We start from the raw sequence: 143,911 nt of genomic DNA, 5'->3' as shown, positions 1-143,911 counted from the left end.
CACTCATACTCATCCACACACTTCTGTGCATATATACCGTTATTCACAATATTCACTGTCATTTATTCAATTCTTACCAATGGGTTTAAATCCCAAGCCGCAGCTCAGAGGCTTAAGAAATGTAAACTTTATTTTTCTAAAATTCAAAATAGATTCTAGTCTAAGCCCCTACTCTGCTAAGTGAATAGCCAGTTTGGAGGGTCTGTCCAGCCTCTTGATTGCATCTAGATGTGGTGGCAGAATGAGGGGGATGTATGTAATACCTTTGATATTGCCTGTCCGTGCTGTCTGTCCAGGAAAGAGACACTTTCCTTTCACCCTTGAGTTGCACAAGTCTATTTGGGACTTCTGTGGTCTTTCTCCCAGGAACACATCTAAAAGTTCAGAAGAGAAAGGACCTTTTTCTATAGGACTCAGCAGTAGCTGTGAATTTCCTCCTAACCCCTCCCTTTCCCTAGGAATCCTTTCTAATTTTAGAAGCTAGAAGTTTTCAGATGGCTTCATAGCCCAAGAGCTCAGTCCAGTCATAACAAGACACCAGACAGGTTGGTAATGAGAAACATTCAGCAAAACAACTGATCTTTGGCAATGTCAAGGTTGTGAAAGACAAGGAAAGACTGAATAACAATTGGGGCTGGTCATAGAACATGGAGAAATGATAACTAAATGCAATGTAGGATCCTGAATGGGACCCTGGAACAACAAAAAAAGGAACATTAATGGAAAAACTAGTGAAATTTAGAGTCCTGAATTTGGTTAATGATATTGTACCAGCATAAATTTCCTAGTTCTGATATTATACTATGTTTATTTATGATGTTAACAATTGGGAGCATGTATGTGAAGGATACATGGAAAGTCTGTACCATTTTGCAATTTTTCTGTAAGCTAAAAGTAGTTCAAAATAAAAAGTTCAGTAAAAAACTACTTATTTAAACTTCTAGAGCAGTAGTTCACAATATAAGTTGTTTTATAAATAATAAAATACATTATTTGAACAAAGTATTGATATTTTTAATTGAATTTTTAATTATGAAATAATTGTAAATTCACATGCAGTTGTAAGAAAGAATACAGAGATATCATGCACACTTTGACAATTTTCCTAATAGTAACATCTTGTAAAACTATAGTGTAATATCACAACTAGGATATTAGCATTGATACAGTCAAGATGCAGGACTTTACCATACCCAAGCATTCCTAATACTGCCCTTTTAGCCACACCTACATCCCTCTCACCCTTGACATCCTTAACCCCTGGCAACTACTAGTCTGTTCTCCATTCCTATAATCTTGTCATTTCATCTATGAAGTCATACAGCACGTAACCTTTTGGAATTGGCTCTTTTCACTCAGCATCATTCTCTGGAGATTCATCCAGGTCATCACATGTATCAGTCGTTCATCTTTTCTCGCCGTTGAATAGTATTCCATGGTGTGTATGTGCCACAGATTGTTTAGCCATTCACCTGTTGAAGGACAGCTGGATTGTTTCCAGTTTGGGCTATTACAAATAAAGCTGCTATAAATGTGTACAGGTTTTTGTGTGAACGTAAGTTTCATTCTCTAGGATAGAAGCCTAGTACAATGGCTAAATTGTATAGTAGATGTATGTTTCGTTTTTTTAAGAAACTGCCAAACCATTTTCCTGAGTAGTCTTTCTATTTTACATTCCCACCAGCAGTGTATGAGTGGTCTATTTGCTGTGCATTCTCATCAGCATTTAAGCCATTCTGATTAGTGCATAGTGATCTCAAGTGGTTCTAATTTGCATTTCCCTAATGGCTAATGATGAAATCTTTTTATGTGTTTATTTGCCTTTTCTATATTCTCTTTGGTGAAATCTCCATGTTGTTTCCCGTTTAATAATTGAGTTATTTGTTTGTTTTACTGTTGAGTTTTGAGCATTCTTTGTATATCCTAGATAGTAGTCCTTCATCAGATATGTGGTATATGAATATTTCTCCCAGTCTGTAGCTTGTCTTTTTTATCCTCTTCAAAGACAGGGTCTTTCACGAGCAAAAGTTTTCAGTTTTGATGAAGTTTAATTTGTTATTTTTTTTCCTTTTATGGATTGTGCTTTTGGTTCAAGTCTAAGAACTCTTTGCCTACCTCTAGATCAGAAGGTTTTCTCCTATTTTTTCTGTAAAAGCTCTACAACTTTGTTTTACTTCCATGATACACTTTGACTTTATTTTTATAGAAAGAATGAGACTTAGAGTGACATTCTCTTCTTTTCTCCCATAAATACCCAACTGTTCCAGTATCATTTGTTGAAAGGACTGCATTTCTTCCATTGAATTATTTTTGCACTTTTGTTAAAATTGACATATTTGTGTGCATCTATTTCTGGGTTCTCTATTCTGTTTCACTGATCTTTGTGGATATCCCTCTTCCAATATCACATACTCTTGATTACTATAGCTGTATAGCAAGCTTCACCGTGTAATTATCTTATGTATGGCTGAATTATATGTGCCATAATATATCATTATAATGAGGATTTTTGTGTCGCTAAGTTCATGAGGGACATTAGTCTGTAGGGTAGGGTTTTTTTGTATTGTTTTTGTCTAGTTTTGGTATTAGGGTAATACTAGCTTTATAAAGTGAAGTGGAAAGTCTTCTCTTCTTTTTCCTAGAAGAGACTGTGTAGAATTAATATTAATTCCTCTTTAAACATTTGGTAGAATTCTCCAGTGAAACCATTTGGGCCTGAAGATTTCCTTTCTGGGAGTTTTAAAATCATGAACTCAATTTCCTTAATAGTCATAATTAAAGCTTTTCTCATTGTCTATTTCATATTAGTTGTGAGTTGTGGTAATTTCTGTTTCTTTTAGAAATTGATCCATTTCATCTAAGTGGTCATATTTATGCAGAGTTGTTTGTAGTATTCCTTTATTATCCTTTTGATTTCTGAAAAGTCTGTAATAATAGCCCCTGTTCATTTCCAATATTGGTAATTTGTGTCCCTTCTCTTTTCTGTCAGGCTTACTAGAAATTTGTTTATTTCATTGATATTTTCTAAGAATTAGCTCTTTATTTCATTAATTTTTCTCTATCATTTTTCTGTTTCAAATTCACCAATTTCTGTTCTTAGAGAACAGATTTTTTTTTTCCCTTCTGCTTGTTTTGGATTTATTTTGATCTTCATTGTCTAGGTTCTTGAGATGAAAGCTTATATTATTGATTTGAGACCTTTCCCCCTTGCTAATGTAGACATTTGGTGCTATAAACTTCCCTGTCAGCAATACTTCTAAAATTTTGATACATTTTATTTCTATTCTTATTTTCATTCCATTTGATGTATTTCTTTTCCCTTTAAACTTCATCTGTGACTCATTGGTTATTTAGGTGTGCATTGTTTAGTTTTCAAGTGTTTGGAGATTTTCCTGTTATCTTTCAGTTACTGATTTCTAGTTGGATTCAATTGTCGGAGAACACAATGTATTATTTCAAATTCTTTTAAATTTTTTAAAATTTATTCTATGGCCCAAGATATGGTCTATCTTGGTACATATTCTGTGGACATTTGGAAAGAATGTGTATTCTGGAATTGTTTTGCGGCATGGTCTGTATATGTTGATTAGATCCTGTTTGTTGATGGTGGTGTTGAGTTCAGAGCTCTTCTATGTCCTTGATGACATTCTGTCTAGTGGCTTCAACAATTGTTGAGAAAGGGGTGTTGAAGTCTCCAACTATAATTGTGGATTTGTCTTATTATCCTTTTAGTTGTATCACTTTTTCCTTCACATAGTTTGTGGCTCTATTGTTTTTTGCATGCCTATTTAGGAGTGCTCTGTTTTTTTGGTGGATTGATCTTGTTATCATTATATAATGTCTCTCTGTCTCTGGAAATTTTCTTTGCTCTGAAGTCTATTTTACCTGAAATAATTCAACTACCTCCTTCTTTTGACTAATGTGTGTATGATATATCTTATTCCATCCTTTTACTTTCAATCTGCCTATATATATTTGAAATGAGTTTCTTGTAGATAACATATAGTTGGGTCAGTTTTTAATCCACTCTGCCAATTCTTGTCTTTTAATTAGTGTATTTAGATCATTTATATTTAATGTAATTATTGCTCTGTCAAAATTTAAGTTTGCCATTTTATTTTTTGTTTTCTGTTTGTTCTGCTTTTCACTTTTCTGTTTCTTTTCTCCTGCTTTCATGTGGGTTACTTGAACTTTTTAAAGAATTCCATTTTGGGGGTGCCTGGCAGGCTCAGTCAGTAGAGCATGCAACTCTTGATCTCAGGGTTGTGAGTTCAAGCCCCACATTGGGCATAGAGCTTACTTTGAAAAAAAGGAATTCCATTTTGATTTAGCCATAATGGTTTTTTTTTTTTTCCATTTCCAAACTGTAGAATTTTATTTCTTTTCTTGAGAATTTCATTGGCTAATATCCCCTGTATAATGTTGAATAGAGGGCAAATTAAATATACTTATCTTGTTCCTAAACATTCAGTCTTCACCATTAAGTGTGAAGTTAGTTATGGGTTTTTCATAGGTGCCCTTTAGTAGGTCTCAGAAATTTTTGTTTACTAAAAGCCTGTTTAGGTTTTTATCACAAATGGGTTTTGGATTTGACAAATGCTTTTCTGGGTCTATAGAAATGATATTTTTGTTCTTTATTCTATTGTGTATTGCACTGATTGATTTTAGATGTTAAGCAAACATTGCATTTATGAAATAATCCCAATTGGTCATAGTCTAATCATTTTTATATGTTGCTATATTCAGTTTGCTAATATATTTTGAGGATTTCTGTATCTATATTCATTAGTTATATTGGTTCATAATCTTGTGATTGTTTTCTCTGGCTTTGATATTAAGGTAATGCTGGCCAAATTGAATGAATTGGCAAATGTTTCCTTTTCTATTTTTTTCAAAGTGTCAGTGAAATTTGATATTAATTTCTCACTAGATATTTGGTAAAATTTACCGTTAAACTGTTGACTCAGGACTTATCTTTGCGGAAAGATTTTTTTTTTTATTAATGAAGTATAGTCACACACAATGTTACATTAGTTTCAGGTATACAAAATAGTGATTCAACAACTCTATACATTATGGTATGCTCACCACAAGTGTAGCTACCATCTGTCACCATACAACACTATTACAATGCTATTGACTATATTCCCTATGCTGTACCTTTCATTTTAGTGACTTGTACATTTCATACTGGAAGCTTGTACTTTCCACTATCCTTCATCCATTTTGCCTGTCCCTCACTTCCCTTCCCTCTGACAACTACCAGTTTATTCTCTGTATATAAGAATCTGTTTGGTTTTTGTTTGTTCATTTGTTTTGTTTTTTAGATTCTACATATAAGTGAAATGAAATGGTGTTTGTCTTTCTCTGTCTGACTTATTTCACTTAGCACAATACCCTCTAGATCCATCCATGTCATCACAAATGGCAAGATTACGTTCTTTTTATGGCCAAGTAATATTTTATTGCATATATAATATATATATGTCACATCTTCTTTATTCAGTCATCTGTTGGTGGACACTTGGGTTGCTTCCATATCTTGGCTATTATAAATAATACTGCAATAAACATAGGGGTGAGTATATCTTTTCATTTTGTTTGGGTAAATACCCACTAGTGGATTACTGGATCATGTGGTATACCTATTTTTAATTTTTTGAGGAACCTCCATACTGTTTTCCATAGTGGTTGCATCAATTTACATTCCTACCAACAGTACACAAGGGTTCCTTTTCCTCCACATCCTCACCAACATTTGTTATTTCTTGTCTTTATGATAATAGCCATTCTGACAGGTGTGAGGTGATATCTCATGGTGGTTTTGATTTGTATTTCCCTGATGATTTGTGATGTTGAGGATTTTTTCATGTGTCTGTTGACCATCTGTATGTCTTTGAAAAAATGTCTATTCAGGTCCTCTACCAATTTTTAATCAGATTATTTGTTTCTTTGGTGTTGAATTGTGTAAGTTCTTTATACATTTTGGATATTAACCTTTTATCAGATATATCATTTGCAAATATCTTCTCCCATTGAGTGGGTTGCTTTTTCATCTTGTTAATGGTTTCCTTCAATGTGCAATAGTTGGTTGTTGTTGTTGTTAATTTTGGTGTGGTTTATTTTTGCTTTTGTTTTCCTTGTGTAAGGAGACATATCTAGAAAAATGTTGCTATGGTTGATGTCAAAGAGATTATTGCCTATGTTTTCTTCTAGGAGTTTTATGTTTTCACATCTAGGTCTTTAGTCCATTTTGAGCTTATTTTTGTGTATGGAATAAGAAAATTGTCCACTTTCATTCTTTTGCATGTAACTATCCAGTTTTCCCAGCGCCATAATGAAGAGACTTTTTCCTCATTGTGTATTCCCACCTTCTTTGTCATAGATTAATTGACCAAATAAGCATGACTCTCTTTTCTGTTCCAACGATCTATGTGTCTATTTTTGTGCAAGTGTCATACTATTTTGATTACTATAGCTTTGTAGTAGATCTTGAAATCTGGGGGTGTGACACTTCTAGTTTTGTTCTTCTTTCTAAAGATTGCTATGGCTTCCGTTACGTTTCTAGTACATCTCCTTTTATAGCCTTTTTAGTGGTTAATCTAGGTGTTAATAAATAAATAATGTCATGATCTACTGATATCACTTTACCAGTTCAAGTGTAGAAACTTTATCTCCCTTTGCATATTTTTACCCTCTCTCACCTATGATATAATTGTCTTAAATATTTCCTCCATGTACATTTAGAACCATATCAGATAATGGTATAATTTTTGCTTTAATTATCAAACATAATATAGAAAACATAGGAGAAAAGGAAAGTCTATTTTGTTTACCCATATTTTTGCTTACCAAGCTTTTTTTTCCTTTCCTGATGTTTCACCTTTCCTTCTTTTATCATTTCCTTTCTGTTGTGAGAAATTCCTTTAGCCATTCTTTTAGAATAGGTCTGCTGGTGACAAATTTTCTTAATTTGCCTTCATCTGAGAAGTCTTGATTTTTCTCTTCAATCCTGAAGGTTATTTTTGCTGGATATAGGATTCTGGGTTGATAGTTCTTTCTTTCAGCATATGAAAAACATCCTGCTTTCATTGCCTCCATGGTATCTGATGAGAAATCTGTCATTCAAACTGTCTTTCCCCACAAGTGTCATTTCTCTCTTACTGCTTTCAAGATTTTTTCCTTTGTCTTTAATTTTCCAAAGTTTGACTATGATGTACTCTTGGTATGGATTTCTTTGGGTCTATCATGTTGGGAGTATCTCAAATCTGTTTATGGTTTATGTCTTTTGGCAAATTTGGGAAGTTTCCAGCCATTATTTCTTTGAATATTTTATCAACCTCATTCTGTTTGTCCTCTCCTTCCAGGACTCTGATGACGTGAATGTTCTTTTGTTTCTTTGTTGAGATTTTCTTTTTACTTTTCATTTGTTTCAAGCATATTCATAATTGCTCATGAAGCATTTTTATCATAGGTGCTTTAAACTCTTTGTCACATAATTATAACATTTCAGGCATCTTGGTATTGACATCTATTGTCTTTTTCCATTCACTTTGAAATGTTCCTGGTTCATGGTTTGATGAGTGATTTTCAATTAAAATCTGGGCATTTTGGGTATTATGTTGACTCTTGATCTTATTTGAAACTTCTGTTTTAGCTGACTTCCTCTGATGCTACCCTAGTGGCTGGGGGTCAGAGGGAGAAGGGACTCTAATTATTGCCAGATACAGGTGGAAGCCCAAATTCCCCACTTAGCCTCCACTGATATCTGAGAGCAGGGTGGGGGAAGCTCCTTGTTACTGTTAGGTAGTGGTAGAAGTTCTAGTTTGCCACTAGGCCTCTACTGATACCTCTCTAGCTGGGAGGGGCAGGAGTGTCTCATTGGTGTTCCCCACGTGGCCTCCAGTAATATCATGAGGGTGGAGGAGAGGGTGGCCTCCTTCATGACTAACTCTCCACCAGGCCTCCTCTGCTACCACCCCAGTGGGAAGCAGGGGTACCTCATTACTGACAGATTGAGGTGGAAGACCAGGCTCCCATATGGTCTCTGCTGACACTGTGGAGGGGTGGGCCTCCTTATCATCCAGTGAGGATAAAAGTTCCAGCTCTCTACTGACCTTCTCTGATACCACTGCAGCAAGAGGGTTGGGACATCTCATTGCAGCTTGATGAAGGTGGAAGTCTAGGCTCATTACTTAGTGTTTACTGACATGAGTGGGGGTGGAGGAGCAGTTTTTTTTCTGTAGTGTTTGGTTGGACTGAAGAGATTATCATCTAAAAGTTTTCTGCCTTTCTAGGATGCCCCTTTTCTGGCCTATTGGTTAGTGAGAACAGGCGTTTGTTTGTTTGTTTGTTTGTTTGTTTGTTTGTTTGTGTCCATTGGTGTTTCCAGGTTGCTGGCTTTTCAGTTCCAAATCTGGGATATAGAGTGCAAAAAGACAAGCCAAGGAACTCACTGTTGTGTCATTTATTTGGGTCCTGAGGTCCCTAGCTGGTCTGTTATACTTAGGGAGAGGAATAAGGAAAAGCACATCTACTTCATTTTCCTGGAAGTAGAGGTCAAGTACTAATGTTTACAAATTTTAAAACATCTTGAATTGTTGAATTCTCTAGTCTATGTCCTGAGTCCTTTCTTTTCTCACCCCTACCTACTCAGTGTCTAGAAGAGACTCCTTGTATATCTGTTTTCACCAGTACATCTCATCCCTAGGGTAGTAACTATAAAATAGTTGACCATGAATAAGGGTATTGGGGGTGGGGAAGTTGTAGCATGAAGGGTTAAAGGAAATATGAGGTGCAAAAAAAATGGATTAATATTTTTTAAAAGTTATCTTAACTTATGATATGTTTATAACTCTTATAGCAATCCCTGAATTAGATAATTAGATGCTATTTTCATTTTACATTAAAAGACTGAGGTTGTTAGAGGTGGTGAACTTCCCCAAATTAAGACAGGAAGAGTTGGAGTCCGCTCTGTCTTTCCCTTTATTAGGAAAGCAAAGCAGCACATGTCTACTTACATATCGCTGCTGCAATTACACGTCACAGGGCCATTCCTCACTGCAGGAAAAACTGGAAAAGTTTCTTAGTGTTTAAAGTGGATGGCATTAGCCATCAAAAGGAATGAGATCTTGCCATTTGCAACGATGTGGATGGAACTGGAGGGTGTTATGCTAAGCGAAATAAGTCAGTCAGAGAAAGACATGTATCATATGACCTCACTGATATGAGGAATTCTTAATCTCAGGAAACAAACTGAGGGTTGCTGGAGTGGGGGGTGGGGTGGCCGGGTGATAGACACTGGGGAGGGTATGTGTTATGGTGAGTGCTGTGAATTGTGCAAGACTGTTGAATCACAGATCTGTACCTCTGAAACAAATAATGCAATATATGCTAAGAAAAAAAAAAAAAAAGAGGGGCGCCTGGGTGGCTCAGTTGGTTAAGCGACTGCCTTCGGCTCAGGTCATGATCCTGGAGTCCCTGGATGGAGTCCCGCATCGGGCTCCCTGCTCGGCAGGGAGTCTGCTTCTCCCTCTGACCCTCCCCCCTCTCATGTACTCGCTCTCTCTCATTCTCTCTCTCTCAAATAAATAAATAAAATCTTTAAAAAAAAAAAAAAGAAGGGGGTGCCTGGGTGGCTCAGTAGTCAGGCGGCTGCCTTCGGCTCGGGTCATGATCCCAGGGTCCTGGGATCGAGCCTCGCGTCGGGCTTCCTGCTCTGCGGGAAGCCTGCTTCTCCCTCTCCCACTCCCCCTGCTTGTGTTCCCTCTCTCACTGTGTCTCTCTCTGTCAAATAAATAAAATCTTTAAAAAATAAAATAAAATAAAAAAGAAGAAGAAGAAGATAGCAGGAGGGGAAGAATGAAGGGGAGGAAATCGGAGGGGGAGACGAACTATGAGAGATGATGGACTCTGAAAAACAAACTGTAGGTTCTAGAGGGGAGGGGGTGGGAGGATGGGTTAGCCTGGTGATGGGTATTAAAGAGGGCACGTTCTGCATGGAGCACTGGGTGTTATGCACAAACAATGAATCATGGAACACTACATCAAAAACTAATGATGTAATGTATGGTGATTAACAAAACAAAAAAAAAATTTAAAAAAATAAAGTGGATGGCATTAAGAAGGTTGAGATAGCTGTTGGGCCCACCCATTATATTTGTCCTAATCCATGACTGTTAACCAGGTACTTCCTCCCCACAGAGGCTGACACAAATCTCTAGGGAATTTACTTCATTTTTAAAAGTCATGTTCAATATGTTTCCATCTTTGGAAACTTTAAAAATGAGTAAGTTTAAAGAAAATTAAACTTAGCATCTACTTGTGAAAGATGTAATGTTCAATATATGGGGTGAAAGAAATATTTTATATTTAACCAAAGGGAGTATACATTAATTTAAACAGCTTAAAAAGCATGGTATCAGGAATTGAGTGCCACAGGCACTGTTAAGAGATACTATCTGTATCCATTGAGGTTCTTTAGAGAAACAGAGCCAATAGGATATACATATAGGATAGATAGATAGATAGATAGATAGATAGATAGATAGATAGATAGATAGAGATATATCATATATATATGATATATATATATGATATATATATAGAGAGAGAGAGAGAAAGAGAGAGAGAGAGATTTATTATGGGGAATTGGCTCACTTGATTATGGAGGCTGAGAAGTCCCATGATCTGCCATCTGCAAACCAGAGACCCAAGAAAGCCAGTGGTGTAATTTAATCTGAGTCCAAAGGTCTAAGAACCAGGGGAGCTGATGGTATAAAGTCTCAGCCTGAGGGAGGAGAAGATGGATGTCTCTGTACAAGCAGTCAGGCAGAGAGCAAATTTTCTTTTCCTCCACTTTTTTGTTCTATTCAGACCCTCAACAGATTGGATGATGCCCGCTCATGTTAGGAAGGGAAATCTGTTTTACTTAGTCCCATTCAAATGCTAATCTTATAGGGAAACACCCTTGTCTGGAGACACCCCAGAGATAATGTTTAGCCAAATAGCTGGGCATCTGTGATCTCATCAAATTGACAAATAAAATTAATCATCACACTACCCAATACCCTGAAAGTTATTGGAATGCTAATGGCCACATACAGAGATGGGCTGACCATCCTCTTTGTCAGCTTCAACTCCTCTATGGAAAAAGTCCAGTTTGTTCTCTGCATCTGTCTAGAGTCAAGTTGCAAGGTGTCAGTAGTTTGGTGACAGTGTTATCTTTTTCTAAAGTGCAAGGGAGATCTATAAGAGTAGGGGAAAAGGGAGACAAATGCTGCCAACCATAGCCAGGGCTAGCTGACTTGTCTGGGCATGTTTTCCCTTGGGGTCACTTGGCATACAGAGTAGTCAAGCTCAGGTAATTTGAGGAAAAAGATCTTCCACTCCACATGATTGCTAATTGCCCAAGGAGCAAAACACAGTAGACATAACAGGGAGATATGAAACTCCAAATGTTGGTGATAACTGTTTTTAACCTTCCTAAAGGAACATTAAGGAGGCTTTCATACTCTGGTAGGGGAACATGAGTGTGTGAAAAACAAAACAGCAGTTGCTGACAGAGTCACTTTCCACCTGAAGGAGCTGTGCCAGAATCAATTTCTAATAGGAGGGAAGGGTAATGAGAGTGCATTGTGGATTACAGTCACATTCTACATCACATTCTACATCTCTAAAAGCTTCTCTGGACAGATTGTAAATTACACTGACCTTAAAGAAAATGTTCACACTAAGGTTTTGGTTTTTATGAACATTCCACCCGGACAGTCTGACCTGGCTTTGGATAAAATAAGAAATGAGCCAAGAAACCAACTGAGCCACATAGAGCCAAGGGTCAGGCCTGGTTTTATGATTGACTCTGGTTATTTTCTTGCCACCCATACATCTAGAGAGAAAGTATTATTTCCATAAGTGGTAACCTAACCCAAGGCCAATTGGGGATGGTTACTTGCTCTCCCAAACTTGCTTTCGCTCTTGTTTAAATCAGTGTGATTATTTGGGTCTTTCCTTCAGGTTTCAAAATTACTGTTGAGCCCATCATATCATCTTTTGTTTGTGAGCAGGCTATTGGACACCGCACTAAGCAGGGCTCTTGGTTGAAAAGAACAGACACCGATTCTAGCATGTATCAGAAGCACACTGCCTGGGGAAGAAGGCCTAACCCACCACAGAATCTGTTTGCTCATCACAGTACCATGGCCTCTGCAGGCACCATGGGTATCAGGCCTTTGCATCTTCTCCATGGGCTCTGCTGCATTGGTCATGCTCTCTATGCCACCAGACTTCACCATGAATTACCACCAGCTGACCAGCCTCTCAAGATTCAGCATAGATAGGAACACCTTATAAGTTGTATGGAAGCCACATGGCCATGCTTGAGCTCAAGCTGCCAGAGGATGGGGAATACAGGAAGGGTATACAGAGGAATAGGAAGGGTATACAGACAGCCAAAACAACAATGCCCACTGTACATGAGTTAGAAAAAAAATGAAAGTAACTACTCCCATGTGATATCCAAATTAAAAAAAAAATATATATATATATATATACACACACACACATTAATATATACTATATCATATAATACCATATGTAAGTATTTTTGGGAAATCAATCAACAAATATTTATATATAGTAGGTTTGGATGTCCCAGTGAAGATCTTATATTCAACTCCTCAGAAATTGAAGGCCAGCTGGAAATATTTTTTTTCAAATTTTCACTCCTTTTTATTGAGGTATAATTATCATACAACATTGTATTAGTTCAGGGGTAGAACATAGGGATTTGATATTTGTATATATTGTGAAATGATCACCACAGTAAGTCTAGTTAACATCCATTTCCATACATAGTTACAGAATTTTTGTTCTTGTGATGAGAACTTTTAAGATCTACTCTCTTAGCAACTTTCAAATATACAAGACAGTATTATTAACTATAGTCATGATGATGAACATTACATCCCCAGGACTTACTTATTTTATATTTGTAAGTTTGTACCTTTTGATCCCCTTCACCAATTCTACCCTCCACCCCATTCCCTGCCTGTGGCAACCACCAATCTGTTCTCTATCTATGAGGTGGAGCTTTTTTTTTTTTTTTTAAGATCCAACCTATAAGTGAGATCACATGGTATTTGTCTTTCTCAGTCTGGCTAATTTCACTTAGCATAATGCTCTCAAGGTGCATCCATGCATCCATGTTATTGTAAATGGCAAGATTTTATTCTTTTTTATGGCTGAATAATATTCCATTGTGTACACACACACACACACACACACGCCACCACCACCACAATCTCTTTATCCATTCATTTATTGTTGGAGACTTGGGTTGTTTCCATATCTTGGCTGTTGTAAATAATGCTGCAATGAACATGGGGATGCATACATCTTTTTGAGTTAGTGTTTTCATTTTCTTTGGTAAATACCAGTGGAATTGCTAGATCATATAGTAGATATATTTTTAATTTTTTGAGGAACCTTCATACTGTTTTCTATAGTGGTTGCACCAAACCACATTCCCACCAATAATGCACAAGGGTTTCTTTCTCTCCACATCCTCGCCAACACTTGATGATAGTTTAATAATAGCCACTCTAAGAGGTGTGAGGTTGCATCTCATTATAGTTTTGATTTGTGATGATTAGTGATGCTGAGCATCTTTTCATGTACCTGTTAGTCATCTGCATGTCATCTTTGGAAAAATGACTATTCAGATCCTCTGCCCATTTTTAATTGGATTGGTTTTTTGTTTGTTTTTTGTTTTTATTTTGCTATTAAGTTGTATGGCTTGTTTATGTATTTTGGATATTAACCTCTTATCAGATATATGATTTGCAAATATTTTCTCCCATTTGATAGGTTAACTTTTCAGTTTTTTGATGGTTTCCTTTGCTGTGCAGAAACTTTTTAGTATGATATAGTCCCACTTGTTTATTTTTGTTTTTGTTGCCTTTGCTTTGGGGGTCAAATCCAAAAAATTATCACCAAGACCAATGTCAAAAGGGTTACAAACTATGTTTTCTTCTAGAAGTTTCATGGTTTCAGGTCTTACATTCAAGTCTTGAATCCATTTTGAGTTACTTTTTTTTTTTAAAGATTTTTTATTTATTCATTTGAGACAGATACAGAGAGAGAGTGCACTCATGAGCAGGGGGAGAGGCAGAGGGAGAGGGAGAAGCAGGCTTCCTGCTGAGCAGGGAGCCCGATATGGGGCTCGATCCCAGGACCCTGGCATCATGACCTGAGCCGAAGGCAGACGCTTAACCATCTGAGCCACCCAGGCGCCCCTTGAGTTACTTTTTGTGTGTAGTGTAAAATAGTGGTCCAGTTTCATTCTTTTGCATGTGGCTGTCATGTTTGTTCAACAGCATTTATTAAAGAGATTGCCCTTTCTCCATGGTATGTTCTTGGCTCCTTTTTCATAAATTAATGTGTGGGTTTATTTTTGGCCTTTCTATTTTGTTCCATTGATCTATGGGTCTGTTTTTATGCCATTATCATACTATTTTGATTACTATAACTTTGTAATATAGTTTGAAATTAAGAAATGTGATGCCTCAGCTTTGTTCTTCTTTCTCAATATTGTTTTGGTTAGTCAAGGTCTTTTGTAGTTCCATGAAAATTCTGGGATTGTTTGTTCTATTTCTGTGAAAAATGCCACTGGAATTTTGGTAGGGATTACATCGAACCTGTAGTATGTTTTGGGTAGTATGGACATTTTGACAATATCAATTGTTCCAAACCATGAACACAGAATATCTTTCCATTTATTTGTGTCTTCTTCAGTTTCTTTCACCAATGTCTTAGAGTTTTCAGTGTGCAGGTCTTCCACCTTCTTGATTAAATTTAACCCTAGGTATTTTATTCTTGATGCAATTGTAAATGGGATTATTTTCTTAATTTCTCTTTTGATAATTTGTTATAAGTGTATAGAAATGCAACAGATTTCTGTATATTGATTTTATTATATCCTTAAAAATCTTTACATGGGATTTGCACGGAGTCCACTGACAAGCCCCAGTGATTTGTACCATTTTTCCTGCCCTACACAGCTCAACCCATCCTCCACCCCACTTTTTGGGGGGCCTTTTTATTAAACATTTGCTTCTGAGCTAGGTGCTATAGAGGGATACAATATAGGCAGAAGGGAAGATAGTTAATATTTACCGAGTGCTCATTTATTATTAAATGATCTAAGAACCTAGTTAACTTAACATCATCCTTATAACAGGCAGGAATGTTACCTTACAGTACACACCTGGTTTGAGGCCCAGCTCTACCACATATTGTGTGATCTTAAGCAAGTTATTTAACCTTTGTGTCCACCAGATTTTTCAACTTTAAAATGGAGATGCTTTCAGAGTTATTGGATGAAAAGCACCAAACTCTGTGACAGATGGTTAACTGTGAAATAATCTGGCTCATTCTTTTTTTTTTTTTTTTTTTTAAGATTTTATTTATTTATTCATGAGAGACAGAGAGAAGCAGAGGGAGAAGCAGGCTCCCAAGGAGCAGGGAGCCCGATGCGGGACTCGATCCCAGGACCCCGGGATCATGACCTGAGCCGAAGGCAGACGCTTAACCGTCTGAGCCACCCAGGCGCCCCAATCTGGCTCATTCTTAAGTGCCTCCTCCAAGAAGGTCTTTCAATCTACTAAGGCTGATGGTGTGCCACCCTCCTTCTTTTACCTTGAGTGCTCCTTTTGTCTTTGGTTTGCACCTTCTTCATGGTGCAAACTACCTTCAATACAGGTAGTGAAGATTATTGGACAGCAGGGATTTTCACTGTATCCGTAGCAGCACCTAATAGCCCAACACAGCCATTTTCCCCTTTGATCACTGCTTCCTGGGTTAGTTCTAGATAACAGATGGATCTCATTTAGAGGGGTGGGATAGGAAAATTACCTAGACTCTCCTTCACTGAGGGAACTGTTCTCATTGTGGGAGATACAGAGGAACTGAGGTGTTTTGAAGGAATAGCAGATTCACTTCTAGTTTGTGTTCATTCCAGGAGAAAGAGAGAGGTACTGCTAATATTATTTAAGCTCTCTTGATTTCTGAGCTCAAATAGCTGAATTTGCATAAATGAGAGTGTATGATGTAATGCCACTGTGTAGCCACAGGCTAAGGAACTTACCCCATCTTAGCTCACTAGTGACTCTCATTCAGGGTGGTACCATACACCCTAGCTTTTCAGTAAATTGCAAATGAGATCATTAGGGGATGAGACAGGGGGAACATATCCAATCTGTGGAAAATGTTCTAATGCTGCATTAAGATATTAAGAGCCCTATTCACAGAAATCTTGACTGTTGGAAGATGTAGTTACTTTTCTGCTGTTTTTGCCTACTTTCCTAATGCTGAAAGTAAAATTTATGTTCCGCCTTATCCAGGCAATGTGCCTGGTAGCAACGTGCAGTTTGCATTTCCCTTTGGTGTCCCATGGATGCTCTCTTACCACTGCCAGTGGTCCCTATGGGACCATGGCCTTCTTATGGGAACATGGCCTTCCGTGCCCAGGGTACAGAGAGAGGGGGCTCTGTGTAAGTGCTCCTGACACCTGCAGAGTGATCATTATATTGTGTGATTCATTCTTCACTTGTTTGACCATGTGCCTATAGGCCACTAAAACCTGTAGCTAGGCCCCTGCTCCTTTTACTGTAAATGGAATTTACAGTGCATCCAATCCCTGCTTTTTTTAAGCAGGCAAAATAATTTTTTTTAAAGATTTTATTTATTTGTCAGGGAGAGAGAGCACAAGAAGGGGGAGAAGGGGGCAGAGGGAGAAGCAGGCTCCCCGCTGAGCAAGGAGCCTGATGTGGGACTTGATCCCAGGACCCTGGGATCATGACCTGAGCCGAAGGCAGACACTTAACTGACTGAGCCACCCAGGCATCCCCAGGCAAAATAATTTTATAAAGTCCCTTTGAAGCGTAATCACCCTGGATATGTTTGTGAGGACAATGTTTTTAGTATTTTATCAAAATAAGCTCAAGCAGTTTTAGGATAGGGATGTTGTCTTTTTTATCTAGCTTTAGAACTCTTCATGATTTCTGGCATATAAGAGGTCGTCAGGAATGTTTGTTGAATTTAATTGCAATGTCTACATCATAGATAATGGAGGTTGGGTTTTTAACATGGATTCCATGAAGTGTTGAAATTATATGAAAAAGTATATATGTACGTACATTTTTTGCCCTTGAGGGAGGATCCTGCTCTAATCTGGGAATACTGGTGACCGCTGTGAACCTTTTTCTCATATTTTGATCCAGGTGAGGGAGGCGGCAGTGGTGGAGAGAATGGAGGGAGAATTTGAGACAGATGATTCAACAGAGGCTGTGGGAGAGTCAAAGCTGAGAGATGCTGAAAGAAAATAGGCATATGGAGAAATGTGGGGAAAATTCTTGCCAAATCTGTCAAAATGTTACCCTGCCACATCACCCATAGATGAGGTCAATTTTCAGGGGCACTGGGAAGGGCTCTGTCTCACCTCCTTTAAAAATGTAGCTTTGGGGGGCACTTGGGTGGCTCAGTCGTTTGAGCATCCGACTCTTGATTTCTGCTCGGGTCATGATCTCAGGATCATTGAGATTGAGCCCTGCAGTGGGCTCTGAGCTGAGCAGGGAGCCTACTTAGGATTCTCTCTCTCCTCTCCCTCTGCCCCAAACCCCTGCCCCACCACTCACACACGTGCTCTCTCTCTCTAAAAAATAAAAATAAAAATATAGCTTTGGTGTTACTGTTACACAGGTTTCAGGTAATAGTGAGCTAGGTTATTCAGATCAACACTCTTGCTGAAAACACGAACAAAAAATACTGCTCAAATGGATTTAAACAAACACTACTACTTTAAAATAACCAAAGACCTGAAAACACAATAAAGAATTTTCAAGTCAATATCTGGATGCTACCAAATGTTAAGAAGACTACTGGGTGATCAAAACCCCTAATGGTGTCTGTCAACACTGTTGTGACCACTAGGAGCTGGGTGGATACCAGGTAAGACCTGGGGCCCACAGAAACTGATGAGTATTATAGAACAACTTCCCCAAATTAATACACATGCAGATTAAGGATAAACCAGATCTCAATCTGCCTCCCCTGCCCCTCAACCTCAGGGGGCTGTGGAAAAGCTTGCCTTAGCAATTAGTAAAGCAGGAGAATTAAAAAGAAAAGGAATAAAAAGTCTTCGAGAAGTTGTAGCCACAGACCACCATCTTGTGGGCTTGTACAATGTGTACACTTAGGCTGGGTGAGCCAGAAACTTATAATCCATGAATTTGGTGTGAAGAGATCTCAATTGTTATTGCTCCCAGGTGCCTGGCAAAACCAAAATAAAGGCTCTGGGGGTAGAGGAGAGGCACACCCAAACTAGGTTTTGGACAACCCCCATAAATAATTTAAGGACAGTGACCATTTAATTCTTCAATCAAAGATAACCAAGCATCAAGGGAATAAGAACCAGCAAAACAAGAGAGAAGAAATAGACCCATACAGACTTCAGCTATTAGACCCAGGTTTAAAAACAATTATGCCTATATGTTTGTGGAAATAAATGACAATGTTGAAAATAACTAAAAGGAGGCTATAAAAAGTTATACCCCATATCTAAAAAAGAACCAAACTAAAAATAAAAAGACAGTAATTGAGATAAAAACTCGATGATCGTATCTGTGACATATTGACAATATAAGGGAGAAATAATGAACTGAAAGGTGGGGCAGAAGACCTTATACAGAATGCAGTACTGAGAGAATGAAAAAGAAATACACAAAAGTGTGTAGGAGATGTGGAGAATACAGTACAAAGTTCTAACGCTGCCATGCCAGGAAGAGATGAAAGAGATACTAGTACAGAGATTGAGAATTTCTCAGAACTGGTGTGAGATACCTATTCACAGATTTAAGAGACTCGCTGGATTCTAAGCAGAATAAAACGAAACCCATGCCTAGACAACTCATAATGAAACTGCAGAAAACTAAGACATAAAGAAAATCTAGGAAAGCAACCAGAGAAAAAAGTTATCTTCAAAGGACCAACTGATAATGAACTTTTAACAGCATATCAGACTGATAGAGATTTGATGTGCTCAAAGAAAATTAGTGCTAACCTGGAATTCTACACACATTCGAAAATGAATTTGATCCCTTTTCTTAGTCTATGGTCCCCTCGAAAATTCTGGACAATCTGAGAGAGGCGTGAAAAACCAGTGTTGATTGATTGCACTTTAAAGTGATGGACTAGGAGAGAAGTTCTTCAGACCAGTATTTGAGAAAGTTACAGAACAAGGTCTGTAGTGGCACACAGGGTTGGTGGGAAAGGATAGGGGTACTTGAGAGGTTGAAAGTGGCTGTCAAAGACCAACCAAGCCTGCCTTATAATTTGCCCTACCATGAATATAGCTTGTTGGTGGAAAACACCTGCTTTCTCCTTTCAGTGATTCCTCATTTATTGATGCATCAAGGACCAGTTCCTTATCCTTACCTTACAGGTAGGACTGATACTCAGAATATTTGACAGTACTCAAAAGCCCCAGCACTCATCAAACAGAAAAGATTCCCAGGATCAGACCAGATGCTGGCTGTTGCGTAAGACCGGGGTCCTGGGAGCCCTTGTATAAGTTGTTACCCCTTTAGTGGCTAGAATGTGGAGAAGCCCAGGGGAGGGACCAGAACAGCTAGGATGGTGGAGACATTCAAAGTAGCAGCTATCCAGCAACTCGTATTTCAACACATGTGTTGGCAGTACTAATACATACCAGCTGAATACAAGCTCTGCTTACAGCCCTTCCAATGGGTTACCTTAAGCAGCTCTCATCCTTCCTCCTTCTTGCTCCCTGCCTCAACCTTACCCTTTTGCATGTTTATTTGTTTTTAAAGATTTTATTTATTTTGAGAGAGAGCAAGAGCAGGGGAAGAACCGAGAGACAAGCAGACTCCCCTCTGAGTGGGGAGCCCAATGTGGGGTTCAATCCCAGGACCCCAAGATTATGATCCGAGCTGAAGTCAGACGCTTAACTGAGCCATGCAGCCCCCACCCCGCCCCTGCTGTTTAAATCTTCCAACACAGCTGCTTCCTTGTCTAGTTCTACCAGGAATACACCTTAACAAAAAATCCATAGGATAACATCCTTTTGCAAAACCTGGTTCATACTTCCCCTGGAACACTCAGGGATTGCGTATTCTCTTTTGGCAAACTGTTCATTCCTGATATGACTGTATCATTTTGTTGCCCTTAAATAGGCTTTATAAAATGAAAATCCAGGTTTATGCAGAAAACAAGAGGTATTTCTTTGCTTTATAGTCAGATTCAAAATAGGCTTCCCTCAAATGACAAGCTCCTTTGCTATATATTTGCATTAAAATTTTTATACACAGTATGTTTATAGTAGAAAAAAGTTAGAAAATACAAATAAAACCACCTGTAATATATGTGTGTGTGTAAATAAAATGTATATATGATCCAGTTAGCTAACATTCACTTTATATATAAACTTTTTCAAGATAAAGTTATATCTGCATTCTTTGTCAATGTAGATATGCCAAGATATAGCCATATTTAGCAAAAGAAACAATTTCTTCCTCCTAGTGACAGTACCTTTATTTGGATTTTAGTGATGGATCAAGCACTATCAATGTGAAGTTGTTTTGACATCAAATGAAAAGTCCTATAGGAGTGCAGCTCAATATGATTTGGATTATCATCTTCAGGTACAAAAGCATATCAGGAGCTCAGAGCCCAAGGACTTCATTTTTTTTAAAACTTGGGCTTGAACTACATTTGAATTCAAATTCAGTAATGCCCTTAGATCAACTTGAGCTGACAAATTCTTTAGAAGAAAGTGGAATAAGGCAATTTGATGGAAATTATACTGTGCAGTGCCTTGTCACTCCAGATATTTCACTTTTACGTTAAAATTTTTTTTCAATTAATTTAAAGGTAACTGCTACACACCAGATATCCAGGCTATTTGTCATTATTATTCATTTATTTATATGCAGCACTGTCACTTACAAGGACATAATTCTTAAGGAAACATAATTGCTCTAAACCTATCAACTTGCTTATGTAAAACTTTGTAAAATCTTTTCTCTGGAAAGAAAGTTAAGTATTGGTTGTCAGAAAATGTTCACCAAGGACCTCTGTATACCATGCACGCTTGGGCCTCTGCTCCTGGTCCCCTCACATCTGTCACGCTCCTTGCCCTAAACCCTAGGACCCTCAGGTTTGTATGGTATTGTTCAAAGAATAATGAACCCTCACCCAAAATTTGCTGATCAAAGGTGGCTTCCAGAGAAAAAGAGCGATGCGTGCTGTGAAATATGTGGGAAGAATTACTGCATTGATGCATGAAGTAAAAACACAAGTCTACTAATACATCCTGTATCCCTTTACCCTCTTTATTTGACAAGAACACAGAATCACACTCAAAAGTAGGAAGAAGCTTAGAGTAGGAAGGGATTTCAGAGTTCATTTTGCCCAACACTATTTCGCAGGTAATGTACCTGAGGCCAGGAAAGGTCACCTCACAAGACAACCCTGAGACAGAGAAGTCTCCAGAGCCTGTTGGTCAAGACTTAACATTGGTGGTCTTAGCGCTCCGACTGTGAAGAGTGGGGTATAGAATGTCCTGGCATGTGGAACACTGTGGAGGTCACTAAACAACAAATTCCCCAAATTCTACTACTATACTTACAATGTCTAGCAATTCCAATCTATGCAGTCACCTCCTCCATTTCATTCAAAGCTCATTTTAAACCCTGCCTCCTCTAAAAATTTTTATTAAACATGAAGTTAATGCATTCTTTTAAAAGGTAAAATTTATACCCACACCAAAAACAGGACTAAAAATTTAGATTTTTATGCTTTCAGGTAGACAAAAGTGAGCATTCCTTTATCCCCAAGCCCACATCACATGGAGTAAATTTGTTTTAACAACTTTTAAATTCTTAAAAGGTGATCATATGAAATGCATAGCACATTATAGTTAATCGATGCTTTTGTAATCAAAGCTTTTGCCTCTAGTGTCACGCATCCATAAGCTTCATTCTTGGAAGACAACTCAGTGGTTCTTGGACTCAATTTAGTTTGCTGATGGTTGGTATGTGATTATGTGGTCAAAACTCTTCTTATTCACTTCATGCAGAAATCCAGCTGATAACCTTAACATTTCCTTTAATAGGGAAAGTAACTGACATGCAATGATGAATCGGTAATGGAGCATGAAGATTACCCTACTTAACATTCTTCAGTGGTTCCCTAGAGCCTTCTCGATAAAGTCCAGATTCCTTAAACTGGCAATCATGGACCTTCAAGATCTGAGCTTCATCTATCTTCCCAGTACCATTTCTCAATCCTCCCCCTTCTTACTATCTGGCTCAGACATGCTAAACTACTTTTAGTTCTCTGGAAAAATTAAACTCTCTCTTCCCTCCACTTAAAATGCTCTGCATATGCCCTCTTGACATTTGTCTGGCTAGTTCCTACTCACACTGCAAAGGTCTGTTTACTTGCATACATCATTTGGAGTGTTATTATGAAGTAATGTCAACTACACCCTAGATACAAAAACAATCAATTCACTTTCAGTGAGACATCCACATTTGCCTTTTCATACTACTCTTTTGGTAAAATAGATAATATTCACTACTTCCACTTCCTTACCATCCAATCATATCTTAATCCCTTGCAAACCTGCTTCCCTTCACATTACTTAACTGAAAACACTTTTTTGAAGACTTCCAGTGTCCTCAATCATTTAATTCATTGGCAATAGTTTTTTTTTTTCCAAATACCAAACCTCCTTAAGTTTTCTAAAGCCATCTAGACTGCTGGTCACCCTATTATGTTCTCCCTCTCTTTTCCTTTCGTGGCATACAGTTTTCCTAGGTGTCTTATTCTATTTCTTCTCTGTGTCATTTACTGGCTCAATGCCCTCCTAAACAAATACCAAGAAAACTGGACTTTTTGTGGTTCTCAAACATACCACATACTCTTTACCTCAAAGTCCTGCTCAAATTATGCCTCCTTTAAGAAACTGATACCCCTGGCTAGGTATTTTATTCCCAGAGAACTTTATTGGTACTTCTTGGGGTACTCATATTTGGTATATTATTTCATTATTTGTACATAACTGACCTCCTTTTGAAGAGAGAAACTAGGTTATTATTCATGTGCCTACTCACCACTTTGCTAAGTGATCTCACACACACACATACATGCGTGTGCACAGAGGGAGAGGGAAGAAGAGGAAGAGAGAGAGAAGTTTATTTTTTCAAAATACCAAGTAGACTTTTCCTCAAGGAATTATTTTTCACTTCAACTTTTTATGAAGAGGGGAATAGAATGGGGAGAACAAGGTGTATACAGAGTACTGAGGCATTGCTGGCTGAACTTCCGTTTGGAATCCCCCCCCCCCCCCCAACTCCCAGCAGAAAAAAGGCAGGGTTGAAACAGTTATCCTAGAAATCGACCAGGTAAGACTTTAAGATATATTGATCAATTGCAACCAACCTCTTGGGAAACCCTTTATCAATTTGCTAAGCTTGTCCATATTTTTTTCCCCAGAGCTATTTTCCTAACTTTCCAGTCTCCTCTAAACCACAGAGTAAACAAGAAATTTAAACCCACAGTTGAAAACATAGGAATATACACATATATTTAATGTTATTTTATGTATTAGTTCATACGTGAGAATTTTATTTCTTTAAAATGGGATTTCTTTCAACCAAATCCAAGACTAAATTTTTATAAGTCTAATTTTCAGGCAGCACCTAGTATAGTGCTTTGGATATAATACAAATTCAGTACGTAATGGTTGAAAGAAAAATGAATTTATAGTATACAACCGCAGGACTTAATGTTGGTTAACTGCAGTGGGAAAAATGAGAAAAGATATAGTCAAAGTGAGTGTGACACTTGGGGGCTCAACTCTCATCAATACCAGCTAAATAAATCCTTGGGCGCCCAGTGGTACATAAGGATTTAAGTAATAGAGATGATGTCATTTTATTTTGGATTACTTGGCAATGTGCCAAGTCTGAAGATACTTTCTCAACTGCAAGAGTATCCAGGAAACAGAAATATTGGCAGCTCCACTATTCAAGTAAATTAGATATAGCTTGCATTTGTAAAATTTTCTACTAACTCTTGTGACCCTCAATCACTCCACAGAGTAAGCAAAGTATTCAATTATTAGTCTCAACTTACATTTCATAATATAAAACTCCTGGCATTAAAATCCAGTTCCAGACCCACTCTTCTACTATTAAATATCACAGAATAGTAGAAATGGAAAGATCTTTAGAAATTATTCAACCTAATTTTTTTTTTTTTTTTAAGATTTTATTTGACAGAGAGAGAGCAGAGCGGGAACAAAAGGGAAAAGCAGGCTTTCCGCTGAGCAGAGAGCCCACGGCCGGGCTGGATCCCAGCACCCTGGGATCATGACCTGAGCCACCCGGCGCCCCAACCTAATTTTTTTTTAATATGAGGAACTCTGAGGCCCATAAAGAGATCGCATTAGCAGCAAAGCTCCCACTAAAAGCCAAATTACCTGATGCAGAGTCCATGTCTCCCTCCGAATATCACTTTCTACACACATAGACCCAATTTTAGCTTTTCTGAAAATACAGAGGTCTAAAAAAGCCAAGGCTTCTCTCAAGCCAGAGGTACTGGTTCATATGTAACAACTTTTATTTGGCCCACGGGGTTTAAAGCAAAATAAAATAAAAGCAGGAGTGTAGGAGGATGGTGGCAGGCAAATGCTCTTGCAGCTTTTTTCAACCCCTGTGGCTCAGGTCCTCATTCCGGAGCTCAACTACCTTAACGAAGAGGTAGGTACTCTGATGTAGTAGAAAGAGCACGGGACTTTGAGGACGTAGGAATCTGAGATGAAATCCGGTCTCCAGCACTTACTACGCGGCCTTGGCCAAAGCACTTCTTTGAGCCTTAGTTTTCTCATTAGTAAAATGGAGATAATTCAGACTTGATGTGAGGATTTGAGAGGAAAGTACTCCTGGCACACAGCCGAAGATCGATAAATATTTGCTAAATAAATGAGTAACACTGGATGCTCGGTAAAGAGCGATCATGCGTGGTGGGTAGTCCCCATCTCCTGGGGGCTCCAGACTGAAGGCTCCTGGGCTCCTTCCAACCTCACAGGCCTGCAGCTCGGCCCCGAGTCAGGCCATCTCTTCCCAGCCTCACTCGGCGCTTGGTCCAGGGCTCGCAGAGAACTCGCTGGGTCTCGTTCTCTAGCCTTGAGGCCTTGGAGCCTTGCTTCCCTCTCTCCCCACCCCTCCCCTCAGAGTCGGAAGGAAGCCAAAGGCGCTCCTCAAGCCACAACTCCACGGAGGGGGAGCTCCCCCTGCCGTTAGCGTCCAAGGGGACTAAGCATTTCGTTTTTCTTATTTTTTTCTTTGTTTTCTAGCCCTCGTCTTCTTTCAGGAGCCCGAGGTCATTTCGCTCGGCGGTAAAGACCACACCCCACCTTCTCAAGCGGCCCCGGGTCGGCTAGGGACAGTTTAGGAGGCCGCGTTGCCTGGGAAACCGGAGAAGGCGTTGGAAGACGTCAGCCCTGCGTCGCGTTTGCGCAGGCGCTAGGACCCTGGCCTCCACTATCGCGAGAATTGCCTCCCGGAAGTTCCACGTCAGTCAGTCGGCTGGTCAGCGGGTCGGTGGGTCTCTGAGGGACTGCGTCGTCGGTGGCAAGTGAGGGCTCCCGGGCTCGGACCAACGGAGCGATGGTAGGTCCAGACCCTGCAGGAAGGAGCGGGGCCTCGTTGTCTGAGGCCAATTCTTGGGCTTCTGGACTGGGGGCTGCGGTAAGCAGCGGCCTGCGGTGCCGCTGCGGTAAGCAGCGGCCTGCGGTGCCGCTGCGGCCGCCGCCTCAGGCCTTGTGGGGTCCCGGTCCAGTTTGAGTTCTGTGATCGACAAGATCTCAGGTCTCTTAATTATTCTGCCTCCTGTGACCAGTGATCTGTTCTGGTCTGGAATCTGCTGTGCTCTCAGTAATGGACATTTTATAATGAAATATCCTTCATTCTTTAATGTGTTTAAAATTTTTTGTGTAAGATACAAAACGTGAATTTATTTATTCACTTTACCATAGAGTATTTATGTGCCCATGCACTTTGCTAAACATTAGCCTCCTAATTCTTATAGCAGCTGGGAGAATGAGTTATAAATAATGTTTATGGAGTGGTTATGATAGGCCAGGCACTATTCTAACTGCTTAACATTGAATTTAATTCTCATAACGCTAAGATGTAGATAAAAGTATTATTCCTCTTTTACTTATGTCAGACCTCAGAGAAGTTAAGTAAACTTGTCCAGTATTGAATATTTGAAATGAGTGGTGGAACAAAAATTTGAATTCAGCATAATTCTCTAGACCTTGATTATACCATCTGTCCTTAAATCCCCATATCCAAATATATAAGATGCTGTGGATATAGAGACATGAATAAGCAATGACTCCGCCCTAAAGAGCATCTACTCTATAAAGCAAAAAGAGATGTTTATACAAATATTAAAATTAGCCTCTTTAAGATCCCTTAGGAAAGGATAGTTCTGGCTAGGGTAATCCTAAAGATTATATTGGTGGCAGTTTAAGCTGAGTCTTAAATGCATCCAGCTTTTGGAAAATGGAGGGAGACATTTAGAATTAAGGGTACAGTATAAATATCTTTGTATTTCAGAATATCTACTTCATTCAGAGTAGTCACTTAAATGTTGGGAGAAATACAGCAAAAGATCTCGGCTGTGTTTTTTAAACTGGAATTTGTGAATTGGGGGTATTTGGAGGTATACTAGGGTTGCTTAGTCCCCCAGCCCACCTTTCCAGAGCATCACTTTTACTCAGTAATCATTAAACATCCATATGGTAAAATATACACAATTTATAAGTGATGAATTTCCTCATTTGCTAGAGGAAAAGTATGAGATGTGCTGGCCTACGTGAAAGCCCTGATTGTGGTTTCTGGCACACAAAAGACACTTCATGTTTGTTCACTCTAAATTAGAGACCAGTGGAAGGAGTTGAAATTTGTCATGCTAATTAATGAGGCAAAATTAAGAAAAGGATGAAGTAAAAGGTCCTGCTTCCCTGAATGGCCAAGGAATGTGAGGGTGGTGGTTTGAAAGTAGAAAGTTTGAGATGGAGAGGAGGGCATGGCAGTGGAAACACTTTTTTGGTGATTGTAGAGAAGAGCCAAAGAACTCTGATCTTTTCAAATAAAGAGATATAGGTTATTGCTAAAAGCGGAGGAGGCATGTATAGAAGTAGTAACAAGGTTGGAAGTAGTAGATGAATAAAAGCCTTGTGAGGTGTTTGCTATGTCTCAGGAAATTATCTCTGCTGAAATTATCTACTGATCTTCGTTTTGTGTTGAAAAGTAACCTTAAATTTCTCTTCCATTCATGATCATCGTGGAAGATCACAAAAATAAAGATTCAGTGGTAACTTGCCAAGTAAACTTTTAGGTTGTGTTTAAAACCTGTTGAAGCGGGGCGCCTGGGTGGCTCAGTCGTTAAGCGTCTGCCTTTGGCTCAGGTCATGATCCCAGAGTCCTGGGATCGAGCCCCGCATCGGGGTCCCTGCTCCGCGGGAAGCCTGCTTCTCCCTCTCCCATTTCCCCTGCTTGTATTCCCTCTCTCGCTGTGTCTCTCTCTGTCAAATAAATAAATAAAATCTTTAAAAAATAAAAATAAATAAAAATAAATAAAACCTGTTGAAGGGGAAACATACATTTTTTTAAAAGATTTTATTTATTTGACAGAGAGCGCACAAGCAGGGGGAGCAGCAGGCAGAGGGAGAAGCAGGCTCCCCGCTGAGCAGTTTGCCCAACACGGGACTCGATCCCAGGACCCTGAGGTCATGACCCGAGCCTAAGGCAGACTCTTAACCGACTGAGCCACCCAGGCGCCCAGGGAAACATATTTTAAATCAGTCTTCCCTGATCTGTGGCCAAGAGAGAATTAAGACTACTGACTTAGGCATCATTGTTTATAATGAATTCTTTTCTCTTAGAATGGTATCCTTGGGAGAATTGAGAAAATACTTATTCACATCATTTTCTTGTCTGTTCAGATGAATCTAGATTGAAAAAAAGCAAGTTTAAACTCTTAGCATTTTCTGACTTGAGAGTATTTTAATTTTTATTTAAAATTGTTCTAATTAAGTTAGAATTAGGTTCTTGTATTAGATTACTGAGTAACTCACTAGTTAGGTTCCCAATTAAGTTACATTAGGTTCTGGTAACTGAAATCCATTAAAATGCTATAAACATTCCTGTTTGTCTCCAAAGGCCTTCATGGACATGGATATAACCCATATTGATCACACATCACATTCACCTACCATTTACTAGTATTATTGCCAAAATACTTTTCTCCAAAGAAATCAATTTTTTTTTTAAAGATTTTTATTTATTTATTCATGAGAGAGAGAGAGTGGCAGAGGGAGGAGCAGGCTCCCAAGGAGCAGGGAGCCCGATGCGGGACTCGATCCCAGGACCCTGAGATCATGACCTGAGCCGAAGGCAGACGCTTAACCATCTGAGCCACCCAGGCGCCCAGAAATCAATTTTTTTATTGAGGTATAATTGACATAATGTTATATTAATTTCATGTGTACAACATAATGATTTAGTATTTGTATATATTGTGAAATGATCACAAGAGTAAGTAGTTAAGATCTATCACCATATGTGGTTACAGTATTTTTCTTCTTATGATAACTTTTAAGATCTACTCTTAGCAACTTTCAAATATGTGTCACAGTATTATTAACTATATATTATATCCCCATGACTTAATTATTTTATTACTGGAAGTTTGTACTCTTTCACCTCCTTCATCCATTTTGCCTCCCCACCCCCTGCTTCTGGCAACCACCAGTCTGTTCTCTACATGTATGAGCTTGAGCTGTTTTGTTTTAAGATTATACATATAAGTGAGAGGGCACCTGGGTGGCTCAGTCGTTAAGTGTCTGCCTTCGGCTCAGGTCATGATCCCAGGGTCCTGGGATCGAGCCCTGCATTGAGCTCCCTGCTCCGAGGAAAGCCTGCTTCTCCCTCTCCCACTCCCCCTGCTTGTGTTCCCTCTTTCGCTGTGTCTCTGTCAAATAAAAAAATAAAATCTTTAAAAAAAAAAAAAGATTATACATATAAGTGAGGTCATTTGGTATTTGTCTTTCTCCAAGTTATTTCACTAGCATAATACCCTCAAGTACTATCCATGTTGTCACAAATAGCAAGGTTTCATTCTTTTTTATGTCTGAATAATATTCTTGTGTGTGTGTGTGAGAGATAATATATTTGTGATCTTCCATGATGATCATGAATGGAATAGAAATTTAAGGTTACTTTTCAACACAAAATGAAGACCACTAGATAATTTCAGCAGAGATAATTTCCTGAGACAAAGCAAACACCTCACGAGGCTTTTATTCATCTACTTCCAGTGTATATATAATAATATGTATGCAAATAATATGTATTATTACATATATGCATAAAATATATACATATATACAATGAAATATTATGTATAATATGTATAATATACATTTTCTTTATTCATTTATCAGTGGACACTTAGGTTGTTTTGATGTCTTGGCTATTGTAACTATTGGTGCAGTGAACATGGGGGTGCACATATCTTTTCAAGTTGATGCTTTCGTTTTTTGGATAAATACCCACAAGTGGAATTGCTAGATCATATAGCCTGTTCTGTTTTTAATTTTGAGGGGAACCTCCATGCTGTTTTCCACAGTGGCTGCACAGATTTACATTCCAAACGATAGTGCATAGGGGTTTGCTTTTCTCCATGTCCTCACTGACATTTGTTATTTCTTGTCTTTTTGATAAAAGCCATTCTAACAGGTGTAAGGTGATATCTCATTGTAGTTTTGATTTGTGATGATTAGTCACATTGAACATTTTTCATGTACCTATTGGTCATCTGTAGTCTTCTTTGGGAAAACGTCTATTCAGAACCTCTGCCTATTTTTTACTTAATTTTTTTGCTATTAAGTTGTATGGGTTCTTTATATATTTTGAATATTAATCCCTTATCCAGATATATGTTTTGCAGGTATTTTCTCCCATTCAGTATGTTGCCTTCTCATTTTGTTGATAGTTTGCTCTGCAGAAGCTTTTTATATGATGTAGACCCACTTGGTAATTTTTGCTTTTATTGCCTTTGCTTTGGTGTCAAATCCAAAAAAATCATCAAGACCAATATCAAGGAGCTTATCGCCTATGTTTTCCTCTAGGAGTTTTATGGTTTCAGGTTTACATTCAGGTCTTTAATCCATTATGAATTAATTTCTGTAAAATTAACTATGATTTAAGATAATGGTCCAGTTTCATTCTCTCTTCTCTCTCTTTTTTTTTTTTTTTTTTAAGAGAGGGAGGGGGGTGCAGAGAAGGGCAGAGGGAGAGAGAGAATCTTAAGCAGGCTCCACACCCAGTGCAGAGCCCGACATGGGGCTCAGTCTCACAACCCTGAGATCATGACATGAGCTGAAATCAGGACTCAAGACACCCAACCGACTGAGCCACCCAGGCGCCCCCCCTGTTTCATTCATTTGCATATTGTCCATTTTGCCTAACACCATTTATTGAAGAGACCATCCTTTTCCCACTGTATATTCTTGGCTCCTTTTTTGTAGGCTAATTGACCATGTATGCATGGGTTTATTTCTGGGCTCTCTATTCTGTTCCATTGATCTTTGTGTTTTTATGCCAATACCATACTGTTTTGATTGATATTATAGTTTAGGATTACTAAGACTTCATGAATAACGCTTCTTCAGAATATTTTCTGATAGGACACTAATGACATGGGCACAACATTGTGATTTAGTAGATATTTTATATTTACTTACTAGATACTCTGTAAACCAGGGATTCTCAAAGTGTGATCTACAGTCTTCTAGGAGTCCCCCATACTCTTCCAGGAGGTTCACTATATTGATAATTTGCACTGTTGCTGTAAAACTAATAGAAGGTAAAACTGAACTGCTGGTGTAATGTCACCAAATTGAACTAATAGTATATTTATATTCTTCATTACCACACATTTTTTTTTTTTTAAATCCAGTTTCACTTAAGAATGTCATTGATGAAACAAGGAAAAAATATTAGTTTTATTACATCTTGATACTTCAGCATACTTCTTTTAAAGATTCTGTGTAATGACAGGAGAAGTATGCACAAGATACTTCTGTTGCATACTGTTAAATTGCAGGCTTACTTGAAATAGTGACCGACATACTGTGTTTGCTCAGACTTGATTATTTGGTACACATTTTCTAAAAACTGAAATAAGTTAGCTGGTCCCGGGCAGTATTTGTTCCCAATAATAAAATTGGTGCTTTCAAGTGAAAATTAGAATTTTAGAAAACTTCTATCATTGAACTGGGTAAATTCCTAATACTTGAAGATGTATCCATTGAGGTAGATGGTGATATTAATGAATGTGACTTTTTGTTACTATATAATGAAATGTGTCAGAATTTTGGAAGATCTGCATAATTCACTGAACCAAAATTTTCCAAATAACCAATGCATGATATTACAAAAGATGCATGGGTCAGAGATCCATTCAAAATACATAATAGGCCAAGAGATTTTTATGTAACAGTATAAAAAGTTCATTTATGTGGTTTCAGATTTCACATTGCAACTAACCTTTAGGTAACTACCACTTGTCAAGTCTGGGTCTGTATGAAAGAAGAATATTCACAACTATTTAAAAAAAGTTACTAGAGCGCCTGGGTGGTTAAGCGTCTGCCTTCAGCTCAGGTCATAATACCAGAGTCCTGGGATCAAGTTCCACATCGGGCTCCTTGCTCAGCAGGGAGCCTGCTTCTCCTTCTGCCTACTCCTCCCCTGCTTGTGCGTTCTCTCTCTCTCTGACAAATTAAAAAAAAAAAATCTTTAAAAAAATAAAATATTTCTCTTTCCAACGACATATCTTTGTGAGGCCGTTTTTTTCCCCATATACATCAACCAGAACAACATATCACAACATATCGAAGGCCAAAGCAGATATGAGAAACCAACTGTCTCTTATTAAGACAGAATGTTAAAGAGTTTGCAAAAATATAAAACATTGCCACTCTTCTCACTAAATTTCCTTTGAAAATATAGTTATTTTTCATAAAAATATGTTAAGTCAACATGTAATGGGCGTATTTTTGTTAATTGAAAATGAATTAATACATAAATATTTTTAAGTTGTTTCAGTTTTAATGTTTCACGTGATAAATATCAATAGATATAACCTACATAAGCAAAAGCTCTTTAGGAAATTTTTTTGAGTGGAAAGGGGTCCTGAGACCAAAAAGTTTGACAACCATTACTGTAAATTTAAAAAATTTAAATACTCTTATGTTAGTATGAGTGAAGAAGTAGGTGCTGGTAGAGTTGAAACTGTGTCTTCAGTTCAGCAGAGTAAAAACTGAATTGTTTTGAAGGCCTGTTAATGCACTGTTTTTAGTTAAGATCTCAAACATGTTTTATTTGGCATAGCAATTTAATGTTTTGAGGATTTTTTATGTTGTTTCTCCTTAGCCCCTGCGACTTGATATAAAGAGAAAGCTAACTGCTCGATCGGATCGAGTTAAGAGTGTGGATTTGCATCCTACAGAGCCATGGATGTTGGCAAGTCTTTACAATGGCAGTGTGTGCGTTTGGAATCATGAAACACAGGTAGGAATTTTTAAGGACTTTTTAGAAACAGTGTGTTAGACTGTGTTTATAATGCAAGAGAAGACATAGAGTCCAGTAGGTATACAGACTGCTTTCTCAAATAAATTAGTACAGAGTATTTTCAGGAAAGAGGAACTAACAGTTATGGGGGTATAGCTTGTGAGAGAAAATGTTTGGGTCTTGTTATATACAATACTTAAATGTTAAATTCTGATATAGGTTAGTATTTTCTTTGAAATGAAGGAAACTGCCACCAATATAAGGTCACTTGCTCTAGATAAAATATTGTATAGTACATAATTTTCTATTCAGTCAGTATTCTTAAGAATTGGATTTTTAATTTTATTTTTTTATTTAATTTTATTTTTTCCCAAATCCCAAATGATATGCAGATAACTTTCAATCAACCATTCAAATTATAGAGTATGTCAGAGAAATATTTGTAGTCAGCTTTTGATTACACATACGAGAATATGCATTATACAGATTATCTGCCTTAAATGCTTGTTTTGCTCTTTTTTTTTTTAAGATTTTTTATTTATTTATCTGAGAGAGAATGAGAGAGAGCATGAGAAGGGGGAGGGTCAGAGGGAGAAGCAGACTCCCTGCTGAGCAGGGAGCCCGACATGGGACTTGATCCTGGGACTCCAGGATTATGACCTGAGCCGAAGGCAGTTGCTTAACCAACTGAGCCACCCAGGCGCCCCATTGCTCTTTTTTATCTAAGTAAATCATTTATCCTTCAAATTGGTTTATCTCATATTTTCCAGTCTTTTTTGGTGGTTCTTAATCTTTTTCCTTCAAAATACAGAACATATAATCAGCACTACCCCATACAGTTTTGTGTCTACTTACACAATCATTATCTTCAACATCCAAGGTTAAGTACTTCATATCCAGACAAAATTCACGTTGAGTAATTTAAGATGGAAAAACAGGCTTGGGGGAACCAAGGTCAGGAATAAACCTAAAAACACCCTTACAGTCTTATGTCCCTATAATGGTACCGAATGACTGCACACTAAACCAGGACCCCATCAGTGACATTTTATAAACATTAACACTTTGTTCTCTGCTTTATGCCAGTGCAGACATTGTCTGACACATAGTAAGTACTCAATAATTATTTTTTGAGCTAATGAATAATATTCCATTTATCACTATTTCACTATCAGGATTTCTAACCTCTGCAATTTCAAATCTTGATCTTGTGAATCCATTTGTCTTAATGCAGATAGTATGCATGCTAAATGCTTTTTTTGATCTACTTCCGCTTTCACAGGTTTAATATCTTTGTGATTTTATGCTTATCAGATATGTTGGTGCCTCCGCCAACCCCCACCACACATCCTAATTCTTCCTAGGGATCCCTTCTGTCAACTGCATTTAGCCATTTCTCAGCTCTGTCATTTCACTGAAGTATGTTCTAAATCCCAGCTGTATTTCCCTTACCTTTCTCTGGGTTTTACTGTACCGTAACTCTATCCAGTTCATCCACTTTGCCTCTGTTTCCCTTTTGTGCTCTTCTGTGACCTCTGGCAGGGCCACCTACTTCCACTTTCAAAATTCATCTTGTTGGTAACTTCTAATTTCCTTCTTTCCTTCAAGAATGGAGGTCCTGGCATGGACAGTGATTATCCTAGTCCATAGTGCATATCTGACAGCCAGACTTATAGTAGATACTGAGTAAGTCTTTGTTCAGTGGTTGATCTATTTTTTTTTTTTTTAAAGATTTTATTTATTTATTTGACAGAGACACAGCGAGAGAGGGAACACAGGCAGGGGGAGTGGGAGAGGGAGAAGCAGTCTTCCTGCTGAGCAGGGAGCCCGATGCGGGGCTCGATCCCAGGACCCTGGGATCATGACCTGAGCCGAAGGCAGACGCTCAACGACTGAGCCACCCAGGCGCCCCGGTTGATCTATTTTTGGTTGTCCCTCTTTTTTTCCCTGTATTTATCACCAAAAGAAGTTACTTGCCACTCATGTATATTAAGAGCAAAATTCTTCAAAGAGGCAGAAAGTTTTTGGAAGTAATTCAAATGTACTTGAATTTCAATTAAGTCTTGGAGGTGGTGAGTGCAGTGGTTAAAAATCAGTATGTTCAGATTTGAAGCCATCCTGCTTAATTAAATGATGTGGGCAAGCCTCTTAACCATGTTAAGGCTCAGTTTACTTACTTAAAATGAAGATGATATTGTTGCCTTCCCTATATCACAGGATTGTCAAAAGGATTAAATCAAACTAGATAATATTGTGAGATTTATAAAGTCCCATACAAGTGTTAGTCATTATTTTCCTAATTTACATTAAGTGTATATTGAGTGTGTAGCATTTCCTCCTCTTTAGATTGTTTAGCTTCTAGAATGTGGAAACTATCTCTCGTGTCATTTTTATCAGCCACAGTACTTAACATGGACCTGAACTGTGACTGTTCTGCAGCTGCTTTATTTGTACTGCTCAGCAGATCCCTGGATTTGTTGGCTCCTTATGAGCTTTCGTGGATTTGTCTGTCATCTTACAGATTGTATGTTGTGTTTGCTCTCAGTGTCTGTATTGTAGTCAACTGGTAGTTGTACAGGTTGGAGCTGATGCCCCCATTTATTGTCTTTGTGTGAAGAATCTGTGAAGTCTGGCTTCAGAAGCCGGAGTAGGCTCAACAGTTCTTATGAACCAGTCTCTATTCTTTTTTTTTTCTCTTAAAACTTTTTTTTTAGTATAGTTGACATACAATATAACATTAGTTTCAGGTGTACTAGTTTCTATCCTTTTTATTTAGTGCACATGGTTCATCAGTAAGATTGTGCTGTTTTTCACTACTCTGGTATAAAAAGAGAGATTGCAAAATGATAGTTTGATTCTCAGAAATTTAAAAAATAAAGCATCGAAGTGGGAGGACAAAGAGATGCATTTATCCCTGTTCTTTCTAAGACGGTCTTTTAGTTTTCTGCTTTTATCCTGTATATATTATTCCATTTTGAGCAGCTTGACGAGACATTTAAATCACCGTGTTTTCATGCTTCACTAAAGAGAGGTAAATAGCATTTATATGGAAACATATTGCTAAAGTGTTCAAAGGAATTGTATCTTGTTTATGAGTTTATTTTGTGAGTTGATAGGTTTAATTTTAAAAAGAAAAAACTAAGAGCCAGTTCATTCAACAAATAGTTATTACACACTGGTTGTTTGCCAGCCACTGTTCTAGGCTCTGGGAATACAGTGTGAACAAGATTCTTGCCCTTGGGGAGCTTAGTAGGAAAGATTGACATTAAACACATAATTATGAAAGTGCTATGTTATGAAAGGGGAGTATAAGGTTCTGTGTGGGTTTTCAGGCAGAGGGAACAGGAGGAGCAAAGGTAAGGCTGGGAGTAGCCAAAGATGAGACTAGGGAGATAGGAAGGGCAGGCTGGAGCACAGAGGATCTGAAATTCCATCTTGTGGACATTTGCTTTCTTTTATCCTTTGTAAGTATTTTAATTTTGAAACTGTTAAAGAAAAGATGGTCTGTTTTTTTCATTTGATTGTTGAGCTTTTGTGTTTTAGCCTGAGAATATTTTTAAATTAAGAGTGATCTAAATAATTGGATGTTTTAAATGTAACACAGTAGTTTTTTCAGTTATTTTCTCATAACTCAAAGTGTATATTCTTATTAAATTTTAAAGACATTGGTGAAAACATTTGAAGTGTGTGATCTTCCTGTTCGAGCTGCAAAGTTTGTTGCAAGAAAGAATTGGGTTGTGACAGGAGCGGTAAGTAATTCTATGAATTTCTAATCCCTTCAATTTCTTAACTGGTCAGTGATTATGTGAATGATTTTGATTCTTGATTTGTTCATTAGTGTAATGTTTTGAAGCATGGACTTTATACCTTGAGCCTATAGTACACTTCTTTTTTTAAGATTTATTTATTTTTAGAGAAAGTGAGGGGCAAGGCAGAGGGAGAGGTAGAGGCATACTCCCTGCTGAGTGCAGAGGCCCATGTGGGGCTCCATACCAGGACCCTGAGGTCACCGCCTGAGCTGAAATCAAAAGTTGGACACCTGACTGACTGAGCCACCCAGGCGCCCCTACACTATTTTGCACAGTTTACTTTATAGCAACAGTGCTGATTTCTGAATTTCCATTTCTAGGATGACATGCAGATTAGAGTGTTCAATTACAATACTCTGGAGAGAGTTCATATGTTTGAAGCACATTCAGACTACATTCGCTGTATTGCTGTTCATCCAACCCAGCCTTTTATTCTGACTAGCAGCGGTAAGAGATGACTCCTTTTGGTCACGTGCATCCCTTTGAGTAATTCATTTTCATTCAGTGGGACTTGCAGTTCTTTCTCTGCTGTTACATGTAGGATTCTAATTCCAAGCAGCCTTTAAACTACGTACATCCATTATCGTGCTATCAATGCTGCTTGCTTTCGTATTTAATGAAATATCAACTGTACTTGGGATTTGTATAGCAGTTGTGCTCCGGTTCCTGCCAGGGAAGGCCTGAAGGTCTAGATGATTAAACATCTGCTGAACAGAAAGCTAATTTGCATGCTGGTGGGTGAGTTTTTGCCAGATTGCTGCATACCCTTGTCAGTTTTATCTTTACATTCAGGCTAGTTTGCTCCTTGGTATTATATCTAAAACAGTGGACTTTTGCTTTTGGAGGGTAATTAAAACAAGTTGCACTAATTTGGTAATAGCTCTTTGAAACATTTTTAAGTTAAAATTGAGAAGTAATTCAAAGCTTTTTTTTTTTTTTTTACCATTTTGATAAGAGGAATGCTTATTCCCTAGTCACTGCCATCATTATTCAGTCATACTTAGATTCTAATCAAACTTGTGTTACTCTTCTGTAATTCTGTAAAGCCCACTGAGTCTTTTTTAAAATTTTTCATGAAATTTTTGTATTTGCTAGTAGTAATTTTTCTATTTTATCTCCACTCTTCTGTAGAGAGTTAAGTTTATTCTTAGGATAAATAAGGATTTTGAAAATCTGTTCAGTTCTGATTCTATTTCTTTAAGTCATGGAATGTATGATTTCTCTCAGATTTGCTGCCTTTAGGCACAAAGACTGCATCTTAGTTCTGAATGAAAGAAATATAAATGACAACTAACTTGAGACTTTCTTTTCACCTAGATGACATGCTTATTAAGCTCTGGGACTGGGATAAAAAATGGTCCTGCTCACAAGTGTTTGAAGGCCACACCCATTATGTTATGCAGATTGTGATCAATCCTAAAGATAACAATCAGTTTGCCAGTGCATCTTTGGACAGGACCATCAAGGTAGGGTGTCTACTATTTGTATCTGTTTTAATGGTGAAGTATAGTTGTTTTAGATATTTTACTACTGGCTGCCCAGAAAGTTATTCTTGCTTAGAAGTTTCTCTTAGAAGCTCATATTGAAATCAAAATAGGACTTCTCACTTTGTTAGCCAATGTATAGTACATCATTAGATTTTGATGTAGTGTTCAACGATTCATTAGTTGCGTATAACACCCAGTGCTCATCATGACACGTGCCCTCCTTAATACCCATCACTTGGTTACCCCATCCCCCCACTCCCCTCCCTTCTGTAACCCTCAGTTTCCCGGAGTCCAGAGTCTCTCATGGTTTGTCTCCCTCTCTGATTTTTTTCCCATTCAGTTTTCCCTCCCTTCCCCTGTGGTCCTCCGTGCTATTCCTTATGTTCCAGATATGAGTGAAACCAAGGACTTCTCACTTTGGTCCAAAGGGACATACTCTGTTTAGAAAAATATTGTGGCAACTTGATGCTCTTAATGGGAGGAGTGTTTTTCCATGTCAAAGCAATATATTATAAGACTTTTAAACTACTGTAAACCCAGAATAAGAAAGATGCCAGTATGTCCTCTTACTTCTGTTTCCTCTCCTTTTTGTGTATTTCCTCTATTTCCTATTTCCTTTCAGTGTATTCATTGTTGACATCTGCTGATTATTAATGATTTACATTAAAATTTCCTCTACCTCCATTCTCTTTTCCTTACTGCATTTCTTTGTACTGCTGCTAGGTATCTTTCTAAAACATGGATTTCACCTTTCTTTTCCCAATCTAAGGATAAAGTTCCACTACCTTACTGTTAAATATGAGGGTTTCCAAGACTAGTCACAGCTAATATTATGAGATATCTCCTATAACCCTGGTCTATCCACCATTCTCTAGAGATGCCATGAATGCTCATAAAACCTCATTCAACTGTTAACTCTGCTTGCAATACTGTTTATTCTCCCTTTTTACTTTTTTCCCTCTGGAGAACTACTCACCTTTCAAGGCTTATTAGCACAATTACTTACTCTGAGAGGCTCTCTTCAGACATCCATTTCACCTCTAGACAGAGCCAGTCATGCTCATCCCATTCCTTCCATTCCTATGTGTCTCTATTCCCTTCGTTTTGAATGATAACTGATGTGTCTCCAGAAATGTTTTATCTCCCAAAATGTTGATGTTTGGGGCAGAAACTGGGTGTCACCCCCCACTTCCTCAAACAAATACTCGGTAGCAAGCAATACAATACCTTGCTTGTACTAAACACTTAATACATGTTGCGTGAGTGTAGTCATACTCCCTTTTCCATTACAATACTTAAAATGTCTCTGTATACATAGATTTAAAATGGTATATTGCATTAACGTTTGCTTACGTGTGTATGCTTACATCTTATAACATTCTTTTAATTAATATAAAATGTTATATGTTATTTGTCTGATAATTTAGTATTAAATGATATCTGTCTAAATCTGTTAGGGTTTTGACCGTACTTTTTTTCCATTTTGCTGGATTGTCCTTGCTTTTGACATAGGTTGGAAACTTTGAAATTAGTTTCCAACTTTCTTCACTAAAAGGTGTATCTTGAGACCATAAATTGTCTTATCTTTGGCTCTAGTAAAGTTTGTTGTATATAGTAGGTATTTACTGAAGTATTTACATTTGTTTATGCATCTTTATACTTCCCAGAGGGCCTCCTATGTAGGAGGTGCTCAATAATTATTTGTAAAGTTAAAGCTCAATACTAGTGCTGTGGTAATGTTTGACTGCTTTTCCATACTTTACATTTTTTAGTTACGTGGTCATTTTCTCTTTTTAATATACCTTACTAAACCCACTTTCATTATCTTTATATTAAAATTCTCATAAAATCATTTCTTACCCCTAAAGTATTGTTCTTTAGACTATAGCCTGTGGATCACTGGGGTGTCTATTAAAAATCTCTTTAAAAATTTTAAATATAAATTTTTTTAATTTTTTTATTTTTTATTCTTTTAAAAATAAAAATGTTAAAAATTTAAAAATAAAGAGAAATCTCTAGGGATAAAGCCTGGAAATTGGCATTTTCAGAGAACACCATAGTTATTCTGCCCCCTGGAAAGTCAAGTAAAGTGAGAAAGAACAGAAATAAATGGGTGAAAAAAAAAATGTACATTCTTTAGTTTTCCTCTCCTGGGCTTTGGCACTTTATATGTCAGAAGTGTGGTGGAGCTGCCTTCTGAAAAGCAAGGCGCCTTACTGATGGGCAGATGCTGTTGCTCTCTAAAGGTGTGGCAGTTGGGTTCTTCCTCACCAAACTTCACTCTGGAGGGACATGAGAAAGGCGTGAATTGCATCGATTACTACAGTGGTGGCGACAAACCATACCTCATTTCAGGTGCAGATGACCGTCTTGTTAAAATATGGGACTATCAGGTACAGTTTTTTCATAATGTTACTTTGTCATATGTTAGACATGGATTTCACTGTTTCTTACAGGACAGTTAAAACTTGGGTTATTGAACTCTGTTCAAAGCATAGTAACTTAAGGCTTCAGTATTTGCCTCTAAATAGTAGTCCCAGAGTTCTCCATAAAAATGAAAACAAATGCTTATCAAGATTTTAAAATAAAACGCCATTATGTTTATTTTTCACTCAATAGTAGAAATTAGAAATTTAAACATTTTGACTAAAATGAAGTATTATACCCTCTAGTATTCTCACTGGTAGACTTCTGTCTATATTTGAAAACTAGCAGATAAATGAATAATATCATGACACAGCCATGGTACAGACATTTTGGCACATAGGTTTTGTAAACCTAGTTATGACTTCTTGTTACTATGCTTTTTCTCTCTCAGAGACAGATTGAGTTTCTGTTTTCTGTTTCTCACATCAGAATTTCCATAAACAGTTAATAAAATGAGGCCTAGAAAACCAGTGTTACTTAGAGGCTTATTCAAATTTGTGTTTAAGTACAGAATAAAATTTTTAAAGATACTATCTTAGAAGTTTGGGAGAGAAAATATTCATATGAAAACCAGATCTTTTGAGGTGTGTGTGTTTTCTTCTTTAAATGTGATAGTTACAATTACATTTCCCTATATTATTAAAGAATTAGAGAAAATATGCAGTAAGATAATTGTGTTTCAAAAATTTCTGTATCGAAAATTATTTAGTTGCAATAATCACTCTCATTTATAATGTATCTGTGCACTGGAAAAATTAAGGATGAGTTACTTGTTTTTCACTAAAAAAAAATATATGTATTTTCTGTGTCTTGATTACAGAATAAAACATGTGTACAGACACTGGAGGGACATGCCCAAAATGTGTCTTGTGCCAGTTTTCATCCTGAGTTGCCAATCATCATCACAGGTTCAGAAGATGGTAAGTTCGAAATGTATGTTTATTCCTGTGCTTGTAATTACTAAGTGGATATTTAAGCCAGGTAGTGCCCTCCATTGTAATTGGAGGTTTCTGAGAATTTTGCTCTTTTTATTAGAGTAGAATACTTGAGCTGTAAGAGAGCGAAGGGGCATTGTTATCTTCATCATCATCATCATCCTAATGTGTTTTGACTATTAAATAAGAGGACACCCAGAAGTCCTAGAGAAAAACTGTGAAAAAGCCTGTCGGTGCTTTGGAGTCTAAAAACCTGGGGTCATATTCAGGTGCTTCCACTTCATGCATATGTGGTTTAGGCAGATTATGAAATGGGAACAGACATATATCCACCTCATAGGATTATAGTGAAAAGAAAAGATCGTGTGTAAAGCATCTGCAGGTACCTAGTAGGTGCTGTGCTGAGGAAATTCATTATTTTACATGGAAAATCACATTTCTTAGTTTCTTATAGTTTTCTATTAATTTATTTATGTTGCTTTATAAAATCACCTATAGATCAAAAAGTTAAGCTGCCAGGAAGCTAATAAAAAAAGACTTCCCTATGGCCGGTTCACCTGACACAGTTCATTGTTAGATGTTCAAATTAAAAGGGAGTGTTCACATTGTTCTTTTTAGGAACCGTGCGTATTTGGCATTCAAGCACGTACCGCCTTGAGAGCACGTTGAATTATGGAATGGAGAGGGTGTGGTGTGTGGCCAGTCTGAGAGGGTCCAACAATGTCGCTTTGGGCTACGACGAAGGGAGCATCATTGTTAAGGTAATCTCTAATTATACTCTCTGAATAAATGAACATAGTGGAAGCAGTTTTCCTTGTATCTTAGTACAGTCATCTTCTAAGTCGCCAATTTTATTACACTGGCTCTTCTTTCATTAAGCACAAGAGATTAAGCACTAGAGATTTAAAGTGGAAGAAAGGAGCCTTCTGTTAAATGAAAATAGAAAATGTTTATTTTGCGGTTTTGTTTTCTTTTATTGCTAAAAGCCATTTGTCATTCTTCCAGCTTGGTCGGGAGGAACCTGCCATGTCCATGGATGCCAATGGAAAGATAATTTGGGCCAAGCATTCAGAAGTCCAGCAAGCCAACCTGAAAGCAATGGGAGATGCTGAAATTAAAGATGGAGAAAGACTGCCACTAGCCGTCAAGGATATGGGCAGTTGTGAAATATACCCCCAGACTATTCAGCACAATCCTAACGGGCGGTAAGCCAACGCCAGAATCTCTCCTGAGCTTCTTTGTATGTTAGAGCAGGGTTTGCATATCCACAGTGTATACCACTTTTATTCTGTGGTGGGCTTCCCTCATGAGCTTTTGCCCTGGAATCCTCAACACAGCTGCAGGCAGCATGCCAGTTGATCGAGTTGGCATGCAAGGTGAAAGCATATTTGCCTTTCTGGTTTTGTCCCACCACACAATTTTGAACAGTTAAATAGTTTTGTATTTATTCATTTTAAATGTACTGGGTTTGTGTTCTCCTTTGAGGGCAGGTATCATATCTTACCCTGAGACTCAGTAGGTGCTCTAAATACTTGCTAACTTAAGACGAAAAGGTGACTCTGAAGTAAGTAAATGTCCTTTGAAAAAACTGGGAGATTGGTAATAATTCTGCTTCTTATTTGTAATTTGAACCATCATTTTTGTTTCTTAAGATTTAGAAAGCACCAAACATCTTGAGTTTCAAGCATGAGTTTAAACCCGTGCACCTTTAAAAGTTACTTTACAGTAGATGTGGGCATCTTATTAATTCTGTGCTGAGTATTGAAAAAGACAGGCTGTGTAAACCAAATGTACTATTTGTTCAGTAAATGATATCCATAGTTACTTGTAATATAATTTTCTTAGGAAGATTAAGAATGCATTATATATTTTTTCACTTAATGTCATAAAACATATTTTTTGCTGCAAGTTTTGCATTTTACCATTGGCAATCTAATAGCAGCCAATACAATATATAAAAAATTAAAAGATTTTAATTATTTATCAGAGAGAGAGAGCACAAGCAGGGGGAGAGGCAGGCAGAGGGAGAGGGAGAAGCAGGCTCCCCACTGAGCAGGGAGCCCAATGCAGGACCCCAGGACCCTGGATCATGACCTGAGCCGAAGGCAGACACTTAACTGACTGAGCCACCAGGCACCCCAAAGCAGCACCCTCTTATGGTGTAAATGTAATGAGCAAAGTGCTAGGCATCTTGGTGCTCAACAAATACCAGTCAAGGGGTGCCTGGGTGGCACAGTCAGTTAAGTGTCTGACTCTTGATTTTGACACAGGTCATGATCTCAGGGTTATGAGCCTGAGCCCCACATCGGGCTCCATGCTAGGTGTGGAGTCTGCTTAAGATTCTCTCTCTGCCCCTCCCCCTTAAAAATTAGTTGGATTATTAGAATCTTTTTTTTTTTTTTTTTTTTTTTTAGATTTTTTATTTATTTTCTGACAGAGAGACACAGTGAGAGAGGGAACACAAGCAGGGGGAGTGGGAGAGGGAGAAGCAGGCTTCCCACGGAGCCAGGAGTCTGATGCGGGGCTTGTTCCCAGGACCTGAGATCATGACCTGAGCCAAAGGCAGATGCTTAATGACTGAGCCACCCAGGTGCCCCTGGATTATTAGAATCTTGGCCCCTGTGCATCTCCAGCCATTCTTATCTTCCTGCCCCAAGTCTCCTTTGTTTATAAGAGAAAGCCACTGCAATAAGATTTTCAGCAAAACCCCATCTTTATGTTTTTGGAATTGTTGGGTAGAATATTTATGTCTTGCTCTGTGTTTGAAGAATTGTGTAACTTTAAAAGATACTAGATTCAATTGTAACAGTCAACTGAAGTAGCATTTGTTATTAGAAGTATTTTATTATGAAGATGAAGCATTATTTCATAACTTCCACATTTCATTGGTCCTACTTCTCTCCCTGGCTTCCATAATTTCCAGGTTTGTTGTGGTGTGTGGTGATGGTGAGTATATCATCTACACAGCAATGGCATTGAGAAACAAGAGCTTTGGGTCTGCTCAGGAGTTTGCATGGGCCCACGATTCTTCAGAGTAAGTTTTGGCTTGTGCTATCCAGCTGGCCCTGATTGCAGATGGGTGATCTATGTGCAGCTGTATGAAACATGTTCCGAAGGCTCAGTGTTGGCTGTGCTTCTTCGTGTTCAAGGACAGTTCTCACCAGCGCTACCTTTGCCCTCTCTGTATTCCGTATTCAGCAAATTCACTCCAGCTCATCTAATAATCCCATTAAACTGGGGGCCCAGCACCCATTTCCTTGCTGGAGCCTGTGGCAGGGCCTGGTGCTTATGGATGGGCTCAAGACAAAGTAGGCTCTCCCTGTGACCTGTGTCCTGAGGTGCTGCCAAGTCCTAAGCCAACTGGGAGAGAGTGCGGTCTGATGTCTTTTTTTTTTTTTTAAGATTTTATTTATTTACTTGAGAGAGAGAGAACATGAGAGGGAAGAGGGTCAGAGGGAGAAGCAGACTCCCTGCTGAGCAGGGAGCCCGATGCGGAACTCAGTCCTGGGACTCCGGGATCATGACCTGAGCCGAAGGCAGTTGCTTAACCAACTGAGCCACCCAGGCACCCGGTCTGATGTCATCTTGATGAGAATTTCATTGAATCTTTTTTAAAACTCATTTTCTGTGATATTACCCAACCCCCATTCTTAAAACAAATTCTGTCTGAATTTAAGAGTATTCATAAAATACTCTCATTAAAAAGAGGAAAAATCATTTAACTCTGAATTATCATACTAGGTGCTAATTCTTTATAATTCTTTATAGTAGGTACTGGTTACCGAGTGGTTCCTTCTTGATTCCTTTTTGGTGCGTGTAATATAAAATATTGGGGCTTTGGTTTTTTGTGACCGCACAAATGAATTACATCTTCATTTTTCTTAGTTTTGTTTCCTCCATATTTTGTACTGCCCCTGCCTTCAATAGTAAGTAACCTGAGCCTCAGTTTTGCATATAAGGTGCATGTTTTTAAATTTTTTAACAAGATATACTGAGAGATAAGAATTTGTTTCGATCTTTTCATAAATTTCCTAAATACATTCATACATGCAGTTCCAAATACTAAAATGTACTTTGATATCTTTTTAAAAAAAAAATTATAGTTCATGGATTGCCTTATCACTCTTAACATACCTCTGTTTTGATAATTTGCTTCTTTTTTTTTTTTTTTAGCTTTATCCAGCTAAGGCCCTATTCAGCATCTTTCCTATCTTGATAGGAATGCTCATCAGATCACCTCCTTAAATACTCTTGATTATCCAGCAACAGCCACAGTCCCTCTTTTCAGGAGGCCTGAATATACACAATGTTCTAAATTGTTGCCAAAAATGGCTGAGCCACATATAAAAGTTTTTATTTTTAAGTCACCTTTATTGAGTTGTAATTTATACAAAATTAAATGCACTATTTTAAATGTACATTTCAGTGAATTTAGGCAAATATATACAATCTGTAACTACTAGCACAGTCAAGACAACATTTCTGTCATCCTCAGAAAATCCCTTTGTTTTCCCTTAACAGTCATTTCCTTGGCTGCAAACACTGATTTGCTTTTTGTCACCATGTGGATTAGATTTGTCTTAGAGTTTAATATAAATGGAGTCCTACAGTATCCACTCTTGTGTCCGGCTTCTTTTGCTCAGCATAATGTTTCTGAGATTCATCCTTATTGTTGCGTGAATCAGTAGTTGGTCCCGTTTTGCAGAGTAGTGTTCCACTGTATGAATATACCATAGTTGATTTAATCACTCACCTTTTGAGGGATGGTGGGTCTTTCTCAGTTTCTAAGATGTTTGTAAACCCTAATAATGTGTGTAATAGTGTAAAACCCATAATTCATTACTCAGATACATTTGAAAATATTTCTAACATTTGATGCAAGTATGGTTTGGTATATAATATGCTATGTTTTCCCTTCCTTTCCCCCCAGATACGCAATTAGAGAGAGCAACAGTGTTGTAAAGATATTTAAGAACTTTAAGGAAAAAAAATCATTTAAACCAGATTTTGGAGCTGAAAGTGAGTGCTATTTATTTATGACACAATTTTAGAAGTTTTGCAGTGGCTCAGAAACATCTCAGCCAAAATCTTTTTTCTTTTTAGGTATTTATGGAGGCTTCTTACTGGGAGTCAGATCTGTAAATGGCTTAGCTTTCTATGACTGGGACAATACAGAACTCATACGCAGAATTGAAATTCAGCCCAAACACGTGAGTTTTCCCTCCATTGTTACTTTTGGAATGTGCACCTTTGTGAGGAGCTCTGGGTCCCTGAGGCAGAGAAATGTCCTTGTACCCAGCTGTCCCGGTTCCACTGTGTTGGACACAATACCATTTACTTCAAGATTGCTTAGAAAATCAGAATTGTAGTATATGAGTGAGGCAGTAGACATTGGGTATTTTGAAAAGCATCAGAAGCTATACAAATGCGAAGTGCTATTCATGTTTTAAATGGTGTTTGACAGAATATAAAAAGTATGCTTTGAAGACAGGAAGTCAGGGAGCTCTTAACTTGGAAAGGCCTAGGAGCTCCCATACCATTCAGAAAGCCTTCTCATACTTTACCAGACGATGGCTGTTTAAACTTCAGGTAAATGTCTCCAGTGACAGAGTTTTCTCCCTTTGGAACTACCTGCTTCTTTGACCGTTTTCATTGTAACAAAATTCTTTGGAGACAAATCCACCTCCCTAGGGTCCTGGTTGTGTCTTTTACAACGTGCAGTCTGAGTGGGCACTAGTGCCCCAATGGGGCAAAAATTGGTTACTGAGGGTGAGGAAAATTCACTCTTTATCTATAAAGCATATCTATATGTATATATACATATATACCATATGTGTATGTATATGTGTTACATATGTATAAGCATATGTACATACGTATATATATATATAGTATCCATAGTATTAAAGTTTTATAGGAGAGGTGAGGAAAAAAATGTCTGAAATGGTTCCTGGGTGGGCGTGATAATGAAAAAAAAAAAGGCTGAAAAACACTTTTCTAGAGCAATAGGGACTAGGCTGCTGCTCCTAAATTACAGCACGTACTGACAGCTTTCCTTCCTGTCTATCTCCCTTGGGTCTTTCCATTTCTAGGCTAAATAGTGAGGCACTGCCCTGTCCACCCTCCAAATACATACATACACATACGTACATATGTGTGTGTGTGTGTGTATCTACATATACACACTATGCGCTACATAAAATTGTTAAATGCATACTTATTATCCTAACATAAGAAGACAAATGTTAGAAACAAAGTGTATGCAGTTTGTCATACCACTCAGAAATCCGACATTGTTTGTGTTTTGTTTGCCATGTTGTAGATTTTCTGGTCTGACTCTGGAGAGCTGGTCTGTATTGCCACTGAGGAGTCATTTTTTATCTTGAAATACCTGTCGGAAAAAGTCTTGGCTGCACAGGAAACACATGAGGGAGTTACTGAAGATGGCATTGAAGATGCCTTTGAGGTAATTGACCAACACAACTTCAGCTTTGTTTTTAAATGATTTGTATTCGTATAACAGAACTTCACTGATTTTAATAAGTTAAGTTTAGGGAAAGTAAACATTTAAGGAATTCCAGTGAAATCTAAAAATTAAAGTCTTGACTGAAAGATCAGAGTTTGAAAGTATGTATGTTTAAAAGAAATTTGTACTTTTGATTTTAGGAAGTCTTTAGATTCATTTTGATATCTTTCAATAAGGAAATTAGAAGGTGTTTGGTCTTCAGACAGTTTACCCAGAGTGATTTACACGCTTTCAGATGGTAAAGTTAAATCATCTATTGTGGAGATGGTCCTGGAAGATTTTATGAAATACCTCCTTTTCCAGTTTCACGTGTGTGAGTTTAGATCACCACTTTTTAGATCACAGCTCTGATGCAGCAGTGAGATTCTGCATTACAGATATACTCAGCCAGGAATCTGTTTTTAAATAGAGAAAGAAGATAGAAATTCCAAGGAAATATTTTCTTTCTTTTTTTATTGTTATGTTAATCACCATACATTACATCTTTAGTTTTTGATGTCGTGTTCCATGATTCATTGTTTGTGCATAACACCCAGTGCTCCATGCAGAACGTGCCCTCTTTAATACCCATCACCAGGCTTACCCATCCTCACACCCTCCTCCCCTCTAGAACCCTCAGTTTGTTTTTCAGAGTCCATCGTCTCTCATGGTTCGTCTCCCCCTCCGATGTCCCCCCCTTCATTTTTCCCCTCCTGCTATCTTCTTTTTTTTTTCTTAACATATATTGAATTATTTGTTTCAGAGGTACAGGTCTGTGATTCAACAGTCTTGCACAATTCACAGCGTTCACCATAGCACATACCCTCCCCAGTGTCTATCACCCAGCCACCCCATCCCTCCCACCCCGCCCCACTCCAGCAGCCCTCAATTTGTTTCCTGAGATTAAGAATTCCTCGTATCAGTGAGGTCATATGATACATGTCTTTCTCTGATTGACTTATTTCACTTAGCATAACACCCTCCAGTTCCATCCACGTCGTTGCAAATGGCAAGATCTCATTCCTTTTTATGGCTGCATAATATTCCATTGTATATATATGGAAATATTTTCTTTCTTGAAGTAGGATTTTACTTTGCATTCCTTATTCTACCTTATCACCCCCAATCATACTCAGTTTTTGTTTTTGACAGGATTTCTAATACTTAATAAGGTAATAATAGACTATTTTCTCTCTGCAGGTTCTTGGTGAGATTCAGGAAATTGTGAAAACAGGGCTGTGGGTAGGCGATTGCTTCATTTACACAAGTTCTGTGAACAGATTAAATTATTATGTTGGAGGAGAAATAGTCACCATTGCCCACTTGGATAGGTAACTGAGTATTGTTTTGCTTTTGTCTCAGGCATCCTAAATTTAGAATTATGCTTTTTAAACAAAACCTCTTGCTGGCTTGTAGCACTGATAGGCTTGATTTTTCAGTGTATAGTTTTAGTAGGTTGGCTATTGTTGATCAAAATTGCATCAAAGTGGAAAGATTTTGAGCAAGAGGCAGGTGTGGTGATTTGGGCCTACTCCTAAATTAGTTTCTATTTGAGCACGAGACAGGGTGGGTGTGTGTGTGTGTGTGTGTGTGTGCACGAGGCAGGGTGTGTGTGTGTGTGTGTGTGTGTGTTTACCTACTGATTTGGGCCTACTCCTAAATTAGTTTCTATTTCTGTTATAGGACAATGTATCTCCTGGGCTATATTCCTAAAGACAACAGGCTTTATCTGGGGGATAAAGAACTGAACATCGTTAGCTATTCTCTGCTGGTTTCAGTGCTGGAATACCAGACAGCTGTCATGAGAAGGGACTTCAGCATGGCTGATAAGGTTCTTCCTACCATTCCAAAAGAACAGAGGACCAGAGTTGCACACTTTCTAGAAAAGCAGGTAAGTTTTTTGGTCTGTTTTTTTATTTGTTTGCTTCTTTTCTTTTTGGGTTTTTTTTTTTTTAACCAATTTAAAAGAATGTTAGTATAGATTGGAAAACTATTTCTTTATTGCCGCTTAATGGCAATGGAATTTCTCCTGTAAACTTAAGTCACTTATTAGACTCTTCCTTGTCCTTTCTTAATGCCCCAGTACCTTCTTTTTTTTTTTTTTTTTTTTAAAGATTTTATTTATTTGACAGAGAGAATGCGCGCACATAGGGAGAGGGAGGAGAGAGAGAATCCTAAGCAGACTCCACGCTTAGCCAGATCCTCATGCAGGGCTCAGTCCCACAGTCCTGAGACCATGATCTGAGCCAAAAGCAAGAGCCAGATGGCCAACTGATTGAGCCACCCAGGGGCTGCAACTCTTAGTACTTTCTTTAAATGTTTGAAGCAATTATCAGTCTCTTCTTTCTGTAGACTTCTTTTCCATTCTGTCAGTATTTTCATTTCTTTTTATTTTTTAAGATTTTATTTATTTATTTGACAAAGAGAGACACAGAGAGAGAGGGAACACAAGCAGTGGGAGAGGGAGAAGCAGGCTTCCCACTGAGCAGGGAGCCCGATGCGGGGCTCGATCCCAGGACCCTGGGATCATGACCTGAGCTGAAGGCAGAAGCTTAATGACTGAGCCACCCAGGAGCCCTGGACTTAATTTTCTTTGAGGGACTAGACTAGATGATCTCTAAGCCCAGCTTAGTGAGTAGACTATGAACAGCTAGGTCTAGACCACTGTGCCTTTCTTTTGAAATGGCTTTTATTCACTCAACTTTCCAAAATCCTTTTCTTTTTGACATTGGTTTGCTTTTGCATTTCTGATTTTACTAGTTTTACATGAGTTTGTGTAGCACCAGTTATCTCCTACTGCTTAGAAAACAGCATTGTGGGACTGAATTTTGTCTGCTGGTTTGTTCTTACCAATTAATTTAATGAATGACTCCTTTAATTTTTCTGTCTTCACATACAGACTGCACATACACTGTTACATCTCTTCTCTGTTTAGGGCTTCAAGCAGCAAGCTCTTACAGTATCCACAGATCCAGAGCATCGCTTTGAACTTGCTCTTCAGCTTGGAGAACTGCACATTGCATACCAGTTAGCAGTAGAAGCAGAGGTATGTACTAAGTCATGATTTTTCATAACTGATGCAAAGATTAGAAGGTACTTCTTTGTGTTTAGTGTAAGTTCTCATATTAAAGTTTTCTGAAATGCAAATCAGTAACTCTTTGGTGAGATTATTGCCTTTGATCATTTAAAAATGCATTTTGTTAGTCTTTACGTAAATTAAATGGCTTATATATATTGGAGATATATTCTTAGTATTCCGATTTAAGAAAAAGTGGTTTTTTTTTTTAAAGATTTTTATTTGACAGAGAGAGACACAGCGAGAGAGGGAACACAAGCAGGGGGAGTGGGAGAGGGAGAAGCAGGCTTCCTGTGGAGCAGGGAGCCCGATGCGGGGCTCGATCCCAGGACCCTGGGATCATGACCTGAGGTGAAGGCAGACGCTTAACGACTGAGCCACCCAGGCGCCCCGAAAAAGTGTTTTCAATAGCTTATACGAGATCTGTTTTGTAAGAGAAGATGTAAGATACTAGATATAGTAGTCTGGGAACTCTAAGAGTACAGACAGACAAAGCAGTAATTTGCCAGTATCCCAAACTAGTGAGAAAGTTGTTGGTTTTAAAGAAAGATTTTAATATTTTGACACAATTTAGTGACATTTTAATGAATTGTTATCTATTGAGGGCCCCCCAGCTGTGGTTTAAGGCTAGCATTTATTGGTAAATTCATTTCAGATGTGCTAAATAAATTTCAGCTATGTTAAGATCATCCAAATGTGTAGCATTTTGATTTCTGAGAAGCTGCAAATGACAGATAATATTGTTAAATATTTAAAGATATAAAAAGCAATTTTCTGCTCTTTCAAAAAATGGTATTAAATCACTCATTAAAGTAACTGCAATCTAATTACCTTAAAACTCCAATTAGATAGTATTACTTTTAGTTTTACTGTGTAATTACAAAATCAAAATATAATGGGTTGATGATTATACACGCATCATTAAAATTGATTTGTGTTTGAATTAATTTTGTATATGTGAATAACTTCCATTTTCTCATTACACATTTTGTTCATTCCATTCTTATTTTGACTGATAGAACAACTTAATAGGCACAGCTCAGTACATGTATGAAATACCTCCCATTGTCAGCATCATAATACTCAGGTTAACGAAGAGTGTTGATGTTGACAATTCAAATGTTTATTTCCATAGATGTTTTAACTTGGAAACTCTTTCTTACAGTCAGAACAAAAGTGGAAACAACTCGCCGAACTTGCCATCAGTAAATGTCAGTTTGGCCTTGCCCAGGAGTGCCTGCACCATGCACAGGATTATGGGGGTCTGTTGCTCTTGGCCACTGCCTCCGGAAATGCTAGTATGGTGAACAAACTAGCAGAGGGTGCAGAGAGAGACGGCAAGAATAACGTGGCATTCATGAGCTACTTTTTACAGGGCAAGTAAGTATTTATCCTAGGTCTAAGAGAGGCGGGCATAGTAATTTAAAACACTGATTTCTGCACTGACTTTGAGGGTGGTTTAGAGAGGAAGAATGAACCTGGAAAGAGAATGGACAGAGTTCTGGCCTAGCCCCTGGCTAGTGGGGCAGTCAGAGGACAGTGCTACCTTGGTGGCATTCGCCTTCAGCAAGGGATGCTCTTTACACATTTGGTCTAAATGAGCAAAATGAGCTGTTTAGGGAGGCTTGGACTGAGAAATGTTAAACCCCTTCCTTAAAAGCCCTGCTTCTCCCTAGCTGAGCCATCTTATTTTACCACGGCAGGAAGCTATTGTGCTGCTCCCGTAGTACCCAAATGGCAGGTAGTTTTACCCAAATTGGGTAGTTCTGACCTGTCCATGACAAGAATAAAGGGGGTTGAGGATGTCAGGTAGTTCTAGAACTGAGTCCAATTGTAAAGCATAAAAATATCATATATTCTAAAAGTTTAGCAGTTAGTGCAAACCAAATCATCTCAACATTAGTTGACCATATTATGAAATAAAACAAAAGTCTTCAATAACCTTGCCCTAGTGACGTTTTTAAACCTCACACTTTATTACAGAAACTTAGTATACCCCAGTGTGTTTCTGTATGTATTTATAAATTTGTATACTTGTAGGAATAGGTCCGTAATTTAAAAGCCAAAAAATGTCCTGAAAATAGTTTCTTATAACTTATTTGATGGCAAGACCTGAACTCTGAAGTACTATTTTTATTAGTTGCTTTTATGCCACTCATTTTATCACATTTAGTATTCATGTGTTATTGCAGAATATTAATGTTTATGACTTTTATTTGATGCTGAGGATGTTAGGTAATGTGTAGTATATGTACTGTATTACCTTTCTAAAACCCAAAATCCTTTTTTTTCACCCAAAAAACCTGTGAATTCTAAAACACATTATCTACTTAATCAAACTTAGAAAAAAAAGAAAATTGAAATTAAGAAAACAGATACTAGGACATTTTCTGGCTGGGCATCACTGGATTGCCAGCACAGCCCACATTGGAGACACTGACCTCGATGATCCCACTTGTGAAACTGAGTTTCTGCTCCTGTATCTCCTGAAAGCCTTTAAAACGTGCTTGTCTAAGCTGCCTTAGCTGGTCTTGAAAAGCCCCCTTAGCTGCTTCTTAGGAGTTGTTTAAAACAAGTTATCAGGAGATTGAAAATGATCACAAACCTGTCCTATCCTTCATGCTCATGGCATCCTTTGATTTTGTAAACACACTGGTGATGACAAGTAAATGGTTCAGTGACAGAAATGAGCTGCATGTGTGGAAGTTGGGGAAAGAATACTGATTTTGCAACACTAAACCTACATTTCTTTGCCTATTCTTGGTAATAGTGCCTCTCCTTTTTAATCTTTAGGCTTGATGCTTGCCTGGAACTCTTGATCAGAACTGGCCGACTGCCAGAAGCTGCCTTCCTGGCCCGGACTTACTTACCCAGTCAGGTTTCAAGGTACAGACTTCTAGTTTTAGGAACAAATGTTTCAGATAAAAACTAGAGCATGCTTACTCAGTCTCCCTTTGGTTCCATGTTCTCTACAATAGGGTGGTGAAACTCTGGAGAGAAAATCTTTCAAAAGTCAATCAGAAAGCAGCAGAATCCCTTGCCGATCCAACAGAGTATGAAAACCTTTTTCCTGGATTAAAAGAAGCCTTTGTTGTGGAAGAATGGGTGAAGGAAACACATGCTGATCTGTGGCCAGCCAAGCAATACCCACTTGTCACGGTGAGTCTCCAGGCAACCAGACCTCATTTATTGTGACTAGAGGGTAGAAGTGCATTCATACTTGGATTGAGAGCTAATATCTGGTATTTGGGTCAAGTTCATAGATGAATTATGATTTCAGAATATTTCATCATTGCTTTTATTCTGATAGCCAAATGAAGAAAGAAATGTTATGGAAGAGGCAAAAGGCTTTCAGCCCTCAAGATCTGCAGCTCAACAGGTCAGTAGAATACTGCATGAGATAATCTGGTTAAGATTTATTCATTTTAAGTACCATCTCCCACTTCCTAATCCTAAACAGCTTCCCTTGGGGGAAAATTACCTGAACAAATTCCTTCATCTTTATCTGTGTCTCCACTTGGGCTTTCAGGAACGTGATGGGAAACCTGCTTCTCCTACTCCAGTTATTGTGGCCTCCCACACAGCCAACAAAGAAGAAAAGGTACAGACATCATACCTAGATTTTCCATGGGAACCCCAGGCTCACTTCTTCCTCCCCATGAATGGTTGCAGGATGGGCAGGCCTCTGCATTTCAAGTGATGTCATCACTTTCAGAGCAGGGGCTCTGAAATGAGAAAATGCCCCTTTTGACTATTGCTTTGGTTCCCTTTGGATCATGAATCAGAGGTAACTTCAGAAGGTTATCAGAGATAACAAAGTGCTATATAACTCTTCTTTGCAGAGTTTACTTGAACTGGAAGTAGATCTGGATAATTTGGAATTAGAAGATATTGACACGACAGACATCAACCTGGATGAAGATATTTTGGATGATTGAGCGTAATGTTTCTTGAGAACCCAACTTCACAGATCATTATTATGGACAGGTATTGATTGCCACCCTGACCACAGTGCTTTGGACTCTGAGAAACTCCTTAGATTTTTATATGAAAAGGCTGTGTGTGGCCCACTGGAGTACAGTGCTTTTCTTATCTTAGGCGTGGTTTATGTGCAGCATCTAAATCACTGTTTCCTTGTTAAGTAAACCAAATGTGGGCTTTGATTTTTTTCATACTGTCAGTCATTAGACCGTATCTCATAAAATCTTTTGAATTAATGAAAATACTTGGAAGTTTCTTTTCTAAATAATTCTAAATAATGAAAATAAGCTTCTAGTTTTAGAAGGCTGAGCCAAACTACACCTCACCTAGGGATCAGCTCACATTCATTCTCTTAACCCTTTTTCTTGCTCACGTTCACCCTCCCCCAAGTTTATATACTTCGGTTTTTATGCCTCACCCTGATTTTGGAATCTGAAACCCAGGTCCTCTGATCTCGTTAAGCTGGGCTCTGTTTAAACTGTTTGGTAATACAGAAAGATACAAGTACTTTTTTTGGTCTTTGACACTGCACCTGTCTGATTAGGGACATTCATAACCAGGCACTCAAATCCCCTTGCAGCCTAGGAAAATGAGTGGAGTAACAAGGTTTTCTTTGTATTTCTGTTAGAGGCGCTGTTAAAAAAAACAATTTTATATAGGGAACTCGCATCAGTACTTTTAATTTTGACAGTCTTAAACATTCAGCTCAACATTACCAGAGAAAGCAAGTTATAATTTAGTAAAATGAAATTTATTCTAAAAAATGTTTTCAGGAAGCTGCAGAATGGCTAATCAATGTTTCTTGGTAAGCTTGTAGTGTTAATTCTATATATGCTCCCTTCTGTGCTTCTGTTTTTGCAAAGACCTGTTTAAAAAAAGAAACTCTTTTAAGCAATAGGACACACTATTTATAAAGTTTTCCATTTCTGCATTAGAAGTCTTCCAAGGTTCACGATATTTTTTTTTTCTGATTATGTATCTGACACAGTTCAAGCCACAGTAGTTCTAAACACCAGAAGAATCCTAATATGGCTGCCAGCTCTCTTAGCCTATTTCCAGAAAAAAATTAAAACCTGACAGTGCACCTCCTGCTAGATCAAAATGAAAAACATTAGGTTTCAAGATAATTTTGGAGGATGAGTCAACAAACTAATTTTTCACTTTAGAGAATATTTACAGAATATTTTCCCCAAAAGCATTTTGCTTTATCTGGCCTATCACAGAAAACCAAAATTAGTACCATAGTTTTTCTCTACTCCTTGGGGGTCATCACTGGTCATTTTTATCCTTAGAACTGCTTTGTAGCAAGCATAAAATAAAACTGGGAGAGAAGCCAGAACAACAAAACCATGTCTGTTCTGAGCATTTGAAAATACACAAAAAAAGAGAAATCTGTGTAAGCCCATGGTTCTGAGAGGTATGCACTTCCAAAATGATAATGCAACTAAGGCTGAGTAATATACAAGCACCACCTTCTCCCCTTCTGGACAGGAACGTGACCACACTCTAGGACAAGAAGGTGCACTGGGAACATGTGCTTATTACCTTGTCCCTCCACCCTGCCCTGCTGGTGACTTGATCACCTCAAAGAACAAGGGGGCTGCTGCCCTACTATCTGAACTATTTGGACTCCAGCTGCAGCTCCCCCCACCCCCATGCCATCTGTTTCTGTTACCAGATGAAGAAATATGGGACTCCAGTTCCTATTTGAAGATCACAAATTTTCTGTGTGAAATCTGTTTAGTTACCATTAGATATGACCCACTTCAGAATTCTTCCCAACTAATTATCACCATACAACAGCCAGTGTGGGAAAAGTCCCTTTACCTTAATTAAATGTAATCCCTCAGCAGCCTGCTCCTTAGCCTCCTGAGCTGACTGGCCATCCGGATGGAGGAGGTGATACAGCTGGATCAAGCTTGTGGCATCATCAACTCTAGAGTGAAAGGATTTACTGCTATCAGTGGGTTTTCTTCATTTGCTTCACAGTCCTATAAAAATGTGTGCCAACGTAAAACTAACTTACACTTCAAACTTTCCTTGGGCCAGAATTTTTTAAGCCTTTAGTTTTATATCTTCAAAGGCATTTTCAGAAAATCGGCTAATTTAAGCTTCATATCCATACTGAGGTAGGCAGGGCAGGAATCAGCACAGGCAGTGCCCCATTTATGAAAATGAATATATTCTATATGTGACTGTATTCTTTTTGGGAACGGAGCATCACTTCTCATAGAAATAACATTCTTAATAGTAGGTGGCTGCCAGGTTAGCCCACTTCACCAGCAGATAATAACGTAATCCAACTCAGAGGGCAGGAATATTACCTTCATCCCACATAAACTGGAGGCTGGTGATCAGGGGACGCTCAAAGCCACCTGCCTTCAAGTTCATTAGCAGTGACATCTCCTGCTAACAGATTTTCATTAAGACTCTGAATCTGTGAATAAATGCCTCCACAAGAGGCCTCCTAGGAGTCCAAGGAAAGACTCCAGGCCACCAGTCTATTCATGGGAACCCTTAGTTAAAAATGAGCATCCTAGTGAAGTAAATCTGAAATTATGCTCCTGAGTCAGAAGGAATGTCAGGTTCTACTTCAGCAATCTAGAATTCAGTTCTTCTGGTGTGTACTTACCTTTTTAGAAACCTCTAAACAACTTTTATCAGCATAAAAACCTCCTTGGCCTTCCCCAAAACAGTCAATCACTATCTTCTCACATAGTCAACACTTGCCCACCATTTGCAGCCTCAAAGCTGAAGGGGTAAATATCCTTTCTAAAATGCTTGTGCTTTTGAGGTTGTGCTCCGTATAGTGAGTCACTAGCTTCCAGCTGGGGGGTAAAGGGGTGAAGACATCCTAATTCAGTGTTTCCCCAGCTATCTCACTAATTTTCCCTGTTTTCCTATTAAACCTGGGCTAGGGGATAAAAAGTGGGGTGACAGTGGGAGTAGGTAAAGAATTTCTCAAGCCATGGTGACCTTAGAGAAATGCTCTAGGCTTATCCCAAGTCCCATCCACTCTTAAGGCCATCTTCTGGGAGAACTGAGAAACCAGGGCTGTTCATATAGTGAAATTTTTCAGGGAAAAATACTGAAACATGTTCATTACAAATGTATGTGCTTGTTCTAATCTAACAAAGTCCAATAAACTTGGCAACAAAATTCCCCAAATAAATAAAATTCCCTGTGGAGCTTTGGCATGTGGTAACTGGGCTTCTATATTTAGATTAACTGGGCTTCTATATTTAGATTCCTGTTTAGGGCTTCATTACATTCATGCTAAATGCCTGCGTCTTACTAAACAAGTTAGGTTAACACCCAGCCCATATTTGAAAATAAGAGCAAATAAATTTACATGTTCAAAAAGATTTTAAAAGAATCTCATTTAAAAACCACTGTGAACTGTGTTAAGACTGATGAATCACAGACCTGTAGCCCTGAAACAAACATTATATGTTAATAAAAAAAATTAAAAACCAACAGTGGGACTTGAGTCTGAAATAAACATGCAGAATCTCAGTTCTGCCCTGGGTTCCATTCGTGAGGACGTGCACCCTCTACTGTCTAGTCTGGGATTTGCAGCACGCTGTCCTGGTCAGAAATCCCTCAAGAATAGTTGTACTTAATGCACAGCAGGAAAAATGAAGTACTCAAAACTCCCTCCCAGTATACAAGTAAACTGCTTCGGATGTAAAACTTACATGAGGTAATGAGTATTAATATAATATCCTATATTAGTACACTTTGACAAAGAACTTTAACGTTCAGTTATACATTTCTTATTCTGTTTACAAAAATGTTACATGTCTTTATAATAGAATCATTTCAGAATGAGTCCATCTCAAAAACTTTATAAGAAAATTTATTCACAGGAGATGTCACTGCTAAATCACCTGAAAGTAGGTCCCTTTTTTGGACTATCCTCATGACCGTCACCTAGCCCCCTACTTATGTGTGATGAAGGTATAGATCTGCCCTCTGAATTGGATTACACTACACTTGCTGGTGAAGTGAGCTGGCCTGAAGACATCTACCATTAAGAATGCTGCTTCTAGGGGCGCCTGGGTGGCTCAGTCGTTGGGCGTCTGCCTTCGGCTCAGGTCATGATCCCAGGGTCCTGGGATCGAGCCCCGCATTGGGCTCCCTGCTCGGCGGGAAGCCTGCTTCTCCCTCTCCCACTTCCCCTGCTTGTGTTCCATCTCTCGCTGTGTCTCTCTCTGTCAAATAAATAAAATCTTTAAAAAAAAAAAAAAAAGAATGCTGCTTCTATGAGAAATGGTGCTCTGTTTCCAAATATGGAATGTATTTCTTAGATAATACCTGTGGAACCTTCTATTTCCAAATGCCTTCGGACCTTTATGTAAATGGCTTAGATCAGATGACATGGAGGATATGCTGAATCACAGCTCCTTATAGTCTGAAGGTGGCAGTAATCACTAAACCCTCCTGTAATTCAGACTTTTGAGTCAGTCAAGGACTTTCTGTAGAAAGTTGACTTTTTTACTACAGCCACGCTGGTTTCTTTTCCTTGTCATTTTGGCATTTTTTTTTTTTTTTAAAGATTTTATTTATTTATTTGAGAGAGAGAGAAAGCATGAGGTGGGGAGGGTCAGAGGGAGAAGCAGACTCCCTGCCGAGCAGGGAGCCCGATGCGGGACTCGATCCCGGGACTCCAGGATCATGACCTGAGCCGAAGGCAGTTGCTTAACCAACTGAGCCACCCAGGCGCCCCATTTTGGCATTTCTAATCCAACTGGTAGATACTCAAGAACAATTTTCTTTTCAGTTTCATCACAAGTTGTAAAGAACACTATTGTTTCAGCTAGAAACCTGGAAGCACACCAGTTAAAATACAATAGATACTCCTTGTTTCTTGCAACTTTGGAGAAAAATCTAATTTTTTTCAGTGCCTTAAAAATCTTGCAAAAGCAAGGGATATCAAAAGCAATAGTATTTTCATAAATTAAATGATGACTTTTACTGAAAAGCCCCAGTTCCCCCAGAAACCAGGCACCTGCCAGAGCTTATGTCTTTACATTTCCCATTTAATCCCCTTTGAGTGCCTGGGAAGTTCACTGATACCCAGGAACACTGGTGAGGCCCAGGATAAGTCAGTATCCCAGGTATATAATACAGATCCACAGCCACTTACTCTTTCAAAGAATCTCGCCCTATTTAAATAACACAAAAGCAAAGACTGAGAAAACTGGGTTACGCTGGAAGAACCAACCACAAATAAAAGAGGTAAGTGAAAGGTACTTATCACTGGACAATACACTGTCATCACTTACAGTGTATACACAGAAAAAGTAGCTTAAATACAGATTTGCCGTACTAGTAGTAAGAATTTCTTTTACTTATTAAGATCATACTTACAAATCTCTCTGAATCTGGTCAATCAGTAAACCATCAATCTTTTTCTTATTTACAAAATACCAAGCCATTCCACCAAAGTGTCTTGTTGAACGTAAAAGGTCATACTTTCCATGTTTATCTATGTCTTCATAGGTCTGATGATGAATCTATTCACATAAAATGCAATTTTTTTCAGGAACACAAAAATAAAAAGTGAGCATTACTGGATACACATTTACTTGCATGAGTGTTGCCCAAGAAAGGACCAGTAAACCAGGTCTATTTATACCAGCCTCTACTCTCATTAACCAATAGGTATGGTCTAGATCAATCCTGCACTTAGAAGTGTGCGGCAGCCCAGAACAAGTCTGCCACACATTTATAGCCCTATCAATTACTTTTCAGCAGCCAGCCACTACTTATGAAGCACCTATTACATATATGTAGACCACTAGAAATAATGGACCACCATTATCTTGGTCACTAGGGGATTTAAAAAAAAAAAAAGTATTTTTTCACTCCTCCGTTTTTCCCCTATCCCATCAACTACCCCATTCCACCTTATTAACTAATGTTCCTTCAGTTCTTCCAGACCGATCCTGCAAACTGAGGACTATGATAAGGGCATTCCTGTGTTCAAAAGGCTTTCAAAGCCCTGCTGACTGAAGTCCAGATTCTTGAGCCTAGCATCTGAGGTCACCTGTGACATGGCCCCATTTACTTTCCTAGTTTAACCTTGAACACCTCCCATACATATGCATTGCATGTACAAGCAAACCAGATGACTGGCCATCTGCAAGCACACTGTGTTTCCTGCTTGTTCACACTGTTCCTTCTCCCTGCCTGAAACACCTCTTCTCATCCAACTCCACAACGTTCCGTGCCCCTCCTGCCCTGCCCTCTTCAAGAATCCTATGAAACCTTTCCTGAAAGCACTCTGTAGTCTTGTCTTAGCACCTAACATCTCAAACCTAAGGTGATAATTATCTGCACACTTACCTAGCACCCTTCCCCACAATCATTTCTGGACTGCAAGCTTTGACACAGCACACCCTGTCCTAGTTCGTATCGTCGCCTATACTATCCGCAATACTGTATGTAGAAAGCACTACATGATTACTTATTAAACTGAATTGTAAGATGCATACATTACATTTTGGCAAATTTTACTAAATGACTCTTCCTGTATGATAAACTGAAAAGAGAAGCAGCTCTGCCATCAAGTTTGGGTCCTTAACACTACCATTTACTAGCTGTGCAACCTGCCGCAAGCTACATAAACTCTCCAAGCGTAAATTCCCCCATCCTTAACTCAAAGGCTGCTGTGAGGATAAAATATCTGATGTACATCAGGTACTTAATAGATGTTCAGGTATTTCTCCTCTCTTCCCCTGTAAAAATCTTACTCATAACCATACTTAAGTCCATCTTAGAACCTATAAAATATACTCACTTTGATATATTCAGTAGAATCTGGCTCAAACTGGGCAACGCAGAGATTGAGGACATCAACATGCCGGTCCTGGCTATACATGGTCTAAAACCACACAGAAGAGTTGGAATTCGATGAGAAAAACATGAAAGCTCAACACCTGTCCTGATGCCATGACAGATGTGTTCATCCACTTCTGTGTTCAGTAAGTGGGAGGCAGAAATAACACAGGCTTCCTAATTGTCACACCTAGATTCAAATCCCAACTAAGCCAACTGCAAGATAGAGAACAGCAGATAGAGAACAGCAGAGGAGTCACCATCAGAAACACATATGTGTGTTTATCAAAGCGGAACACCCTACAACACCAGAGCCAACTTGTTTCACGAAGAAACCATCACCACTGACTCTAGGAAACCAAAGTCACCTTACCTTAAGATTTTCTTCCTTGAAAATTATTGGTGTTAAAACTCTACGGCCTTCTTTTGGGAAATAAACTTGTATCATCCTGTCCCGTTCTTCCCAAGAGGCTTTGCGTAGCCTGCCACTTGGTTCTCTGACAACAATAAAACGCTCCTGAAATAGAAAACATAATCAAGGATGGGTTTGTGAAGACTTATTTCTAGTTCCAGTTTTCCACTAAGCACCATTATAAGAATAATTTGCAATCAAAATATAAAATGCAACTGGGAGATGCAAAATGCAGTCATATATGATTTCAATAATAATTTTAAACCTCAAACACTTGGCAAGATTTGATACTTCCTTCACTAATCACTGCTGTGCCTCTGACAATCAGAAATCTAAAATGAAAGTATTTACTAAGTGCCAACTACGGTCCTAAAGTGGGTTTAATGCATAAAATGGTTCAACTGAAAAAAGCAGGTCAGAGATTCATTTAAATCCATTTCAGAGGAAAGAAGTGCTATGAGACCTTTCAAACTGCTTCACTTCCCCATCCCAAAGTCTCACTGAAACAGACTTTACTACTTTGTGATCTACTTCTAAAGTCCCTGGGATAAAAGGAACAAACCCAGGAATGTGGAGTCTTAATTCTAGACCTCTATAATTCCCCAAACTCGCATGAGACATAAATGTGTCAGACTGTCCACCTGCCTCTGGTCTCTTCACTCTTCCAACTATCAAATTCTAGGCCAGGAGATTACTTCCCTCTGAATTCCACCTACTGTGCCATTTAACTGGCAATTTATCATGTGCAAGATTCTTGACACTGTTCAGATACTGTCAGCTGAAAAAGGGCAGGAACTGTGGATTTAATTCTTTGCGATACCCAGTGACTTACACAGAATTCTGCACATAGCAGGTAACTGATAAACATTTGATTAATGTTTAAATTAACCAGATGGTACTATCTACTTTTCAGAGGTGTAAGAGTCTCTGAATGTGTTCTGAGGATATAATTAAAACTTTCATCAGGTACTGCAAATAGAAAAAAATAACAGATGTCTAAATAACACAATTATTCCTCAAAAGGACTGTGGCAATTTGAATTCTAAGTTCCTTTCTCCCTTTCAGGTTATAAAATGCTCCCATAAACACCCTTCAAAGCATTGCAACATATAGTAAAGCACCCCAGAGCAAAAATTTTAATTAAAATGAAACTCTGTGATCCCTGTTTATCATGTCAGGTGTACAGGTGGCTGATGTACAGACATGGACATTGTTCAAATCATGTCTTCTAACCATAATCATAGATGATAAAAAGATTAATGTGGGGTGGCCCTTCTCCCAACTGTAGCGTTACATAGTATTCTGCATTCTGTGGGCTGAATTGTAAATCGCTTGTTTCACTCTTAATTGAAAAGATTCAAACACAAAACTGATATATTTTATAAGTACCAGAGTGTTCTTTTGGAACTGGCCATCAAGGGCAGAGGAGCTAGAGAACAAAAACCACAACAGAAAAGCAAGTGGTGTCTGAAAATTATCTCCGGAAACCTGTCATTCTTTCTGCAGATTCTGAAAAGTGAAAATCCTTTGGGAAGTCTGGGTTTTTTTGGCATCCTCAAGAATTTATAAGAAAGAAACCATTTTTCTCAAAATGTTTCAGCTAAGGGAGTTAGTCTAACTTGGGCAGAAAGAATCCCCTTCTCCCACTGCCTTGAAGATTTCTGCCTATTTGTGGTTTGGGGGTGGGTTTGTCTGTAAACTCCTAGTTTTGTCTTAGCACACCTGTCTCTTTCTCTGCAGTCAATCTGGAATAAAGTGTGTCCATAATCTGCAGGGAAATGGTAACAGGATGATGTGGGGCTGATCTGCATTTCTCTTCTTCCTTATGCTGGGCTGGATCTTCCAGACGGTCTCACCCCGTCACAGGAATTCTGGTTTGGAAGATTCAGATACAGCTGGGTCACAATAATGTTGACCCTCGTCCCTCAGACCCATCTCCACATATTTCAAATAAAGATCATTTTGCAATTAGACATTTACTCACCCGGTGTGGTATGCTATATGATATATCAGTAAATACGTATTTGGCTGTTTCTGTTCCTTCCAAAATCTTATCTTCAGCTAACACGTCATTTATTGGTGCTCGTTCTTCCAGAACCGGTGGCATTTTTAATCGTACTTTAGCTGCCTCAATTGCCTTTCTTGTAGCCTAATGAAATAAAATATTTCTTAAGGAAAGCCGCAAGGTTGCAAGCCAGAAGGATCATCTGACAAAAGCAGAAAAAATGCCAAGAACTACAAAGAGAAGAAGCTCTAGCCCTGAATCAGTGAGTGAAAAGGCTCCTGGGCCCTGGCCTTTGCCAACTCTGTGGTGTGGCTGAGAGCACCACCTACAGGCTCAACTACTCTCACCGCAGCAAACGAATGCTCTGAGACCAAGCCAGGCCACAAAAGCTGCTTGAAATAGAATAAAGGATTTCATTTATTGTGTGTGTACTACGCACCATATATTGTTCAAATACTCTGTATTTGGCTCATTTGATGCCCACAACGACCATAGGAGCTAGGTGACACGGCTATTTCATGGAAGAGAAGATAGAGGCACACACACATGAAGTAAACTGCTAAGAATCTGCAGCACCGGACTTTGAACTCTGGCAACTCAACTCCAGAGCCCATGCTCTTAACCACTGACCACACTGCTCCATGCCATACTGTTAACAGTGATTACCTCTGAGAAGTGAAAATGGTACTTTTACTCCTCATGTGATATACGATTGGATATCTGAATGTTTTGCTATGACTGTAACTTATTTGAATTAGAAAAAGGAGCAATAATGCTTTACATACTCATACATCAGAGCATCTTCCACAAAGCAATCATACCCATGACTCCAGGAGGACCCTGGTGCCTAGAGTAGTCTGTGGTTCAGCAGGATCTCATAATCCCACCAAAGCACCATCCTCAAAGCAGCTCACAGCAGAGGTTTCTCCAGAAGGAAACTGAACCAGGCAGGACAAACGACAGATACTCAGGCAGGTTTGGGAGCAGAGGAGGTTGCGTGGACATGTAGGCCTGACCCACATGCCCCAGTCTGCCTAAATTCAGCCATGTTCCCTGCTTCTCTCTGCCTGCCTGCTCCCATTGCTTTTCTCAGTCTGTGCTTGGAACTCCCCATCATGAGTGCCTATGGAAGAGCAGCTATGGGGTATCTGGAGCGACCTCTAGTAATCCTGTTTAACCTCTTAAAGAAAGGTATTCTACCAGTATTTCTGCATTCACGTACCTCCTCCAACTGTGCCTGGGTCATTAGCTTATAGGTTGGTGGCTTCAGTTGTTGTATAGATGGCTTAAAAATCTTCTGCAAATTCAAGCCTGTCATCTTGATGAGTATGTTTTGGACTTCCTCATCCATAAATGTAGGTTTCTTGTTCTCTGAGCTACCAGATTCTGCTAAAATGGATTTTAGTAAATAAGATGGTAAAAATGACAAGCCAACAAGACCTCTAAACAGACAAGTTAACAATAGGAATGATTAACAAAATGTCTACCTCAATATGCATAATGTTAATACCTATGAAATCCTTCCATTCATTCCTTGATAAAATTTACTGAGCATTTACAATGATGAGAATATTGCCAAAAAGGCACTCAAAATCTAGTGGAGGAAGAAACATAAAAAAGTAATTAAGGGGCACCTGGGTGGCTCAGTCAGTTAAATGTCTGCCTTCAGCTAGGTCATGATCTCAGGGTCCTGGGATTGAGCCCCACATCCGGCTCCCTGCTCAGTGGGGAGCCTGCTTCTCTCTCTCGCTCGCTCTCTCTGTCCTTCTCCTTGCTTGTTCTTTCCCTCCCTCTCAAATAAATAAATAAAATCTTAATAAAAAAATAAGAAAGTAATTAAGGGGCACCTGGGTGGCTCAGTTGGTTAAGCGTCCAACTCTTGGTTTCGGCTCAGGTGGCAATCTCAGGGTTGTGAGATCAAACCCTGCATCGGGCTCCACGCAGAGTCTGCTTGAGACTCTCTCCCTCTGCCTCTCCTGCTCTTGCTCTAATTTTTTTTTTAAAAAGTAATTAATGTGGGGCATCTGGCTGGCTCAGTCAGTAGAGCACATGACTCCTGATCTCGAGGTTGTTAAGTCTGAGCCCCATGTTGGGTGTGGAGATTACTTAAAAATAAAATCTTAAAAATAAATAAATAAGGGGTGCCTGGGTGGTTCAGTCAGTTAAGCGTCTGACTCTATTTTGGCTCAGGTCATGATCTCATGGGTCATGGGCTCCAGCCCTGCCCCCCCCACGGGGCTCTGATTTTGGCGGGGAGCCTGCTTGAGGACTGTCTCCCTCTGCCCCTCACCCTACTCGCATGTGCACACATGCATGCGCATACACTCTCTCTCTCTCTCTCAAATAAATAAATCTTTAAAATAACTAATGTAATAGTATTAATAATAATAATAATTTACAGAGCTGTCTCCTAGATGCCAGGCATTACATACATTTTCAGGAATGTTTACAACAACCCACAAAATAGATATTGATATCTCAATTTTATAAATGAGGATACTGGAGCCTGCCTAAAGACCAACTAGCTGTTAAGTGACAGAGTCAGGATTTAAACCAAAGTTTGTTTCTAGAGACTAGATTAACTAGTCTACCCGGGTGCTCCCCAGTGCAAGTGCTATACACATACTCTTGGAGCAGAGAAGGCCAAGGCAGCAGGGTCAAGAAGGCTTCCCATGGGGCCTGAACAGGACAGAGAAAAAAAGGAAGGAAATTCCAGGCTAAGGGGGCTGCAACTAGGAAACACAGGCTTGGATCATGACGTGAGACTGAAAAGGCCATGCGGTGTCATGGAAGAGCCTTGGACAGGTGAGGACACCCAGATATCACCTCTGCCTTACATAGTTTGCCCATGCCTTTGCTTAACTTCCTCTATTTCCATTTCCATTAGGAAAAGAAGGAGAGGGAAAAAAGCACCATTCCTTCCCAGCCACCTCTTCCTCTGCTAGTCTTATAAATGCTGGTGGCCCTAAAAATTCTGAACTATAGCCTTCTCTTCAGAACACATCAACTTTCTCCTGTCTCAAACCTTTCTTTTCCTATGGTTCCTTACCTTAGTAGCATGCAACAGGTCATGTGGGCCAGAAATCTTAGTCATTCCTGACTTCCTTTACCCTCCACATCTAGCCAACAGCAGTTGTTACAGTAACAGCAATGATAACATTCATTAGAGATTTACTATATGCCAGTACTTACTGAGCTAAGTACCTTACATATTTAGCACATTTAATCCTTACAACAACCACAGAAATACAATTATCCCCATTTTACAAAGAAAGGACACTAACACACAACATACTCTCTATTATACCTCATAAATCTCTCTTTAGTCCTCCATTTCCCATTGCCACTACTCTGATCAAGGCCATCCTCATCTCTTCCCTTAACCTCCTAACCAGTCTCCCTGACTCTATTCTGACGCCACTATAGACCATTCTCCATAGAACAACCAGAGTAATCTCTTAAAAATGTAGTCAAAACAAAAGATTAACAAAACTAAGAGATGGTTCTTTGAAAAGATAACAAAATTGACAAACCTTTGGCTAGACTAAGCAAGGAAAAGAGAAGACCCAAATGAACAAAATTATAAATGAAAAAGGAGACATTACAACTCACACTACAGAAATACAAAGGATTCTAGGAGGCTAATATGAATAAGTATGTGGCAACAAGCTGGATATCCTATAAGAAATGGGAAAATTCTTTAAAACATGCAACTACCAAGACTCAGGAAGAAACCGAAAATCTGAACACACCAATTACTACTAAGGAGATTCAACCAGCAATAATAAATCTCCCAACAAAGAAAAGCCCAGCTGCAGATGGCTTCACAGGTGAATTTTACCAAATAATCCTTCTTAAACTCCTCCAAAAAACTGAACAGGAGGGAACACTCCCAAACTCATTTTACTAGACCAGTATTTTCTGATACCAAAGCCAGACTCTACAACCATACCACCCTGAATGCACCCAATCTAGTCCCTTACCAAAGCTAGAAAAGGACACTACCAGAAAACTACAGGCCAATATCCCTGATAATTATAGATGTAAAAATTTTCAGTAAAATACTTGCAAAGTAAATTCAGCAGCACATTAGAAAGATCATTTACCATGATCAAGTGGAATTTATCCCTGGGATGCAAGGATAGTTTGACATACACAAATCAATGTGATACATCACAATTAACAAACTGAGAGAAAAAGATCATATAATCATTTCAATAGATGCAGAAGCAGCATTTGACAAACTTCAACATCAGTTCATGATAAAAGCTCTTAACAAATTACGTATGGAAGGAACACACCTCAACATAATATATGCAAAACCCACAACTACCATAAAAGACTAAAAGACTTTTCTCTAAGTTCAGGACTATGACAAGGTTGTCCCCTATTCAACATAATGCTGCAAGTCCTAGCCAATCAATTAGGCAAGAAAAAGAAGTAAAAGTAAACCAGAATTGGAAAGGAATAAGTAAACTTGTCTCTGATTAGTTGCAGACCATAGGATTTTGTATGTAGAAAATCCTAAAAACACCATCAAAAAACTATTAGATCTAATCGACAAATTTAGTAAGGTTGCAGGATACAAAATTAACATTTAAAAATTGGTAGCATTTCTATACTAACAAATTATGTGAAAAAGAAAGCAATCCTGGGAATTTAGCTGGATAGGGATCAAACCATTCTGAACACCTACGAACTCAACAGGAGATCGAAGAAAAGAATAGCAACAACTCTCTGAACAGAAAAGCGACCACTTTCTGGAAGGTAGGACATGTGGAGAAGTGAATCCAAGGCAATATTCGGGAAGATAGACAGTGGGTGAGGGGGCCTCCATCAGCCACTTCTGGCAAGTGATAGAGCAGCAGAGCACAAAATCGGGACTTGCAGAAGTCTGCTCCACTGAGGGACATGGCTCCAGTGGCTAAGCGGGGAGTGGAACCCTTGCTGGGACAGTGTGGTCTCAGGACCCTCGGGGTCACAGAAAAACAGGGGTGCCTGAGCGTGGCAGAGCTCCCAGGTATCGGAGTGGGGAAGCCGGCTGCAGAGACGGAGCCGAGGAGTGGGCTCTCAGCCCGGGGTTGCCATAAACCGTTATCCACGGCACAGTCGGGCCACTGCTCCTCCAGCAGGGACCCAACAAGCGGCAGATCCGGGGAGACTCCCCTTCCTTCCCCGGGAGGAGTGGCGCAGGAGCGCACCGCAGGGATCTGCTGGGACTGGAGACTCCATACGGGGTCGGGTGTCAGAGATAGAAACACTCGGTCACAGGCCAGGTGAGCACAGAGCGCGGCCGGAGACCGGGGAGATGGGAGTGATTGATTTTCTCTGGGGGCTCACTGAGGAGTGGGGCCCCAAGTTCTCGGCTCCTCTGGGGCAGAGATTGGGAGGCCGCCATTTTCACTCTCGGCCTCCAAAGCTGTACCAAAAGCTTGCAGGGAACAAAAGCTCCCAAAAGCAAACCAGAGCAGATGACTTAGCCCGGACGGCAAGGGTGGGGCAATTCCGCCTCCGGCAAAGACATTTGGGAACCACGGCAACAGGCCCCTCCCCCAGAAGATCAGCGAGAACCGCCAGCCAAGACCAAGTTTACTGATCAATCAGAATGGCAGAACTCCAGAGCTAGGGGAATACTGCACATAGAATCAATGGCTTTTTTCCCATGATTCTTTAGTCTTTCAAAGTTAATTTTTTTTAACTGTTGTTTTTTTTAATTTTTCTTTTTCCCTTTTTCAACCAAGATCTTATCAATCCCTTTTTAAAAAAAATTTTATTTTTCATTTTTAGAGTCATATTCTATCCCTTCATAGTAGTTACCCTTATTTTTGTTACATATATATAAGTTGTTCTAGCTTTAAAATTTTGAGATACTTTCTTCTAACAGATCAAAATATACCCTAAGTCTCTAGTGTATGGCTTTGTTCTAGTCTCCTGCCTGATCACATTCTCTTCTTTTTAAAAAATGCTCTTCTTTTTCCAACCAACTTCTTATCAATTCCTTTTATAAAATCTTTTAAAATTTTTACCTTTACAGTCATGTTCCATCCCTTCATCGTATTAACCCTTATTTTTGTACATATATAAGTTTTTCTTTCTTTAAAATTTTGAGAGGCACTTTCTTCCAACAGACCAAAAATCTAGTGTGTGGCACTGATCTATGCACCAGCCTGATCATATTTGATCATATTCTGTTTTTTGTTTTGTTTTGTTTCTGTTTGTTTTTATCTTTTTCTTTTTTTCTTTCTTTCCCTTTCTTTTCCCCCAGTTTCAGCTTTTTTCTGACTTGTTTAGTGTATATTTTCTGGGGATGTGTTACTTGCTAGCATTTTGTTCTCTCATTCATCTATTCTCCTCTGGACAAAATGACAAGATGGAAAAAACCACCTCAACAAAAAGAACAAGAGGCAGTACCGACTGCCAGGGACCTAATCGATACGGACATTAGTAAGATGTCAGAACTGGAGTTCAGAATGATGATTTTAAAGATACTAGCTGGGCTTGAAAAAAGCATGGAAGTTATTAGAGAAACCCTTTCTGGAGAAATAAAAGAACTAAAATCTAACCAAGTCGAAATCAAAAAGGCTATTAATGAGGGGCAATAAAAAATGGAGGCTCTAACTGTTGGGATAAATGAGGTAGAAGAGAGAATTAGTGATACAGAAGTGTATCAAATGATAGAAAATAAAGAAGCTGAGAAAAAGAGAGAGAAACAACTACTGGATCACGAGGGCAGAATTCGAGAGATAAGCGATACCGTAAGATGAAACAACATTAGAATAATTGGGATCCCAGAAGAAGAAGAAAGAGAGAGAAGGGCAGAAGGTATAATGGAGCAAATTATAGCAGAGAACTTCCCTAATTTGGGGAAGGAAACAGGCATCAAAATCCAGGAGGCACAGAGAACCCCTCTCAAAATCAATAAAAATAGGTCAACACCCCGACACCTAATAGTAAAACTTATGAGTCTCAGAGACAAAGAGAAAATCCTGAAAACAGCTCAGGAGAAGAGATATGTAACCTACAATGGCAGAAACATTAGACTGGCAACAGACCTATCCACAGAGACCTGGCAGACCGGAAAGGACTGGCATGATATATTCACAGCACTAAATGAGAAAAATATGCAGCCAAGAATACTCTATCCAGCTAGGCTGTCATTGAAAATAGAAGGAGAGATAAAAAGCTTCCAACAAACAAAAACTAAAGGAATTTGCAAACACGAAACCAGCCCTACAAGAAATATTGAAAGGGGTCCTCTAAGCAAAGAGCCTAAAAGCAACATAGACCAGAAAGGAACACAGACAATAAACAGTAACATTCACCTTACAGGCAAATTTACAATGGCACTAAATTCCTATCCTTCAATAGTTACCCTGAATGTAAATGGGATAAATGCCCCAATCAAAAGACACAGGCTATCAGACTGGGTAAAAAAACAAGATCCACCGACATGCTGTCTGCAAGAGACTCATTTTAGACCCAAAGACACCCCCAGATTGAAAGTGAGGGCATGGAAAACCATTTATCATGCTAAAGGACACCAAAGAAAGCTGGGGTGGCAATCCTTATATCAGACAAATTAGATTTTAAACCAAGACTGTAATAAGAGATGAGGAAGAACACTATATCCTACTTAAAGGGTCTATCTGACAAGAAGATCTAACAATTTTAAGTATCTATGCCCCTAACATGGGAGAAGCCAGTTATATAAGCCAATTAATAACAAAAGCAAAGAAACACATCGACAACAATACAATAATAATGGGGGACTTTAACACCGCCCTCATTGAAATGGACAGATCATCTAAGCAAAAGATCAACAAGGAAATAAAGACTTTATTTGACAGAGAGAGAGACAGCGAGAGAGGGAACACAAGCAGGGGGAGTGGGAGAGGGAGAAGCAGGCTTCCCGCCGAGCAGGGACCCCGATGCAGGGCTCGATCCCAGGACCCCGGGATCGTGACCTGAGCCGAAGGAAGATGCTTAATGAAGGCGCCCAGGTGCCCCGGAAATAAAGACTTTAAATGACACACTGGACAAAATGGACTTCATAGATATATTCAGAACATTCCATCCCAACGCAATAGAATACACATTCTTCTCTAGTGCCCATGGAACATTCTCCAGAATAGATCACATCCTAGGTCACAAATCAGGTCTCAACCGGTACCAAAAGACTGGGATCATTCCCTGCATATTTTTGGACCACAATGCTTTGAAACTAGAACTCAGTCACAAGACGAAAGTCGGAAAAAACTCAAATACATGGAGGCTAAAGAACATCCTACTAAAGAATGAATGGGTCAACCAGGAAATTGAAGAAGAATTAAAAAAATTCATGGAAACAAATGAAAATGAAAACACAACTATTCAAAATCTTTGGGATACAGCAGAGGCAGTACTAAGAGGAAAGTATATAGCAATAGAAGCCTTTCTCAAGAAACAAGAAAGGTCTCAATTACACAACCTAACTACACCTAAAGGAGCTGGAGAAAGAACAGCAAATAAGGCCTAGACCCAGCAGAAGCAGAGAAATAGTAAAGATCAGAGCAGAAATCAATGAAATAGAAACCAAAAGAACAGTAGAACAGATCAACGAAACTAGGAGCTGGTTCTTTGAAAGAATTAACAAGGTTGATAAACCCCTGGCCAGACTTATCAAAAAGAAAAGAGAAATGACCCAAATCAACAAAATCATGAATGAAAGAGGAGAGATCACAACCAACACCAAAGAAATATAAACAATTATAAGAACATATTATGAGCAACTCTATGCCAGCAAATTAGATAACCTGGAAGAAATGGATGCACTCCTAGAGATGTATCAACTACCAAAACTGAACCAGGAAGAAAAGAGAAAACCTGAACAGACCTATAACCAGTAAGGAAATTAAAGCAGTAATCAGAAATCTCCCAACACACAAGAGCCCAGGGCCAGATGGCTTCCCAGAATTCTACCCAACATTTAAAGAAGAATTAATATCTATTCTTCTGAAACTGTTCTAAAAATATTAATTTTGCACTCGTTTTATGAGGCCACCATTACCTTGATCCCAAAACCAAAGACCCCATCAAAAAGGAGAATTACAGACCAATATCCTTGATGAACACGGATGCAAAAATTCTCACCAAAATACTAGCCAATAAGATGCAACAGTACATTAAAAGGATTATTCACCACGACCAAGTGGAATTTATCCCTGGGCTGCAAGGTTGGTTCAACATCCGTAAATCTATCAACATGATACAATACCTTAATAAAAGAATAAGAACCATAGGATCCTCTCAATAGATGCAGAAAAAGCATTTGACAAAGTACAGCATCCTTTCTTGATCAAAACTCTTCCGAGTATAGGGATAGAGGGTACATACCTCAATATCATAAAAGCCATCTACGAAAAACCCACAGCAAATATCATTCTCAATGGGGAAAAACTGAGAGCTTTTCCCCTAAGGTCAGGAACACGGCAGGGATGCCCACTATCACCACTGCTGTTCAACATAGTACTAGAAGTCCTAGCCACAGCAATCAGACAACAAAAAGAAATAAAAGGCATCCAAATCAGCAAAGAAGAAGTCAAACTCTCACTCTTTGCAAATGATATGATACAGTATGTGGAAAACCCAAGACTCCACCCCAAAACTGCTAGAACTCATACGGGAATTCAGTAAAGTGGCAGGATATAAAATCAATGCACAGAAATAAGTGGCATTCCTATACACCAACAACAAGACAGAAGAAAGAGAAAGTAAGGAGTCGATCCCATTTACAATTGCACCCAAAACCGTAAGATACCTAGGAATAAATCTAACCAAAGAGGCAAAGAATTTGTACTCAGAAAACTATAAAATACTCATGAAAGAAATTTAGGAAGACACAAAAAAATGGAAAAACATTCTATGCTCATGGATTGGAAGAACAAATACTGTGACGATGTCAGTGCTACCTAGGGCAATCTACACATTCAATGCAATCCCCATCAAAATACCATCCACTTTTTTCAAAGAAATGGAACAGATAATCCTAAAATTTGTATGGAACCAGAAAAGACCCCAAATAGCCAGAGGAATGTTGAAAAAGAAAAGCAAAGCTGGCGGCATCACAATTCCGGACTTCAAGCTTTATTACAAAGCTGTAATCATCAAGACAGTATAATACTGGCACAAAAACAGACACATAGATCAATGGAACAGAATAGAGAGCCCAGAAATGGACCCTCAACTCTATGGTCAACTCATCTTCAACAAAGCAGGAAAGAATGTCCAATGCAAAAAGGACAGTCTCTTCAACAAACGGTGTCGGGAAAATTGGACAGTCACATGCAGAAGAATGAAACTGGACCATTTCTTTACACCACAGACAAAAATAGACTCAAAATGGTTGAAAGACCTCAATGTGAGACAGGAGTCCATCAAAATCCTAAAGGAGAACACAGGCAGCAACCTCTTCGACCTCAGCCGCAGCAACTTCTTCCTAGAAACATCGCCAAAGGCAAGGGAAGCAAGGGCAAAAATGAACTATTGGGACTTCATCAAGATAAAAAGCTTTTGCACAGCAAAAGAAACAGTTAACAAAACCAAAAGACAACTGACAGAATGGGAGAAGATATTTGCAAATGACATATCAGATAAAGGGCTAGCATCCAAAATCTATTAAAGAATTTCTTAAACTCAGCACTCAAAGAACAAATGATCCAATCAAGAAATGGGCAGAAGACATGAACAGACATTTGTCCAAAGAAGACATCCAAATGGCCAACAGACACATGAAAAAGTGCTCAATATCACTCGGCATCAGAGAAATCCAAATCAAAACCACAATGTGATACCCCCCCCCCACCAATCAGAATGGCTAAAATGAACAAGTCAGGAAACGACAGACGTTGGCGGGATGCGGAGAAATGGGAACTCTCCTACACTGTTGGTGGGAATGCAAGCTGGTGCAACCACTCTGGAAAACAGTATGGAGGTTCCTCAGAAAGTTGAAAATAGAGCTACCCTATGATCCAGCAATTGCACTATTGGGTATTTACCCCAAAGATACAAATGTAGGGATCCGAAGGGGTACATGCACCCCGATGTTTATAGCAGCAATGTCCACAATAGCCAAACTATGGAAAGAGTCAAGATGTCCATCGACAGATGAATGGATAAAGAAGATGTGGTATATATATACATTGGAATATTATGCAGCCATCAAAAGGAATGAAATCTTGCCATTTGCAACAACGTGGATGGAACTGGAGGGTGTTATGCTTAGCGAAATAAGTCAATAGAGAAAGACATGTATCATATGATCTCACTGATATGAGGAATTCTTAATCTCAGGAAACAAACTGAGGGTTGCTGGAGTGGTGGGGGGTGGGAGGGATGGGGTGGCTGGGTGATAGACACTGGTAGGGTATGTGCTATGGTGAGTGCTGTGAATTGTGCAAGACTGTTCAATCACAGATCTGTACCTCCAAAACTAATACATCATATGTTAAAAAAAAAAAAGAAGAAGAAGAAGATAGCAAGAGGGGAAAAATGAAGGGGGGGTAATTGGAGGGGGAGACGAACCATGACAGATGATGAACTCTGAAAAACAAACTGAGGGTTCTAGAGGGGAGGGGGGTGGGAGGATGGGCCAGCCTGGTGATGGGTATTAAAGAGGGCACGTTCTGCATGGAGCACTGGGTGTTATATGCAAACAATGAATCATGGAACACTATATCAAAAACTACTGATGTAATGTATGGTGATTAATATAACATAATAAAAAAAAAAAAAAAGAAAGCAATCCCACTGACAACAGCATCAAAAACAATAAAGAGCTTAGGAATAAATTTAGCCAAAGAGGTGAAAGATCCCTATACTGAAAACTAAAACACATTGATGAAAGAAATCAAAGAAGAGGAATGAAGGGAGGATGGTGGAGTGGGACGAACCTGAGCTCACCTCACCCCATGGCACACTGAGGCAACAATTACATATATGGCCACTAACTCTGAAAATAAACTGAAGATGGCTGAACAGATCCTCCACAGCTAGCCGTAGAATGAAGGCCATATCAAAAAGGGTAGGATGAGCAGAAACATATTCAGGAACCAAACCCCTGACTCAACTAACCAAAAACAAGAAGGACATCACAAGCACAGAGGAGCAAGAAGATCAGACCCCAAGACTAGACTCCTCCAGCCCTGGGACCCACACTGGGAAAAGGAGTCCCCATACGGTCTGGCTTTGAAAATGAATAGGGCTGATTTTAAACTCTGGGAGAGCCAGAGATTAAAAAACTGAGACACTGTCCATAAAGACCCAGCATGCTAAATAACGCACCCCAGACACAGCACAAAAGCAACAGTTTGAAAAGTACCTGGGGCACGGGTTAAAGAGATTTACTCAGTAACCTGAGGACATTTGCCAGAGAGACAGGAATCTGCAGGAAACTTCTTGGGAACAAAAGTGATGGTGGGCGCCATTTTCTTGCCCTCCCCAAGCCCAGATAGCCAGACACTTTTGGGAGCCAGTTTTAATACACTCCCATCTACCCTGCTAGCGCCACGTGCCTTCCCTCAGTGTTGCCCTGGGCTCGGTCTCACCCAAACCATCTGCCTTGGCAAGCACCCTGCCAAAGCAACTCCTGCCATGGGGACAGTGGGGAAGATAACCACACACACCAGCAGGCACTCAATTCCTGCAGCCAGGTCTTTTACCTGCCTGCACAGGGAGCAAACCTTGCCCTCTTCAGTGCGCCCACAGCTGTCACAGCAGCTAGCCGCAGACAGCCAGGCTACCCACCAGCAAGCCCACAGCAGCGGCAGCCAGGCCTCTCAACAGGAAAAACAGCAAACGTTGCCCGGTGTGCCTGCAGTAACCAAAGCAGGACGCTGAGCCAGCTGAGCTAAGTAAGGTGAGCTAACCCCACCCACCAGCATGCCCACAGCAACTGTAGCTCAGCCACAATATGAGAGTGCACACAGCCTACACAGGGGCACCTGGTCAGTGACAAGAGGGGATTGTGCTACAGGCCACCACAGGACCTCTTCTACACAAGGACCATACTTTTGAGACCAGGAGACACACCCATCTAACACATACAAACAAACAGTTAGAAAAAAATGAGAAGATGGGGCGCCTGGGTGGCTCAGTTGTTAAGTGTCTGCCTTCAGCTAGGGTCATGATCCCAGGGTCTTGGGATCGAGCCCCACATCAGGCTCCCTGCTCCACAGGAAGCCTGCTTCTCCCTCTCCCACTCCCCCTGCTTGTGTTCCCTCTCTCGCTGTGTTTCTCTCTGTCAAATAAATAAAACCTTAAAAAAAAAAAATGAGAAAACTGAAGAATATGTCCACAATGAAAGACAAGACAAAATCACAGAAAAAGAGCTAAACAAAATGGAGATAATATACTTAATAAAAAGAAAAAAGTAACAATTATAGATATTCAACTGGACTTGAGAGAAGAACAGATGAATTTACAACTTTGACAGAGATAGAAAATATAAAAAATAACCAGTCAGAGCTGAAGAATACAATAACTGAGAGGACAAATATGCTAGAGGGAATCAAGAGCAGATTATAGAATGCAGAAGAATGGATCAGTGATCTGGAACACAGTGTAATGGAAAGCAACCAAGCTGAACAGCAAAAAGTAAGAATAGGTTAAGGGACCTCTATAACATCCTCAAGCATAATAAATGTTGTATTATAGGGATCCCAGAAGAAAAAGAGAGAGACAAGGGAGCAGAAAACTTATTTAAAAAAATAATAGCTAAAAATTTCCCTAATCTGGGAAGACATCCAGGTTCAGGAAACATGAAAATCCCCAAACAAGATGAACCCAAAAAAATGTCCACACTGTGATACATAATAACTTAAAATGACAGAATTTAAGATAAAAAGAGATTATTAAAAGCAGCAAGAGAAAAGCAAACAGTTACATACAAGGGAAAGCCCATAATGCTATCACCTAATTTTTCAGCAAAAACTTTGCAGGTCAGAAAGGAATGGCAGGACATATTCAAAGTACTGAAAGAAAAAAACTTCAAACCAAGAATACTCTAGGGGCAAATGGGTGGCTCAGTCTGTTAAGCGTCTGCCTTTGGCTCAGGTCATGATCTTGGGGCCCTGGGATTGAGCCCCGCGTCGCACTCCCTGCTCAGCAGGGAATCTGCTTCTCCCTCTCTCTCTCTGCCCCTCCCCAGCTTGTGCTCGCTAACTTGCACTCTCTCTCAAATAAATAAAATCTTAAGAAAAAAAAATTACACTGCAAGATTATCTATCATTCAGAACTAGAGTTTTTAAAGAGTTATCCAGATGAACAATAATTAAAGGAGTTCATCACCACTAAACCACCCTTACAAGAAATGTTAAAGGGAATTCTTTAAATGGGGGGGAAAAAAAAGACAATAACTACAAGTCAGAAAATTGTGAAAGGAAAAATATTTCACTAGTAAGAACAAACATATAGTAATGGTAGTAGGTTAGTCACTTTATAAAGTCAGTAAGGAAGTTAAAACACAAAAGCAATAAAATCAATTATATCTACAAAAATTAGGAAAAAAAATTAGGGGACATAAAAAATAAAAAGATGTAAAGTATGACATCATATATATAAAACATGGAGAAAGGAAGTAAAAACTTAGTACTTTTAGAATGTGTTCAAACTTAAACAACCATCAAGTTAATAGGGACTGCTATACATTTTTGATGTTATAATATGAACCCCATGGTAACCACAAATCAAAAACCTATGATACACAGAAAATAAAGAGAAAGAAAGCCAAACATGGCACTAAAGAAAGCCACCAAACAAGTTAAGAAAGCAAGAGAAGAAGAAAGGAACAGAGAAGAACTACAAAACCCACCAGAAAACAATTAATGAAATGGCAATAAGTACAATACTATCAATAATTACTTTAAATGTAAATGGACTAAATGCTCCAAACAAAAGATATAGGGTGGCTGAAATTGATTAAAAAAAAAAAACAACAAGACCCATCTATATGCTGCCTACAAGAGACTCACTGCAGAACTGAAGACACACAGACACTCAAAGTGAAATGATGGGAAAAGATATTCCATGCAAATTGATGGGGGGAAAAAAAAAAAGCCAGAGTAGCAATACTTACATCAGACAAAATAGACTTTAAAACTAAGACTGTAGGGGTGCCTGGGTGACTCAGTCAGTTGAGCATCTGACTCTTGGTTTTGGCTCAGGTGGTGCCCTCACAGTCATGGGATCAAGGCCTGCATCAGGCTCCCTGATCAGTGAGGAGTCTGCTTCAGATTCTCTCTCCCTCTGCCCCTCCCACTGCTCATGCTCCCCCCACCCAATAAATAAATAAAATCTTTAAAAAAATAAAAAATAAAACTAAAACTGTAGCAAGAAACAATGGCATTACATGATGATAAAGGGGATCAATCCAACAAGAAGATAAAACAATTGTAAATCTCTATGCACCCAACATTAAGGCACCTAAATACCTAAAGCTAGTATTACAGACATAAAGGGAGAAACTGACAGCAATACAATATAGCAGGGCCCTTTCATACCCCTCTTAAATTAATGGATGGACCATCGAGGCAGAAAATCAATAAGGAAACAGTGTCTTTGAATGACACATTAGACCAGATGAACTTAGTAGATACATACAGAACATTCCATCCAAAAACAACAGAATACACATTATTTTCAAGTGCACATGAAACAATCTCCAGGATAGATCATGTTAGACCACAAAACAAGTCTCAAATTTAAGAAGACTGAATCATATCATGCATCTTTCCCAACCATAACAGTATAAAACTAGAACATCAATTAGAAGAAAAAAATGGAAAAAAACACAAACACATGGAGGCTAAGCAACATGCTACTAAACAACCAATGGGTCAACAAATAAATCAAAAAGGAAATAAAAAAATATATGGAGACAAATGAAAATGGTAACACAACAGCCCCAAATCTCTGGAGCACAGCAAAAAGCAGTTCTTAAGAGGGAAATTTATAATGATAAAGGCTTACCAAAGAACCAAGAAAAATCTCGAATAAACAATCTAAACTTACATCTGAAGGAACTAGAAAAAGAACAAAGCCCAACATTAAAAGGAATAAAATAATAAAGTTTAGACCAGAAAAAATTGAAACAGAGAATAAAAAAAATAGAAAATAACATTGAAACCAAGACCTGGTTTGCTGAAAAGATAAAATTGATAAACCTATAGCCAGACCCATCAAGAAAAAGGAGGACTCAAATAAATAAAATCAGAAATGAAAGAGGAGAGGTAACAACACCAAAGAAATACAAAGGATTATAAGAGACTACTATAAAAAATTGTATGACAACCTAGAAGAAAGGGATAAATTCCCAGAAACATACAATCTTCCAAAACCGAAGCAGGAAGAAATAGAAAATCTGAATAGACCCCTTACTAGTAATAAAGTTAAATCAGTAATTTTAAAAAACTCCCAACAAACAAAAGAATAGATGGATTCACAGGTAAATTCCACCAAACATGTAAAGAAGAGCTAATACCTGTTCTCCTCAAACTATTCCAAAAAAATAGAAGGAGGAGAGCTTCTAAATACATTCTGTGAGGCCAGCATTACCCTGATACCAAAACCAGAAAGATACTGAAAGACAGACAGACAGACAGAAAACAAAAAAAAACAAACCACAGACCAGTATCCCTGATGAACCCACATTCACATGGTCAATTAATCTAAGACAAAGGAGGCAAGAATATACCATGGAGAAAAAACAGTCTCTTTAATAAATGGTGCTGGGAAAACTGGACACCTACATGCAAAAGAATGAAAAGGGACCACTTTCTTATACAATACACAAAAATAAACTCAAAATTGATTAAAGACCTAAATGTGAGCTCTGAAACCATAAAACTCCTAGGGAAAAAAAAATAGGCAGTAATTTCTCTGACATCAGCCATGGCAACATTTGTCTCAATATACCTACTCAAGAAAGGAAAACAAGGGCGCCTGGGTGGCTCAGTTGGTTAAGCGACTGCCTTCGGCTCAGGTCATGATCCTGGAGTCCCAGGATCGAGTCCCGCATCGGGCTCCCTGCTCGGCGGGGAGCCTGCTTCTCCCTCTGACCCTCCCCCCTCTCATGTGCTCTCTGTCTCTCTCATTCTCTCTCTCAAATAAATAAATAAAATCTTTAAAAAAAAAAAAAAGAACGGAAAACAAAAGCAAACATAAACTACTGAAACTACATCAAAATAAAAAGCTTTTGCACAGCAAAGAAAACCATCAATAAACAAAAAGGCAACCTACTAAATGGGAGAAGATATTTGCAAATGATATATCAGATAAGGGATTAATATCCCAAATATATAAATAACTTAATAGAACTCAATGCCAAAAAAACAACTAGTCTGATTAAAAATGGGTCAAAGACCTAAACAGACATTCTTCCAAAGAAAACATACAGATGGCCAATAGACACATAGGATGCTCAATATCACTAATCATCAGGGAAATGCAAATCAAAATCACACTGAGATAACACCTTACACCTGTCAGAATGGCAAGACTCAAAAAGAGGAAAAGGAACTCAGCAGCATTATTTATAAAATCCAAGATATGGAGACAACTAAGTGTCCATCAGTAGATAATAAAGTTGTGGGGGGTGTGTGTAATAGAAGGAGGAAATCGTGCCATTTGGGACAACATGGATGAACCATGAGGGCATTATGTTAAGTGAAATAAATCAAGCAGAGAAAGATAAATATTGTATGATCTCAACTTTTTGTGGACTCTTAAAACAAACAGAAGAACTCATAGAAAAAGAGATCACACTTGTGGTCTTATGGTTACTGGAGGAGGGGTAATTGGATGAAGGTGGTCAAAAGGTACAAACTTCCAGTTAAAAGATAAAGAACTAGGGATATAATATATTACATGATGAAAATAGTTAACACTGCTGAATGGCATAGATGAAGGTTGTTACGAAAGTAAATCCTAAGATTTCTCATTACAGGGAAAAAATTTTTTTTTCTATTCTTTGTATCTACATGAGAGGAAAGATGTAAACTAAATTTACTGTGGTAATAATTTCATGATATATGAAGTCAAATCATTGGGCTGCACACCTTAAATTTATTCAATGCCATATATTAATTATATCTCAATAAAACTGAAAAATTTTTTTAAACGTAATCAAGATTCACGCTTAAAATTCACCAGACTTCCAACTTCATTTATAAGAGAAACTAAGGTAGTCTGCTTACTTCACTGTGTCCCCCACTAAACAATGTGCTCCCCCAAAGGCCAGAACAGGGTCTTGTACTTCTTGTACTCAATACCAGGCACCCAGGTCAGTTACAGTGCCTGGCAGACAGTATGTGCTCAGCCCTACTCTCTCTTCAATCTCACCCATTCCCCCAGGTTGAGTTATCACTTTTATCCAATGTTTCTCACTTTAGATACGACTGCGTACTGGGTACCTACACTCGAATTTCAAAAGCACCTCAAATTTAATGTGTACAAACAGACGTTTACTTCTGCCTCCCTTCCAATCTCATCTTACCTACGCCTGCCTTTTCTTCCCTCACCTCCCCTCTTCCGCGCCCCCGCCAAAAAAAAAAAAAAAAAAAACAAACAACAACAACAACAAAAAAAACCTGTTCCTAAAATTAAGCTTCTCTGTCTTGGTATAAATGGGACTACTCTCCTCCACTCAACTGCTCAAGCCAGAAACCTGAGAAGCAACACTGATTTCTCCTTTTAAACTTAAAGCCAAAGCCGTAACCAAGCCTATCAATCCTACCTCAAACATGGGTTTCCAAACTACATGTGTTCAGTCTCGTTTCTGGACTTTTGCTTATATTGTTTCCTCTGCTTGAAATGTTTCCTGTTTTCTCACTAGCATGGTTAGCCAGGTCTCAGCTCTGGTCCTAATTTCCAGGAAGCCTTCCCTGTCCTTGCCACCAAGTTTGAGTGCCACTCTTATGTGTGTTCCTCTACCGCGACCTGGGTCACACTGCATTGCCACTTCCCCGCTGGGCCATGAGTTCCTCAAAGACAAACCCGTTTAGTTGGCCGTATCCCCTAAACGTAGCACTGTGCTTTGCAAGGAACCGAGCTCAGGCCCTGTTGGTTGATTGAGTGAACCAATGACAAAGGCGGGCGATGACCCCGCAGGTACAAGGTACAGAAGGGAGCCGGCTAGCCTAGGGCGCACTGCTAGAGGAGCCGGGGACGGAGGTGCGCCGTGGGGTCCGCGTGGTTCTCGCCAGCCAGAAGCAGGCTCTAGGTCTCCCAGGAGAATGTGCCAGCGGACGTCTGGCAGGTCACTTACTCGCCTCAGACTCAAGCCGACGGCATGGCAGGCCCGCCCCGCAGGGCCCGGGCAGTGGCTGGAGCAGGGCGCGGAGCTGGGGCTGACTTCGGGCCCGGACACGAACCCGCTCCGTGCTCCGAGAACCTGTCAGGAGGCTCCACAGCGACGCAGGCGCTCTGAGGGTCGCCATGATTATCCGGGGCCACCTGCGCCGGAAGCGGCTGTGAACGATTTCGGGTCTCGCGAGGTTCGCGCAGCATTCTGGGAAATGTAGTCTGGTTGAGGGAGGCAGGGCTACGCAACTTCATAATTTTCTTCTAAACCTCTTCTTCACACGTGGAGGATGTTCGTGTCCTCTGTATGCGTAGAGCCAAAGATAAAACTCCACCATTTCCCTTAAATGCTCTTTTTTCCTGGACCTTTCCTTCGTTCCATGGCTCTAACAAATTTCCATTTCCTGCCCAAGTCCTTTCTCCCAGCCACAGGTTTAAATCCAACTGCCTATTCGACTTACCCATTCAAACTTATCACAGACCCTCCCCCACGACAAATGTAACTTCTGATTCCAAAGCCTGATTGTCACCACCACCTTCATCCCCACCCACTCATACACCTCATTCTGTCTCAGAACCTTACTCCTTTACTTCCTTTTCTCAATTTATGATTATTTTGCTTATTTTTCTTATCCCATGAAGACGATCACTCTACATATTTTATTGTACTGTCACCTAACCTGGTACATCTCTATGCACAGGAAACCTTGGTTGAATAAATGACTAAATGAATGATTAGGTGATCCTGTTATTTTTTTCCAGCTGTCCAGGATGTGTAGGTCTTTCTCTTCCCTATAGTTTGATGCCTATGCTAAGAACTCATCGCAAGGCCTAGCTAAAGGAGGATGTTAACACTTGTTTGAATTAGTTGGACAAGTAGACTCATTTCCTAACCTTTCCTCTTTTCCACCACTGCACATTAAGAGCTGTTTCTGAACACACTCCCTGTTTGGGTGGAGGAGAGAGCCCTTGTCTTGGTGCTACATTCAGGCATGGCTGCTGCCCTGTGCCTCCCAACACTTCCTCTCACACCTACACGAGAGCAGGTGTCAGGGAGTGGTAGTGAGAGGCATGCAAGTGTCTCCCAGCCCATGCCCTTTCTCTAAGGATCGCCACCTATTTCTTTCCCATAGGCAATGCTGAAAGGATAGGCTTCACAGGCTGTGTTTTTCATATTAACATCCCCCTGGATAATACTGTTTGAACAATGAGTGGACACCTAATGTAGGAGGAATGAATCCATTGACTGCTGTATTAGTCCCCTGTAGCCACTGCAACAAATTACAACAATCTGGTGGCTTAAAACAACATGAATTTATTCTCTCACGGTCATGGATACCAGTAATTTGAAATCAGTATCACTGTGCCAAAAGCAGAGTATCAACAGAGCTGTGCTCCCTTCAGAGGCTCTAGGGGAGAATCTGTTCCTTGTCTCTTCCAGCTTCTGGTAACTGCAAGCATTACTTGGTTTATGGCTGCATCACTCCAAGCTCTGCCTCTATCATCACATAACCTCCTCTGTCTGTGCCCAATCTCCCTTTGCCTCACTCTGATGAAGATATGTATGATTCCATTTAGAACCTGCCTTGATAATCCAGGATCATCTCCCCATCTTAAAATCCTTAACTTAATCACTTCTGTAAAGACTGTTTCTATAAAAGGTAACAGTCTCAAGTTCTAGGAATTAGGTATCTTTGGGGAAGGAAGGACATTTTTCAGCTTACCCCAGCTGTCCAAGCACCGAACAGGTTTTCTCTTAATATTCAAACTACGAAACACAGAAACTATAGTTGAAGGCAGAACCTTGAAATTAATTACTATTTAGAGTTAAGTTTGGAGCTCCCTTTCTCAACAATATACTCCCTGATGAGTGAGCAGAGAAAGCCAGTTCACAGAAAAAGGCAGGAAGACGGAGCAGAAGCAGAGATGGCAGACTATGTGCTTTGAAAAAGAGAGAGATGGGGAAAGGCGCTATCTTGGAGAGACCCTCCCCTGTTCCTTTCATTAATCTCCTTTACTTGGGGTCACACTAAGTCTTACTGACATGTATCAACCAAGATTCCTGGTTCTAGCTGTAACCTCGGACAGATGCCCACATCTTTCAGAGTCTCAGTTCCTCACCTACAAAATGGGTATAATGAGAGCACTTATCTTGCAGACTTTGAGGATAAAGGATTTTCAGGATTTGATGCCTGGTATTTCATAAATGGGGTGGGTGCAAGACGATTGGGTGGCAGCAAGTCAGCACCTTTCTGAAGATCTTCAGAAGGAAAATTTCAGAGAGTTACATGTTCGTCAGTTACGATTACCTGGTGATAAGCAACAGAAATCTTTCCTGTCTAACACAGAGATGGAAGTAATGGGAAAGATGTTGACTATCTCACAGAGTTCAAGGGAAAACTGAACAGCCAAGCCTCAGGAAGGCCTTGAAGGATGGAAGCTCCAGGGTCCCCAAATAGTTCTAGAGGAAGATGGAAAACATTTTGCCTGGAAGCCTGTGCAATTCTACATTGGAGCAGAAACACCCTGAGCAATGATGAGGATGTTGAAAGATGTGACAAAGCACAGCCACTGTCCCTGTCACTTGGAGTGTACTCTTTTCATCAGTTCTGCTGGTCTTAATGGCAAATTGGTGAGGCAGACAGGACAGGCATCAATATGAGCATCTTCTCTACGTGTAAGCTGAGGTTCTAAAGTTAAGGGTATTGCCCAAGGCCATCCAATTTATTCAAAGCAAAGACAAGGCTACACTCTGGGGTCCCTGGCAGCTATTATGGTAGAAAAGCTGTTTCACATGTGTTTCATGGGGTAAGGAAAAACACTGAGACTTCCAGAAATGATACAGACTGTCTTCTGAGCCCAGAAGGTGGCCCAAAAAGAGCAGGCAAGAAGACTAAGACAATGGGGATGTCTCCATGAGACAATGGGGATGGATGAGTCACTTCCTCCAACCCTGCAGTTAATCCGTTTATCTCCAATTTTCCACATGACACTCTGTCTCTTTACTTCTGACAGCACCCACCAAACTATAATTCTACCCCAAACTGAACACTCAAAAGAGAAAATGATTGCCAGAGGCCAGGGCCACATCTGTCTGCGCTGACAGGCAGACTCTCTGTCCTCTAGCACAGGACATAAATGTCAAAGGCACTTAGACCAGCTCCTTCCTGCTATCCCAGATGCCCCCAGAATGACGGAGGCCCAGAGCAATCACCCCATGTCACAGGCTTCATGGATATGATCTATAATAGCTGACACTTGGCTCCCTTGCTCCCAAGAGCTGGCTGCTGTCAGGTTTGGTATGTGGAACATTTTGTCGGAGGGACATGCTGGCCTGGGTTGAAAGTAATTCCCATCAGCTCAGAACCGGGTGGTCTGTCACAAGATTTTTTTTCAGTTCGATCTGGACTCCGGAAGTCCTTTGGACAGAGAGCTGGTATTTTCAAAGGTTAACAAGCCTGTCAGAAATCTCTTTCATGAGAAAATGAGATGCATCTGATTGCCCTGACTTGCATGCAGCCCCAGATCAGGGGCCTGAGCATAATCTCACTTTAGACTCAGGACTGCAGCGTCCTGAAGATTCCTGGGGCCTGGACTGGGAGAGGTTGGTAGTGGGATTCCGTGGTTGCTGCTGACGGGAAGCCAGAACCAAAAGAGTAGAAATATAAATTCTTAGGGTGTTCTAAGCGTGTGTGCCTATGTGTATGTGTCATGAAAATGTGTGTGTGTATATGTGTGGCTTCAGGAGACATATATGTGTGCGTGTGTGTATGCATCGGTGGCCATTTTGTACGCATGTGAATGTGCATATGTGTTCAAATTGTATGCACATGCGTGTAAGTCCACGTATGCATGTACACACACGTATATGTAAAGTGAGCATGTGTGTGTGTGTTTGTGTGGTCTTGTCTGGGTACAGGGGAACACGCATGTGTTCACATGTGTGTACTGGCCTGGGAATGGGGGTAGTTTTATGGTAAGAGCTTGGGGATCAGATAAGATAGGGGTTAAAATTCTAGCTCCACAACTCATTAGCTGTCTGAGCCCTTGCTACTCCCCACCTTCATTTCCTCCTCTCTAGGGTGACATGATAGCAGCTTCTACATAGGGTAAGAGTGAGGGTTAACAGACATGAAGCAATTGGCGCTCTGGCTCACAGTCAGTGCCCATCCAGTGATAGAGAGCCTTATTACCATTGCTGTCAACATCAGCATCGTTCTGGTCTCATCTCATCTCTTTCCATGGCCGTGCAGGATTCCTTCCATCTCCTTTAAAACCCATCCAGGGTTGCAAACATTTTAGATGGAATGAACTGACCTGAACAGTCCAGAGACATGAGTGACCAGACCAATTCCCCTCCTGCCCTGGGACTTTGGCTACATCAGTAAGTCACAATTTCCCCGTCAGCTGCATGACACCAGTAAGCAGCCTTGCTCAATGAGTTTTCTTTCTATGCCAGTATGTCTGGTGGAGATGAGAGTAATCCAAGGTGGTTGGTCACCTTCTGCATACCCAGCTGATTTTTTTAAAATAAATAAACAAGTAAACAGGCTTATTTGGGTATAATGGGCCTACAATAAATGGCACATATTTAAAGCATATAATTTGATAAGTTTTAACCTGTGTGCACACCATGTAACCATCACCATATCAAGATTACAAACGTGCCCATCACCCCCAAGGTTTCTTCATGCCCCTTGGGGATCCCTTCCTTCCACTCAGTCTGTGTGACTTCCTTCCCCCAGGCAACCACTGCCCCCCTCCCCTACACATCAGCTTGCCTTTTCTAGAGTTTGATAAAAAGGCATCTTAAGTACGTACTCTTTTTCTGTCCGGCTTCTTCCACTCAGCATAATTATTTTAAGGTTCACCCATGTTGTCATGTGTATCAATAGCCTGTACCTTTTTATTGCTGACTAATATTCCATTATATGGATGTACCAAAATTTGTTATCCATTCACCTGCTGTGGGACTTTGGGGTTGTTTTCAGTCCTTGGCTATTAGAAATAAAACTCCAATTAGCATTTATGTACAAGTGTTTGGACATGTGTTTCCATTTCTCTTGGGAAAATATTTAGGCGTGGGACAGCTGAATCATATGATAGGTGCATTGAACTTTTCAAGAAACTTCCAAAGTGTTTTCCAAAGTCATTGTACCATTTTAAATCTCCTCCAGCAGCTATGAGAGTTTTGTTTCCTCAGTATCCTCTTGATGCTGGCCAGTCTTTTTAATTTTTGCCTTTCTGATACATGATACATTAACGATGCTTATCTGTCCATTTATTTAGGTCTTCTTTAGCTTCTCTAAGCAGTGTTTGGTAGTTTTCAATGTACAGACCATATCTTTGGTCAGATTTATCCCGAAGAGTTTCATATGTTTGATGCTATTGTAAATGTTATTTTAGTTTCAGTGTATGATTGTTGCTAGTCTAGAGATAGAACTGATTTTGTGTATTGCTCTTGTATCCTACAGACTTGCTAAACTCACTTTTTAGTTCTAGTAGCTCCTTAGTAGATTCCATCAGATGTTTTACATAAACAATCACATTGTCTGTCAATAAAGATAGCTTTTAATTCTTCAATCTGGATGATGATTCCCCCCCCTTCTTTCTTGCCTAATTATACTTGCTAGAACCTCCAGTACAATGTTGGAGAGCAGTGGTAAGAACAGACATCCTTGTCTTGTTCCTGATCTTAGAGGAGAGGCATTTAGTCTCTCACATTAAGGGTAATGCTGTTTTTTCATAGCTGTCCTTTGTCAGGTTACAGAAATTCATTTTATTCCTAGTTTGCTGAGTGTCTCTCAGGGATGGATGTTTAATTTTCATCAAATGCATTTTTAGAATCTGTTGAAATGACAATAGGGTTTTTCTTTTATAAAAGTTTGTTAATAGGGGAATTACACTGATTGCTTTTCAAATGTTAAACCAACCCCACATTCCCAGAATAAACCCCATTTGATAAGATATCTCTTTTTAACACATATTGTTGGATTGATTTGATAACATTTTTAGAATTTTTTACTCTATTTTCATGAAGGATTAGTCTGTAGTTATTTTTCTTATAGTTTTTGTCTGGTTTAATATCAGGTATTGTTGACTACATAGAGCCAGCTGGGAAATCTTTCATCCTCTGCAATTTTCTGAAAGAGTTTGTGTAGAACTGGTATTGCTTCTCCCGTAAATGCTGGAAGAATTCACCCATCAAGCCATCTGAGACTTGAGTTTTCACTGTGGGAAGGTTTTTAACTAAAGTTCAATTTCTTTCGTAGATATAGGGCTATTCAGATTACCTTTTTAAGTGAGCTCTATCTAGTAGTTTGTATCTTTGAAGGAATTTGTCCATTTCATCTAAGTTGTCTAATTTATTGGCGTAACACTGTTTGTGGTATTAACTAATTAGCCTTTTAAATCTGTAGATTCTATAAAGATATCACTTCTCTTATTCCTGATATTAATAATTTGTATATTCTCTCTTCTTTCTAACGAGTCTAGCTAGAGGTTTATCAATTCTATTGATCATCTCAAAGAACCAGATTTTGTTTCCATATTTTTTCTCTGTTCTTGTGTTTTCTATTGATTTCTGTTTTGATCTTTATTATTTATTCCTTTATTCTGCTTATTTTTCTAGTTTCTTAAGGTGGAAGCTGAGGTTATTGTTTCGGGATCTTTTTTCCTCCAATATAGGGGTTTCATGCTATAAGTTTCCCCTTAAGAATTGCTTTAGCAGCATCCCACAAATTTTTATATGTTGTGTTTTCATTTTCATTCAGATCAAATATTTTTACATTTTCTTTATCATTCCTTTTTTAACCCATGGGTTATTTAGTTTCTCCATATTTGAGGATTTTCCAGATATCTTTGTTATAAATCTCTAATTTAATTCCATTGCAGTCAGAGAACATGTTTTGTATGACTTGAAACTTTTTAAATTTATTGAGACTTGTACTATGGCCCAAAGTATAGTCTACCTTAGTAAATCTCAGTGTGCACCTAGCTATCTTCCTGTTATTGATTTCTAGCTTAATTCCACTGTGATCTGAGGGCAGACACTGTATGAATTCTGTTCTTTTAAATTCGCTAAGGTGTGTTTTATGACCCAGAACATGGTCCATCTTGGTGAATGTTCCATGTGAGCTTGAGAAGAATGTATACCCTGATGTTGTGGGATGAAGTGGTTGACAGATATCAGTGACATCCAGTTGATTGATGGTGCTGAGTTCAACTGTCTCCTTACTGATTTTTTGCCTGATAAATCTGCCCATTTCTGATAGAGGCCTGCTGAATTCTTCAACTATAATTGTGGATTCATCTAGTCTTCCTTGGAGTTCCAAGAGGTTTTGCTTCACATATTTGATGTGCTTGTTAGGTACACACACATAAGGATTATTATGTCTTCCTGGAGAATTGACCCCATTGTTATTGTGTAATGCCCCTCTTTATCCCTGATAACATCCCCTGCTCTAAAGTCTGCTCTGGCTGAATATAGCGACTCTCTTTCTTTTGATTAGTGATAGTGTGGTACATTTTTCTCCATCCATTTACTTTTAATATATATGTGTCTTACTATGCTCAGAGAGTCTTTCTTCAGCCATGTCTAGGCTACTAATGAGCCCACCAAAGGCATTCTTCATTTCTCCTGATACCAACTTTTTACATCTTTTGCTTGTCTGACAAAAATCTTTATTTCTTGAAAGATATTTTTTGCTAGGTATAAAAGCCTAAATTGTCAATATTTTCTTTCAGTATTTTAAAGATGTGGTTCCAATGTATTCTTGATTACATTTTAATGATGAGAAATCTGTTGTACTTATTTTTTTTTGTTCTTCTGCACATAATATGTCTTTTTTTCTCTGGCAGCTGAGATTTTTCTCATTATCTTAGGTTTTGAATACTTTGATTATGATGTGCCTTGGTGTAGCTTTATTCACGTGTCTTGTGCTTTAGATCTATTGAGTCTCTTGGATCGGCAGGTGCATAGTTTTCAGTGAATGTGGAAAATTTTTGTCCATTACATCTATAAATGTTTTTCTGTCCACTCCCTGACCCCCCACTCTCCAGGGACTCCAATTACATAAGTATAAGGCCCCTTAAAGTTGTCCCTTAGTCTACTGATCCTCTATCCTTTTTTAAAAATCATTTTTTCTATGTGTGTTTCATTATGAATAATTTCTATTGCTATGGCTTCAAGTTCACTAATCCTTTCTTCTGCTGAGTCTAATCTGTGGTTAATCTAACCCAGTGTACTTTTCATCTCAGACATTGTAGTTTTCATCTCCAGAAGTTCGATTTAGGCCTTTTTTCGTATCTTCTATGTTTCTACTTAACTTTCTGAATAGATGAAATACATTTATAATCACTTGTCAATGTCTTTTTCTGATAATTCTAATATTTGTGTCAGTTCTAAGTCAGTTTAGATCAATTATTCTTGTTATTAATCATGTTTTCATGCTTTTTATGCCTGTTAATTTGCTTGATTGCTACACTTTGTGAATTTTACTTTGTTGGGTGCCAAATATTTCAGTATTCCTATACATATTCTTGTGCCTTGGTTTGGCATTCAGTTAAGTGAGTTGAAAACATCTGATCTTTCTGAATATTCTTTTATGATTTGTTAGGTGGGTCTAGAACAGTGCTCCACATAGGGCTATTTATTTCACATTAATCAGACAAGACCTTTCCAAATATTCTACCCAATGCCCCATAATTTGTGAATTTTTCTTGCTGGTTGGAACCGTCACCATTTCCAGCCTTTTGAGTGTGCTGTCCACTGTTCTCTATTCCTTTCTGATGTCTTCCCCCCACTTCAGGAAGTATCTTCATACATATGCACTTCATGTATGTGCTTCATACACCAGTACTCTGCTGAACACTTGAAGGGAACTCCTTGTGGACCTTCAGAGTTCTATGTGTAGCCCTCTGTATCTTTGGTACTATATTTGGCAAACTCTCGCCACCTTGGTCTCCCTGGACTCTCAGCTCCATCTCCTGAACTCAGGGAGTTTTCTGGGCTCTGGCTGGGCTCCCCTTCTCTACATTATAGCCTGAAGAACTTCTCAAGTCAGTAAGTTGTGACAATTATAGGACTCACCTCATTTGTTTCCCATCTCAGGGATCACTGTCCTTCATTGCCTGGTGTCTATTATTTTTGAAAACCATCATTTTATATATTTGGTATATTTTTTGTTTATTTCTTTCAGGTAAATCTAGTCCCTGTTCCTCTGTCTTGAGTGGAAGTGGAGTCCTCCTCAATGGAGTCTGAAGGACACAAACACCTGTATGATGCCATTAGGGAGTGATTCAAGATTGTAGAACATGAATTTTCTGAACCCAGACTGTCAAGGGATGTTTTTCTTCTGATTTAAAAACTACAATTCATGAAGACTCACAAAGTAATACAACCTGTGAGACAACTCAAAAAAAGCAATGAAATCCCAGGAAACAGGACATGTCACTGAGTATCCAGGATGGAGGGCCCTGTGGCTGGAGAATTTCCTCTAGTGCACAGTCAGTGTGGGCTGGAGGTTGTGAGGCAGGCTGCAGAGAAGGGGGCCCCCAGACTAAGGCAGGGTCCCATCACATGCTGTTGTAATATCCCAGTCCTGCCTTCAGAGTGCTTATGAAAACTGTCATCAAATACTTGTTCACTTACTTGGTTATTATCTATTTATCTTCCAGACTATAGGCTCTGTGAGGGCCTTTTGGCACTATATCTTTAGTATTCATCAGTGCCTGACACGTAATAGGAGCTCAGCAAATATCCATTAAATATATGAATGAATAAGCACATGAAGAAGCATCATAAGAAGAATTAGAATTAGAAGAGTCCAGATCTCCAGGCAGAGATGAGAAGAGCCCACCCTAATCGGAGCCAGAGAATGGCAGTGATGGTGACCTTGAGGGCAGAGAGGGGCCATGATTCATGCTGGACTCCCGCAGTGACAGTGACAGGGTTCATTATATGTTTGTGGAATACGTGATGTTGATGATGGTGACAATAATGATGCCCATTTTCATTTAAGCCATGAAGAGAAAATGGATCTGAATTTGGTAGAAAACTTACTGTTTTATGGGGTTTTTTTTTCCTTGTTGCAAATTTTTTTCTTGCACCACAGCAGAGGCTGCTCTAAGACACTGATGATAAGAGCAAGGGGTCCTCCCAGGGAACCAGGGACCTAAGGGCTTTAGGGTATGAATCCCAGTTCTGTTTTGTATAGCAGGGTGAATTTGTATGCATTACTCCACTTCTTTGAGATTCAGTCTCTCTTCTATAAAATCTTTCAGTTTCCTGTGGGGCTTAATGAGAATACTCAAAAAATTCTAAGCAGCCTCAGGCACAGAGCAGGTACTCAGTAAGTGACACTTACTACTTTTGTAAGACATTTTATATTTGCCCCTGAAATGACTTGATGGGAGAAGAGTGCAAATAATCATCCAGGAGGCAAGTAAGAAGCAGGGGCAAGGGGACACAGGTGGTTGTGGGCTAAGGGCACTGGAGGCGGACATGAGGAGCCACTACAAGGAACCAAGTTCTTCTAGGGCCACCTACTCTCTCTGAGCCCAGTCCCTTTCTCCTGCCAGGCAGAGCTGGTGGAAGGATTAACAAGGTGAGCCAGCCACTTAATGTGCAGAAGTTCCTGGCCCAGGTTCTGACCCTTAGGAGGTGCTCTGGGTTCTGCACGGAGCCCCACTCCACGTTAGGGCACGCGTGTTCTTCCTGGCTGCCACTAGATGGCGCTGTGGGATCGCCGTGGGGACCCAGACCCTGGCGAGTCTGGTCCTCCCGGCGACGCAGCCCCGAGGGTGCCTTTCCCCTCCCCACGCGGACCCCTCCGTGGTCAGCATCTCTGGAAAGGCAGAGCATGTCCCTCTCATGCAGTTTTTGGTTCCTTCCCCACCGACCCCGCGGACAGAGAGCTAAAGAGGCAGGGGATCTCCCTGGATGCAGGGGCAGTGGGGAGCAGACAATAGGGGGAGACAGAGAGTGCCTTGCTGCAAAGACCCCATCTACCTCCTAAAAGCCAACAGCCCACATCCAGGCATGCAAACCCCTCTTTCTAATTCTGGAATTGATGATAAAGCTCTGCAAACCCTGTCTTTGAGGAGACTTACTTTTCTAAAAGGGTTTAACAGAGCCAGAAAGCCATGTCCCCCTCCCATCTAGTACTTAGGAACCCCACTTTTGCCTGCAAAATTCCTTTGCTATGGAATTTTCAACGTGGGTAGAGGAGAGAGTGTGAGTCAGGAAACGTCAGACCTGGAAAGCAAGCCCAGCTTTCAGGAACAGGGGAGGGAGATTTAGAATCAGAGTCCAGAGGTAACTTCTCTGAGGCTTATTTGCAAAGTGGGGTGAGTGCCCCCTGCTTTGTAGGGTTGCCATGAGGAATACATGAGTGTATCTTGTGAACGTGCTTTGTCTGTTGGAAAGTTCTAGGCACCTGTGAGATGTGATTATCACAAAAAGATAACAAACTTGGACAGCCTTGGGACATCTACAAAATGGCGGGTGTGGGCAGGGCCAGGGAGGCCAGGGGAGGGTGGAAGGGAGAGACAGACCTTGAGCCAGGCCAGTGGGATTAAGGGTGGAGGGGGAGCGGGTTCCCAGGAGCACAGGGACTGGAAGGTGTGGGGTGAGTGGAGCCTGGGGCACAGGCTGGAAGGAGAGGACAGAGGCAGTGGGGCGGGGGACTTAAGTGGCAGACTGCTGCATCTGAACCCAGTACCCAGCCATCAGGGAACTTCCACGCACAAGGGTCAGCCCTTGGAGAGATCCCTCTGGCAGCAGTGACAAAAGAACAGCGAGAAGCCAGCCTGGAGGCTGTTGTAATCCGTGTGCATTTTAGCCTGTTTTTGTCTCTGGTTTTTGTTTTTTTTTAAGATGTTTAAACTGCAACTATTTTATTCTACAATTTTGAGAGTTAGGAATTCAAATAGGGCTCAGCTGGGTGATCCTTCTATTCTCTATGGCATCGACTGAGATTCCTTGTGGTATTCAGCTGGTACGTAAGCTGGGTCTGAGGGATACAAGATGACTTTACTTACATGCTGGCACCTTGGAGGGGATGGCCAGACATCTGGGCTTAGCTGTTGATCAACACACCTACATGTAGCCTTGTCACTGTGGCGGTCCACCCTGTTCTTAATCGTGACTCTGGAAGACTGCTCTCTCTAACTTATCCTGACAGTTGAAATGCGCTTGAGAGTGGAGACTCACGTGTCCTTTCTGTCTGAGGAGGACAGGACTGTCTAGGTGACAGTGCGTGTGTGTGTGCGCGCATGCACGCACACACACACACACACACAGATGTGTTCCCATCTGCACTGATACCATAAAATGTGTCTCTGAGGCTTCACCTCCTGCTTCCCAGCAAGGCAGGGAGCCCAGCTGCGGCCCGTCTGAGCTGTCTCAAGGAGAGAAGCTGGTTATGGTACCCATGGCAACACCACCCCCCAACACACACCCACACACAGATACACTTGAGGAATGAAATGTGTGGAGGCCAGGACCACCTCTGCTCTGAAGGAAAGCCGTACAAACCACATGGCCATGTGGTGTGCTGACGGGGTTGATCCCCTCTCTGCCACACACCAGAAGAGAAGGTGCTGCTGCTGGGAGGCCCCTCCCATGCAGTGTGGCATCTCCCCCCCATGGCAACCTTATCACCAAGCCTTGGGACTGCTGGCCAGAAGACTTGGCGTGCGCAGAGGGCTGGGGCAGGGGCTCTTCTGTTAGGGAGTACAGTAGCACCCAAAATTGCTTTCTTTCCTCTGCCTGTAGCTGATAATCTTTCTGAAGTATCAGTGCACACGGTTCGCATCATTGCTGGTGGCTTTGAACGTTAACTCTGAACCCCAGCAACAGAGAGCCCACAGAAGGAGGAGAAGAGCAAGACATCAGGAGGGGTTGACCTGTCCTGAAGACGTATGTGGGGACCACCTCTTTGGAGGAAAAGTTCAAATCTTAGTTTACTTCCATGCCCCCTGATACCGCCTCCTTCAGAGAAAAGGCAGAGGAAGAAGGCAGAATCTGGGATGACTTGGTTTGTTGGGTTCTGGCTTAGTGAGATTTACATTCTGAGATCTGGGAGCCACTCCCCGTATCACATAATTTTCCCCTCGCTGTGGTGGCCCAGCGAGACCTTTGAACCAGAGCCAGCCCTGTTCTGTGCACCCTGGACAGCCCCCAGAGTGCTCCAGGTTCAATGATTCCATCTGCAATATGGGGACAACAGTACATGAAGGCATTTCATGGGGTTGCTGTGAGGATGAATGGATCCCCGTGAAAGAATTTGGAAAATGGCCACGCACCATTTAGTGAAGGTGGTACTTTCCCCCCAGTGGAAAAAAGAAGCAATATCTTCTCAGTACATACAAGTAAAACCTCAGTCCCCAGAGCCAAGTGAGTCCAAGAAATGAAGCCAAAAGCAAACCTGGAAGGCTGTAGCTGGAATTCTCAGCGACACGGCCTTTGAAGTTACAGTTCTCCCTCCCTCCGAGGGCTCCGGCAGCTCCCCCAGCCGGGCCTGATGAAAGGGAAGACAGGCTCTGTTGTGGTCTGACACATGCCCCAGATGTCAGGTTGCAACTCCGTGCAGCAATTAGCTCTCAGAGGTGGCAGCTGTGCGGAGTGGAAAGGGCCCAGGCTTGGGATCAGGGTGCATGGGGCCGTGCCAGCCACGCTCCACACAACTTATCTGTGCCTCCGTTCCTTTCCAGGCAAAATGGGGACACCAGTCCTGCCCTTCTTTTTAGGGCTGCCAAATTTAGCAAAATGAAAATACAGGATGCCCAGATCGATTTGAATTTCAGATAATCAACAAATAATCTTTTCCTACAAGTATATTCCAGGCAATACTTGGGACATACTTCTCCTAAAACATCATTTGATGTTTATCTGAAATTCAAATTTAACTGGGCATCTTGTGTTTTATCTGGCAACTCTACTCCCTCAGACTTTATGAGGGGTCATCTGCGTGAAAGGGCTTCAAAACCGTCCACACCTTGAAAACGCGCACTGGGAGGTACTCTAGAAAGACGGTGGACAGTAACCTTAGCAACCAAAATGGTCTTTCACTTTGAACCCCCGAATGTCCCCCCTCCAGTGGAATCTCTTCACCACTCAAGGGCTCCCTTGCTCTTCCAACCACCACCCCCCAACCCCCGCTCTCACACCTGCCCCCCTCCCCCCACCCACTCTCCAGACTCTTGACCGGTTCGCTTGGTTCTTGGAGGCTGATGAAGTCAGTCTCTACTCTGGGTCCTGCCCTCCGTGGTTCATGTGGCTTAGGTTTGTTGTGGCTTTGCCTTCAAGGAGCATGTGCTGTAGTGGGAGGGTCTTAAGTCCACGCAACAGCCCTGGCCGGAGTGTGTGCCTGCTGCAGAAGCAGAGCCGCAGACAAACTGCTCCCAGTCTCTGAGCCTCGGGGTCCTCATCTGTATAATGGACATGAGGCCAACCCTAGCTTTAAGACAGGAAAATAGGATGATGCCAGTAAAGCACCTAATAGGGTGCCAGGCATACAGTAGGCACTGAGTAAGTGCACCTGCTAGTTACCACTACCATCTGCTGGGCCCGCGCTCCACCAGGCCAGGCGGGCCCACTGGCTGTCACCCATGCATTCTGTCTGCGGGGAAGGCTCTCCCTCACTGCTGCCTCTCTCCTTGTTCCCACACTCTCAGGATTCCAGGCTACTGGCCTCAGTAGCTTCTGTCTCCCTAATGCCCATCTGTTGGCCCCTCCCCAAGACTTCTTGGATGGGAAATGACAGTCAGTGTCATTGTTCCCCAAATGCAGTAGAGAAAGAGGCAAACACAGCCTGCACTGCGGCTGTGTCTCAGTCACACCACGGGCATAGGCCCTCCCTCCCCAACCAGCACCTTCCAGAAATCCAGCCACCTCAGGGAAGTAGGGCAGGTCCCCCCCCAGCCTGCCTGCTGCCTCCCTGTTGGGTCCCCAAGTGGCTTTCAGGACAAAGTGTATTTGGGAATGGGGGTGGGTAGGGAACAATAAGAAGAAGGAAGACTCTAGCGCCTTTTTGTTCTTTCAGCCCAAGTAGCAGTTGGGGATGGGGGAGGGCTGGGGCATGGGACTCACTGGAAAACACAAGGTTAAGAGCCCAGAGCCTCTGCCTGCCTCCCCACAGAGCTCTGGGCCCGTGCCTTGCCCCACTGGGCTAAGCTGCAGTTTCTCCTCTTATCAGAAGGAGAGGCTGGGGGCGCCTGGGTGGCTCAGTTGGTTAAGCGACTGCCTTCGGTTCAGGTCATGATCCTGGAGTCCCGGGATTGAGTCCCGCATCAGGCTCTCTGCTCAGCAGGGGGTCTGCTTCTCCCTCTGCCCTCTTCCTTCTCGTGTTCTCTGTCTCTCATTCTCTCTCTCTCAAATAAATAAATAAAATCTTTAAAAAAAAAAAAAAAAGAAGGAGAGGCTAATACATATGTGGATTCCCCCCCCAACAGAATTATTCATTCATTCGTCCAACACACAGTCTGCTGGGGGGCTTGGGGGACACAGACACATCCCTGCTTTTGTGGGGCTCCCAGGCAAGAAAAACAAGGGACTGAAATGAGGCAGATACAATGCAGGCAGAGAGAGCTAAGTCAGAGGAAGGCTCCAATCACTTGGGATAGCATGGGGGGTGGGGGTCAGGCTCCCAGCGGTGCGCAGACAAATGGGGTGTGAAGAAGAACATAACCCATGCGCACGCATCAGTTGACGAATGTTTAAAAAATGGGCATCTCAACTGTTGGCAACGATGTGAAACAATAGGAATGTTCACACCCTGCCAGTGGGAGGCTGATTTCACACAACCACTCGAAAAACAATGTCCACTCTCTGTGACCCCTCAGAGAAATTCCACTCCCTGGTATATGCTCTGAAGAAGCACACACACGTGTGCACCAGGAGAGTGGCAGGCGCACGCGCCCCGAGGCCCGGCTCAGCGCAGCCCCCCACTGAAACGGCCCAGGGCCGCGGCGCCAGAATGCAGACGAGCCGAGAGTGGCATGTTCACGTGCTGAAAGGCTGTGCTGCGATGAAAACACACGGCAGGCGACTACACACAGCGGCAGGACGCAGCCCATCCAGACTCAAGAGCACGTACGTGTGAGTCCATTTCTACCAAATTTTAGAACGAGCAAAATAAAACCATGTTGCTTTAGGGATGTGCGCATGGGTGTTACAACTCTAAAAATCAAAGTCCCAACTGTCACCAAGTCACAATGGTGGTTTTCTCCATGGGAGAGCTTCGCCACTGGGGTGATTCTGCCCCCCACCAAGAGATATTTGACAAGTGTCTGGAGAAATATTTGATTGTCACAAATGTGGGGGGTAGGAGTGTGCTACGGGCCAGGGATGCTGCTGAATATCCCACAATGCACAAGACAGCTCCCCACACGCTCCCCTGGGAATTATCCTTCCCCAAGTGTCCTAGTGTTGCTCTTAAGACACCCTAGTCCAAGGGATAAGGGGTGGCTACTCACATAGGGCTTCTCAGATCCTGGCAATGTACAAGGTGGTCATTCTATATATATCTTATAAACTCTACATGAATGTTTTATACACTGCAAAAGTAAGCATAGAGTATGCAGCTGGGCATTTGGGGGGTCAGCGGGGAGGCCCACGAGACAAGGTAAGCCTTGGCTACCAGCTGCAAAGGGAGCCCGGGGACCAGTGCTGTGGCTGGGGCATGCTCACAGGGCGTTTCAGAGACCTGGGCAGCCCGACACATGCCACCAACGCCCCTCCATGAGGAGCTCCCGCTGCCAGGACGAGTGCCCTGTATAGTGACTGTCCCCTGGGCTCTGTCCCACTGTGGGTTCTGATGGGGCCCTGGGGGCGAGGGCAGATGGAGGGATGGCCTGCCTCCCCTCCTCTCTGCTCAGCAAGGCCCGGGGGTCGGGGCTTCGCTGTGGCATTTTGGAGGGTGCCAGAAAATTGATCCTTTGGGTCCTTGGGTTTTACGGGTGGGGGTGCCACCATACAAGCTGTGAGCTTTCATATCCCAAGGTGAGTAAGGAAGGGCAGCAACAAGGTGTACTAGGAGTCACACCAAGGAGGGAGAGCTGGGTTCGAAGCTGGGCTTGCCAGCTGTAAGCAGTATGCCCCTGGACGGGTTACCTGGTTTTGTTGAACCTCCGTTTCATCTTGTGCAAAAGATGGAAATGGTAGTGTCCCAGCCACGCCGGCATGAGCAGAAGATGCAGTAGGAAAGGCGCTCATGCTAGGAGCGCATGGTAGCTGCTGCGGAGAGGCAACCAAACAGCGGCTCGACCCACCGGCGCCGTACTCAGCAGCGCGCGGTACTCAGCAGCGCGCGGTACTCAGCAGCGCGCGGTACTCAGCAGCGCAGGGCGCCACGGGCAGTGGTTGCTGTGGGCCCTCTGCGCCACCTGCGTGGTGCAGGCCTCGTGTGTCCATCCCCTCTGTCTCTCTGCCTGCTACGGTCCGTTGGAATTGACTAAAGAAGACTCATCCCTGTAGGGCACCAAGGGAAGGAATTTGTCCAGGCCTGGGCCAGGGCTTTGGAAGAGGACTGTGCCCCCCGAGGCCAGCTCCCACAGGCGATGGCGTGAAAGCGTGTGCAGTTGTGGGACATGGCGGGGCCCCTTGGCCCTGCTTCTGCCACCCCCACCTGCATCCCAGATTCTCCTGCCAGGGTCAGAGCCTCTGTTTTGTTTCACCAAAAAGAGTGTGTGCTCTGTCCGTTGGGATCCCCGCCAGCAAGAGGTGCCACATTCGAATTAGGAGAATTCGAAGTGGGTTTCACCACCGGTCGGCTCAGAGAACGTGGGCTGATTCGGCACAGTGCAGGCTCAGAGAGGGTGGGACGATGGGAGGGTTACCACAACCCAGAAGGGAGAGCCATCCAGACAGGGCTACCTTGAGGGGGCTACGTCCTCCAGTCCAGGGACATTGGTGGCCAGCAGCAACTCCCTGTCCTCTCCCTCGGACCTCCTGCTGGTGCCTGCTGCTGGCGGATCTGACAGGAAGACCACGGGCAGGGCGCCATCCATGCAGTCCCCTCCGGTGAGCCTCTTGGACACAGAGCAGGATGGAGGGTGGGGGAGCAAACAGAGATACCCAGCACAGGGAGCTGTGAAGGGGGTATAATCCGAAGGGGGCCCCATGTGGGGGATCTCTCCGGTGATGGGTCCCTGCCTCATATACATTGTCAGGACTCTCTGCCTCATGTCTGAGTGATATCCCTGAAGTCAACTTTATTGAGGTATAACGCCACTCAGTAAAATACATCCATGTTAAGTCTACATTTTGATGAATCTTGACAATGTATATACCCATGTAACCATCGCCACAATCAACATAGAGAACGTTCTCATCTCTCTGAAGGACTCTGGGCCCCTTCCTAGTCGAGACTCCCTTCCACCTCTGCCTCTAAACAACCACCAGTCTGTTTGTCATCATTACATGTTCCACGTGGCTTTTCTAGAGATTCATATACACAGAAAAATAGAGTACGTACTCTTTTGTGCCTGATTTCTTTCCCTCTGCAGGATTTTGACGTTTATCCGTGTGCTAGGTGAACACCAGGTGTTCACTGATTTCACTGCTGAGTTAGTATCCCACTGCACTAATATGTCACAATGTATTCATTCCTTCACTTGCTGATGGGCATTGACGTTGTTTTTAGGCTTTTGCTATTATGAATAAAGCTTCTGTGAGGATTTGCATACAGGTCTTTGTAGAGATACCTGTTTTCCTTTGTCTCAGGTAAATACCTGTGGGGGCATTGCTGGATCATTGTGCAGGTGTTGTTTCCCTTTAGAAGGACCTGACAAACTGTTTTCTAAAGTGGCTCTATGTTTTTGCAGCCCACCAGCAAAGAGGCAGTGCTCTGGGTACTCCATATCCTCACCAACGCTTGGTCTTGTCAGTCTTGTTAACTTCAGCCATCCGAGTGGGGGTGTAGAGATATCTCACTGTGGTTTAATTTGAATGTCTCTATGACAAATGACACTCAGCATTTTTTCACGTGCCTGGTGGCCATTCAGATGTCTTCTTTTGTGAAGTAGCTATTCAAATCTTTTGCCCTTTTTTAGTCATTAGTATACTTATTATTGAATATAGTATCTGCCAGTCTGTGGCTCACCTTTCTGCTTCTTTTTTTTATTATTATGTTCAGTTAGCCAACATACAGTACACCGTTAATTTTTGATGTAGTGTTCAATGATTCATTAGTTGCGTCTAACACCCAGTTTGCCTTTCTGCTTCTTTTTTTTTTTTTTAAGATTTTATTTATTTATTTGAGAGAGAGAGAATGAAAGACAGAGAGCATGAGAGGGAGGAGGGTCAGAGGGAGAAGCAGACTCCCCGCTGAGCAGCGAGCCCGATGCGGGACTCGATCCCGGGACTCCAGGATCATGACCTAAGCAGAAGGCAGTCGCTTAACCAACTGAGACACCCAGGTGCCCCTGCCTTTCTGCTTCTTAACAATGCATTTGGGAGATCAGAAGTTTTTGGTTTCTTATTAAAGCCCTCTTAAACTCAACCACTCTGCTTCTCCCCTCAGCTTAAAACAGACACAAGGCGCTGTACTGGGAGCCCCCGGCTGGGGCCCTCCTGCCCAAGTCCTCCCTGGGTGCCAGATCTCAGACCCTGACGCTCTTCACAGGCATCTCCTCACTGAGTCCTCACAACCACCTGGACATGGAGTCATTCTCCCCATTGCACAGGTGGGGAGTCAGGTATGAACAGGTGTCTCCATCAGGAGATGGAAAGCATCTTCTTGTCAGAGCCCATTTCACAGAAGCACTGATAACCAGCAACTGGTTATAGAACTGAAAAGGCAAGGGAGCCCTGAGATACCACAGAGGTAGTGACAGCAAGAATACATAAAGAACTCCTACAACTCAATAATAAGAAAGCAATCCAGTTCTTCGAAATAGGCAAATGGTTTCAACAGACACTTCTGAGAAAATATAGGACCAGAGTGGCCTGATGTCCTAAGACATCCGGGCTGTCTGAGCCAAGGAACCGGAAAAGCAGAGTCCAGGAAGCTGTGCAATCTTGCCTCTCTCCCAGACACAGCCCCTCTTCTTCACCTGAAGTCTTCCCAAGGCAAGGCCATTAGGATCCCAGATGGTTCATTCCCAAGCTGATTTGCAGCTTTCTTCTGAAACTAGCCTCTTGGTTGTAATGACCATAAGCCAGCCACCACTCACTTCACCTCTGAGTCCCTTTTTCTCAGAAGTTTGCAGAGAATGGGGCCACACCCCAGACTCAAGGGTGTCAGGAAGGGCGATGAGATGGAGAATATGGGTTGCTCTTACCTGGCCCTGCCAACCCCCCTGGCCATCCCCAGGCAGATCCAGGCTGGGACCCATGCCCTTGCCCCCCCCCCCCAAATCGCTCTAATCCTCTTTCCATCTCTAATCTAATCTTTCCAACTTCCCCTGGGTGTACAACTGCTGAGCTGGGGTTCTCCACACATGGAATTCCCCTGTGCCAGCCTCCCACTGGGAAGCTCTTGTACCCCAAGCTCTCAGCCCCCTGACCATCACCTTTCCTCTGTGATAAGGCTATGTCTGATCTGATCTCTGGGCAGTGATACAGTCAGGAATTAGGGGCTCCAACTTTGGGTTCACACAGTCATGGGTTCAAATCCTAACCGTGCCACAAGCTAGCTGGGTGAAGTTGGTCACAGCACTCAGTCTCTGCGCTTCATTGTTATCTATCAAATTGAGAGGCACTAGTAAGCCCACCCCCAAGGCCTGGTAGGAGGACTGCACGAGGCTCAGCATGACAGCTCTGGCATGATGCCAGGCGTATGGCGGGTGCTCAAGTAAGGTGGCTGTTGTAGAGTTAGCTTCAGATTCGGGGCTTCCAGGATCTCCTCTGGTCCTCTGCCCACCTCCAGCAAACAAGCACCATCTGTTTTTTTCCCACCTAGCTCCTGCAGGGACGGCCCCTCCCCATCCAGCCCTGCCAGACTCTGATTCCCTGGTCTAGCACAAGCTGCTATGATCTGGTTTTGGACATGAGTAGTCACTGATCCATCTCGGATACCTTGGGTCCAGGGCCCGTCCAGGTGCCTAACTGGTCAGCAGCACATGGACAGCAGTCCCCCACCCCCAAAGCCATGACTAGCAGGGCTGTCAGCCTGCGGTCCCAGCTGGCTCTCCCCATGTTCTGCTCTAGCATCCATGGGCAGCGGGACGTCTGCCTTTTCTGCTTTGATCAGGACAGGGGGGGTGCTCAGCAGTTGGTTTGGGACCATCTCTGTGATGCATTTTGACAGCCTTGGCCAAGCAAGCATATGCTTTAAATCCTCAAGAGAAAGGGTCTTTTTAAGTGGAGAGGGAGCCCACAGCAGCCTTCAAAGGGCTCTCTGGACATATTAGGGTGTATGAAGAAGACCCCTAGCTCTGGATCACCCTGCCGCCCCATATGCGAGTTCAATGTGGCTCAAAGGAGAAGACTCTTCGCCTGTCCTTCAGTCCGAACAGTGACAGTCTCCCCTCCATAGAGTTCAACATCCTGAACCATTTCTCCAGGTTTCCCTCAGGCCCAGCCTCCCGACAGTCCCTCTGCCCTGGCCCCCTTGGCTCTCTATTGTAAACTGCCTCAAGCACAACCTGCATTCCTTCTAATGGCTGCAGAAGGAGTTAGATAATTTGTACCTGACGCACCTGGAAAAACTTAATGAGACTTTAGTTCGGTACTTCTGAAAGATCAGTGATATCTAGCCACGAGGACTTAGAGAGTAGACAGAACATTCCAAACAAAAAGATTTCTGCCTTTTACTTGTCTTTTGTTACTAGCCTCCCTGTTCCAGTCAATAGGAACACGTCATCTCGATGCAATTGCCACCACAGGGTCATGGCTCTCCGGCTGACAGCAGGGTCAGCCTTTCCCCCTGAAGGTGCTCAGAGTCGGGCTGAACCTCCAGGAAGGCAGGGAAGGAACCTTCCCTGGAGCTGGAGTGTCCTTCTGTGTTTAATTTTCCCGTAAGTCAGCTCTGATTAAGGGGGACGGCCTCATGTTTCGTGTATTCAGAGTCGAGTTCTGAGAGCACCTTGCGAGGGCGGGGGAGGCCCCCTGGCTGGCGGGTGGGGGCGGAGGGGTAGCTGCTCACCAGGTCACCCCCCAGCACACATGTCTGCTACCTATCAGATCTCATTGTGGGAATGATCTGCCGGACGCTGAGATCATCTGACAGTCTCCTCCTAATGAGACCCAGGGCTGCTCCCCAGCTTGCGTGGGGAGGCCGGATCGAGAAGAACCCCCAACACCCTGGAGAAACGTCTCCCAGGGAAGAAAGATATTCCCAACCAAGCCTGCTGCACTGTGTGAAGTGGGGGACCCCAGCCCTTCAGAGAAGCAGATGACTTCATGCTCACTCCCCACCCAGGACAGCTGCCATCCAGTCCCTTCAGGTGAAGATAGGAACTTCCAATATGTACTCATGGCATCGGCTTCTTGGTCACTAGTTCGGTGCTGATGGCTTCTCGCAGGTGCAGGAGGACGCACTGTTCTGTTCTCACCTCCAAGAACTTGCAGCCCGCCGAGGGAGACATGACCAATGCCCACGGGGCAAGGAGGGTCAGTGTGCCCCACAGAAAAGGGAGAGCTCTGTGCACAGGAGTACATGTCCAAAAGCATAACTCAGATTAGGCATTCCCCCGCTGATGACGCTCTACTGTGTCCCATATCACTTGGGAAAAAAATCCAGACTCCTCTCCAAACACTCTCAGCCCTGCCCAGCCAGGCTCCAGCCAAGGTGGTTTGCGTTTGTTCTTCAAATGCTACCAACAGCCCCCACGCCTGGCCCCTTGCTGTTCCTTTGCCTGGAATTCCCTTGCCCCAGATGCTCAGGTGGCTGTAACATCTCACACTGAAGTTCCAACCCAATCACCTTCTCCTCAGAGAGCCCTTCCCAAACCAGCCGGTATACACGGGGCTCTCTCTCCAGGCACTCCTAGGGGCACCCTCTCGTCACAGTGTCCTTACTACAGCGTCTTTCTTGTTGACTGACTGATAATCTCCCAAGCTTCCCACCGGAATGTAGCTCCATGAGAGCAGTGACCTTGTCAATCTTGTTCTCCAGTGTGTCCCAGAATGTGAGGACCCTTGAGGAGTCTAATGGAGGAGACTCCTTAAGTATTTTTAAGTACGTGATGGGAGAGGGAAGAAGGAATCTACGCACAGCTCCGGGCATCCCACACCAGCAGCCAAGGTGGGGTGCAGTAATGACACCCCCCCTCCACTAGCACGCGGAGTGGGCCTCAGTTCCCCTGTGAGTAAAACAACAGCATTGCTGTGAGGATGAAGCGTGGACTGCTCAGTGCAGAGCAAGTGTGACACATGATAAGGGCTCCAGAACTTGTAGTTCCATCCCTACCGCCATCGTCATCATCTACACGGCAGCTCAGCAGTGACCCACTCTAAATCCTCTTTTTTGTCTCCTCTTAGCTTTTGCCTCATGAGGCTTCCTGCCCTGGCTCTGTTCCTTGCCTGGCCTTACTTGGACCACCGGCAAACACTGTTGGCTTTCTGGACTAAACACACTGCAACCTTTCTAAGAGACCCTTGATTATCTGATAATAGAGGTTTTGATCTAGGGCAGATGGGTGTAGAACCTAGTCTGAGGAGTGGGCATATGAGCCCCCTACCCTGGTCAGGAAGTCTTCCTACCAGAAAAGAGAGGCATATGAGCTAAATTTGAATACATTTGTATGAGAATGTGATGTCTGGAGTTATGGCAGCTATATTGTGACTGTGAGGCAACATGCATGGGGGTCAAAATGCTGATGTGCTAAGGATAGGAAAATAGCTGGAAAGAGCCTTGGTACTTGATGACATCTTCAAGCCACTGAACTAACTCTGGAGCCACCTTTCTTCAGTCTTCCTGTTAAGTATGTATTTTCTAAGCTATCCTTATTTGAGTTGCTACTTGCAGCCAAAAGCTAAGATAGTAAATGTGGTTTCAGGCTACAGAGCTTAGATCTGTCACTCCTTCTGGCAATCTGCACTCCAGCTGGCCAGGTCCCCTCCCTGTGGGATACCAGCTAAGCTGGGCTGCTGGAGAACACATCCCCACCCTCACTCCTCTCCCCCATAGAAGGGACGCACACTGGAGCATACACAGGAACTGGGATGGAAGAGGAAGGGAGTACAGCAAGAACTTTCCTATTTGAAGGGAGGAAAAAGTGGGGTGTAATGGTCTTCAAAGGCCTCTGGTTCTGGGTATTGCAAATAATAAATGCTAATAGTACTTAAGATGATAAATGGTAAATTATCTGAGACAGAGAAAAGATTTCTCACATGTGAGATACTGTGCCCTCAGCATAAAGTTATGGCCAAACCTGAGATTCATCTTGTTTCATGATCAAAAATTTCATACACTGGACTAAGCCCCAAACTGAGACTTCCTTTTATTTTCTATAAATTATCTCCTCTATCTGGATAGTGGAGGGAGGCAGGTGGCCACTTAGTTTAACAACAAAAAGAATCCCAGTCCCTTCCAGGTAAATATTCCGTCTTTCTCCTGCTTTCCTCTTTCTTACCAAAACAGCTTCTAAGAGTAGGTGAAGCTTATGTGGCCCTTTTTGGTGGGGGATGGGTCTCAGGAAAGTGAGAGATGAACCTTGGAATCGTTCCCTCAACCCACTCCTGACATCCTCTGATGGCACTTGGGGCTGAGAACTCATGGTCTTTCCTTCAGTATGGCCTGTGTCCCCTGGGCTCCCCCTCCTCACCACCTAGCCCCAACCTCAGTGATACTGCACGCCCTGCGTCTCAGCCTCCCTGGTCCTGGTCTCTATTCTGGGACCCCGTGACCCTCACCATGGTAGTCCCCCAGCTGTTCTGCTCCCTTCTTCCTATATCTCCCAGTGGGAACTTGGGGACAACTCCAGATTCCTCTAGAGGAAGACCAAAGAAGACCGTCCACTATTCGTATCGGTCCCTGTCCAGCCATTTCTGACTCTGTCCTCTGGCCAGTGGCACCGTGTTGGATGCAGGACTTCTCTAACAGGAATCAAAATGCTCTGTCTACCTCCATGGGAACCATAAATAAGCCCCGAAATCAGAAATATCCCCAGACTTCTCTGCTTCTTATACCACATTTCTCTTGGGTTTCATGGTGGGGAGGGCTTATAGGGCAAACTGGAGGACACAGTCAGGACCACTTCCCCTACCTTCTTTCTCTTCCCTTCTCCCTTCCAAGACTAAGATAGGTTTTCCTCCCCCTTGGAGCCTGACAGATTCCTCTCAGCATTTCCTCCTTCCCTGCCCTAGGGAGCACCGTCTTCTAGTCTTCTCCCCTGGAACACAAACCCTATGGCTTTGCCTCCATGGGTAGGTGGGATTTCAGAGAAAAAAAAAGCCAGCTTACTCATTTTAGAATGTATGTTCAGAGGCATTTTAAAAATAGTATGCTGGTTAGATTCGCATCTGCACACTCTTCAAGGACCTGCTTAGTTGCGGCTTTTTGACTAGAATTTATTTCCACACGAGAGACCACTGATAGTTCCCCACCACTGCGTTTGTTCAGCAGATGACAATGGCTCATTGCCTCCCTTCCCTCTCCATTTTGGCAGGCCAGCTTTCTGCTGGGCCTCCAGGCTGTGGTGTTTCCACCACGTTGGAGCACCCAGCTTGGGTCACAGCCCTCCCGCACACAGGCCAGGGTGGGGCCGCCCTGGGGTTCTGATCAACATGGCTGGACTAGACAGGCAAGGCTTCCTGGAGGAGGTGGGCCTGGAACTCAGCCCCAATAAGTGGATAAGAATCAGACTGAGGAAAGGAAGGGGAAGACCAGCTCAATGATTCAGAAGCAGGATGAGCTTGGTGAGAACATGCACTTGCCCTGGGGTCTCCCTGGTGAACCCTTACTTGACCTTCAAGACTCAGATACAAAGCTCTCCAAAGCTCTGTCAACATTGCTGACATATACTCTGTGCCAGCACTGGGAAACATAACAGTGGAAAATGCCTCTTGATCAGAGGCATTGGGCACTCCCACTAGCTTAGACTTGGCAGCCCCCCAGGAGGGCTCTCAGCTTCAGTCATTGGAAATCAGACCCACCCTTGTCCTGATTCATGTTTCCATATTCATCGGTCTGCTGTGTGGACTTGGCAAGCCTCTTAACCTCTCTGGGCCAGTTTCCTCATTCATAATGTACCTCTTGCAAGGGTATAAGGATTACATACATTCATGCACATAACACACTTAGCACGTAAGAAGTGCTCAGCTAATGGCACTTATTATTCTATTTCTTCACACCTCATCATTAAGCAGGTCTTGCTTTTGTAGGAAGCTTGTCTTTTTTCCCTACGGGTCTATACAAGTCTGTACCAGGCTGCCTGGAAGCCATGGCCAAGTAGATCATAGAGGAGTGTGTCTGCCTCACAGAGGCCTTGTGCATCCCGGGGCTCCAGGCTCTGCACCCCTGCTAGGCTCCCCAGGCTCCCTCTGCTCTTGTCCCCTGTGGTGTGCAGCAGAGAGCCCTGGGAACACGAGGCCCCCTCTCATCTCCTGGAGACCTGTTCTGTCCTAAGTGCCTTCCCACTCCTGTCTGTTCTTGTCTCCCATCTCTGCCCACCAACACACTCACATGCACACATATGCTCACACACAATCACAAGCACGCATGGTCTCATATGCGTGCACAGATGTGCATGGGCACAGGCTCACCCCTGCAAAGAACGACCCTCCAGAAGCCACATGCTGAGGTCTGCCCATGCTAAAATGCCTTACACACACAGTGAAAAGCTGGGTTTCAATGGCACTAGGAGAGGAAGGGGCCAGAGCCCTCAGCTGGGAAGCCAGGGCTGATGAGATGGGCCCAAGCTGGCGGCAGCCCAGGGGAGGGCAGTGACCCTGTGTGAGGTGGCCTACAGATGAAGAGCACAGGCACTGGGGACGCTGGCTCCCCAGTCACACAGATGCCACATTCAGATGGCTGCCATCGCTTCCTCGCTGGGTGACCTCTGGCCAGTTCCTTAACCTTCCGGAGTCTCCGCTGTCTCATCAGAGAAACGAAGACAGTGGGACCCACCTCTTGGCAGGGTTGCGGAGTTAGTTAACCCAGAAGCACTGAGTAAGCAGGACAGCTTTTTATGATCATGGCCAGGCGCTTAGAGACCAGGACATAAACGGAGGCCAGAGGAGCCAAAGCGGGCTGTGTGCAGGGGGGTGGATGCCGCTCTGAACTTGGAGGGGGTCAGGCAGTTGGAAGAAACAGTGTGGCCCTGGGCAATGGAACTTATACATGCGCAGTCCTGGTTGGCAGAGGGTTTGTCCTGCAGATTGGAGGGCATTCAGAGAACACCCTAAGCCTGGGGTGAATCCTATTTAAAATGCTCTTACCCCAAATTCCCTTGGAACTAGTTCGAGAGGCTCGGTATCACTGAGTGTCCTTGGGCATGTTTCAATGAGCAGCAATCTGCCGGTGAGGCAGTTCAGGGCTAGGCTCCAGGTCACAGCCCTACTGAAAGGCCCAACCCTGCCCAAATCACAGTGGAATATGGAACAACAGGCTCTTTGGAACCAACAAACCCAGGTTTGATCCCAGCTCCCTGCTTCAGGTCACAAGACCTCAGACAAGACAATCCACCTCCTCTGTGGGATGGGCAAACAGCAGGTGCTCAATGATGGTTGTCAGCAACCACAACTCGGGTACCGGCCCACCTCCCAGTTCTGTTTCCTGCCCGAGTTTACACCCCCTCTCGGGATCCAGGCCCACGTGGTCACTGTCCATGATGTTCCTCCCCTCCATGTGAATGCTAACGTTCCTCTCCTCTCCGGAAGAATTCAAAGGGCCCTGGAAACTTGTTTATTAGGAAAAGCTGTGGGAGTCTGTCCTGCTTGGTGGAGGAGCTGACCTCTCCCATCCTTCCTGCATATTTCTCCCCAGCGACATCTTTTCATGTTCCCTGGCTCACTTGGGTGAGTCACAGATCTGTAAATCCTGACCACAGAAAGCTTGGCAAAGTATGTTAGGTGTTTATTGGAAGGGAAGGAGGCAAATGATCAAAACACTGGCTGTGTCTCTGGTCTCTGAAATTTGCTAGAGCAAGTTTTAAAATCTATGTTTGAAGCATCTAAACAGATTCATGGAGGACTCTTTTTTTTTTTTTTTTTTAAGTCACAATGAAAATATGATTGTACATACTCCTCAGTTGCAGCTGAATCTCTGGGCTGCCTTTGTAGGGTGCCAGACATCCGAATAAAAACTGAGAAATGCAAATCAGCGTTCAGTTTCCCTATTGATACAGAACACTGTGTGGACACAGCCCCACCGATGTAAACACAGGCTGTAGTTTTCTTATACCCCCATGTTGATTCCTGCCTGCCTCCATGCCTTTGTACACGCTGTTCCCACTGTCTGCAACTCTCTTCCACTCACTTCAGGGAGCATTTGTTGTCACTCTATGCCAGGGCCTGGGCTGGGCACTAGGACACAGAGATGAGTCAGACATAGGTTCCGACCTCAAGAATTAGTGAGGAAAAGAGGCGAAGAGAGGAGGAGGCCCAGCTGGGTCTTGAAGGATGAAGAGAAGTTCTCCAAACCGACAAAGAAGGGAAGGCCCTTCCCATGCGAGCACATCTACTCAGCCTTGAAGACCCAGCTTATGTTTCCTCCTCTGGGAAGTGTCCCCACCTTGTCGAGCTGGCGATCCCCTCCCTGTCCACACTGTATCAGGTACACGCCCTCTCCTCCCCACCCCCATCTCAAGACTCATTTCCTGGGTTACAGAGCTGCCTGGTGGTCTAGTCTGGGTGCTTGGGAGAGTGGGCCTTACTTCCTCTCTGCGTCTCCAATGCCAGTGCTGGACCTGCAGCGCGGTGGTTTCGGGGGGCGTCTGCCGGTGTGTGCAGGCTGAGCTTCCCCGGCAGCAGCAGGCTGGAACCGAAGCAACCACAGGGCACTAGGAGAATGCCCACCACTGCTCTGTCAGAGAATCCACACCTGAACCCCACCTGCCAACCCCTGTCGCTCGAAGCATCTGAGCCCTGAAGGGGTCTGGGTGGGATTAACCCCTGGATCCCAGCCTCATTCCAGCATCCGGGTTTGGTGATGGTAGTTCAGGGGCCCTATTCAATCAAGGAAGAAATATGCTTTGAAATGAAAACGCTTCTCTTTCTGATCTGCCTGGCTCTTGGTTCTCCTGCCTTCTTAGTATGCATGAATTCAGCCCCCATTTCAAGACTTACCCTCAGCATCTTCTCCACACTGATGGGGCTGGAGCGGGCTCCCTCCCCGCACCCCCCTCCAGTCCTCTCCAAAGACAAATTGCTTACATCTGTCAAGGCTTTTCTGATTAATAGAGGAATACACCATGGGATGTCATCAGGGGTTCAGAGGCTTTTGATCAAAGGGGGAGGGGGGCCAGGCCACACATCCCTATTGGTTCATTTATCAGGTCAGTTCGGCACCTTTCCTCCTGAGTGCCCCTGGCAAAGGCGCACCCAACAGCCCACCATCAGCTCCCACACTCCCCCCGCCCCCTAGGGAGGGGAGCAGGGAGGAAATGCCAGGAAGAGGGCAGTGGGGAGCCAGAGGCAAGGATCCGGGAAGAAGAGCAAGTTCAGGAGCCTGGCCTAGACACGGATCCTCGGATCCTCGAGGCATGAGGCCTCAAGTACTTTTCATTTCTGGCCAGCCACTGGGATGAGCATCTCCCAGGCAATTCCTCAAAGGTAGGAATAAAAGGAAGGAGCGAAGGAAGAAAGAAGGGAAAGAGGGAAGGAGGGAGGGAGGGAGGGAGAGAGAGAAGGAAGGAGGGAGGGAGGGAGGATAGGAAGAGTCAGAGAATGAGTGAGTACATCAGAAAGAATGAGGAGGGAGAGGGTCTAAGAAAAAACGAATAAAGGAGGGGAGCAGTGGTTGAATTAATGAGTCCCTAAGTGTCTGAATGGGCGAAGGAATTAATGATTCACAGTAGTCATTACAAAAGCTGTGTTTTATAGCACAGATTCATCTTGCACCGGTTCGTTCTCCCATCCAGCCACAGGTTGGTGTTGACGAGACACAGCTCTCAGCTCAGAGGAGCAACACTAAGGTAACTTTGAGGAATTCGTTGTTCCTGTTCATGTTGCTAATGGCCCCTGTGAGCTGGGCGAGCACAGACAAGGCCTGGGGCGGCTAGACACTGGCGCAGGGGCAGGGCCAGCACAGGAACCCCGCCTGCCCCGCAGCCCAGGCCTCCTCCTGCACAGCGAGGTCCCTGAGGAGCAGCTGGTGTCCGTCACAGCTCTGTGTGTCCTCAGGCCGTGAGGTCATTGCCCACTGTGTCCCCCGAAGCTCCCCTCTGCCGGGGACACTGCAGTGGGAACTCCAAAGAGCCATGTAGGGTAAGGCTTCGGTTGGCCTTGGAGGCTGCTAAATTAGGCTCTGAGGATTTAGATTAGCCTAATTTAATGACACGGATGGCTGGCTGGATTGAAGTTCCTTGCTACGATTTTTTTCTTTTAACTCGCTCAACAATTATTTCCCTCAAGTTGGTTGCAGATGCAGCTTGCCCAGGAATTATAATCCGTTCCTTACTGAGCAGCACGGAGACCAGGGGGATGTTGGCCATGTCTACACGCACACCACCCAGGCGGAGGGGGTGGGGGTGGGGTGGAGGGTGGGCAGGGCCATGGCTGCGTCTGTGTCACATGTCCTAACTTGGAAGAGAGGGCACAGAGTGTCTTGCTGGGCTGGCTGTCCTGGGAGGCTGGCAGGCAAAAGACTCCATGAAGACATAGCTGGCTGGCTCCTGACTGGTGACTGTTTCTACCCCCCGCTCTCAGCCCCACGCAGGCACGCAACACACAGAAGATACATATGGACACATCCAGGATTAGACACACATGGACACTCAGAGACACAGGCCAGTACACGTACCTAGACAGGACACATGGACCCAAACCACAGGACACTTACAGACACCCCAAGCCCACCTACTCTAATACCCCACCGTCCTAAGCCTAGTCAGGGAGGCCCACGGGTAAGCAGGCCAGAGCATCACAGCTCGGGGCTGTGACAGAGGGGGCGGTGCGGTCCTAAGGAGCCTGAGGGCACCTCGAGGTCCTCCCAGAGGAGGGGACACCTGAGGTGAGGGATGAGGTGAAAATGGCAGGAAGGACAAAACCCAAGAAAATTGGGGAGAAGCGATGTTCAGAGAAGAGTGGTTCACGCGGTGTGGCTGGACCATGAGGAGTGGCCGGGAGCATCTGAAGGAAGTCAGATCATTGATGCTGCTGTGATTCACGTTAAAAACTCCTCCCCCCGCCCCCAATCCCAGGAGCAGGGCACCATTTTGCAACTGCCCAATGTTAGCCCACTGCATTGGCTGTAGTTGCTGACCCTCCCCACCGCCGCCGGTCTCCAGTCCCTTCAGAAGCTGGCCCTTCAGAATCCGGGAGGAGGCCCCGCTGCTGTCAGTGGTGCACTGCCTGGCACCTTGCCAGGGCCCAGAGCCTGGCTGGGGACAGTGTTCTGGAGCCGCTGTCCTGATGCGCCCTGGCAGATGCCAGGCCCTGTGCCAGGTGCAAGGCCCCACACTATGGTCAGTTCGTGGAGAGACCAGTCACTTGTGTACGGAGTGAAAAAGCCAGATGACTCCCTGCCAGCCATTTCCCAGGGATTTCTCCCCCACTCTTCCCCATTTTCCATCCTCCCCCTGGCTAACTCTTACCTACCCTTCCAGACCAAGCTGAAGTGTCGCCTCTTCCAAAAAGCCTTTCTGAGCCCTCACCCCCAGGGCCCCAGGGGAGTTTGACAAATGTCCTCAGCGCTTCTCTCTATCACGCCTTACCAAGCAAGAGAATTGCTGTCTGTTAACTTAGACATCTCCCTAGAGACCCTGACAGCGCTCCCACTCTGTGGGCCCAGCCTCTTCACAGAGCCTATGTATTAGCAATCTATTGCTGCATAACAAACTATCCCGAAAATCAGGGACTCAAAACAGCAACAGTTGTTTATTGTGTCCAACATTTCCAGAGGTCAGGAATCTGCCACAGCAGGGACATCATACCCACAGCATCTGGGGCCTTATCTCGAGTCTAGAACCATCTGAAGGACCATTCACAATGGCTGGTGGTGGATGCTGCCTACTGACCAAGCACTAGCTGGGCCCCTTGTTGTGGCCTAGGCTTCCTCTGGGTGGTTGGGTGCCAAGGGCAAGCAACCAAGAAGAGACAGAGAGTCAGACAGACAAACACAAGAGGACTCTGTATCATTTTTATGACCTAAAATTCTAAGTCATACAGCATACGCTGTACTCTGTTGGCCGAAGGAGCCACACACACCCTTCCAGACTGAAGGAGAATAAACATAGGTGCCCGCTTCTCAGTGGAAAGAGCGACAGTCACACTGTAAGGAAAGCACGTAGGATGGAATAAATATAGATGTCTGGCTATCCTTGGAAAAGACGGTCTGCCACAATCAGTTACGAGCAGCTACTCAATGAAGGGCTGGTGAATGAATGAATGAATGAATGAATGAATGAATGAATGAATGAATTGTTCTTGTTCTGTACTGTCCATCTCTCCTCTGTCCTCACACAATTCTTCTCAGTTACGACTCCAACCAACTCCAAGAAACACAAGTGGCAAGTCACCTGGACTCCTTGCCTGCCCACTCCCACCTGGAATTCCTTTCTGGTGGCCCCTCCTGTTCTGGAGGCCAAGGGGCCCCGAAATCCCTTCCAGCTTCAGAGCTCCCTGAATTGTCCCCAGAGTTTCAGCAGTGCTCACTGTGGTTTCGGGACAAGGAGTGGCAAAGGGAAGTAGAAAGTCTGCCGGAGCTGGCCTAGGGGGGAGAATTTCCCTTGCTGATCCACAGACACCATTTCAGGAAGCAGATCGATGGAACTAAAACATTAGGGGCGTTACTTATTAAAAGTTTTCAAGGTTTGCTGGAGTGGAGGGGGGTGGGAGGGATGGGGTGGCTGGGTGATAGACATTGGGGAGGGTATGTGCTATGGTGAGTGCTGTGAATTGTGTAAGACTGATGAATCACAGACCTGTACCCCTGAAACAAATAATACATTATATGTTAATAAAAAAATTTTAAAAAGAAAATAAAAATTCTCAAGGTTTAAATAACAGTTTTCAGTTATTTAATATTTTTAGGAGAAAAAGTACTATTTGAATTAGCTGATTATATTTTTGAGCTCCAATTTTTGAACAATTACTACGTGCTTTCACAGTGTTTCCTATTTTTTTAATTTTTTAAATTTTATTTATTTATTTATTTTAAACTTTATTATATTAGTCACCACACAATACATCATTAGTTTTTGATGTGATGATCCATGATCCATTGTTTTCATATAACACCCAGTGCTCCATGCAGTACGTGCCCTCCTTAATACCCATCACCGGGCTAACCAATCCCCCCTCCCTCCTCCCCTCTAAAACCCTGTTTGTTCCTCAGAGTCCATAGTCTCTCATGGTTCATCTCTCCCTCCAAATTCCACCCCCCTTCATTTTTCCCTTCCTTCTCCTAATGTCCTCTATGCTATTCTTATGTTCCACAAATAAGTGAAACCATATGATAATTGACTTTCTCTGCTTGACTTATTTCACTTAGCATAATCTCCTCCAGTCCCATCCATGTTGATGTAAAAGTTGGGTATTCATCCTTTCTGATGGCTGAGTAATATTCCATTGTATATATGGACCACATCTTCTTTATCCATTCATCTGTTGAAGGGCATCTCAGCTCTTTCCACATTTTGGCTATTGCTAACATTGCTGCTATGAACATTGGGGTGCATATGGCCCTTCTTTTCACTACATCTGTGTCTTTGGGGTAAATACCCAGGAGTGCAATTGCTAGGTCAGAGGGTAGCTCTATTTTCAAATTTTTGAGGAACCTCCATACTGTTTAAGATTTTATTTATTTATTTATTTACTTATTTACTTATTTATTTATTTGACAGAGAGGGAGAGAGAGAGTGCGAGCAAGCGCACAAGCAGGGGGAGCGGCAGGCAGAGGGAGAGGGAGAAGCAGGCTCCCCACTGAGCAGGGAGTGCCATGTGGGGCTCCATCCCAGGACCCTGGGATCATGACCTGAGCAGAAGGCAGAAGTTTAACCAACTGAACCCCCCAGGCGCCCCCAGTGTTTCCTATTAATAACAGAATGCATTGAGGTCTTAAAGAGCCAGGCTCTGTGCTAAGTGCTTTCTAAGCACTATTTCTGTAACGATGCAAAAAAAATAGTGTATGAGCACTCACAGGCTCCCTCCACTTGCCGTGTCATGATGCAATTCAACTAATCACTAGAGAAAGAACAGAAAAGCCCTTTGGTGAGTGAGGATTTCTGTGGCAGGTGCAGGAGAATTGAGGGAAAAGGAGAGTGACTTTGGGACTCACTCTGGAGAGTTACAGAATGGCTCTCCTATGAGGTTCTTCAAGACATGCATGAAGACTGAAATACTTTTTAAGTTACTTTTGGCCCCCAGACTGGGCTTCCTTGAATGTGACTCTGCACAGTCTGAGCCACCTAGACACTGGAACTTCTAGCGTTATATCTCACTTGATCCTCACAACAATTGGGTGAAATAGAAGTTCTCACCTCCTTTAAACAGCTGAGTGAAGATGCAGAGAGTCTAAACAATATGCCTAAGGTACAGCACTGAGAAGTAGCTCAGCCAGGACTAGAACCCAAGTCTCTCTGCTCTGGAGGCTGACCTCATAGCCACTATGTCATCCTACCTCTTGTTTTGTTTGCTTTAAAGATTTTATTAATTTATTTGAGGGAGGGAGGGAGAGAGAGAGAGAGAGAGAGCGAGCACACAAGCAGGGGGAGGGGCAGAGGGAGAGGGAGAAGCAGGCTCCCCACTGAGCAGGGAGCCCAATGTGGGACTCAATCCCAGAACTCTGGGATCATGACCTGAGCCTAAAGCAGATATTTAACCGACTGAGCCACCCAGGCGTCCCTGTCATACTGCCTCTTAATCTTTGTAGGTAATTGGAAGAGCATGGGCAGTTCACCAGCGAGGGATTCCATGTGTGATTTTCCAGGTGGGAGTAGGTGGCAAGAAATTCAAGACAGGTTTTTTTTTCTACTCTTCAAATTGGACCTGGGACTCTGCTTTTCCTTCTCAGCTGGAACATCTTAGATTAAAGCTTTCAAAGAACACAGACCCCATATAATCAAATGTTTAAAAGGGGAAAGAACTAACGAGATCATTTTCTCCCCTAAAAAAGATAAATGAATGGCCAAGAGGTTGGCCATTAAAAGGTGTTCAATACCACTAATAATTAGGAAAATTATCATGCCTGTGAGAATGGCTGCCACGAAAAAGACAAGAGATAACAAGTGTTGGCAAGGATGTGGGAAAAAGGGAACCCTCGTGCACTGCTGGTGGGAGTGCAAACTGGTGCAGCCACTACGGAAAACAGGATGGTGGTTCCTCAAAAATTTACAAATAGAACTACCATAGGATCCAGGAATTCTACTTCTGGAAACATAGCCAAAGGAAATGAAATCACTATGTCGAAGAGATATCTGCACCCCCATGCTCACGGCAGCATTATTTACAACAGCTAAGCTATGGAAACCACTAGGTGTCCATGGACAAATGGATAATGAAGTTGAGGTAGATACATACAACGGAATATTATTCAGCCATAAACAAGAAGGAAATCCTACCATTTGGGATAACATGAATGGACTTTGAGGGCATTATGCTCACTGAAATAAGTCAGAAAAAGACAAATACTGTATGATCTCACATGTGGAATCTTGAAAAAGGAAAAATCGAAGTCATAGAAAAGGAGATCAGACTTGGAAAGAGGCAGGAGTAGTGGGCGGGGCATTGCAGGAAGGTGGGCAAAAGGGACAAACTTCCAGTTAGAAGATAAATAAGTCCCAGGGTGGTAATGCACAACAAGATGACTATAGATGACTATATGCTGTATGGTATATTGGAAAGTTGTTAAAAGTTCTCATCACAAAGAAAAAACATTTTTTTCTTTTACTTCTTTTTTTTGTATCTATATGAAACGATGAACATTAAATTTATTGTAATAATTTCACAATATGTGTAAGTCAAGTCATTATGCTGTCTGTACACCTTAAACTTATTCGGGGCTATATGTCAATTACATCTCAATAACGGGAAAGAAAGCACACACACCCTCCTCCACTCCTTTCAAGCTAGACCCTGGCCTGCAACAATCATGCTTAAAACGGTCTCCTCCATTCTCATGCTGGGCTTTCTCCCTGCGTGTCCTTAGCTCTGTCTCACCAGTCTAGCTCCTACCCTACTTTTAAGGCCCAACTCAGGGGCCACCTCCTCTGTGGAGTCATCTGTGAGCTCTCCAGCCCATGGTGCATGGAAACACACGTTGGTCTTGTCACCTCTGCCTGGGCAGTAACTCCCTGCGTGCAGGCTCCACACTTGCTCGCTCTCTCTCCCTCCCTCCCCAGAGCGGCAGGCCGAGGCCCAAGCACCTGGTATGTGTCCACTAAGACCTTTGGATGGAAATGTGGACTGGGAGTAATCTGAGGCTTACAGGGAGTTTTAAGAAAGTCAAATCTAATAAAACAAATTTCATGACTTCAAATTCAGTCTCAGTTGTTCCTATGTTCGCAGCTCTTCCATTTGTGTTTGTTCTGTTCAATGAAAGTCTGGGGAACCTGTACAATGAACTGGGCTCATCTCCAGCAGACCTTAAGCTCATCAATCAGTGCTTGTGTCCTCTTCCAGAGCCACACCCCTTCTCAATAAATCATCACACACACGCACGCACACACCTGCTGGTTCAAAATCATGTTCCTAAAGGTCCCATTCTCAGCAGCAATCCCCAAACTCACCAGTCTGACACACACAGGCCTCCCTAGAGCTGGGCCCAATCCCGCCGGGCCTCCCTCACCTCCTTTCATTCCTTGCCTTGAGCGCTTAGGCAAGTTACTGAGCAAGAGGCTCAGCCTGGGTCGCTGCACCTTACAACAGGGGTGGTAAGAATGCCTGACGGACAGTGAAGACTAGTCCAAGAGTTGTGGCGTGAATGAGTGATCCAAAAACACCTACTCTGTAGGGTTGTCGTGAAAATTAGGGGAAACATGATGAGGGTGGGCGGAGTACACAGTAAGCACTCAATAAATAGTAGCTACTATGATAAAGTAGGTGGGAGGACTGAAGCCCTGCACTGTGAGTTTCCTTGCCAGCGACAGCCAAAAGTCCCTACTCTTTTTATGTAACCACATCTCCTTCTCATCTAAGCAGTATTAAGAAACAGTAACAGACAAAACGCAAAACCAAAATAACCAGCACCAAGTAACTCCGTAACTGTCCCGTGACCACATGCATGCCAGGCATAGCTGAGCGGGCCAGTCCAGCCACCATGGAGAAAGAAGTCCCAAAGAGATCCAGCAAAGGAAACCCGAGACTGCTCCTGGGGGCAGTGAGTCAGACTCCAGCGTGGAGACCGAGGCAGCCAGGGCGAGTGGGGCCAGCGGGGGGCCCATGCACACATCTGCACAGCGCCAGGGCCAGCGACACCGCTCTGGCCGTGAGTCTGTGGGTGGGTGGAGAGGAGGCTCAGGAATGAGCAGAACACAGGAATCACATGAACAGAGGAGAGCCGTGGAGAGCTCAGGTTTCCACCCAGTGGAGCCTCACTGTCAACCCTGCCACGTGGAGAGTCGCTCCACTGGCTCCTTGGGGGCCTTCCTCAGCACCCTGTGGCTCTTCTGGAGGCCAATTCCTCCTCCCCACCCTGCCCCGCTGTTCATGCTTGATTCGCCCAGGCAGCAGACCAAGGGTTGGGGCGGGTCCCAGGCTGCTCCAGCTGTTCATCCAAATGAACCCTATGTAGACATCTGAGTAGTTTCCAGGGCAGGGCGCACCACAGCAAGGCAAGCACTCAAAAGACAGAAGATACGATTATTAATGAGGCAGCAGGACTTTTTGGAGTCCACTCTGCTGAGGGCCGCAGTCTCCTATGTGTAGGCTCTGTCCACTCACTCCCCAAGCCAGTGGCCTGCCTGCGGGGCAAGCCATTTGGACCCTTAGTTCCACAGGAGGTGGGTATGCAGAGGGAGTTGTGGCATGGATTTGGTGGACCCACCCCAGCCCAGAGCTTTGGACCCTGCTGGGCATCCTGGACCATGTAGGAGGTTTCCCCTGACTCTCCAGCCATCTCTCTGGACTTCAAACCAGATCTAAACTCAGACCTCCTTTTGCCTGGAGGCTCTGCTTCTCCACACCCACTCAACGTGCAGCACTTTCCATGGCAACATGGATTTTGTTTGGCTTTGCAGAAGCGATGAAGGGAAGCCCAACAACAAGTCAACTCTTGGCCGGCCAGCTGGGGCACCCTCTCAGGGGGCCTGTTCCTTCCTGGGCCCTCCCCAAGCAACAGGCAAAGTCGGCTCAGCTGGTTGCACGAAGGAGTCATCCCAACCCACCCAGGTGCGCACACTCCCCCCTCCAGCGAGGGTGAGCTGGAGCACTACCCCCTCCCCCCAACACTGGGGCAGCGAGTCTTCCAGGTCAGTTCAGCATGGTGCTTCTGACAGTCTCTGAGCCTACCCCTCCCTTGGGTCCTGTGGGAGCAGAGAAGGCTGGGGCTGCCCTTGTCCTCCAGGTCTGGAGAGGCCCCAACCCCCCCGGAATGTTCACTTCTATTTATTGTTATGGCTGGTTGGTTGGTTTTTTCCAACTACACAAGTAGAGCTAAATCTGTAGAAAACCATACAAACAGAAAATTGCTAAGGGGAGCAATCAATATTATAGGATTTTCCTTCCAGTCTTTTTTCCCTTTGTTCATTTTTTTCCTTCCAAATAACTGAGATGCTATAGTATTTATCATTCTGTCATTCTGTGCTCGCCTTCCCTCTGCCCCCTCCTTTGGCTTAACCTTAAATCATCAGGATTTCTCATTCCATCAAACTCTCCTCGTAAATACCATTTTTAAAGGCTGCATGATCTTCCTTCCCTGGACTGAACCAGGGTTTATATGAGCATTCCCCTGAGTTTGTTTGTTTTGTGGTATTGCAAAAGTAATGACATGAAAAGCCTATATTTCAAAAGATTTCCCTGGGACAGATTCCTAGAAATGGCTCTGTTGGGTAAAGTGTAGGAACATTTTTAGGGTTCTTGGTCTCTGTTACCCAATCTTCTCTGGGAGGACTGAGCCAGTTTACACTTGATAAACGGAGAACTCGCTACCCCATGCTCTGTGCAAGTGAGAGAGGAGCCCTCAACCACAGACCTTGCTGCTCTGGATCCAGTTATCTTGCCACCACTATCAATCCTGGGGTTTCCAAGCACCAAACATTTCTCTGTCTCCCCCACCCCTCAAAGGCCATCTTCCCCACAAAATTAAAGAAAAAAAAAAAAGAAAAGACAAACTTTAAACATGTTTGGAAAGTGCTCTGGGCCCAAGAGATTAGAAGCGCAGGTCTCAGAATCTCTGCCACCAGTGAGTTGAGTGAACGCGGGTCTTCACTGGTCAGGAAGGGCACTGGAACGGGGTACAAAGGCCCCAGCCCGGGGTAGAGGCCAGCAGCATAGGAGGCAGGGATCCAGACAAGGGTGTCAAATGGCCTCACCTCCTATCCCAGCCTTCCCACTTGCCAATAGCATGCTCTTGGGAAGTTATTTAACTGGCTCGTCTCAATCCTATAATCTGTAACATGGGAATGAAGGAAATTAAATTACCTCTATCAAGCTATGATGAGGATTAGATATAATTATATATTGAAACATTTGAAAAAGGTTGCCTGACCCAAAGTCAACAGTACACAAAAGGTCTGATGGATGGATCGCTTGTGCTTGGTGTAGAACAGGAACACCAGCGCAATCAGAGGAGGTGCTCGGAGGCTGACACATGCAGCAAGGAGAGAGAGCACGGGTTATCTGGCCGCAGCCTTACCCTGTCTCCGTCTGGCCCAGTCGGTGACCAGCACCTCGCTCATCTGACATCTGACCCCCAGCTCTGGCCGTGCAGCTCCCCTCAGGCAGGCAGCTCCGAAACATGACACGAACCTTCCCCAGGAGGGGAGGTGAAGGCCGCTTCACCAGGTGGTTATCAAAGCCCCGGGCTGCGTGGAGGCTTGGGAACATAATCTCCGGAAAGAGATTGTCTGAACTCACTCGCGGGGGAACAAGGACACTGCACTCCGATAAGCCTGTGTAGTAGCCAAGAGAAACTGTACCTGCGGGCCTCGCTGACTCAGAGCGCAGACATTTCCTCCGGGTCTCTGGTGAGCCGGGAGCCAGATCCCTGGCTCCAGGTGGTGGAGGCTGCCACCGACATCAGGACTGAATCCTCTCTCTGGGCTGAGGATGGAGAGAACAGGCCATGATCCGAAATGTGCCCTGTGACCAGCGGCCAGCCACTGGGCCAAGCCAGAACCGCCCGGGATGAATGGCTGGTTGGCTCAGGAGACACCTAGGCTCTTGGGAGGAAGGGGTCATGGCTCTAGTGAACAGGTGTCCTCAGCACCCCAGTTAGCCCAGCGGCGAGAGGAACCCCTCATTCCAGGCCAGGAGGTCATCCTGGAGGAGACTGCGTGGGAGAGCCCGTCAGCATTTCACAGATCTCAACCAGAAACCAAGGTTGAGAGTGGTCAGAGATGCGCCTAAAAATGACAAAGTGAATTAGGGGCCAAGCAGCATGTGAACATAAGTCTACTCCATCTCATTTTTCTGGGAAGGGCTCAGAGACTTCACCAGCCTGTCACAAAAGAGGTGAAGAATCCCAGAGCCAGTTACTGATGTGTTGAACAGAGTCACCTACCGAAACCAAGTGAAATTACGCTATGTAACAGGAATGAAGCAACAGCAGTGGGGAGCATCAGGAAGTAGCTGCTAGAAGGTAGTTCCCTTTCCTTGACAGCTTGACATTCAACATTCAGGCCGTAATGTCCACCAATTTGGTGGATTCTGTTACCTATTGGCACCCACTCCCTCTTTCTCTTTCAAAACAGAACCCGAATTTTGTTCAGATATTTATCTATGGTTAAGAATGCTATAAAAAGATAATTCTTCTCACTTTATGTGCACTATTTTTTAATTACCACTAATTTTGCACCTTATTAGTTTGTACCTAGGTACTTAATAAGGAGAACCGTTAGATATTTCTTTTGGCCTACGATGCCATAAAACTTTCTGAGGCACTAAGGGTGCCGTCAATGAGGCAGTTTGGAAACCTCTGCCCTAAGCTAATAAGAACAAGGAACTTCCCTGATACTTGTCTGTGGTCCAGAGTGTGCCACTGTCCCTGTGAGACTGAGGATAGGCACAGATGTGCCATGGTTGTTTGCTTGTCTCACTCTCCTGCTGGCTGACAACAGAGCTGCATGCAGACCCGAGGGCCACCGGTGGCCACCTTGATCTCAGGGAACCGCCCCCAGCACAGCACCCACGCTGAAGACAATGGAACAGAGGGACAGGGAGACCGGGTCCCTGCAGCCACCAGTAAGCTGCCAGATCTGTGCACCCTGCCTCTGGCCTTCCTTGCAGTGTGAAACAAGACATTTCCTATTGACTTAAGTAGTCTGAGTCATACATTCTGTCACGCAGCCCAAAGCATTCTAAGGTATAAACCAATTCGCGGTGATTGGGGCTGTTAGGAAGAGCTGGGGGGATGGGAGGAGCGAGCAGGAACTCCGCCCTCCAGGAGGCATGGGCAGGGGAGTCAGCAGGATGACCCCTGGCTGAGGTCTATACAAAGCTCTCCTGGGACAGGGCCAGGAGGACTGGCTCTTCCCAGGTTGGGGGTGAAGGCGGGCAGCACAGGAGCCTACCAGGAGGGCACTCCCCTGACGACACGTCACCCAGGCCATCAGCTCTGCACTTAGCCCACTGCACCAGAGCTCACTGTCCCCATGTGTCCCCTTTACTCACACGAGCTCCCTGTGGGCAAGAACTGAGCTCCTGGGGACCCATCTAGTTTGGCTCCAGACACAGGTAGGCTCATCAGTAACACTGATTCAACCAAATTAAAAGGACACTAAGAATAGAGAACAGGGTGAGGCGAGAGAGAGGGCTTCCGGAGGAGGGACCGACATGGGTACAAGCAGAGCTATTTATCGACATAACAAGTGACGTGGGCCTGGCTCCTGCTGGCACTGGGCATCAGCCCTTCCCTGGGGAGCTCACAGCCCAGGCAGGAAGGCAGGCTGGATGAAGGTTATACAAGTAACTCCAAATCATGGGGAGAGAAGAGGATGCTCTGAAGCAGAAGAAGAGGGAGTCCTGCTTTAGACTGGTGGTCAGGGAAGGCGTCCCGGAGGAGGTGACACCCAAGCTGTCACGTGAAGGACACAGAGGAGCCAGCTAGGCAGAGTGAGGGAAGAGCCCTGCAGGCAGAGGGAAAAGTGAAGCAAAGGCCCTGAGGTGGCATACACTCAGCAACTGGAGGAACGGAAAAAGCTGAAGCCAGAGTCGCAAGGTTTAATGGCATGTGCACATACACGCACGCACATGTACACACCCACAAAAGCTAAATCTGAATTTCAGAAGAGCAGCAAATACTTCTTTAGTCTAAGTATGTCCCAAACCCCGCCTGAGACATACCTCTACTGAAAAAGTACTCATGGTTTCTCTGAAGTCCAAATTTAACTGGGCATTCTCTATTTTATCCAGGAACCCTCTTCCAGGCTCACTAGAGCAGAATGAGCGAGATGGAAATGGCCTGAGAGAGATCAAAGGTGGGTCCCCGGGCAGATCCTGCAGGGCCTGGCAAGGGATGACTGTTATTCTAAGCTCAACGGGAAGCTGGAGATCAGCTTTAAGCAGAACTGAGGCATCAGCAGAGCTAGTAGGACCCGGTGCATGGGCATCCCGGCTCTTCCACTGCTAGCTGTGTAGTCTCAAGGGAGCTATTGAACACCCGTGCCTCAGTTTCCTTGTCTATAAAACAGGCATGAGGAAAGTGATAATGCCATCCCCCCCCCCCCGCCAGGTTGCTGCGTGCAAAGGACCTAGAAGACCATCCAGTCAGTCTCTCCTACTACTAGCATTGCTCTTAAATAGACCACCCTGGCTGCCGTCTGAAATGGTGGAGCAGGGGGGCCGGAGACCAAGAGAGGAGGCAGAGAGACCACTGAGGAGGCCGTTCCAGTCTTCTAGGAGAGATGACAGTGGCCACGGAGGGAAGAGAGTGGCTGCAGCATGGCTGGAGATGCCAGGCTCAGCGAGGCGTGAAACCGGCTATTCACACGCCCCCAGGCTGCTCGAGGCTTCTCTAGGTAGCAGAAGGCAGCTGCCCTTCCCTTCTTTTTTTTTTTTTTTTAAGATTTTATTTCTTTGACAGAGAGAGCATAAGCAGGGGGAGTGGCAGGCAGAGGCAGAGAGAGAAGCAGGCTCCCCACAGAGCAAGGGAAGCCCGATGTGGGACTCGATCCCAGGACTCTAGGATCATGACCTGAGCCGAAGGCAGTCGCTTAACCGACTGAGCCACCCAGGCGCCCCTGCCCTTCCCTTCTGAAGGGGCCGTGTGGAACGGAGCAACCCCACACAGATGCTGGGGGGTGGGGAGGTTGGCTGAAGGGTGGCCTTTCCTCTCCAGCGGCCTCCACACCTCTCCCGTTCCTGCAGAGACAGGACGCAGTTCTGGGAGCTGCCATCTCTGTAGATCAAAACTGGCTCGAAATGCAAATCAAGAAGGAAATTACAACAATGTGAAGCAGACTTGCGTTCTATTTCTGGCACTTTGGTAACTGTAGAAAGTCCTGAAAGATTTAAATGGTTTGTCCTTTTGGGAAAATTCCACCCCCCTTCCGAAGCGAGGCCAAGCCTGCCAAGCTCCTGCCCAAATAGTCAGACGCTTCAGAAGTGCGTTGCTGCCAAAGAGGGAAACCACAACTCACGGCTGACTGCTGAACCTCGGACCCAGGGCTGCAGGGGCCAGCCTGCCAGCCCCAGCCCCTCTCCCCGCGGGCCAGGGCTCTGCGGCTGGATGCCAGGGCAGTGGCAGCTCTCAGCCTCTGGTCTGGGGATCCAACAGGGGGCACCAGAGACTGCTCAGGATGGTGAACGCAGAGCAGCTGGGAGACTGGCGAGAAGGTTCCAGTCTGTCCCGGGAGCAGCAGAGATGAAGATCATTGTACACTCACAGTGAGCCCTTTCTCCCCATGTTCTCAAGTAACTGAACAAATGCACACAGGGCACACCTCCGTCCCCCACACCCACAGACAATTACAGCAGCTCCCAAATTGTCTCCCGGCCTCCAGGCTGAGATTGATTAGTCATGTCTGCTATGGACAGAGGAGAGGGGGAGTGTGCCAGGTCTCCCCCGTTCATGAACTAGACACATCTTGGAATACAAACGTTATTCGTGTCCATTAGTTCAAAGAGCCACCATGGTCTGGGCTGCCTCAGAAAAAGCCAAGCTTGGCATTCAAAGCCCTTCCCAATCTATACCCCACGTCCCTAGCAATCTTAATTCCTACCCAGTTACTCACTGAACCTTATGCTTCCACCAGACCGGCTGCCTCGCCGTGGGCTTCCAACATGCTTTCAGGGTTCCCAGCACACCTGAACTTGCTGCGCTCTGCCTGACTGAAATGCCCACTCTTTTCCTTTCCACAGTCTACCGGCCCCAGCTCAAGGCCTATGCCCCCAGGGACCCATCCCTGGTCCCCCAGTCCAAGCGGCCTGCCTCTGCTCAGCTTCTAAAGCACCAGCGTTCTTAAGGCCCAGCAGAATCAATGTGCTCTGTGCACATGGAGTATGTCTGCTCATCTAAACTATAAGCTCCCTGAAGACAGGATGCTGCCCAGCTCTTCCTTGGGAACGAAAGTGAAACTTCCAGTCTGTTCCAGGAACTATACTGAGAATTTTCATCCATTACTTTCACTCAAGTCTGACAATAATCTTGTGACGTGAGTATGACCACTTCCATTTCATAAATGGGATATATAGGCTCAAAGAGGATAAGCGACTTGCCCGAGGTCACACAGCTAATAAAGGCCAGAACTAGGATTCAGCCTCTGATCTGAATTCAAATCCAGTCTTCTCTCGCTCTGCTCCAGGACTTCTCCCAGAGAGAAGCACATTTCCATTGAGGACCCTGAAAGGGTCGATGCTGAACGCCGGTGGAGGTCCCTGATGCTTAGCAGGCACTCAAAAACTATCTGTGGTCAGACTGATAAAGCTCTAATGATGGAGTGTGACACGTGGAGGCAGCTACGAGAACGGGATTCGCCCAGCTCCCCACCAACCTCGCCTCCCAGGTGACTACAGATTCCACCTGTGGAAGGCTAGCAAGACCTGTAAGCCACACAGACCATGAATTTTCTGCCTTTTAATGTTATGCCTGCCCCCTCCCTCCCTCTACCCCCGAGCTTCAGACTCTGACCATCCCCGACGATTCAGCATTGAAATTGCTGAGGCTGCCACACGGATTGCCCTTAACCACACGGAGAAGCCAGAAATGTCCGTCACTTGTGCCCTCAGTTCATCTTTAGAAGAAGAGTGACTGAAAGGACCTCCACTGCCCAGGATGATTGTTTTGACAGGTTTTTATTGTGCATAAAATTGCGTCATTGTTTTGTTTAACATTGAAAGGAGTTAAACTGCTATGAACTTAATGCGCCACCCCCAGTAAACCATTAGGTCCCTTCTGTGTTCCTGACTTTATAAGTCTGTTTCCCTCAGAGGAACATCTGTTGTATACTTAAATGACCTTAGTTCAAAGGCACTATCAACAAAAAATTCTTAACTCCGCTAGGAAGCATTTGAGGGTATCCGTTACCCTGTGCTGGTCGCAGTATTAGGGGCTTCTCCATTAACAGCTGTGCACATCTGCCCAGGCAGGCAGAGGCCCCTCTCTTTCTGCACGTCATTAAAGATGCTCCGGCCTGCTTTTCAGCCTCATTCCCACTTTGCGCCATGCAAGGGAGTCTCGCCAAAGTCTCCATTTTATGGGCATCGATAGCCAGGGTTCTACTCAAGTATAATTTTTACCCCACGTGCGGAGGGAGTGTGGTGAAAGATGAGCAAGGGGTGTTCTGCTAATCCTTGGAAAGAACATGAATGAGCATTAGGAATTTTGAGCAACTCGACGAATGTAGGGAAAACACATTGTTCTTAGCCAAACACAGAGGAATTCGAGCAGAAAAAGGAGCCTGTGACAGAGAGACACTACAAGGAGACACCATCTTGAAGGCCATAAAAATCATATTGGAAACAGAGACAGCAAGACGGCGGGCTTTCTGGCTTTCGCATCGATTAGCTCATCCTGATGTTATCCCCATTTTCCAGATGAGTCGACAGGCACTGAGTACTCCCGACTTGACCAGGGGCCCAGGCATTTCCCTCCAGCCAGCCTGGTGCTAGGTGGCTCCCGCTCAGGTTACGGGGAACCCAGGCCAGTCTGGAGATGAGGACAGTGAGGGTATGGATAGTGACAGTGAGGGTATGGATAGTGATAGTGAGGTGCTTTAACTTCCTCCAGCTCCTCTGCTGTGGGCTGGGCTCCCCAGGGGCCTGGAATGGGGATTTTCAAGCGTGTTCTGGTGTCAGGCCCACCAAACTTCAGGGAAATGCAAAACTGAATTTCTCCAGGAGTTTGAGGAGGCTTGCCCAGGGGGCCTCACTGGCCAGTCTGGCTGGGGAGTTGTCCTGGGGACAGGGCGACTGGGCCCCAATGTTTCAGGCTCTGTCCAGGGGCCCCATCTCTCGAAGGGGTGATTGGGTTATCATGGACATTCGAATCTTTAGGAGTTGTTGAAACTTTTCTAGAAGTTGGTGGGTTTGTTGGACCAAAATGCAAGACTGGTTCATGGAACTGTGTCTTCTTGCAGTCGAGAAAGTCATCGCTAAAAATAAAGGAAAGTTGGGTTTTGCCTTATTTGGAGAGGATTGGCCAGCACGGTCTCCCTCTTCCTATGTTATCTTTTAGTTGAAGAGCTTTATTCACAAAAAAAAGTGTTTTTAAAAAGTATAGGTCAAGTTCCATCACGGAGAGTTTCAGAGACTACTAGAATCTGTTCATTGGGCCAAACATTGCAGCACTCTACAGTGTTAGCAGCACAGATGTGGACCCATGCGGGTCTGAGGAACTCTAAGGGTTTTGTTTGGTTTTGGTCATTAAAGTTTTAGTTGAAACGACATATGACCCATAGCCCTGTTATTCTTTCATTTGTCCATTCATTCATCAGTCAGAGCCAATCAAAGCCTAATCTGCGTCAGCCCCCATGATGGGCTTTAAGAATGCAGAGATGAATGAGTCAACATTCCACTCTGAAGGAGCAGAAGCCAAATGACAGGCAGTGCGGGTGGGGGCGGGGGTGACACAGAAGGTCTCCTCACCTGGCCTGAGGATAGGGGAGGGACTGCCAGAGCTGAGTTTCAGTGGCATTCTAAAGGATCCAGGAATGGGAGAAGGAAGCTGGGAGAAAATTCCAGGAGGAGGGGACAGCACTGCAAAGTGGTGCTCAGGGGATGCTGAGCAGCTATTCGGCCCCAGCTGGATGATAGAGAATGAGGCGGGCGCATCCAGACCCAGGGCCAGCACAAGGCCCACATAAAAGCAGCATCTGACCATGCCTTGCACAATTCACTGCTTCCCTCACTAATCCTGGCCCCGTTGGTCCAGGTCTTCATTCAAAATTTTGATAATTTATCACGGATTTTTTTGCATTAATTTTGATTCCAAAACAGACTCCATTAAAATATTACTTATCTTGGAGCGCCTGGGTGGCTCAGTCAGTTAAGCATCTGACTCTTGATCTCAGCTCAGGTCTTAATCTCAGGGTTGTGAGTTCAAGCCCCGCATTGGGCTCCACGTGGAGCTTACTTAAACAAACAATATTATTTATCTCGGTTACTGAGCTTTGGGGCACCCCCTTATATTTTGCACCGAAGATGAGTGTCTCACTCCCCTCACCCTAGTCCCAACTCATTCAAGAGGGGAGGCTTGGGAAGTGGGCAAGACAGGGGCCCCAGGAGTGGGCCTCTCAGCTCAGAACTTTGTCTTTCCCCCTGAAGACAATAGGGAGCCATGGAGGATGGTAAAGCAGAGAAGTAATGCCATCGAATATATTTTAGAAAATCTCCCAACATGGGCGCCTGGGTGGCTCAGTTGGTTAAACGACTGCCTTCGGCTCAGGTCATGATCCTGGAGTCCCGGGATCAAGTCCTGCATCGGGCTCCCTGCTCGGCGGGGGGTCTGCTTCCCCCTCTGCCCTCTGCCCTCTTCCCTCTCGTGCTCTCTGTCTCTCATTCTCTCTCTCTCAAATAAATAAATAAAATCTTAAAAAAAAAAAAAAGAAAAAAAGAAAATCTCCCAACAACAGCAGGGTGGAAGGGAGCCAGGAGGCAGAGGGATCAGAAGCAGGAAGACCCATAAAGAGTGAGTCCAAGAACCCCAGCTGAGGGCTGATAAGGACTCAAACCAAATCTAGGGAGATGGGGCCTGAGAGGAGGACCTGGACGGGAGCAACATACACTGCAGAGTCTCTCCAGCAGCCCTGGCACCCAGCCTCTCTGGGTTCCCTTTAGTAAAGAGTGGGGACAGCATTCCTGGGCCCTCTGCTGGGCAGAGGAAGGCCTGGGGGTCGGAGTTGCCAGATGACCCCATGTAGGGCTCCAGCTCCTTCCTTCCCCCACCCCATTCTGGCCCAGTAGGACAACCCCGCTCCCCCAGGGCAGCTTTCTCAGCTCCGCACATAGGCAGGCAGGTGGGAGGGCAGAGGAGGTCTGGTCCCCATTAGGGGCCATTTGCTCGTGGTATCGGGCTAGTGGGGCTGCAGGCTGGTTAACAGGCATGGCCGCAGGCTGCTGGGAAGGAAGCTGCTGCCTTGAAATCGCCTTGATTGGCTCTAATTTCCCTACTCCATGCAGGGGGCCCCGGGGGCAGCCTAATGCAAGGTGGCAGCCGTGGCAGCCCGAGACAGGACATCTCTCCTGACTAAGAAAACACAGCGGGTTTCTTCTCTCCAACTGGTTCTTTCAGATAATGCAATTGACTGTCGCTGAAGTCTCAGCCGATCAAATTCCACCTCCTCCAAGAAGCTTTCCTGCCCTGTCCTGACCCCTGGGCTCTGGCATCAAGCACATCTGGGTCCCTTCCTCCCCAGTCTCCACCCGCTCTCCCCTACCACAAACCTCTTAGCCTCTCTCAGACTCCGTTTCTTTAGCTGCAGAATGGGCAGACAGATCCTCCCAGGCAGGCGTGTGGTGACAATGATGAGGTGACAGAGTGAGGGGGCACACTTCCCTTCTAGGAGCAAGCATGGCCTTCACATCCAGATGGCCACTCTGCCCCATGTCCCACGGCACCCTCAGCCCACCAGGTCTGGTTTTGACGCCCTTCTCTGAAGCTACAGAGGAGGATCGTGCACTTCCTCCCCTGCAAAAAGAATCCAGACCTCCATACCAGCCTTGACGTTCCCACCATCCGTTCTCAAGCCACCCACTGCCAAGGGAAAGCAGAGATAAAGCCTGCTGGGGGGAGGGGGGGGAGGAGGGGGGGTCTTGCTGGCGCTGGCCCCTGGGCATGCGTGGGGGTGGGCCGCGAGTTCCCAGACTTTTGCAGCTGGGCAACGTGGGGGCCAATCTCCCCCCACCCCGGGCCCTCACTGCCGACTGCTTCCTTTGGCTCTCCCCCCTTCTCTCCCTCTTTCCCTTCTCATCACTGACCTCCCCGGGTGGCACCTCACGGCCAGCCGGGCTCCCTACTTCTCTCTTTGGCATTTCTCTGGCTGCTTCTTCATCTTCTTTTTCTCTACCAACCCTGACCCCCAAGCTTCTAGCTCTTTCCCTCTTCATTCAGCAATACCTATGAAATAGTCCATACACATTTTGTAAGTGCCTGCTGTGTATCAAGGGCTCTGCCAGGCACTGGGCATGGAAGGGTTGGCAGACATAGGGGTATTCTAGTGGATGTCCTCCCATTCTTTCTGTCTTCCTTTAGGGGACTTTCTTGGGCTAAGAGGGAGACCAGGGCTGCCTCATAACCACAGAGGGGAGCAGACAAAGCCAGGCCTTTGAAAGACCATCCTTTCCTCCCTCTCATGCCTGCCCTGGGATACAGAGGCCCTCCGCGCCCCTCTCCATCCTCCAGCAGCTATTCCTTCCCCCAGAGGCTAGGGAATGAATGCGGAGGATGGAAGCCCCTTTCTCAGGCAACTGCACCGTGGGGATAGAAAGCTGAATGGCCAGAGAAGAGTATGAAGAGCAAGAGGCCAGGTCACCACCAAGGCAGGCCCAGAAAGCACTGCTTTACCCCCCACCCCCAGCTGCTGGCCTGGCCGGCAGCCCCCAACCATTTCAAAGGGCTTGATAAATAGCTTGGCGGCCTTGTCTCCCCCACACGATGCTCAGCAGCGCAGGCTGAGAGGAAGCCTCCTGGCCAGCAGCAGCACCAAGGGTAAGGTGTTCCTCTGCTGGGTCAAGGTGCTCCAGGCTCCTTTCTAGGCCCACAGAACTAGCCGCCTTCTGGCAGCCAAACAGCTGCGATCCCTGCCTGGCCCTGCGAGGCACATCTGTTCACAGTTAGGAGCCAGTGCCCATCCGGGAAGCACAGAGAGGCAGCACGCGCTCAGACCCTCACGCGGGTGCACCCAGGCACACCACGACACCACCCTCCCCTGCAGAGACAGTCCCCCGCGTGTGTCCCCAGGCCCCCGTGCACACCCAGATATGCACACATACGCCCACATCATTGAGAATGTGTTCAGTCCAGGCATTATACAGCCAAGTAAACTGGAGGAGGCAGGAGGAGTGCTTTCAACTGAAAAATAAAATATAGGCTAAGGAGGTTCCGAAACAGCTTTAAAAGAAAAAAAAGGGGGGGGGGGAACTAAGCCAACATCTTAGCACTCCTGATGCTATCAGATGGGACTGAGCTCGCAAGGGGCTCAGTCTTGTTCCTCAGAGAGTTGTTCTATCCAGAGGTACCCCGGCCCTCTTCTCTGGCAGGTCCCAGCCATGTGGGATGCAGGGGGCATGCTGTGAAAGTCAGGGCCTGCCTGGTCTCTGTCCCCACTTCCTTTAAGGCATGGGGCCCCTGAGCATAAGTGGAGGGGACCTGACTTCAGAAGGAGACCCATGGGGGACCATGAACTTGACCAGGTTTAAGGTAGCTATGCTCTGGGTGAAGCCCCATTAGGTATTAGGGCAAGACGGGGCCCTTCCAGTCCCCTCATCACACAAACGCTGAGGCTGGCCCAGAGAGGGGCAGGGCCTGTCAGCAGAGCTCAGCAGGCCAGCAGCAGTTCTGGGGGTAATCCAGGCCTCCTCACTTCTCATCCCTCCTCTGCCCCCCACTTAACATAAGCCCCAACTCAGGCCAGTTGGGCTGGCTTCAGGGAGGTCCTGGCCTGGGTCCGCAGCATCAGGGGGCAGAGGCAACACTGCCCTGGGGGCATGCCCAGGCCTACCCTGACCCTTCCACGAACAGGAGTTTCTCTAGGCTCCGAACTGATCCCATGGTCTTGGCTATTGACATGTCTTGAGGGGCCCAAGTATTGTAACACAGCACATGGCCTCTGGGGCCAGACTGCCTGTCTTCAAATCCTAATTCTGCTGCTGGTCAGAGGTGACTCAACTCTGTCTCAGTTTATCCTTCTCTAAAATGGGAGTGCTGCTAATCCCATTTGGCAAGGTCCTTGTAAGGATTCAGTAAGATAATGTAAGTAAGACTGAGACCCAATAAAACCTCAACAAATGTTCCTACTCCTATGGTTAACTCTGATACAGTGAATCTCGAGGCCCCCTTGGCTTCCTTCAGTGTATGCAGCCTGGCTCTGGCTCTTCTATTCCCCAGAGGGCGGGGAGGCCAAGGACTTCAGGCAGCAGCTCTAGAGCATGGTCCCCACACTAGGGCGTCACCTGGGAACTGTTAGAAATGCAAATCCTGGGCCCCACGGAATCAGACACTCTGTGGTGGGTTCCAATATTATGTGCTTTCATAGGCCTTCCAGGCAATTCTGATGCAGGCTCAGAGTTTGAGAACCCCTGATGAAGGTCAGTACAGGCTACTTAGGCAATAGATCCAACCCTTGCTTGTGGTAGCCTTTTAGGAGCGCTGCCCAGCAATACCCACCACTTGGCTCTGGGGGTAGGCCCTGAGCACCAGTTCCGGTCTCCACACCCTGCAGCCATCTGCCCCCCCCCCCCCCCGCCGTCACCATGCCTGCCCCCATCGTGCCGGCCCCAGCCCTGCTCCCCTCTCTCCTAGCACTTCCCTTCCCCACCCACCTCCACAGCCCACATCCTGGGGCCTTCGTTGCTCCTGCTTCCAGCCACGTGTACCCCAACCTCTGCCCTGCACTCAGCCCGTGTCCAGCTGGGCTAGGCCCAGCCTCAGAGGGAGAGATCAGGCACTTGACTTCAAAGCCTTGTCAGAGTGAGCCTGGTTTGCAGTGGAGGTCAGAGATAAACCAAGGAACAATTTGGCCAGAAAATGTGTGTGGGGGGAGACTGCCTGGAGCGCCAGGGGAGGAGAGGGGACTGAGCTTGTTTCTGCAGACATTTCTGGAGATGCCTTTCCCATGGCTCGGCCCCACACTTTGGTTAGGCAACCTGAGGGAGGTATGGCCCCAGCTGATCTCATCCCACCCCACCCCTGCAGAGTTTGCTCTACATCTGTTCGGTCAGATCCCATGCATTTCCTCTCAATAGTCACCTGCAGTCAGAGCTGGGCCAATGTTTAACTTGACCCATGGGCCACTTGGTGGAGGTAACACAGCTGGATGGGAGTACAACAGAGTCCAGCTGGGCCCCAGGTGTCCAGCACAGGTGTGCTGTCCGCACTCACAGAGCGTGGGGCTGCCTGGGCCACTGCCCGCCCTCCTGGGCTTCAGGAGAGGTCTGCCTTTACATTTCCTGAGCATTCCAGGGGTCCCTGAGTTGTCTGTGGCCATGCCTAGACGCCAGGCCCCCTCCCGTTTATGCCTCAGAGGTGCCCCTCAGGAGCACATGAGTGGGGGTGAAGTCGCTGAGCTCCATTCTGTACTAGAGCAGGGGCACGGTGGGTGGCACGGGGGAAGAACATGTTAGCGCTCTCCCCCAAAACCAGCACGTGTGACAATGACTGGGGGGCCTGCTGGGGGGGGGCGCTACCAGGCGAAATAGGCCTGCCCCTCAACCATCAAACAACCATGGACTGACGCCACTGTGTGCTAAGCACGCCTACATTTCTTATCTTGCTTAACCCACAAAGCCTTCTGTCGAGGTAGGTGTTGCCTTCCCCGATCATAAAGAGGAACGAGAGGCTGTGTGGGGCCCGACATGCTGTGACTGGGAGGCAACAGTGCCAGGAATGGAAGCCAGAGCTGACTGACCCCAAAGCCTCAGTGCCCTGCGCCCCCAGCCTCTGTTGTGGTCCCACAACAACAGAAGAGGCTCTGCGGGGTAGCAGCACGCCTGCTCTTTGTCCTTGGCGGGTCACATGGGATCACTGGATCTCTGGTCACCCACAAAGCCCACATGTGACCTCATGTCCAAGATGAGCCAGTGCGGAGAGCTTGTCATCACCGCTGCTCCCATTTTCAGACGGAGAAAGAGGTTCAGGGAGCTGCCCTCCCCAGCTCGGCCCCACTGGCAAGTGGGTTAGCTGGGCCGGGAGCCCAGCTCCAGCGCACAGTGCCCTGGGTTCGCACGTGCCGAGATGTGAGAAGGCAGGTGGGGGGCATGCTTTTGTCCTGAGGGTGTTAGCCACCGTTATTTTAAATACACTGCAAACTTCATTGTGCATCCTACAGCATAAGATACTGTGTCCCCTGCCCTCCCCATTCCACTCCCTCCCCAGAGGTAACCCCTGCTCTCGGATGGCTTGTGGCTCCTTCCAGAGCTTTTCTATGCACTTACAGACATCCACAAGCACCTCTACACTTGTTTTACATGGGTGTTGCTTTTTACAGAAATGTTTCATACTATACATGTTGTTCTTCTATGACTTGCTTTTTTCACTTAACATTTTTTAGAAAGAGTTCCATGTCAGTACATAAAGCTCCCAGAAAATTCTTTTTCAAGGTTGTAGAGGCTATCTAGGAATCCAAGTCCTGTGGTCCGTTCACTCACAGGGGCTGACTTTAAGTGGTATTGCACTGGGGACCTGCCTTCCTGCTTGTCCAGCCCGGAATCCTGCCCTGTATGAAGGTGCCTATTATCCCCTGGGTCGGGCTTAAGCTTGTGGGATGGGGATGCTCAAAGCACCCACAGTCTGGCCCAGGCTCTGGCAGGCATGCCCATGTTCCCCTCCACAGAGGACAGTCTGGATGCAAGGACCCTCCAGCTGTGGCAGCTGCATATGCCAGGCTTACCTCTTTATCTTTCTCCCACTCGGCTCTGGGATCATATAGCTGGGCTCTCCTGTACACAGCTTCCCTGACCTTAATGTTCCCTGCAGACTCCTCTGTGGCCATGCCTAGACTCTGCCTCTGTCCCTGCTGTTCCCTCCACTTGGACTACCCTCGCCTTTCACCAAGCTGGCTGAAACTCTACTAATGCCCCTTCCTCTGGGCCACAGGCCCAACAGCCACCACCAGCTCTCCCTACTCAGGCTGCTCTGGCATTTAGAGCCATCTGTGATGGTCACCAGCCACCCCCTGGTGGCCCTGTCAGCCCAGCTCCTATCCACCCCACCAGAGCGCATGTGCCCCAAGGTTGGGAACTGGACCATACTCACTTCCCGCCCCAAAGCCCAGGTGGGTCTGGCACAGAGCATGCTCCCTGCGGCTCCTTGGCCCGGTGACCTCAGCCACGGGGTCACTCCCACTCCTTCACCAACAGGAAGCCCCCCTTGAAACACAGGGAGTGCCTCGTGTTATAGTTTAAGACTGTCCAGATCACAGTGGGGGAAAGTCAGGGTAGCTACTCAGTGTTGCTTCCCTCTTTGGCTCCCATATATTTGTTCAACAAACGTTTCCTACATAGCTACATGTCACAGACATCACACTGGTCAAACGACCATTCACTTCAAGGGGCTCAAAGTCTAGCCAGGAGGCAGATAGTATGACCTGACGGAGGGAAGCCAGTCAACGGGCAGGTGTGTGTGTATGTGGGTGTGTGTGTATGCATGTGTGTTGAGAAGGGGCAATGAGGGCACAGCAGAAAAGAGAAGTAAGGAAAGCTTCCTGGAAGAAGTGGTGAAGCTCGAGCTGAGTTCTGTAGACCGAGTAGAAGTTCTCCAGGAGGTAAGGGAACAACATGTGCGAAATTACAGAGACAGAGCAGAACAACATAAGCCTCTTCCCTCCGCCACAGCACTGCCCACTCGGCTGTGACCGTCTCCCCTGCCAGATCACAGTCCTCTAAGGACAGGGACCACCTGGGACCTGCCACACACCTGGCCTGTGCACATCGCTCAAGAGTATTTGCTGCACGAAGCTGAAGAGAGGAGTCCTGACTGCTTCGGTGCTGCCAGCTCTTCTCGAAAGGGCAGGAGGGCACATCTCCAGGCTCGGGTGCCCACAGCTTTGCTCCACCTAGAAACTCAGGCCTTCAGAGAAGAGGGGCAGCAGCTGGGGGAACCAGTGGAGACAGCCAGGGCTGGGTAGCTCAAGCTCTTTGGTCTATGTTCAGCTCTTCTAGTTTTCTGGGTGGCAGTGTATATATCTTTCCTTCTGTGAACCCTAGTTCTGAAAAATCACAATGAAGTCCTTTCTGATCAAAGAGTCTCCCAGATATAATTGATACAATGACCTGGTACCTTGAGAGAACATTTCTAGTTCCAACATTCTGTGATTCTGTGATTCTAATTCTGTGATTCTGTGATTCTAATTCCTTGGAATCCCATACCACCTGCTTCCCTGGAAAATGGTCTGCCCTCTTCCCTCACTGTCTCTGCAAGGCAGGGCTGGGCAAGTAGACAGAGGGTTAAAGGGCCCCAAGCCAGGGACTGGGCTCCCTCTCCTCTCTTCTCTTTCATGCTGCTAAAAGCCATTCACTGGATCTAACCTCTTCTGACCATGCCCCTTCCAAGAACGCACTTACACCCCCAGCACTTCCTCACGAGCCAGGTGACCTCTGACCAGTGGACAGACCAAGGAGACCAGGTAATTGGCTCAGAGGCTGAGGTGGGGAGAGAACCCGTGCAAAGTCCTAAACCAGCTGGGCCTAGCTACCCAGCCAAGTGCCTCTCCCAGACCTGCCTACAGTGGGCACTGCCCTTAAGATGCCCACAACCCATGGGAGAGCTGGGCCCACACACACATCTCCTATCCTGGCTGCCAGAGGTGCTGGCAGGAAAGCCATCCAGAGCAGATGCTGCACACTCAGAGCAGCGGCATCTGCCAGTGGCGTGACCTGGACTGCATTTCCCCCAGAGGGAAGAAAAGAGAAAGCAGACTCTATCCTCACCCGCTCTAATTGCCTTCCTGCAGCCTGGGAGAGAGAAATTGTATCGTTCTGCCAGAATCTCGCCTCCTGGAGGCTCTTAGGATCTTCCTCCAGGGGGAATGGCTTCTTCTGGCAGGACCTGTGGGGCAAGGGTGTGCAGTGCACATCGGAGGCAGAGCGGGTGCCAGTGCGGGGGGGGGGGGCGCGGAGCTGAGTGGAGACAGCTGCCGCCCCTCTGTTGTGGGGCTGGCGTTGAAGAGCCATCCCACACATAATTGGGGTGACGTCCTGGTACATTGACGAGACCCACTTCCAGATGGCACTGAGGGACCGCTTAGAACAATTAGCAGGCGAGATGACTCTACCTGCTATTTTTAGAGGACACCACATCTGGAGGTGGTATCTTTAGGCTGGAGATGTCTACCCCAAAGGCTGGGGGATTTGCATCATCTTCCGTGATCCGCTCATCAAGATTGCTCCACCACGTTTTCAGGTCTTCAGATGACAAGTTATTTGGGTGTTTTGTGCACGGGGCCTGGCCCAGAAATATCCTCCAATCAGTGCTCAGTGCTGTGCTGAAAGGGGAGGAAAGGGCTCAGGCAGTCTTGCTTCCTGTAGCCATGTTATCCAGCTCTGTCCACAGAACATGGTGCTGAGCAGCTGCGGAACCAGGCCTCAGGCATGGCCAGGGGTGCTTCTCCGGGTTTGGGCATCTTTTTCTGGGGATACAGTGGATATGCTGTCCCAGGATACCCAAGGAGCAGACCACAGACAATGAGGCCCAGGGAAAAGACGGGGACTTTGAAGTCACAGAGATGTGAGCTCAAGTCCAAGCCCAGCCACTTGCTGGGGCCTTGGGTAAGCAACTTCCTCTGCACCTCAGCTCCCTGTCTGCAGTAGGGAGGAGACCTACCACGGAGCAGTAAAGCTAAACACACTGCAGAGGAGAGTGTGAATTTACACACCCAGACCCCAGTGGACAAACCTGTGCCTTTCTTTATTTCCCCACCTTGTTTAGCTCTTGAACCCTGTGTCCACTGCTGGCATTAATTTCATAGAAGACCCAGTGTCTACCAGACTTTCCCAGTGAATTCCCAGTCAATCCAGCACTCCTTCCCTTTCTCCACCTTTTTTTTCCCCAGACGGGAGATGGAAGCTGCAGGCGTTAGAGGAAGGGACCCCTTCCTCTCCCTCTAGTGGTCTCTGCCTAGTGCCAGTACTGGTCCTGGATGCCCCTTATCTGGCCTTTGTCCATTGGCCTCTGGCCATACTGTGGCTGCTGTTGCCATGTCTGCCTGCTTCCCATTCTCTGCTCACCAAGTGTATGTGGTCAATTGGTGTTCTTCCTGTTCTGATGCGAGATATCTCTGGATCTGCCTGGCCCTACTCTCAGCCTCTCCCTCACCCCCATGGAGCCCAGCAAATTCACAGTCACTCCCCTGCACCACACCAGGAGGTTTTTGGTGTCCCCTGCCCAACGTTTCTTCCCTTTTGTCCTCACTACCCTGCCAACCCTCATCCCTCAGATCCTCTCTCCAAGTTTACTCCAACCAATGTCCCTTCTCTGTAGCATCCCCAGCAGCAGGCCCCACTTGGACCATGCATCAAGCACAGGACTTGGGTCATCTGAACATGTCTTATGTCTCACACTGATGGAGCCTGGTGTCTGCTGGGAAGTCCCCAATGGTAACCACAGTGCTCTCCTATAACCTGCCAGGGCTAGGTCCCCATTCAGGCTTCCCCTATGCCACGCTGTGCTCCCATGTGGTGAGGCAAGTGTCATTTCTATGACCTTCTTTGTACTTTCTAGGGTTCTCTGAGGTTTATATAATCAACACAGAAAACTTTCTCAATTAAAAAAAAAAGTCTTTCTGATTTTTCTTAAAGATAATGAAATCAATCTTTGATAAATAGCTGCCGTTCTGCCTCCAGGCTAGAAAGGCAAGATTGAGGAGTGGCTAAAAGTGGGAGCTTTTACCAAAGTTAGTAGAAGGAGGGAAATAACAAAGATTAGAGCAGAGATAAATGATGTAGAGACTAAAAATATAACAGAAAATATCAAAGAAACTAAGAGCTTATTTTTTGAAAGGATAAACAAAATAAACAAGCCTTAGCTACACTCACCAAGAAAAAAAGAGAGGACTCAAATAAATAAAATCAGAAATGAAAGAGGAGACATTACAACCAATACCACAGATATACAAAAGATCATGAGACTACCATGAACAATACACCAATAAATTGGACAATCTAGAAGAAATGGGTAAATTCCCAGAAACATACAACCTACCAAGAAATAGAAAATCTGAACAGTCTGGGCGCCTGGGTGGCTCAGTTGGTTAAGCGACTGCCTTCGGCTCAGGTCATGATCCTGGAGTCCCGGGATCGAGTCCCGCATCGGGCTCCCTGCTCGGCAGGGAGTCTGCTTCTCCCTCTGACCCTCCTCCCTCTCATGCTCTCTGTCTCTCATTCTCTCTGTCTCAAATAAATAAATAAAAAATTTAAAAAAAAGAAAGAAAATCTGAACAGTCTGATTACTAGCAATGAGATTGAATCAGTAATCAATAAACTCCCAACAAACAAAAGTCCAGGACCATGTGGCTTCACTGGTGGATTTTACCAAACATTTAAAGAAGAATACCAATCTTTCTCAAACTCTTCCAAAAATAGAAGAGGAGGAAATACTTCCAAACTCATTTTATGAGGCCAATATTACCTTAATACCAAAACGAGACAAGGACATTACAAGAAAAGAAAATTGCAGGCCAATATCCTTGATGAACACTGATGCAAAATCCTCAACAAAATATTAGGAAACTGGATTCAATGATACATTGAAAGTATCCTACACCATGATCAAGTGGGATTTACTTCAGGGATGCAAGGATGGTTCACCATCTATAAATCAGTCAATGGTATACACCACACTGCCAAAATGAAGGATGAAAATCATAAGATCATCTCAATAGATGCAGAAAAAGCATTTGACAATATTCAACATCCATTCAACAAATTGAGTATAGAGGGAATATACCTCAACATAGTAAGAGCCATATATAACAAAGCCACAGCTAACATCATACTCAATGATGAAAAGCTAAAAGCTTTTCCTTTAAGATCAGAAAAAACACAAGGATGCCCACTCTTGCCACTTTTATTCAACATAGTCTGGAAGTCCTAGCCAGAGTAATTAGTTAAGAAAAAAATAAAAGGCTTCCAAACTGGAAAAGAAGAATAAAACTGTTTCTTTTTTTTTTAATTTTTGTATTAACATATAATGCATTATTTGTTTCAGGGGTACAGGTCTATGATTCATCAGTTTTACACAGTTCACAGCACTCACCATAGTACATACCCTCCCCAATGTCCATCACCCAGCCACCCCATCTCTCCCACCCCCCTCCCCTCCAGCAAACCTCAGTTTGTTTCCTGAGATTAAGTCTTTTATGGTTTGTCTCCCTCTCTGGTTTCATCTTGAATATAACAGTTTCTAATTATAGGTAACATGATATTATATATAAAAACCCTTAAAAAACCCACCAAAAACTGTTAGAACTAATAAATTCAGTAAAGTTGCATGATACAAAATCAATATACAAAAAATGAGTTGAATTTCTATCCACTAACAATAAACTTCAAAAAGAGAAATTAAGAAAACAATCCCATTTATAACTGCATCAAAAAAATACGTAGGAAGGTATAAACTTGTCAAATCACTGAGTTGTACACCTGAAACCAACACAACATTGTGTGTCAACAATACTAAAAAAAAATACCTAGGAATAAATTTAACCAAGGTGTGAAATACCTGTACACTGAAAATTATAAGATAGTGATGAAAGAAACTGATGAAGACACAAATAAATGGAAAGATATTCCATGTTCATACACTGGAAGAATTAATAATGTTAAAATGTCCATACTACCAAAAGCAATCTATAGATTCAATGGCACTGAAATTCAAATTCCAATGGCATTTTACAGAAATAGAACCAAAAAATCCCTAAATTTGTATGGAACCAAAAAAGACCCCAAATAGCCAAAACAATCTTGCAAAAGAAGAACAAAGCTGGAGGCATCACATTTCCTGATTTCAAACCATATTACAAATCTACAGTAATCAAAATGGTATGGTATCAGCATAAAACAGACACATAGTTCAAT

General features: G+C 43.4%; 2 protein-coding genes across 3 annotated transcripts; one reads left to right on the top strand and one right to left on the bottom strand.

Annotated features, from left to right (window-relative positions):
• The first annotated feature begins 25,645 nt into the window (after positions 1-25,645).
• Positions 25,646-55,193, top strand: COPB2 (COPI coat complex subunit beta 2). Its single transcript, XM_034995777.1, has 22 exons — positions 25,646-25,754; positions 32,592-32,729; positions 36,392-36,478; positions 36,859-36,985; positions 37,856-38,004; positions 40,272-40,418; positions 41,273-41,372; positions 42,006-42,148; positions 42,393-42,592; positions 44,311-44,421; positions 46,318-46,406; positions 46,491-46,597; positions 47,710-47,853; positions 49,093-49,223; positions 49,576-49,783; positions 50,828-50,938; positions 52,134-52,348; positions 53,762-53,854; positions 53,947-54,127; positions 54,279-54,347; positions 54,498-54,569; positions 54,811-55,193. The coding sequence occupies exons 1-22, from the start codon at positions 25,752-25,754 to the stop codon at positions 54,904-54,906; spliced, it is 2,721 nt and encodes a 906-aa protein (XP_034851668.1). The 5' UTR covers positions 25,646-25,751; the 3' UTR covers positions 54,907-55,193.
• Positions 55,194-55,603: 410 nt separating this feature from the next.
• Positions 55,604-83,704, bottom strand: MRPS22 (mitochondrial ribosomal protein S22). 2 transcript variants are annotated; one of them, XM_034995801.1, is made up of 8 exons: positions 83,507-83,704; positions 65,432-65,595; positions 64,189-64,353; positions 62,166-62,309; positions 61,755-61,838; positions 60,323-60,468; positions 56,777-56,885; positions 55,604-55,814 (listed from the first exon to the last, which is right to left on the bottom strand). In XM_034995801.1, exons 1-8 carry the CDS (start codon positions 83,676-83,678, stop codon positions 55,719-55,721), a joined length of 1,080 nt encoding a protein of 359 aa, XP_034851692.1. In that variant the 5' UTR covers positions 83,679-83,704; the 3' UTR covers positions 55,604-55,718. The 2 variants fall into 2 exon arrangements, with proteins under 2 accessions (XP_034851692.1, XP_034851684.1); XM_034995793.1 differs by having other exon boundaries at positions 65,432-65,598; positions 83,507-83,702.
• Positions 83,705-143,911: the final 60,207 nt, after the last annotated feature.

The sequence above is a fragment of the Mirounga leonina genome, unplaced genomic scaffold (genome assembly GCF_011800145.1).
Source record: "Mirounga leonina isolate KUSES-001 unplaced genomic scaffold, KU_Mleo_1.0 Mir_115, whole genome shotgun sequence".
NCBI lineage: Eukaryota > Metazoa > Chordata > Mammalia > Carnivora > Phocidae > Mirounga > Mirounga leonina.
The sequence above is the reverse complement of the archived record's forward strand: the minus strand, read 5'-3'. Positions and strand labels throughout refer to the sequence as shown.

Bases quoted from the DNA above. Each gene is read 5' to 3' on its own strand.
- COPB2 (XM_034995777.1), top strand. The intron at 54,128-54,278 runs GTGAGTCTCCAG...TTATTCTGATAG, and splicing joins AGCAATACCCACTTGTCACG to CCAAATGAAGAAAGAAATGT. The intron at 54,348-54,497 runs GTCAGTAGAATA...TTGGGCTTTCAG, and splicing joins CAAGATCTGCAGCTCAACAG to GAACGTGATGGGAAACCTGC.
- MRPS22 (XM_034995793.1), bottom strand. From the start codon at position 83,678: ATGGCGACCCTCAGAGCGCCTGCGTCGCTGTGGAGCCTCCTGACAGGT. The intron at 64,354-65,431 runs GTACGTGAATGC...TTATTTCATTAG, and splicing joins CCCAGGCACAGTTGGAGGAG to GCTACAAGAAAGGCAATTGA. The intron at 62,310-64,188 runs GTGAGTAAATGT...TTTCTATTTCAG, and splicing joins CATATAGCATACCACACCGG to GAGCGTTTTATTGTTGTCAG.